This window comes from Phyllobates terribilis, unplaced genomic scaffold (genome assembly GCF_046119375.1).
Source record: "Phyllobates terribilis strain yellow unplaced genomic scaffold, ASM4611937v1 Scaffold_4__5_contigs__length_816908805, whole genome shotgun sequence".
Classification (NCBI taxonomy): Eukaryota; Metazoa; Chordata; class Amphibia; order Anura; family Dendrobatidae; genus Phyllobates; species Phyllobates terribilis.
The window spans coordinates 482189828-482325428 of NW_027362764.1; the positions used below are offsets into that span (position 1 = coordinate 482189828).

General features: G+C 43.8%; 1 protein-coding gene across 7 annotated transcripts; it reads left to right on the top strand.

Annotated features, from left to right (window-relative positions):
• Positions 1–16020: 16020 nt before the first annotated feature.
• On the top strand, positions 16021–98125 carry RREB1 (ras responsive element binding protein 1). Of its 7 annotated transcripts, none has more exons than XM_073678721.1 (14): positions 16023–16313; positions 26381–26443; positions 59856–59976; positions 65429–65545; positions 65824–66026; positions 68156–68245; positions 69920–70083; positions 77516–77666; positions 78779–78915; positions 83795–83984; positions 86801–89501; positions 91982–92146; positions 93239–93946; positions 94813–98125. In XM_073678721.1, the coding sequence occupies exons 1-14, from the start codon at positions 16227–16229 to the stop codon at positions 95256–95258; spliced, it is 5343 nt and encodes a 1780-aa protein (XP_073534822.1). In that variant the 5' UTR covers positions 16023–16226; the 3' UTR covers positions 95259–98125. The 7 variants fall into 7 exon arrangements, with proteins under 7 accessions (XP_073534825.1, XP_073534822.1, XP_073534823.1 ...); XM_073678723.1 differs by lacking the exon at positions 16023–16313 and adding an exon at positions 16518–16848; XM_073678724.1 differs by lacking the exon at positions 91982–92146 and having other exon boundaries at positions 16021–16313.
• Positions 98126–135601: the final 37476 nt, after the last annotated feature.

Consider the following 135601-nt stretch of genomic DNA (forward strand, 5'->3'; position numbering starts at 1 on the left):
CGCCTCATTCCGCAAATGTTTATAAACTGGTTGCAGGCGTTTGCGATTTTGGCGAGCTTAATAGGAGAAAAAGCTCTGGAAAATTGCCCCCATCTTTTTTGCTATATGGTTCGATTGGGGAGGCACATAGGACTTATTTTATTATTATTATTTATTATTATTATTATAGCGCCATTTATTCCATGGCGCTTTACATGTGAACATGGGGTATAATACAAGAACAATTACAATAATCTTGAACACAATGTGACAGCGACTGGTACAGGAGGAGCGAGGACCCTGCCCGCGAGGGCTCACAATCTACTTATTGGGGTCAGGCTTGGCTCCGTTATGATGAGCAATTCCGTCAAAGGAAAGCGGTGCGTCCTTGTATTAGGTGGGACCAAAAAGATATAGATCTGTGGTTAAAGGTGATGGCGGCATATAGGTATGGGCAATCCTTTCTTGGGGGAGGAAGTGGACAGTGAGAAACCAGGGGTGTCTCTGGTCAAGGTATTCAAGGATCAAAGGATAAGTTGGGAGCCTGTTGGCAATTTAATGAGGGGCAGTGCAAGTATGGCGCCAGCTGTAAATTTAAGCACGTATGCTTGCACTGTAATGGAACCTCACATGCGGCGGCACGATGCTTTAAAAAAGGAAAGGGAAAGGGAGGGGCCAATAATAGCCAAGGGGGTGAGTCCAGTGAATCTTCACGCAATGTGCCCTTTTGCAGCTCCACCATCAGCGGACAGGGTACGTTGTTAGCAAAAAAGGACACAATCGGCGTTTAGGTTTTTGCCTGTTCATCCGGAAAGTATACGGTTACTAGGTTGTTTTTGGAAAGGGGGGTACTTTGTTGATAGCTGTTTGCCTATGGGTTGTGCGATTTCCGGTTCGCTGTTAAAGACTTTTAGTTCTTTTTTGGAATCGGTGGTGAGGGATGTTTCCACCATTCATTCAGTGATTCATTATTTGGATGACTTTTTGTTAATGGGTCCTCCAAAATCGGTAGTGTGTAACAATTTCTTGGTGACTATGGAATGGGTGGCAATGTGTTTTGGTGTTCCGTTGGCAAGGGAAAAGACGGAGAGACCTTGGACACTGATATGGCAGGGAGCCTAGGTTTCGGGGCTTACTGCAAAGGACAGTGGTGTGCTGGGGCTTGGCCAGACGGTTGAAATAAGCTGGGTCTTTTGAGGAATTTGACGTTGTTGGAATTTTTTTCCGATCCTGGTGACAGTATCTATATGGGGCGAGGATTTTCAAAATTAGGTTTCACTGTGACAATATGCCGGTGGTTATGATTATCAGCAATCTCACGTCTTAATCCCCACCGGTAATAAGATTGCTTAGAGAGCTTGTGCGTTGTTTGGAACAGCATGCGTGGATTGTTGCAGTACATGTTCCTGGCATTAAGAATTTTATTGCCGACACTTTGTCTCGATTTCAGTGGGACAGTTTTTGGGAATTGGCTCCGGGGGCTCAAGAGTACGGGTTGAAGTGTCCCGCTCACCTTTGGAGGCTGGTTACCGAGGAGCAAGCAGATTGATTCGTTGTTCCGTTGCGGATGGTACATGGTAAGCATATAATTCGGCCTGGCTAGTTTGGGAGAGCTGGTTAGCATATTGGGGTGAATTGTTGGGGGATATAGACAGCATGTTTGCTATATTATTATTTATTGGTCGTGGAGCTGAGATAAAATGGTCGGTGTCAAAAATAAATAGTTTTATTGCAGCGTTGACTTTTGGTTTCAAAATTAGGGGTCAGAAAGATGTGACAAAGGAATTTTTAGTAAGACAAGCTTTAAAGGGATATACAAGAGGCCATGTGCAGATACTAGACACCCTATTTCATTTGGAATGTTGGAGATATTGGGGGAAAAAATTGGATGAAGTGTGCAATTCAGTTTTTGAAACAGTACTATTCAGGTTGTCTTTTTCGTTCACGTTTTTTGGAGCTTTAAGATTGGGAGAATTGGTCTCAAAGAGTAGATTTAAAGTGTGGGTTTGTTATGGGAAGACATGGTTAGTACAGAAAAGGGAATTGAGCTTTGGATCAGAAAGGCGAACACAGATCAAATGGGCCAAGGCAGAAGAGTAAGATTGGGGGAAGTGGCCAGGTCTTAGATGTGTCCAGTGTATTAGTTTCTGGTATTCTAGAAAGCATGTTCAGAAGAGAGGAGCCCTTTGATTCGGCATGAAGACGGGTCTTTTCTATCTAGGTACCAGTTCGCTGCTGTCATGAAAAAAGGTTTAAGGAAATTAGGCTTGGATTCAGATTGCTATGTTTCGCATTCTTTTAGGGTAGGGGCAGCGACGGAGGCGGCTGACAGGGGCTTAGGCCCAGAAGAAATAAAAAGGATAGGGAGATGGAGTTCTAATAGGTGTAAATCATATGTAAGACATTAGTTGAATAGTGGTATCTGAAGATGTTTGTTCTTAAATGATTCATTTGAGCTAGTTATTTTTCAGCTGATTGTTACGTTAATTTTTTCTATTTCAGAAAAAGGCATTGGGGAGCAAAGCGGGCGGATATCAGACTAGACGGAAGGCAGCTGGGTTTTCGGAAGGAGGAACTGATAGTCAGAGGTATGGTGTGGAGTCGAGTAATATTGGAGCTGAATAAAGCTCCCCGGCTCGACAGGATACCCGACATATTGATTTTACACATTGGTGGTAATGAAATGGGCGTAAGGGCAGTGAGGGAATTAATTAAGGATATCCATTTCGATCTGTTGAGGTTATGGTTGGAATTCCCAAAAACACTAGTTGTCTGGCCAGAAATAGTGCATAGAAAAGTTTGGCATGCCGCCGGGTCAAAAGAAGGAATTAATAGAGCTAAAGTTAAATAGGGCTATTTCAAGTTTCGCAGTTAGAAACGGGGCATAAGTGTACGTCATCATGGTTTAGAAGCGGGTGAAGTCAAGTTTTGTCTACAGGGCGGGGTACACTTAAATGCTGTCGGTATTGATATTTGGGCACTAGCGTTTCAAGAGGGGATCGAACGGGCTCTGGAGTTGTTGGGGGCGCACGCACTTGAGGTGTCAGAGTGCATTTGCGGTGGGGGAGTTGGTGTTAAAATTGGTTGGGGGGAATCAGATGGAGGGTTCCTCTTTATGATGGAATTAATAATGGATGATCTGGCATTTAGAGGGGGCTCTGGACGGGAGTGAACCCTGTGAGCCGGTTGTTAATGTTAATTTTACCACTGAACGTGGTGTGGTGCCCTCGAGCTTGGGTTTCATGGCTGAAGGTAAAGAAAGTTCTAATTTTAAAAAATTGTTGAAGGCGTGTCAGATTTTTGGTAGCTCCAAGGACCTCCCTCTTTTTTCAGTAATTAAGAATGGTTATTGTTATTGTAGTATTTGTTAAATGAATGGCCGCTGTGGCCAATTTTATCCAAAGAATAAATCTCCTGTCTATGCTTATTAAGGAAAAGGGAGTTAAGCATATAATTAAATTTTGTTAAGGAAAAATGTTGGCGCGAATCGGCCATACCATGTCATGTAAGTCTATTGAGCATCAAAACTAGGCTTACATTGTAAAAGAGACTTCCAACACACAGACAGAGCATAGAATGAACTGGCGAGTCGCAATTGCGGTGACGTCACCGAGAAGAGAAGAACGGCGCTGGACACCGGAGAGAGCAGCAGTAGGTGAGTATATTAATACACTCACACTACATTACATGCACATATACACAGATTTAATCAATAAAAATATAGATGGGAGTGTGTCTTCACGAATGGAGTACGAAATGCCAGTCTAAGGCCACGTTCACACTTTCAGTATTTGGTCACTATTTTATCTCAGTATCTGTAATTCAAAACCAGGAGGGGAACAATCAGAGGAAAAATATAATAGAAACACGTCACCACTTCTGCATTTTTCGCCCACTCCTGGTTTTGGCTTACAAATGCTGATAGTGTGAACATGGCCTAAGGCCCTGTGCCCACTATGAGTTTTTGGTGATCTTTTGACGATGCATATTTTCGTTGCGTCAAAATTGCAGCATCTTGCAGTTCCAGCAAAGGGGATGGGATTTATAGAAATCTTATGCCCACTGTGCTTCTTTCTTACACAGCGTAAACTGACCAGCGGTGCGTTTCAAATCCGCAGCATGTCAATTTCTCTTGCGGGTACACTGAGTTTTATGTGCAGATTTTCCCCATAGACTTATATTAGATGCGGAAAATCCGCAGGTAAAAAATGCACATGCATTTTTAGTGCATTTCTGCAGTGGAACGCATGTAATCCGCTACTAAATATATCAATAAAGTTTTGTCAAATCCAAATACCAGGAAGTATAAAAAACAATGCAGCTTTACTTAAAGCATGAGACACCAAAAAGAGACAAAAAACGCAGCGTTAAACACATGTAGAAAAAAACGCACACAAAAAGCACAATGGAAAAACGCAAGCACCTAATTTAAATCATAGGTGCAGAAAAGGTGCAGAAAATCTGCAACATAAAAACTTACCAAAAGCTCATCATAGGAACATAGCCCAAGAGACAGAAATGGCAGCATCAAAAACGCATGTAAGAAAACAGACTCAAAAATGCAATGAAAATATACAAGTAAAATAATTTACCTAATAGGTGCAGAAATTATGCAGAAAATCTCACCAAAATCTCAATCGTGGGAATGTAGCCTAATGAATCAGGGCCTACGAATAAGCTTCCTTTTCATTTCAATGGGAAAACATGCCTCTAGTGCACATGATGCCGTTTTTTCCACATGGAAAATAGGAAATAACATGTCAGTTCTTGATGTGTTTCTACTTGAAAAAAATGCATCAAATGCATCTAAATTAAATGAAGCAGAAAAAAAACAACTCATACATAAAAAATGCTTAAAAAAACACACACACACACAAAATGCAGCAAAAAAACATAGTTTTTTTACCTGTTTTTTTATGAGGACATTTCTGACATAAAAATCCACATGAAATTCCTTTGTGTGAACATACTCTTATGTTTCTATACATGGTACCCATGATACAATGCTGCCACGTCACTAAGGGATCAAACAACAGAACTGGAACCTGTATGTTTAGGAAGCCAGATTTCATTGTAGTAGATCACGAAACACCCCTTCCAGGTAGGTGTCCCCATGTGTATACAGCAGAAGGATGACCACAAACACTTCTGAAACAGGGGTCCGTTTCTGCCCATACAAATCATACTGGACTAGGTACCAAAAACTAAAGATTGTAAATCTGCACCAGATGTAATTGGACTGTTTCAGATTTCTCTCATTCAAAAAAATAAAACAATTTTCATCAGTTTAGAGATCAGATTTTAAGCAAAGTTTGGTCCGTGTGTCAGTTTTTACCATCCAAGTTTCATTAGTCTTTTTCATATGCAACAAAATACTGATGGAGGTTTCTCAAGCCTCTCCTACCAAAAAAACATGAAAAATGGTCAGCACTAGAATACAACTAAGTGCATGGCCCCACTATCAGTATTGGGTCAGTATTTTTTCTCAGGAGTGGGAGCCAAAACCAGGTGAGGAACAATCAGAGAAAAGGTATAATAGGAACAAGTCACCAATTCTACATTTATCACCCACTCCTGGTTTTGGCTCCCACTCCTGAGAAAAAATCCTGACCGAATACTGACCAAATACTGATAGTGGGGCCGTGGCCTAAGATGGTATCCGAGCGCTGTCAGAGTATTTTTTTGCCATTGATGGACTTGGCTGGTCTGATAAGTTCATTGCTCGTCTGAAGTGCTAATACTGTGTCATCTCCTGGGTCTGTAGGCCTTAGCCGGCTAACATAGTGCCACTATAGCCTTACAAGCATGGATTTATTGGCAATTTGACATAGTCAAGATCCAATTTAGGGATTGTTCACACACTGCATTTTTGTCGTGTTTTATTCAGCGCATTTTTCAATGGTAAAAAACAATGCAATTTACATTACCAGCAAAGTGATTGAGAGTTCTGAAATCTCAGGACATGCTGCTTTTTTTTACCTTGTGGATTTGAACCATCAATGTGTTGTTTTTTTCTTTCAAATCTGTAGCATGTCAATTCCTTCAGGGTGTGTTCCCACGTTCAGGATTTGTTGCGGTTTTGATGCTGCGTATTTATGCAGCGTCAAAACCACAGTGGCCAGATTTTACAGCATAGTGGATGGGATTTCTAGAAAACCCATTTCCACTATGCGTCACCATGCACCTGCTGATCACCCAAGGAAACTGACATGCGGCGCATCTTTCAGATCTGCGGCATGTCAATTTCTCATGCTGGTCCGCATGTGTATTTTTCCCATAGACTTGCGTCAATGAGGAAAATCCGCATGTGAAAAAAAAAATGCACGTCTGCTCATTTGCATAATGGGGGTGGAAGTGGTGCGGATGTTCGGCAGCGTCGGGTCCTGATCGTGGGAACGCACCCTTAGTGTTCAAAAGGAATATTTTAACTCATTTAAGAACGTATTAAAAACATGATTGGTATGTAGCGCTTTTCCTGCCTATACAAAGGTTTTTGGTGCAGAAAAATCTGCTGCAAATACTCGTGTCCATATAAATATATATACACTGCTCAAAAAAATAAAGGGAACACTCAAATAACACATCCTAGATCTGAATGAATGAAATATTCTCATTGAGAACTTTGTTCTGTACAAAGTTGAATGTGCTGACAACAAAATCACACAAAAATCATCAATGGAAATCAAATTTATGGAGGCCTGGATTTGGTGTCACCCCCAAAATTAAAGTGGAAAAACACACTACAGGCTGATCCAACTTTGATGTAATGTCCTTAAAACAAGTCAAAATGAGGCTCAGTATTGTGTGTGGCCTCCACGTGCCTGTATGACCTCCCTACAATGCCTGGGCATGCTCCTGATGAGGTTGCGGATGGTCTCCTGTGGGCTCTCCTCCCAGACCTGGACTAAAGCATCCGCCAACTCCTGGACAGTCTGTGGTGCAACATGACGTGGGAGGATGGAGTGAGACATGATGTCCCAGATGTGCTCAATCAGATTCAGGTCTGGGGAACGGTCAGGCCAGTCCATAGCTTCAATGCCGTCATCTTGCAGGAACTGCTGACACACTCCAGCCACATGAGGTCTTGCATTATACTGCATTAGGAGGAACCCAGGGCCAACTGCACCAGCATATGGTCTCACAAGGGGTCTGAGGATCTCATCTCGGTACCTAATGGCAGTCAGGCTACCTCTGGCGAGCACATGGAGGGCTGTGCGGCCCTCCAAAGAAATGCCACCCCACACCATTACTGACCCACTGCCAAACAGCAGATCGCAGGCAGATCGCTCTCCACGGCGTCTCCAGACTCTGTCACGTCTGTCACATGTGCTCAGTGTGAACCTGCTTTCATCTGTGAAGAGCACAGGGCACCAGTGGCAACTTTGTCAATCCTGGTATTCTGTGGCAAATGCCAAGCATCCTGCACGGTGTTGGGCTGTGAGCACAACCCCCATCTGTGGATGTCGAGCCCTCATACCACCCTCATGGAGTCGGTTTCTAACCGTTTGTGCAGACACATTCACATTTGTGGCCTGCTGGAGGTAATATTGCAGGACTCTGGCAGTGCTCCTCCTGTTCCTCCTTGCACAAAGGCGGAGGTAGCGGTCCTGCTGCTGGGTTGTTGCCCTCCTACGGCCCTCTCCTGGTGTACTGGCCTGTCTCCTGGTAGCGCCTCCAGCCTCTGGACACTGCGCTGACAGACACAGCAAACCTTCTTGCCACTGCTCGCATTGATGTGCCATCCTGGATGAGCTGCACTACCTGAGAAACTTCTGTGGGTTGTAGAGTCCGTCTCATGCTACCACGAGTGTGAAAGCACAACCAACATTCAAAAGTGACCAAAACATCAGCCAGAAAGCATTGGTACTGAGATGTGGTCTGTGGTCCCCACCTGCAGAACCACTCCTTTATTGAGGGTGCCTAGATAATTGCCAATAATTTCCATCTATTGTCTATTCCATTTGCACAACAGCATGTGAAATTGATTGTCAATCAGTGTTGCTTCCTAAGTGGACAGTTTGATTTCACAGAAGTTTGATGTACTTGGAGTTATATTCTGTTGTTTAAGTGTTCCCTTTATTTTTTTGAGCAGTGTATATATATGCACAGTACAGACCAAAAGTTTGGACACACCTTCTCATTTAAAGATTTTTCTGTATTTTCATGACTATGAAAATTGTACATTCACACTGAAGGCATCAAAACTATGAAATAACACATGTGGAATTATATACTTAACAAAAAAGTGTGAAACAACTGAAAATATGTCTTATATTCTAGGTTCTTCAAAGTAGCCACCTTTTGCTTTGATGACTGCTTTGCACAACTCTTGGCATTCTCTTGATGAGCTTCATGAGGTAGTCACCGGAAATGGTTTTCCAACAATCTTGAAGGAGTTCCCAGAGATGCTTAGCACTTGTTGGCCCTTTTGCCTTCACTCTATGGTCCAGCTCACCCCAAACCATCTCGATTGGGTTCAGGTCTGGTGACTGTGGAGGCCAGGTCATCTGGCGTAGCACTCCATCACTCTCCTTCTTGGTCAAATAGCCCTTACACAGCCTGGAGGTGTGTTTGGGGTCATTGTCCTGTTGAAAAATAAATGATGGTCCAACTAAACGCAAACCGGATGGAATAGCATGCCGCTGCAAGATGCTGTGGTAGCCATGCTGGTTCAGTATGCCTTCAATTTTGAATAAATCCCCAACAGTGTCACCAGCAAAGCACCCCCACACCATCACACCTCCTCCTCCATGCTTCACGGTGGGAACCAGGCATGTAGAGTCCATCCGTTCACCTTTTCTGCGTCGCACAAAGACACGGTGGTTGGAACCAAAGATATCAAATTTGGACTCATCAGACCAAAGCACAGATTTCCACTGGTCTAATGTCCATTCCTTGTGTTCTTTAGCCCAAACAAGTCTCTTCTGCTTGTTGCCTGTCCTTAGCAGTGGTTTCCTAGCAGCTATTTTACCATGAAGGCCTGCTGCACAAAGTCTCCTCTTAACAGTTGTTGAAGAGATGTGTCTGCTGCTAGAACTCTGTGTGGCATTGACCTGGTCTCTAATCTGAGCTGCTGTTAACCTGCGATTTCTGAGGCTGGTGACTCGGATAAACTTATCCTCAGAAGCAGAGGTGACTCTTGGTCTTCCTTTCCTGGGGCGGTCCTCATGTGAGCCAGTTTCTTTGTAGCGCTTGATGGTTTTTGCAACTGCACTTGGGGACATTTTCAAAGTTTTTCCAATTTTTCGCACTGACTGACCTTCATTTCTTAAAGTAATGATGGCCACTTGTTTTTCTTTACTTAGCTGCTTTTTTCTTGCCATAATACAAATTCTAACAGTCTATTCAGTAGGACTATCAGCTGTGTATCCACCAGACTTCTGCACAACACAACTGATGGTCCCAACCCCATTTATAAGGCAAGAAATCCCACTTATTAAACCTGACAGGGCAAACCTGTGAAGTGAAAACCATTTCTGGTGACTACCTCTTGAAGCTCATCAAGAGAATGCCAAGAGTGTGCAAAGCAGTCATCAAAACAAAAGGTGGCTACTTTGAAGAACCCAGAATATAAGACTTATTTCCAGTTGTTTCACACATTTTTGTTAAGTATATAATTCCACATGTGTTAATTCATAGTTTTGATGTCTTCAGTGTGAATGTACAATTTTCATAGTCATGAAAATACAGAAAAATCTTTAAATGAGAAGGTGTGTCCAAACTTTTGGTCTGTACTGTATATATATTAAAATGCCCTAAGCCTCAAGATTTTTTTGTTAGACCACATTCACACGATCAGTATTTGGTCAGTATTTTACCTCAGTATTTGTACGTCAAAACCAGGAGTGGAACAATCAGAGGAAAATCACCACTTCTGTATTTATCACCCACTCCTGGTTTTGGATTACAAATACTGATGTAAAATACTGACCAAATACTTAACGTGTGAACATGGCCTAACTTGCGTGTTAGTATATGGTCAGTATTTTCTATCAGTATTTGTAATCCAAAACCAGGACTGTAGCCTACACAGAGAGAAAACCTGCAATAGAAAGATTCACAACTCATAGGTTTTGGACCGTCTCCTGGATTTTGGCTTACAAATACTGACAAAAGTTTTCCACTTTTTTATAGCCTTTTCTAATTGAAACTTAAAGGGGTTTACCCATGAACGAAAAGTTCATTTTAATCAATGGCTGCGTCTGACCATGTATGGAACATGGTCTGATCATACCACAGCTCCTGGGCAGGGGAGGAAGCAAAAGAGAATACAGACAGGACAGCAGGGGATCGATGAGGATTCATTTTGTGAGGAAAAATATTGTTTAAAAACAGGGAGTGAAATATTTTACCTCACAAAATGAGTCCTCTGTGATCCCCTGCTGTAATGTCTGTATTCTCTTTTGCTTCCTCACCTGCCCAGGAGATGTGGTATGTTCTGTACATGGTCAGACACAGGCAATTATTAAAATGAACTTTTGTTCATGGAAAAACCTCTTTAATAATAATAGATTATATTTGTTAATGTATTCAGATATTAATCTTGGAAATATTAGGTAGAGATGCTAATTTTCCCATGCTGCAGATTTTGTTGCAGAAATTTCGGCACTGAAAAATCAGTTCCACTTATCCGAATTGAATTATTTTAGATGAATGGAACAGTTGTAGAACTTTCTGCAACAAAATAAGCGGCAAATATGCACTGTGTGAACATACCCCAAAAGCTTAAAGCGATTGTCCTCACATAACTGCCAGGACACGTGTATATGACAGGTATCATGCACGTGTCCTAGTCTAAGAAATACCTGCAATGGTGCGCCCATCTTAGCAGGTATGTGTAGACATGATGTCATCAGCGCCACTCACTTCTCGAAGTGGAAGTGACCAGCGCAAGACAATCTTATTATAGACTTTAGATAAATGCGGGCCTAACTTGCCGATTCTGATGAGATCAGCAGACTATCTAATGTAGATAGAGGTCTCCAGATGTCAGAGAATCAGTGTTAGATTTGGGTGCCCACCAGTGGTGTTGATTCTGGGGGTGGACTCTTCAGCATCATGGAAAAATTGCCTGTTCATTTTTAGGCCACATAAATATGTGCATATAAGCTCAAAATACAGTAGTGGAGATTTACTACAGGCGAGAATTCATGCTTAATTTCCATAAAAAAGTGTGGCTTTCACCTAAGCTAATATGGGCCTGATTCATCAAGGTGTTTTTGCCAGTTTTTTGGCGTAAAACACCTGGAAATGTTGCAATTTTGTTGCGCAAATTGAAGTTGAGTAAAAATGTTGAGACACTTGGTATTTTTAGTCTCGGCCAACATAGCCAAAATGGGCCTAGCTGAGACAGGACAGGCCAAGATGAAGCCGCCCATTAAATTCATCAAAATTTATGCCATTTGTAAATTACGACAGAAATGACTTAAAGGGGTATTCCCATCTCCAAAATCCTATCCCAATATGTAGTAGGTGTAATAAGAATATTAGCAAATATCTCCAATTAGAAATGTAGTATAGTTTTTATGATTCGCTATGTCTTTTTCCTCATGTGCAGGCATTGCAGGACCTTAGGTATCCATGGTTACGACCACTAGTAACCAGCTAACTAAGTGTCACTATATCAGTGGTCATAACCATGGATACCTAAGGTCCTGCAATGCTCTGCACATGAGAAAAGAGACATAGGGAATCAGAAATACTATACTACATTTCTAATTGGAGGAATTTGGTAATATTATTATTATTACACCTACTACATATTGGGATAGGATCTTGGAGATGGGAATACCCCTTTAAGTAACACTTCAGACGGAGGTGCACACAGTTGTAAGATGCGCCAAATTCTTTATGTCACGTACGCCTCTTACTTCAGCAGCGGCTCCACTAAGACTGGTCTGCAAAATAATCGACCACTATGTGTTTTAGACACTTTTTGAGAAAGATGTGGCTTATCGAAAAACTGTATGGCTTCATGAGAAGGGATGTAACTTTAGATGCAACATTGTGCACTAAAATTTGGGTGAAAATTTCTGGGGCAGAGAAAGCCAACTAATAGCCAGTGTCACCTTACAGGGGTTCTCCGGCCTTAGACCAACGCCCCACTATCAGTATTTGGTCAGTATTTTTTCTCAGGAGTGGGTGATAAATGCAGAATTGGTGACTTGTTTCTATTATACCTTTTCTCTGATTGTTCCTCACTTGGTTTTGGCTCCCACTCCTGAGAAAAAATACTGACGGAATACTGTCCAAATACTGAGTGTGGGGTCGTGGCCTTAGGCTGCAGTTACTCAATTTGACTGCAATCTGCTGTAAGGATTTTCTGGTGCCGGCCTTTTTTTTTTTTAAGTCTGTTTTATATTTCATCGCCTGTTTCTTTTTTTTTTATGTTCACTGTTGTAGGTGGTGTTTAAGGTTTTTAGATGTTTTTGCCTGATTCATCCTTTGCGACTTTTCAGAAAGTCACTAAATTTGTCACAAATGTACTCCAGTTCCCCTATGGAGTGATTTTATGTACGCCAGATATTTTTGATAATTTTTTGCCCCATTTTGCGAAACCTGTGACTTTTTTGCACTAATAAGTTACAAAAATTAAAAACAAAGACAAAAATAAAGACCATTTTCACCTTTTCTCAAAATTCATGACCTGCATGCACCATTTGGAAAAATCTGGTGAAAAAAAAAACAGCAACGAATACCACACAATGACCTGGACATAAAAGTATGGTGTTACTGGGGGCCAAAGTGATACTTTTCATTAATTGTAAAATGAATACTTACTACTACTTATAACAAAACCCTGCCAATCCTCCAGCTTCCTCCCTTCTAATGGTCTAGTTCACATGGACGTTCTGTACATATGGGACCACTATTGAAAGAGTTGATTGTGCGGGTGAATATTACTACTGACTACCCCCATCATCATGCATCAAGTTCACATCTTTACTAGTCATGTCCTTTGTGCTGTCCCATCCTAGGAGAAGAATAGTGAAAATGATGAAGGTACCAAATCTTTCACATGATGGATACCAACAGTTCCTGACAATTCCTATTGACTGTAATGAGGTCCATTGGGTTTTCGTCATGGACAATTTAGTACGCTATTTTTTTTTCTGGTATTTTTGACAGAAACTGCGACTGAGAACCCTAAAGTACATATGAACGCAGCCTTAGGGTATTTGCAAATGACATTTAATCAGGAAGATTCTGTCCTTTTTTAACGTATTTTAACCAATCTCAGGCTTCAAAAGTCATAAAGCAGCTAAAAGAAGTAACCTATACAAAAACACTCAAAAGAATGAACATATGCATTTCTATGTAAAAACAATTTGCTGTTCATTTGTTCAGTCTTTTCAGCATCATTTAATTGCTTCAGGTTTCAAAAGATATATAAACCTACAAGTATGACACATAATTGAATATAAAAACCATTTATTTAAATAGAATAAAAATTACATACAGACAAAATTACATAGAGGAAAAATGCCCAGAACATGGACGTCTGAGGGTAGGCAGGAACCAGGATATCCTGGTTAAAGCCATCGGCGAAACGCGCGTCGGATCTGTGTGGACCCTCAGGGACTGACAGGTAGTTTATTCATTACATTGTGACACACCTCTGTGATTCAGTGGCTATTCCTATCCTATTGGTCTATTTACTACTAATATATATGGTTCACTCTATGAGTATATATTTTGTATATATGTACCCACTTGGGGGAATATTTATTGCACTATGCACTTTAAGTAATTATATTTGACTACTAACCATATAGGATTGGCATATTCTGACTCCGGCCCATTATTATGTATGGTGTCTCCTGTATATTTAATTATTTTCCTGCCTACCCTCAGACGTCCATGTTCTGGGCATTTTTCCTCTATGTAATTTTGTCTGTATGTAATTTTTATTCTATTTAAATAAATGGTTTTTATATTCGATTATGTGTCATACTTGTAGGTTTATATATAGATTGAAGGACACATAGTCATAAGTAAATTTCAATTTTGGATTTATAGGTTTCAAAAGATGCCAATTGGCTAAAAGAATTGAGCAGACCATTCTTCTGGTGTCTTCCACATATACTGTAAGATGCTCTGTACCTACTATACAAGTCAGTAAGAAGGCTGAAAACCAGAGCATCTTTTTCAGCGTTTTTCCTCTGGCTTTGCTTAAGAAAGCACTAGAGGTTTCTCCATTGTTGAATGGAGAAAAAAAATGAGTGGAAAAGCCAGTATAAAGACAACTGTAAAATAAAACAAAAAAGGCGGCGATCAAAAGCATAAAACAAAGACACAAAAAAGACACTTCAGGACAAGAAACCGTCAACATAACCTGAAGCATCTTCCTCTTGGAAAACTCAGTGGGTTTGCTTGTGTGTAAAAGATGTTATATGTGCATACCCTAAGGGTATGTGCACACATATCTTTCAGGCAGAGACCTGAAAATCACTAAAAAACACCAAAAAGAATAAACATATCCACAACGATGTCAAAATGACTTGCTGTGTATAAGTTATTTTTTTGTTTCTTTTAACTGCTTCAGGCTTTGAAAGCCATAAAGCTGCTAAAAGAAGTGACCTGACCATTCTTCAGGCTTCATGTAGTTTATATACACAAGAAGAAGAGTCAACGGCTGCAAAGAAGAAAACGACCAACTGGACGCCAAAGAAAATGTTTCGGGTAAAATCTCACTGGCGTTTTCCTGAAGCGTCTTCTGCTTCAAAACCTCTGTGGGTCTGCCAGGGTCTATAAGATACTATGTGCACATACCCTAACACAGCCGTTATCTGCTGGGAAAGATGCAAACTCAGTTCCTGGGCTCATATCAGAGACAGGGACTCGTCGTATGACGTAATAGTACATAATATGTCAGGAAGGGGTAAAGTGGATCAGAGTAGTGCATAAAGTGTTTTTTTTGTCCACATGGGCAAATCTATACTGACACTGGATATAATGGGTCCTTCAGTTTTTCATGGACAATTCTAGGCTCATCTGACCTTGCCCTAGGGGCTCACGCAGACATATGAGGGTCTCGGTCCAATCACGAACTGCAGTGTACGGACTGGCTGCGGGGTTCCTAACATGAGTGTGAGCCTCATAGAAATATATGAAGCGGTCATGCTCCGCGTCCAGTCCGTGCATTAGCGGTCCGTGCTTGGACCTATTTGCACGGACATCTAAATGAGCCCTAAGTCAGTAGGGAACAGAGTGGGATGTATGTGGGGATGCATGTGTATATACTAAATGGAAAAAAAAAACCTTGTAAAATGCATGAACAGCCTACTGTTTTTTAAAAGCCAGAAAAAAAAGGAACAAATGGAAGCCATATAGGTGTAATGGATGTGTTCGAACATATTAGCACTTTTTAAAATGACTTGCACCCCTAAATCTACATGCAATAACCAGGCAGCCATCCGCATCGTGTGATCATAGTATTTGGTGCAGATTACTAAATATTCCAGGTAATCTAGGGTCAGGTAAAACCTGGGCTGCCTCCTCCCCAGGGCTGCCAGGCAGGCTCCCTCCTATATTTGCATTCATCTAATTAACCCTTTACCATTTGGCTGGGGCTTTTCCAGCTCTATCATTGAAAGTCTGTCATGCAGTGTAAACTTATGTACCAAGTAAAATCATGTAATGAGCCACCTGGGAGCAATTTGTGGCCCTTCAGAGAGGCAGGTGTGCTCCATCCCTTGGAAGGAGCAGTAGAAATACTTGCTAGAGTTCAGAATGGGCCTGTTCCAGGCATCTAGGGGCAGGAGCTGGGCTAGGATGCTACTTTGTAGCAACAGGCAGTGAGCTGGGAGAGGAGAAGCCTCAGCAGGCTCAGTAACATGTCCCCAGGAGATGAAACACGTGATGGCTTCTTTATCAGGGAGGGAGAGCAGGAGGGAGGGTGTGAGGGCTCCTGTGGGGGGAGTAGGGAGCTGCTAACCTGCTCTACCTGCCTCCCCAGGTTCCTCCCTCCACCATCCTTCATAGAGGTCAGCTGCTGCTCTATTAGCCACTGGCTGCTCTGGAGGAGCAAGTGTGGAGGAAGGAGAGATAACATGAGCCCTGTGAACTTTGCACATCCACACACTATTCTCTGCCCAGCTCTGCAGGCTCTCCGCCCTCACCTGCCCGGGCACCTCCAAAAGCTGCAGCACTGTGGGCATCGTCCTGGGCATAGGACGTGTCACTTGCTCCAATATGACCTTTGTAGTGGTGACATTTTACACAAATGAAAGGAGCAGCAGAGATCAATGACAGCTGCTCACATATGTCCTGACCTATGTTTTTTTTTTATCATGGATGCCAATGTACCCAGCATAGCATGCATCATCCCACAGGTAAGACGACGGGCATCTTATTAATGCCCCCATATAAAGTCTGATCAGGATCTAATGAACAAGGGCAAAGTTAAAGGAAAAAAAAAACTTTTTAGAAGTTGTGTGACCCAATGTTAGAGGAGATGATGTTGCTTTTTTCCCTCCCCTCCCCCATCTCCTCCTCTCTCCTCTCTCTCCGCCCTTCTGACTCTCCTTCCCCTTCCTTGTTAAAGTCTTTCTACCAACCAGCTTTGAGCAGCAACAGCAGCAGCACCAAGAGCAGCATTCTGCCTGCAGGACCTGATGCTCATCCATATTAAACTGGCTGAGCTCAGGAATCCAGCCAGATCATCTCCTCCTAGAGCAAAGTTTATTTTTAACTAGGTCCTGGATGGTGCTCTGCTCTCAGCTCTGGGGCTTCACCTAGAGAGGACTATCAAACTTTCTCAGCACAAGACAAACTGTCTGTCTCCTTCCTTTTTTATTATTATTATTGTGTGTCTTTTGAGTGATCCTTATGGCATCCAGCGCATGAGATGAAGACATCCCTAGTAAGGTGAGTCCTGAGAAAGTTTTCTGGAACTATTAGAAAGTTGTGCTGGGCATCTTGGAGAGAAGGAGCCGAGGACTGGGTAGAGATGGGGAAGTTTGTCTCTCCCCTCCCTGTCCTTGTGTGTGTTTGCTGCATCCTCCATGTATCTTTCGTCTGCGTGTGTGAGACAGAGGAGGGGGGCAGCTTGGTGGCCTTGACAAACTTTCCAGCCATGGAATATTCTCCTACGAGGCTAAGTAATGGCTGTGAGTGTACTACATAGCATCTGTTCCGTGTGCTGAGCATGGAGTGTGGATCGGGGAGGAATCACACGTAGCAGTGATCGTCATCATGAGAGTACAGGAAGGAGCCTGGCATCAAAGTACAGATGGGGGGATGTCGTGCTACCATATAGAAGACGTCTCCTGCTAACTTTCTCACCTCCATACTCCTCCTACCAGCAGCCATCATTCTAGATGCTCCTCCACTGCGCCACTCATCACTGCTCCTGTGCTCAGCGATCTGGGGAAGAGTTGGGAGAAATGTTCGAAAAACTTTTTTAAAAGTTTGTAAAGTTTGTGTTTGGGCTCGTGCATCACTGCTGTAAGTAGAATTCCGGGGAGGCTGTTAGGAGACTGCGACTTTAATGGTTGCTAAGAGGCAGGGTATTATCCCCCCCCTTCCTCGGTGCCTGGCTCTCTCCAGGAGATGATGGGGATGGACTCTCTGGATTTCCTGACTCTTTACAACAAGGCAGACATTATTTATTTATATGTTTTAATAAGTGTAAAAGTTGTCATAGTTTCATGTGTTTCCTCTTCCTCCTCGTGCGCTGCCAGTAAACGTCCTTGAGATGGTGTCACACACTGTGTGCGTATATCTGGCCGGCTGGGTGTATACTGTGTGTGCTCTGTGTGTACACTGGGTGTATATGGTGTTACACACCGATGCCTGTGTTTGGTGACTTGTATTATCTGCCCCTCCGTAAGGCATCCTTGATGAGTTAGAAAAGGAGGAGGAGAGCGAGCATTTCTCCTGTCTCAGCAGATCTGTCCTCCCCTGCTCCTTACTGGTTAGGAGATAGAAGGAGCCCAGATCCGGATGAGCAGTTCACATTCCATTACGAAATTCTACACGGCTTAGGAGCCAGCACAGCAGCACCAACATACATAGTCTGCACTAACTGAGGGGAGGGAAGTGGATCTGATGGAGGGTACTCACTCTCCTCACTCGGTTTAACCCCTCGGTGGCTGGCCTGGCTCATGCCAGGCTCTTGTTCCTCCATCTTTGTGTGTGGCATGTGATGATTTAGCATCACACACAATGCGTGACTTTGTTTGTGAATATGTTGGGTGTTTATAGATTTTTGTATGTTATGAATGTTTTGTAAACATACAGCACAGAATGCATCCATCCCCTATATTCAGAATGCATCCATCCCCTATATACAGAATGCATCCACCCACTGCACACGGGCTGGGCCCCGCTCCACCCACTGCACACGGGCTGGGCCCCGCTCCACCCACTGCACACGGGCTGGGCACCGCTCCACCCACTGCACACGGGCTGGGCACCGCTCCACCCACTGCACACGGGCTGGGCCCCGCTCCATCTACTTTAGTCCTTTTGCCAACCTCCTTTTCCTACGGCAGCAGTGAGCTTCCACCTGGTCTGTCTGGTTTTACACTTTTTTTTGTCTAGCCCTTATATAAATGCCCTCAGTTTCACCACGTGTTTATATCCACAGCCATGTACAGTGTTTATGGTTGAATAGTATATGCCAGGACTAGGTTAGGAGTAGTCGTTTGCTGTCAGTGAAGAGAAGCACATCCATCATGTCTCCAGGACAACTCACCTTTCTAACATCTGAGAGCTTTTGCAGGGAGCAGATGCTCCTCCCTTGTATATTTTTGTGCTGATGTGCATGAGTTGCGCTCATCTCATCAGTCTGGATTACATTGTAGTTGTGCAACCTACTATCTTTGCTTGTGTGGGGCAAGTCAGTCAGATGGTCTGAAGTTTGCATGTAACTCTTCCCTTGCCGGCTCCCATTTGCTGCATGTGTTTAGATTCTACCTGTTGTATCTGCATTTGGCAAATGGATCCAGGATAATGAGAAGCTCCCCTTGTTCTAGTTACTAATAAACCTCACAAGATGGCTTTCTACAACTATTTACATGATAGGCTGCCTACACTGCATATGTAAAATAAGTCCCAGTCTGTTTCATTGTCTTAGCTGGGGCCTGTTCGGCTGTGGATTTCTTTTGAGTTTCCAAACAGTTTCCCTGCAATGAATAAGTTACCTTTTTCTGTAACATACCGGGCGTGTAGAGGATGCTTCCATTTTCTCCCATTAACCTGCATGTGTTGTACTTTCTGCCCTGACCTTGCAGCTACTCAGTTCTGCACAATTGTGACAATTTTACTGAAAGAAGTCAACTAGTAGTGACGATGAGTACAATATTTCAGTGTAGCCCTATCCGGGTCAGCGCCGTAAACTTCTGATTTGACTTTTGCTGATTTTTATTTTTTTTATTTTTATCATGACTTGGCCATATCCATGAAAAATGAAGTAAGGGTTTTAGATCATGAAAAAAAAAAAAAGAACTTTAAAAAAGGCAAGACATACTTTTAGATGTTGGTATTCATTATCCCTTTTAAAAGAAGGTGGTGCTCTGAAGGTCATAGGATAAGTGTTGCTAAGCAGCTAAACAGAAGGGAGCTAAAATTAACCCTCGTATCTTTGGAAAAGCCAAGATGATTTTTTTTTTTTTTTTTTTATTGCAAAAGTCATTAGTTTGCTAAATATGAATTGACTTATGTCCATAGGTGAATAACCATACTGGTTTTACAGAATGATGTGCTGACATATGGTATGGGTGGTGGTGTAGATGTATATAGGGCACCAAACATCCTAGTATCATACATAGTAATAGTGCATTTATTAGATTAGTTTCTTATGTTTGTTTGGGTTTTTCTCACAAATAGCCGATAAAGTAAAATAAGAGCTAAAGTCTATAAGATATCTATTGTCCCCTGTAAGCAGGGCTGTGGAGTCGGAGTCAGTGTCCATTTTGGGTGAATCGGTATAAAATGGACCGACTCAGACTCCTAAAATATATAATAAATTGGGTACAGTAATTCAGTGCAGTTTGTGGGGAATATTTTTTCATAAGAATTTGGGAAAGTTATGAAATGTCCTATTTCTGATCTAAGGGTCTACACTTTTAGCTGAGATGAATCTGTGCTACAGTAAATTTATCACTTAAACATGAGCCATGTATGAGGGAGTCGGAGTCATGGAAATTGAGGAGTCGGAGGTTTGGCTTACCAACTCCACAGCCCTGCCTGTAAGCAGCCATTCAATGGTATTGCTGATAGAAAGTTCAGAAAGATATCTATCTGGTGATCACAGCTTTTTATCATCTATGTCCTCTTCTGAGGGCTTTCAGAAACATTAACATAATCATTAACATTAATTAACAATGTGTGTTTTAACAAGATTTAGTTATATAGGCATTGCAATTTAGGTTTAGTGGCTAGAAGAGGATGCTGTGATGGTGGACAAAGCCAAGTTTTCGGTTAGGATGCTTACTTCCTTGGACATGGACTACCGTAGTCACATTTGAAAACTCAAGTGGTGGTACTTATATGTGCTACTTTGTCCTTTAGAATGGATAGCTTTGGGGTCCCTGTAGGAAGACGTAAACCAGCATTGCAGGAGTTAAGCAGCGTCACATATTCTGTACTTGCAGATTGCTGAAATGAAGACTTTGCCCACCAGGTTTATTACCTGGCAGTCTAGCGAGAGACAAAAAAAGTCAAATGAATCATTGTTCTAACATGTTGTAAAGGGTGGGACATTTCCCTTATCCTGTTATCTGCGAGCAGGTAAAGGATGCATGTTGGAGGCGAGTGCTGAATAGTTCTTGATGAAATGTCGACTATAACCTCATCTTAGATCATTTTAGTTTCTGTTGTGTTACAGACATTTTGGAATAGTTTTTTTTTACTTCTGTTTGAATGGGAAAATGTTGGAAAATGCATTATGGACAAATATACTACATTCGTATAGTGAGGCCCATACTGAATGGTCTGCAATGAAGAGCTTGTTACATCGTTCCATTACAATATATATGTAGCCCAATAAGAGTTATATATAGGTCATATACATTACATTTTCACAGACTAAGCATCCTAGTTTTAAGGGAAAATGGTGATTGCTTTTAATATGTAGCAATGAAGGGAAAATGATGCCTACTGATTGCCTCTTTTACTGATGTAACGTCATTCATTTAGGATGAAGTTTAAGATGTCCTGTTCTGGTTAACAGTTCCTAAAGGTTACATGAAGGTGACCTCTGTGTTCTTCCTTTCCTATAAATATGACTCTAGAAAACTGACTCTCCTCCTATACATCATATTCATAACATAGTGATCTGTTGTATCAAAAATTGTAGATGTGTCCGCACCAATTAGAGCAAATATATAATCCATTCCATTAATAAAAATAAACCTGAGATGAACCTAAGGCGACAAGGAGGTAAACTTTTGGCTTCTTAAGATTCAGGCTAATTGGTTATGGCTTTATAGACGCTAATAATCTGATGTGGAGGGATAAGGGATGGAAGGGGGGCAGCAGCAGATGTGATGTAATTGGGGATTAACAACTGACAATTCTGGAGAGCTCCACAGTTTCGGTAATGGCAATTTTCAGTTGCATGGACCTGTTTCTCATACCTTGCTCTCTATTGCTACTGTATCCCCATTAGGGTGAATTCTCACAGCGCAGATTTTGTTGCAGAACTTTCCGTGATTGAAAATCATTTACATTCATCATTTGTTTCCATTGGATGGGACAGGTGCAGAACTTTCCGCATCAAAATCCCTAGCGAATGCGCAACATGTGAGACTTTAAGATGTGGCCTGAGTCCGTTTAGCAAGGATCACGTATGTAGAAGGCGGATTTTGCTTTGTGAGCTTAGAATCAATAAGAAAAAGTATTTTCATTGGCAGTTTAGAGACATTCCAGAGTAGCTTGTTTTCTCTGGAGTCTGTTAGCAATTCTGCATTAAACAAAGGTAGATTTCAGTGAAAAGGTGCTTCAGACAAAAGCAGTGGGTTACGGGTGGAGACTGTTTGCTCAGTGTGATTCAAACCAGAGAAGCTGTGAGAGCCGAAAAGCCTCAGTCCATTTCCACAACCAGGTATTTCAAGGATTCACTTCCAGACTTTCATGGTGCTGCTGCTAACAGGGGTGGAGACCATCTATTCAAGCCCCCCACAGGCATTGTTACTCTTTGGGATATGAGATAAACTGTTTAAGAGACTTAAGTCTTTATTACTTTTTCTTCTGCTTTTGTTTGCACTTTTTGTAAAGGCTATTGAATTCATTGATAGTGGATGTTAAGTATATGTTGAAACATTGTATACACATAGAATAAAACCTCACACCATGATGATTGAACGGGTTGCCTGCTCCTGAAGAAGGTGATGCTCATCTCACATTTTAAGATGAAGGCAACTTACTGGATCTGTGTCAGTAGCAGATGTCCACCCTGTCTGAAACCATCTTGCAAGATTAGCTGTAGACAGAGTACTAGGCAGCATCCTCTCCAAGCTGCTGTTAACCACATGGTAACGTTTAGGAACCTTTTGGTTTCCATAGCAAACAGAGCAGCTGAAACAGAGCGCCTGGTGGATTTACCTGCTCTGCTTGTTGCCAAGGCTAATGATGCAATGAATTGGGAGACTCTTTTGTTAATTAAATTAAGTCTTGAGATGCTCCTACTACAGGTGCTATGGGCAGGGACGGGTTTTTAACCAGTAAATGAAATGTTGCAAAAAATTTTAATGATTCTTGGGATGTAGATTATCAAGGGCACCTAAAAAAATATATATATAATATATAGTATTATTGAAAAATCACAACTCCTAGTTGGATTTGTAGTTCAGTATTCATAATATGTAGAAGTATAGATTAAATAAATCTCCTTTAATCCCAAAAGTCAAATATATAGTTATTGTTGTATCAGTTTTCTGATTAGCACGTTGGTAAGCCCAGGTCTCTATATAGATTTCCTTACTGAATATTTAAAATCTATAGGACTAGAGTATTACTAGACTTGGATATTGTCTGGCCAGGTCTATTTATTCTACATTGGGATAGTAATAAAACTTTTTTGACAATAATATTAAAGTGAAACTGTCCCACACCGGCACTTAGAGCCCCGCTGCCAGGAGAAATTGAACTTTATTCCTCCCGGCGTGGGGTCAGTCACCACTCTGTGTATAGGGAGCGAAGGCTGTAACCGCGTCCCCGGCACTGACTGACAGCAGGTTCTAATGCTGAGCTGCTGTCAGTCATTGTTGGGGTGCGCATACAACCGCCACCCCCATGACTGAAACCCGAACTCTGTTGGGAGGAATAAAGTTTATTTCCTCCCGGCAGTGGGGCTCTTAAGTGCTGAAGCTGTACAGGTTCAAAATGCTATTAACCTGCAGATTAACCCCATATCTGCAGGTTAATAGCGTTTTTTCATGTAACAAGTTACCTTTAAATATGTAAGAATAGCTGTTAATTAAACACAGGAGATCGTTCACTGAATTGTACCTCCTCCAATTCCACTGATTCTGGTACAGTTTTTCTGTCTTGTTATGTTCTCCTCTGTTCCAAAGTTATTCCCCTCCCCCAGTAATAAAGATACAGATTTTCCCTTCAACCACCTCAGTGTGTACCAGAGAACTTCTCTGTGGGTATTTGCTTATTCTCCTTTATAAAAGTTGTCCTGTGGTGTACACCCAGTTGGCTGCAGGAAAAATTTGCCCAACTGGGCCACAGAAGATTTTTCATAAAAGACAATAAGCAAAGGCGTGTATAGAGAAGTTCTGAGGTATACACCCTGTTGGCTAAAGGCAAAATTTTCATCTTTATTACTGAGGGGTATAACTTTGGAATAGAGGGACACAGAATAATAATTAAAAATCATTCCAGAATCAGTGGAACAATGGCAATTTGAATAGTTTAAATTATCTATGTGTATGTGTGTATATATATCAGTGAAAGCTCCTCTTTAATCCCAAGAAACCTCTCTCCATAGTTTTTTTTTTCAGATGAGAAAGCTGCTGACATATACCTCTGGCAGTGGCCAATTTCCCTGCAAATTATAAGATTAATTTATCTTTACATCTAACATGCCCAATCCTCACTTTCTCATGGAATCTGCTTGTGTAGGTAGTAAAGTGTAAATCAGTGTAAACTTAATGATGGATAATGGTCTGACCACTGGAATCAGCACTGATCGACAGAATGGGGCATTTTTATCCCGTTAGAATGAAGCAGCAATGCTCATGCTCGACCGCTGCTCCATTCATTCCCCATGGTTCTGCTGAATGCTGGTTCATCATATTCTGGCAGTCCCTTAGGGAATGAATGGAGCATGTGCATTGCTGCTGCATTCGAACTGGGATAAAAATTGTCCATCCTGCCGATTGGTGGGAACTCGATCGCTGTGACCCCCACCGATCAATAAGCTATCACTGGACAACCCCTTGGGGAATATTATGGATAAAGTGTATATAAAAAGATTGTTAAGCCATTTTACCCTTTTGGGTTCAATGCTTTGCTCATCTCTTAATACAGTGTCAATATACATTTTTTTGAAATGGTGAGTTCTTATATCATAAAGTTCAGCTGAGAATCCTTCTTTCTGGTCAGTTTGGAACAATCTCCATGGTTACCTATACGTTAATGCATACTTGGTTATTTTGCTGCTCATTTTCTATGTTGAGCCCATATTTCTATCATCTGAGTAGTTGATTTGCTAGTTGTGGTGTAACTGGCTCCAGATTTTATTCCTCTAATGAAGAACCTTTGATAGCATTTTCGGCCGATGGCTGACTAAAGATATTTACTTGACCACAGTCTCCCCTAATGCTAGGCTTTCCCTGACACCGCTTGTTTAGGGCTCGGCCTGGAATAAGAAACAACACTCACCCTCCCACTAGCGCTAGTCTCTTATCGGAAGCCTTATCTGCTTAGCCGGTCATTAGCCTGTAGCTGGCGCAGCCCTCATCAATGAGCATCTGTAGTCCTGTTGTCCTCGTGGTCCAGGTGCATGTACTTTTGTGTTCTACGCTCCTGATTCACTGTAAGGATGATGCTGTTAATTTTTGTTTTCTAATATTTAGCTAGAACATTAACCTTTTGAGATCTTTTTTATTATTTTTCTTTTGAACAGCCCCATCTTGCTTCCACACAAGTTAATTTTCTTGCAGAGGATGTTGGCTAGTAGCTAATGGCCTGGACCGCATGTCTTGCTTCCTGTTTGGGAACTCATTTCCCTCTAGGAGGACTTTTCCTTCAGTACGTTTGATAACTCGATCCCTCTGGTTATGTCTTTTGCATATGTTTCTTTTACTTTTTATAACCATGTCTTAATGTTTCTGATCTATAAACTAGTTTTTAGAGCTGCTCGTACACATCTCCAAAATTCTACCATCATTATTATAACCGATTATTTCTCATCAGAGGCGTCTGTTGACGTTGATATTTTTGGGTCAATTTCAATAGATGTCACTCAGTCTTGGGATACTTGATTAGAAGGTTGTGGTCCCTTTCTTTAGTTCCTGGCTAAGAGGAGGTTAAAGTACTGCAAGTAAAAGGTGTAGGGAGGGGGTGTTATTTTTGTTAGCGCTTTCACTCCTACTTGCAAAAGCTTTGCAGTGTAGTCCAGGCCCCTCCAGGAGCAAATCAGATAAATCCCTTCACAGAATGGTAACAAGATGCTGGAAAGGTAACTTATACATCAGTGCCAGATTTCAAAACTGAATCATGGCCAGAACACACACTTTCTCATGTGCTGCCCCTGAAACTCAACCAGGTGGCATGCCGTCCACATCTGTGTCATGCACCCAGGTTTTGTTAGGGAAGTTAAAAACAAGGATTCTGCTGGGTGTTGGTTCATCATTTCATCATCTGATCCTGGGAAGGGAGGATGTTCTGTGTTCCAAGTGGTGTGTGAGAGTGAGATCTGCCTGGAATTGTTGGTCAGCATGGAAAGTTTTTCTTTAGGATATTTTTGGGAAACCCTTTGAGATATTTTGGTGTTCTGTTGCACATTAAAGGATGAACAACTTTTTATTTTTGATTTGCAATGATGTATTAGAAATATATAGACGGAAAATCGCATATTACTGACACTTTCTAAAATCTGGAACAAGAGTCTTCACTGTATATTATTCTGACCAGAACATATTATTTCTCCTCTTTTTTTTTTTTTTTTTTGTTATAATACGATGGGTAAAATAGTTACTTTAAATTATGCGAATGCATATCTTATTCTTTGGAATCTTCTATTCCTACATTATCTGGATGTGTATTTATTCCACAAAGAAAACCTCTATGGATGGGAATATGAGTGTAAATGTCCTGGTACAGAGATTATGATTTTTATTTATTTTTTATAAATATATACCATAATAAACAAAATGGTGTAAAAATGATGTGGACAACCTCAAGTAGTTTGATGCAGCTAATAGATCCTAATGAATTGCAGAAACGTAGAGTGACCCCTGTGGTGACTGGGACAAAGAACTGGCATTCACCGATGGAAAACCAGGTATTACAGGGCTATATTTTACTCCTTTTCCCTCCCTCTCTACCTTCAATTTCTGCTGTCTCCAAACATGAAAAAAACAGTGATCAGATAATGTTCATGAGGATAATTAGCATTTCAAAGACATCCAAACAATAGATCTTGGTTTGATTAGCATCTTTATTGTGGTAAGTTGATGGGACCAGTCGGCTGTGGTGATACTTTTAATCCAAGTCAGACAACTCAGAGACTGATTAACAAGACTTGGCCAACATAACTGAATGAACAATAGGCAATGCCACCTTTGGCACTATTGGTGTTGTTCATTTGCAGCCAACTTTGACAAGACTTGAGATAAAAGTGCAAATTTTAGAAGCTTGCGGGAAAATAGGTCACCTGGTGATGGTGTTAAGTACCCCCTAAGCTTTAAATGGCTGTCTGCCAACCATTCAGCCAGTAGCTTCAACCCTCCACACGACTCTCCTATACATTGGAGAGCTCCTATAGGAAAAAGAAACAGTCCAATATCAGACATGCTGGATGTTATCTCCCCCGACATCTGTCAGAGGAGAGTTGAGGTCCATAAAACATTAAAGCCTCCACACACATTAGACTAATGTCGGCTTAACCCCTCCGATATCAATAGGTTTGGTTGACTATTTGTGTTTTGGGGCACCGGCCGTCTGGTGGTGGGGAGAGATGTTGATATTTTGACTGGTGATCACATTCTTTTCCAGGAGATAAGCCAACAGTCGACCTGTCAGTCAATGACTTTCTCATAGAGAACACAGGAGCGTTGCACTCTTGCTGTCATAGAGACTAAATGGAGCGGAGGTGAACACTATGTATAGAGGATAACTTCCAGACTTGGAACAACAGCTTTAAGCAGCCAGTTTACATCTTTTAGTAGCCAGACCATATGGATTTCCACAGGAAATTTTCAAAAGTTGCACTCTTAACAGTACAGGCTTATTCAGATATCAGTATTTTTTTCTCGTACGAGAGTAATTTTTTCATCAGTTTGGTCAGTGTCAGTTTTTACCATCAGAGTTTCATTAGTACGTCTCTGAGAAACTTCTTTTTTGCCATCAATCTTCCTATCAAACAGTCTGTGAAAATCAGACTACACGGATGGTATCCGAGTGCTGTATGATTTTTTTTTTTTCACTGATAGACTTGCATTGGCAGTTATGGTCAGAGACCATAACATGATCACTAACAAACAATTCTCCACGCTTTTGTGCAGACGCTCTGTCCGAGGAAAAAAAATCTGACATGAGAACAATCTCATAAACTATCACAGGATCGTGTGCTATCCGTGAAAAACATGGATAGAACTCGTACAAGAAAGTGATGTCTGAATGAGCCTTAAATCTGCAGGAGCTGTCTAGCTCTTGGGATTTGCCTTACTCTGGTGTAAGGGTGCGTTGAAGTGTGGTGGTTGAGGTAGCGTTGGAGCTATGTGATTAACTTTGTTGCCACACTGCATCTTCAGAGCCCCTATTCTTGGGAGTAATGGGGGTCCCAGCAGTCCAACACCCAGGGATTGGAATGTTTATCATAAGGGGTAACTTCCAAACTTGATACGACTCCTTTTAATGGAGTTATCCGGTCTTAAACTACAAGTCTGCATTTACTGTGTGACTGCGGACTAGTGAATCCTCACAATGCGCGCACTGCACACTGTGAGGATTCTCTGGCACTGGGAGAAGAGGGAGCATGACTGCAAAGTATGAGATTTGCATACATGCAGTCATGTGCCAACTAGGCTGTATCCAGCCTTGCTGAATGCAAATGTATTGAGCGAGGCTGGATACAGTCTAGTTGGAATGTGGCCGGAGGTATGAAAATCACATACTTGCAGGCACATGACCGCCCCCTCAATGCACCAGAGAAGCCTCGCAGTTCGCGTGATGTGAGGATTCTCAAGTCTGCAGTCACATACAGTAGAGTGACTGCAGACTTGTAGTTTAAAACCGGACAACCCATTTAATTCCCCAGTGATTTGTCAACACCCTAAACTTGCAATTCAGTTATTTTTCTTAATTGCATATTGTTGTTGTTCACTTTCACACATTTAATGTATTACATGCTGTAACATCACAACCTATGTGTAGCTTTCATCTAATGTATACGATCTCATGCTATGTATGGTATATTTGTGCTGCCCTGTGAAGTATTTATTGGGTACCTGTGTGCTTTTTAGGATGAGACATCCTATATTAAATGTTGCTAGATCAGAGTTTGCAAATATGGGTCCTCTGTGTGTTCGGCAGCCCTGGTTGCATGCACGCTTCACTTTGATTATTTATTGTAACCAGACCACTTGTTTTCACCTAAAACACGGCCCCCATTTTGTTCTGTTTTCCCATCAATAGTTTAGCTGCTTCACACTCTGTGGGATGGGAGCAGTACAACTGTACAACTACAGACAGACGGACGTTTGCTCTCTGCTGTGTTTGTTTTCGCTGAATGTTATATACTTTCCAGTGTTATAACATAGAAGTATTTATACTTAGGGCATAGGACCTCTTAATATCCCATCACAGCTATAGTACTGCTGACCTACTATGTGTCCCCTCCAAGCTCGAGGTCCTGGGTGCATCTGCCCCTATATTTAAATACTTGCAAATATGTAAAATCCTTCGGATCCTAAATAACGTTGAAATATTGAATTCCTTCTAAACGTCAATACAAATGTTATTCACATCTGAAAGGTTCAGAGATGTCATTTAGAAAGTAGAATTCCTATATCTATGACTAAACACTTGTGTGGTACTATCCATAGGGCGGCATATCGTGGTAATATGTGGGTGCGATCTCATGTGGGGTTTGTGTTGCTGGATGCCGAGCATCCTTTTCATCTAGGTTATTGATGCTTTTTATATAGAATGTGGATTGTATGCTTCCGCCTCCATTAGATGGAAACTAGGCCATTTAGTGTAATGTGAAGAATGCAAGGGAGGGAAAACTGTGGGGTAGAGGGCACCAGAAATAATCTCCACAGTGAGACTTGCTCGATCACATGCCAGTAATATAGTGGAAGGCATAGGAGTTGAGAATTTTATGTTGGTTTTTTTATGGTGGATTTCAAGGGCAGGGTACAGTAACCTGTGAAAGCAAGAACAAAGGTTACCCCGGATGACTGGGGACGATTGGGATAGTACTTGGAGATGTCAATATCCTTTGTTACTTTTGATGCTTTCTTTCTTTATTGTAGTAAGTGACGTGGATACAGTGAACCTGAATATTTCAGAGAAAACTTGATAATTTACAAGTTGTCAGTCTCTGTCAGACAAATTTGTACAGATTATTCCTCCACACACACAAGAAGAGTGGCACCAATGGTGTTGGGCAGCCCCATTTTAGATGCAAATGTGCACAAAAGACCTAAAACACGACCAGTTTCTTGTGCTGTACAAATTCATCACTAAAGTTATATAAAAGTTGTGCATTAGTTTTCACACCCTATTAATACTTGCCCTAGTCAAGAATAAAGAAATCTGATGAGCCAATGATAATCCAGCACTAAAATGGGTGCACGGTGCCACCGACCCTGAAGGGGTTAGCAGGAGGCAGGCTGAGCACCTAGACAGGCATCACTGCCTGGGGAAGTGAAACATGCAGGCCACTCTGTACAGGCCGCTCTCACAAGATGGGGGAAGTTGCTTCAGTGGAGCTCATCACAGAGCCGGAGGGAGGGGGCAAACGAGATGGGCCATGGCAATATGATTTCCATTAAAATGTTTGCTGCTAGGACACCGCGTGGGATTCTTCAGTCTCTCTCAGGGGTTAATTGAACATGCGCGGCTTTGCATCTTCCAAACAGTTGGAAATGGGTGTGAAAAGAATCTTGTGTGTTTTTGCTACTTATTAACAGACGTATCTATTTTAACTTATTATTTTTAGTCTACCTAACTTAGACTGGACCAAACATTACTGCCTCTGGCTGTCCATTATTTTCTGGCAAACCCTACGTGACATACCCTAATAAATGTTATGTTCACTCGATTAAAGACGTCCGTTTTTTTAAACAGAAAAAGCTTTGGAAATTGCTGATATTCTCTGTAGTTGTAGTGACATGAGGTGTCCGTTTCTTTTCATTTTTATTTTATTATTATTTATTTTATTTTTTTTGCCTTCCCATTGTCCCATATAGGACCATTGTTTTGTTAGTGCTTTTTCCGCCAAATTTCTTTTAGTGGACCCGCTGAAAAAAGGCATAGAAAGACGCAGTGTGAAAATACTTTTATATGGATACTAAAATGCACTAGTGTTATGGCCGTCTGTTAGAGGCATCAGTAATCGTTTCAACAAACTGATAGATGAACGTCACATTTAGAGATGAGTGAACCTGAACTGAAAAGTTCTGCGTTCATACCGGACACCTAGTGTCCTGTCCAGTGCTGGACTCCGAACATGGACTTCTCCTGGACGTCCGTTATACAGTTAGGGGAGGAGGGAGCAATTTTCCAGTTTCAGAGTTCAGGTCCCTACTGATTCCTATAGGGTTCAGGTTCCGGTACAGTTCTGGTACCCAAACCGAACTTTGGACTAAAGTTCTGCCGAACCCCAGCATCCACAGGTCCACTCATCCCTAGTCACATTACATTCCCCATTTCTTTCAAAGTACAATTACAGATGACATCTGGACACCCTGAGAGAACCCCAGAAATACTGCATAGCGTGGCCTAATACCAGAGTGTTTGGGGGTAGGGAATCTTGGGTGTAGTGGCGGCTCCGGGTGTGGCTTCTAACCCAAACTTTATTCAAGCTGCAACCACTACATCACTATGGTAGAAACATCACTGCAGATTATTACAACAATGGACCAATTGATCCCGATATATGGGGACATGGAAAGTATTCCAAGGGTTCCTAGAAACAATGCAAGCAAATGTTATGTTACTTGGGAGAGAGTTATTAGAGCTAGGGCAGTGGAAAGACGGAGCTGTTGCCCATGGCAACCAGTATGCTTAATTTTTAAAAGGTTTCTTGAAAATTGAACGCTGCAATCTGGTTTCTATGGATAACTACTTCACTTTTTTTCTGGGTCCGTTTTTGCTACATCTTGTAAACAGTATTTAGATGTTGGTTACACAGTGGAGAAAATGTATTAAAACAGGTGAAACGGAGAATTGGAGTAGTTGCCCATAGCAAGCAATAAGGTTTGATGGTTCAGCCTCTGAAAAATGAGATGAATTCTGATTGATGGTCATGGTCTATTCCACTTTTTATATATCACCCCTGTATATTATGCTTTTCCCCCAAAAAACCTGGAACACTACACTTTTAGGGTATGTGCACACAACGTCTTTCCAGGCCGGTGAACGCGCTCAGCCTTTGAAGAGGAAGACTCTCCAAGAGGCCACGTTTTTTGTTTCCTGGGCGCCTTTTTTTGTTGTTTTTGAACGTCGGGTCACTTCTTTTAACCGCTTGGCATCATTGGAAACCTTTGGCCATGTCCCCACTATCAGTATTTGGTCAGTATTCGGTCAGTATTTTTTCTCAGGAGTGTGGCCTTAAGTGGTTAAAAGACGCTCAAAAAAAATATATGAACAGCAAGTCCTTTTTACATAGAAATGCATGTGTTCATTCTTTTGACCATTTAGTTAGTGGTTTTTTTCTTGTGGGTTTCAGATCAGAACTGTTTAAAGAAGATAATGTGCACATACCCTTGGGCCTCATTCAGACATCCTTTTTTCACGTACTCATAGTTTTTGGGGCTGTTCACGTGTCCACAAAATAAAAAAAGAATTGGAGACTTGTCTGTTTTTTCATCCGAGTCGCATGTAAAACTCGACTATTCAAATCAATGGGTCCATGAAAAAAAAATAAAGTACAGCACAAGGATGTCATCTGTGTGTTTTCTGAGGGCTGCCAGTGTTTTACTGGTTAAGGCTTCATTCAGACGTCCGTCTTTAAATACGTACGTGAAAAAATGGTACTGGTTTCATCAGTGTTTTGCATCAGTGTGTCATCATTGTGTTCATTATTACCATCAGTATGTTATCCGTGTGTCCTTTTCACCATCAGTGTGTCATCCGTGTGTCCTTTTCACCATCAGTGTGTCATCCGTGTGTCCTTTTCACCATCAGTGTGTCATCAGTGTGTCCTTTTCACCATCAGTGTGTCATCAGTGTGTCCTTTTTACCATCAGTGTGTCATCAGTGTGTCCTTTTTACCATCAGTGTGTCATCAGTGTGTGTGTCGTGTGTCCTTTTTTACAATCAGTGTTTTTCACAGATGGATAAGTAAATGACCAAGCTTCTCCTACACTTTACAATGCTACACACGGACAGGACACATGGATGCCATCCGTGTGCTGTACGTATTTTAAATGGACTCCTAGACTTGTTTCTTTTCCTTCATGATACCGGAAAAAAACTGATTTGTCTCCATGAGTTATATATATATATATACACACACAATGAGGGCTTGTACAAAAGACCGATTTTCTCAACTAAGTGCTATCCATGGTTTTCAGCACTCATACCTGTGATATTCTATGGGCCTGTGCTCATGTCCAATTTTTCTTCCCCTCAGGCATAGTGGTCCATGGAAAAATAACAACGACATGTCTGATTTTGATCCGCGTGTCGGATCAAAATCGGTAATGCAAGTGTATGAGTTTGTGAAAAAAAAATGGGACTGCACTCGGCATCCGATTTTCACGGACTGACAAAATGCAAACAGTGGAGAACTTTCTTATTTTTTTCTCTCCGCATCAAAGAAAAACTGATGCCAGTCGGATCAAAGTCTGATCGGAATAATTGGCCCGTTTTTTTTCAGATGTGGAGAACACGGTCGTGTGATCCTACTCCTATGGTGATAACGTATACACGCAGACCAACAATTCATGAAAGTGGGGTCCAACACACTGATTAAAAACACTTTTTTTTGCAATGCCAAGATGTGTACAGTCCGGTTTTCTTTGGACTCCCCCTTTGTGAGCATATTCCTACACTGTTCACGTGTGATGCTAAATATGCATTTGCTGTCCATTTTGTAAACTACGTTCCTAGAGTGAAGCTCGGAGCACTTTGTGGACAGCGGTGAGGGACTAGATCTGTGTATCTACACCTCTTGCTGCTGACTAAACAGTTCTGTCAGCTGGCAGTCGTGAGGCCTGAGGATTTGTGATAGTTGTAGGAAGGGTGTGGAGGAGATGGAGAGCAGGGGGAGGGGGATGAATGCTCTGGGCACCAACTGTTGCTCCTTTCAAGCCTTGCGCCTGAGACACCTTCACATATTATTATGTTTGTTTTTCTTGTCTTTTTCTCCTCGTTTTAACCCTTGTCATCATTAGTAGACGTTTACTATATTTTGGAAACCCTGATATTTAACTTCCTGTTTTTGTGTGGCTTTTGGAAGGGTCTCCTGTAGAAGAACAGAAAACGGTGCAGATGTCCATAGTGCTACTGTTTTTTTTGTTTGTTTTTTTGCATGGGCAGCTGTTTTATTTTTCATCTGCACGAGTGTTTGGACAGGAGGTCCAATGTAGCTGGGCTAGTGAGACTTGGTGGTGCTTTCTGAAGAGGTGCTACCCTTTCTGCAGCTGCCATCATCTTGTTTTTCTGGCGGCTAGACCACCATTTATTGTAGTAACTGAATGTTTCTTCTGCTCTACGTTGGCAAAATCCAGAAATGTGTATAGAGTGGACTATGAAAGGGTAGCAGCAAGTGTACATCTGAACTAAAGATCCTGTATTGTTGCCCCGTCTCAGTGATTCTCTCACTAGGCCATGTTTGAGCATGTAACCTCTGCTGAGATTCCTTCAAGTCACAATAGATCCTGCCACTCCCCAGGGCCAGGTAACATTGTGGTGGTGTGTCGATGATTGCCTGCACTTCTTCCTGGATGAAGGGATACAGAGACGCACCTTATTTTACTGCTTGCTGGAGCTGGTTAGGAGAATGACGGTGTGAATGCAGAATTGATGAGGCAGGGTGCCCATTGTACATCAGAAGCATCATGGCTGGATAGGCACTGTGCTGACAGTCATTGTAATCAGCTAGTTTGGTGGAGACCCTGGTGATATCATTTGCATCGAGCTAATGCTACAAATGTATCTGGAGGTATTGCCATATGTGTTCCAGAAATGAAATCATGCATGTTATCACTTTTGGCTCTGAACGTTCTTGGACTGTTTGCCACCCCTTGCTCGGCCAGTTTGGTCCTGGCTTAAAAGGTACCATTGTTTATTCATCAAACATAGGGTGCAGCATGTTTCCAGGGAGATTGCGGTTCTATCGCTGCTGTGACCGTACACAATGTAAGCTACCTTTGTACACCTGAGAGCATCCTTCTGCTGGGGGAAGGTGCAACTAGATGAAAAACTTTATTTGTTTTCTTTTTTTCTCATTTCTTGCAAGGAAAAAAAAAATAGTCAAGAGAGCCAACAAGGGCTAGTTCAGACCTACCAACAGTTTACCGACATTGTCTGAACTACCTTTTTGTGTTCCCAACTGCGTTTTGGCAAAATAAGTTTGCCTCTACGCTTAAATGGGTGCTCCGTTTACAAAGTCAGTGGATGCAGAAATAAAGCATCTCTAATTTGAGTGTTCTCCTAATACATATGATATCCATCTTTATGGTGGGACAGGGTTTTATCACATTCATAGTGTTAGCATAAACTGTCTCAAGAGACAAAACCACAAGTGACAACCAGGGTATTCTGCTGATTGATATCGTTGCCTTGGGGGAGGGAGAATATGTACATGAATTGCTGAATCTGTCCCACCCAGTGGCACGTAAGGATCCTGTCACTGTTGCCACATCTAAAATTCATTAAAAAAACTTCATATGCAAGAAAAAAAAGTTCTATATTGTTATTTACAACTTTTGCAAATAGAAAGATGGTGTAATGCAAGAAGTTTGTATCTAATGCGCATCCGTTTTGTGACTTGTGGAGAATGATGTCTGTAAAGCGCTGTGGAAATTAATGGCGCTATAGAAGCCAGTAAAATTAAATCAATATGTAAAGTTATGAATTTTTCAACTTTACAGATACCAATATGTCACTCTATTATTACAAATTCCAATGCTAATTCTCTGGAGTGACTACAACAGGTAAGACTATGTTCACATGTCCAGTAATGATCCGTTAGAATGGATCTAGCAGCACCCCATGGGCAAAAAGGTTGCTCAGACATAACTTTTTAGTCCGTTTTTCTTAGACTGATCTCTGATGGATCCTTTTTTTTAACATTGAAGTCTATGGACAACGGATCCATTGTCTTCCATTTCTAACAGATCCATCAAGCATAAAAACGGATCCGTTAAAAATGGGAGAACAACGGATGGCTAATTCATGGATCCCTTGTCCGTAGACTTCAATCTAAGGGATCATTACTGGACTTGTGAAAATAGCCGAACTCACAATAGCCAAAGCTTAAGTTCCATCCATATGGTAACCTTTTTTTAAATTTATTTTACAAGTTTCTGGTTTATTTTTTTTCCTTGAACTGCTGCTACTTCAGTACAACTTTTTGTAATTTTGTACTTTTTTTTTTTAACTTTGTACCTTGTTAAACTTTAAAAACTTAATAAAAAGTTGAATATAAAAGTGGTGCAGCATGGATGCTTGGAGGGCTGAGCAGGCAAAGTTCTGCTATCAGGTTTAGTACAGTTCATGCGCAGGTTTCAGTAAACATTAACCATTATTATCAGAGCTTGCAGTGTGCTGAGTGGTTAGCAAAGAGAATGTACCTAAAGACTCAGATGAAGCAAATGAGTCCAAGGTCAAAAGGATGAGAGCTCTTTTTATTCTATTTTATTTCTACCAATCATGTGGTCTGCTGCGTTTTGTCTACCTCTGATGTAGAGGAGGAACATTTCTTCAAAGATATTTGTATAAGTAAACTTTTTGTCTTGTAGCTAAATACATAAAGACAATATAGTATAGCTGTTCTTTAATAGTGCAGACATCAGGAGGTGCTCAGACTTCAGTATTTGTTTGTTTGCTTTTTGTTTGTTTGGTTTTACTGTTGTTAGTCCTTGGTCTGTTGTACTTCTATCAGTTTTTCATTACAAGATGGCTGAGATAAAGGGGTTAATGGTACATTGTGACACTACAGGCAGTTTTCTCTCTTCTCTGATGGATTTCACCTTCTGCTTAGCAGAGCACCGCTGTCAGTCATTGAGAATGAGCAGGGCGGGGAACCTGCTGGCAGGGCAAGGATTGGTTGGTAGGAGCCACACACTGATGGGAGGAGGAGAGCGGCTGCAGCAACAGTTGGCCAATGTTCTTGCCTTGTACTTTGGCCTGCATCCTCTTGCCTGGAGATTTGTAGCAGAGAAGGGAGAGGGAGATTAGCAGAGAGATTTTGCAATAGCTAGTCTACATAGATGCACACTTTCTACCCATTGCTCAGCCTCAAATGTTCTTTTCCCCCGAAATTCTATTTGAAGAGCAGAAAAACGAGCTGTTTTCCATCCTGTATTCATGAGTAGCAATAGTAAACAGATGAATAGATCCACGCCAGCTAGAAGTATAGGTGTATATATACCGCTATTGATAATCGGGCGAATATTTAACCAGACTAACTAGCGTATCAGGTACTAGTCTACAATTAGAAGGTGAAGATAACTTTATCTTTCGTGTATGCGTAGTCGATGTTACCAAAGGACAATTCACATAGATTATGTTTTATCATATTTAGTTGTAATGAGACCTGTCCACATATAGGATTGCAGATGATGTTATTCTTTATTGGGAGTTAGATTTTTTTTAATATTACTGAAGAATTAGTTTATTTGTTTTAGTTTTTTTTTTAGTTAGTAAAAAGGGAAAAAAAAACCTGTGGGAATTAAAAAAAAGGCACGGGACATGGATGGATAGTGGGATTAATGTTACCGTAGAAGGGCAGGTGCAGACGAGCGTATATCATGTCCAAGTACGATCTGGCAAAACATCGGATTGCACTCGGACCATTGTTAGTTTTGGGGGACGGGGGGTCTGTGCACATGTCCGATTCTTTTTTCGGACAGAGCCGGTCCAAGGAAAATTTGCTCAGAGTTTGAGCCGATATTCTGATTGCTCTCAGCCGTGCAAGTCAGTGAGTGCGTGGAAAACATCAGACTGCACTTGGTTGACATCGGAGTGCAGTCCGATTTCCGTGCACTCACAGAATAGAGAAGATAGAGACTTTTTTTTTTCACCACCTCCTCTGAGGAAATCACACACTATGCTGACACTCTGATCAGAGTTTGTGTCATTTGCATAATTGTCCCAATTCTCCCCGATGATGGCCTTCTGCATCAGCCCTAACAGGAATATGGCAGTATTTTTGAAAAAAAAAAAAAAAATTCAACATGCCAATTTACCCCTGACTGTTTTTGGAGTATAAACTCTGGTGATGAAGTGTGATCCGCTCACAGGTTTATGCAGAAGCAGGTATTTTGAGGCGTTTGAGATGAGTAGTCTAGCAAAGTTATTTATCTACTGCCGCTCTACTATATCAATATCTTGCAATCTAAGCAATGATTTATCAGGGGGTGAAGCTATTCACCACTAATGGTGGGGATGAGCACATGTAGCCTCCGTGCTGTGTGGGCGGGAGAGGAGACAGCAACCCTCCATTTTCCTGTAGAATTAGAATCCTAGAGCCTTTTGCTTCATGAATGGAGCATTTGTTAGTGAGTGCACAACTGTTACATGTAGCCTGCCCAACATCCCACACTACTCCACAGTAACTGCATCCCTACTCTATTCTGTCATTCTTTCTCTGAAATGTATCAATGATGATGACAATCTACCCAGCATCTGTGGTTTATATTGTACTGCTTTACTTTTAAATCCTCGTCTTCTTTTTTTCTTCCTTTTTCTTTGTTCATCTGGCTAATAAAAGCTGAAGGCAATAAGCTGAATGTATTCTAAAGTTAATTTGAAGACTGAGGAACGCCGCGCCATCAGGGTCTCTACACCAGCATCCTTGCGAGCTCCGTACATGTTTCAGTGGGTTCTTCTGTTGCTAGGCACTGGCATTTCAGGTCTGCAGGCCATCTCCACTCATTTGTGGCCTCCTTGCAAATACCTTTGCTGTGGAATGCTGGCTTTCCAGTGCTACCTTCTAGGGGCGAATTGCTTTTGGCCGCTTAGAAATACTACACGAAAAAGTCATTGCACAGTGCCTTACAAAGTGTTAGGCCCCTACCATGGATGAGGTGCAAGCGAGATTACAATCTGACTATTTTTTGATCTTGTAAAGGGCTGACCTTTTTGGCTACTGTGTACACTGATGTAAAATAAAACCAGCGGCATAAATGAAATGTGCAGCTTGTCCTGTTCTAGAGACTAGTAGAAGTGTCTGGGGTTGGTTCTCAGGTGCTAGGGGCAGTGGTGGCTCTGGGAGTCCAGATGACATTACACTGTATCTAAAGTACCACCATCACTATAAGGCCACGTTCACACGTTCAGTATTTGTAAACCAAAACCAGGAGTGGATGATAAATACAGAAATGGTGACTTGTTTCTACTATACTTTTCCTCTGATTGTTGCTGTGAACGTGGCCTAAGTGTGGTTTCAGGCACAGTGTTGTGTTGTGCTTTTCTATATAGGGCAAATATGCATAAAAGCCACACAATTTTGTGAAAGAATCCTAAAGTAAACCTTCACTCTTTATTCCCACCCAGTACTTTTTCAGTTTCACTTATTTTTCGTATTTTAGGGCTCATTCAGACAAGCATATATTCAGTCCATATTTTTCTGCATGTAGACCGATTTTCTTCTGGTAGTAAATCAAAGTCTGCACTATCCTGATCCTTTTTTTGGATCCGACTCTCTTAAAACAAAAAACAAACTTTGGCCCACATCATAAGTCTTGCAGGTAGGGGGTCTGGAATAGCAACTCATCCCCCATCCCCACGCAATTGTGCCTACTCAAAAATATATATATAAACAGGAGAACCCATGAGTATAATGGCATGAAAAACTTTATTAATAGACAATTCCTTTAAAAATGGTACATCAAGTATAAATAGTGTTACAAAAATGGAAACCTGCAGATAAGTCGGCCATACACCATTACTGAGCTCAAAAAAGGGCCCCAACAGGGCCACAATGAACAAAGATGGAAAAACAGAGAAAGGATCAAGTGATCCTGTGGCTCAGTTTTCATTGTGATAAACTCTGAGAGTCAATTCCATCAAAATGAACAAGTAGAAGATCACTCACCCGGGGGAAGGGGGCCCAGCTCAGAAGGGGACAGCACAGGGACAAGACAGTGGCCAAGGACAGTCTCGATTCGCGTTTCACTGGTGGATTAGCTTTCTCAAGAGGCTTGTGTGATTAGGCTGTCAGGACCTCTTAAATACACCCCCAGATGATCACATGTACAGTCATGTGATTGGCCAATATGGCCGCCCGGCAGCCGATGCACACGGCGCATGCGTTAGGGCTACCAGCGCCTCCATGTACGCGCCCCATCCGTCATGACGTCGGCGCGTGTCCGGGAGTGCGGGTGTGCACAGACCCGATGACGCGCCAAGGGCAGAGAGAAAACTGAGCGTGGCCACGGAGCGCAGGAGACCGGGCACATGCGCACCGCATCTATGGACGAATGGAAGCAGAAGGAGATGTATGAAATGAATGGAGTAATTGTCTAAGGTCAGTGTGGCCACAAAATAAGATATCTGTCCCTCACAGGATAAATATATATAGTCTCAGTAACTCTAGTAAGAGATCATAAACCTCCAATAGGTACACAAAATTTGGTTTTAAATATCAAGAAGGAATATGAAGATGAGGCTAAATGGTCATCATATAAATACTGGCAACCATAAGAGTGCAAATACAAAAAGAAGGGCCAACACTGAAGAAGAATGTGTTCATATAGGTGTGCCGTCCATCCAATCCATTTCCATGTCAGGATGGAAGGGGTCCATAGGCATAGGTCAGCAACCACAGATGAAATGGGGCAGAGTAAGAGGTCCTTTCGAGCTCAATCACTATGTGAAGAAAATAAAGAATAAACATAATCAGTAAAAAGGGTAAAATCACAAAGCATAAAAACATATGGCCATGATCCACAGTCCCTTATGTAAGGGTAAAGCAAGGCCCACAGGAGAGCAAAGAGATTGTTTAGTATGTATTATTTCCTTATTATTTTATATTTTAAATATTATTCACATAAGAAAGCATTGTCCCGTTTCAGAGAGAGGACTAAAACCCCAAGTTCTCATTCAGACCCCGCGGAGCCACGGTGTCCAAAGTGACAATCCATCTGGCCTCTTTTTGGGCCAGAAGGCGCTTGCCATTCCCCCGGGAGCCCAATTGTATGACATCAATGCCTCGCACTTTCAGTGTTCGAGGGTCACAGTTATGAACTGCCCTGAAGTGGCGTGGCAGAGTCTTTAGCTCCCGGGGAGCGGCCACGGCCCGAGCCGCACCATTGTCCCGCATGTGTTCATGGACCCCGATTCCTAAAACAAAACAGGATGCCATACAGACACAATCAATATGGCATCTACTAATAATGGCTCCAAATATTAACATTGGAAATTTTATTTGTCATTGCGACCACCGATCGGCGGTGCTTTGATAGCATGTTTTGACTGCCATATTGCATTTAGTATGTGCACTGTACCATCTAATACTGCCACAGGCTGCAATTGTTCTCGGCAGCACAGATCTTGTTTACAAAGGCAATATGCTGCTGAGAACCATGATATTTTTAGGCAAACCAATAGATCATTTCACCTGGATAAGCTAACATTTTGCTCCTTCCTTGGGTGATCGATAGCCTTTATACACTGCCTGATAATCAGAAAATGCTTTTTCCCAATAATCAGGCAGTATAAATCATAAGTCTGCACCACCCTGAGACTTCACTACCATGTTTGCTGGTGAGCCTGGAATTGTAAGAATCTGTTATAGTGAACAAGCTTTCCTAGGAACACTTGTTTCCCGATTAATCTTGCCATCTAAACAGGCTGCCAATTACTCGAAGAACAAGCAAAATGTTTGTTCATCGGGTGAAATGATCTTTTGTGCTGGACAAAATATCATCGTTCTCAGCAGCACATCATACTGTGTAAACAGGACCTGTGCTGCCGAGAACAATGTACGGAGCGATCTATTACTGATCATTCAGTGCACATCTGAAGTGTGTCCAGGCTGTTGTATGGCCCCCGATCAGCGCAGCCCAGGGGGGTCATTTATTGCCGCATGCCGGTTTGTGTAAGGACTATTAGGGAGCCCTAATCTCGCGGCTGGTCAGTAGTGAAATGTTGCAGTTTAACACTTTTTTTTTTTCCGTGCTGTGCTTGATCCAGCTAAGGGGTGTCAGGAAGCGAGGCCAGCATTGTGCTATTGTTTCAGCTGCAGTAACAAACTGTACAGCAACTTAGATGGCCAGCAGTTGCTATTTTTAAGGCAAGGGAAACGGAATATTGCCAGGCGACTGGGGCTGCAAGTGTGAAATTTACATACGTCCGATTAACTGTCGATCATTTTTAGCCAGATTTTAACATTCCTAAATGGAAAAGCTGTATGATGCTGTACCTCATAACTTTGCCTCGGCCCCGACCTTAGTAGAATACAGGTCCATAGTAACATACTGGCCGCAGCACTGCGGTATAATCAGGCGCACAATGCCGTCTAACAGGTTTAACAAGATCTCCTGAATCTGTTTGCTGCTCTGTATCATCTGATTATTTTTCTTTTCTATTTCTTTACAACTTCACCATAATCCAGTCTTGCAATGAAAACTTTTAAGAGGTACGGTTTTTCTTTTTTTTTTTAAATGATGTTTTAGATGATTTAAAGGGGTGGAGGGAGTAAAGGGCAAGGATCTTCATCAGAAACAGCAGCTGGCAAAGAAAGACTCTGCTGTTTAGGTCTTAAGACACAGAACTTGCACATGTCTATGCCCATCATCCTGCAGCACAGAAGAAACAGAGAGGCGCTACTCTTAACCCTTTATTGCCAGGCATCTCTTGTAGCTCCCCTGTCTAAACTCCTAGCAGATTTATGATTTTACATATAGAATTTTTTTTTTTTGGGGGGGTGGGGTGTTACTTTTCTTATATCTACTTCTAAAAGCTAAAAAAAACAAAAACCTGTTTATATAGGGTTGTATGCACCTCCCAGTACACTGTATGATATAAGTAGCAGCTGATGTAGTGGGCAGATGCTGCAGATGAATACAATCTGTCGGTTTTGTATTTTTTTTTCAATTGTAGAATGCATTGTAAATCTTGGGCATTAATGCTTTGATATTGAGGTAGTGCCGCTCGAACTGTGCTATGCACCTCTGCTCCCTTATAACTTTTCATAGTTCTCATATGATATGAACATGAGGGCTAATGTGTCATTTTGCTATTGCAGTAAACATTCCATATATAGTTCATCTGCTGCTGGCGAGAATGTGCTGCTGAGAGCGGACCTATCCTGTGACAGAAGCATTCCTTGGCTCCTTAAGAGCCTGAGTAGGATGACCAGCTTGTGTGTGACATCCAGCCATCTCCATGCTGCATGGCCCCACCTGCCCAAGCCCATGGACAGCGATCTGACTCTGAAGTCTCCCCCTGCACTTCTCTACAAATGAGGCGGCCAACATTGCGTCTAAGCTAGTTCTCCTTCTCTGCCATTCTCCAATTACAAACCTCATGTGACTTCCAAATCTTGGAAAAGCACATGATGCTGGTACTGTGTCCTACTTTTATGTTTCAGATGAATGATGCTTTTGGAGCCTGCTTTGTTTTTTCTCTTGACTTTTTTTTTATTTCTATTTTTAGATAAGTTGTGTTATCTGATCTTCAAGATAATGGGATGGTTGGAGAAAACCATATATAGATAGATATCAATCAATAGTACCATATTTTTCAGACTATAAGACGCACCAGACCATAAAACACACCTAGGTTTTAGAGGAGGAAAATAGAAAAAAAAATTGAAGCAAAAAATGTGGTCATGATGCACTGTTATAGGGAGGGCGCTGCTGACACTGTTATAGGGGTAATGTCCCCCAATACTGTACTAATATCCCCCATCCTGATATACGTGGCCCTCATCCCCTGCCTGATATACATGTCCCCATCCTGGTATACATGGCCCCCCATCCTGGTATTCATGGCACCCCCCTGTCCCCATCCTGCTATATATGGCCCCCTCACGCAGCACACATAAAAATAATAAAGGATTCTACTCACCTTCCCGCTTCTCCATCTCTGCGTCCTGTTCTGCTACCAGCAGCTGACATCAGCGTGTGAGCAGCGCATGCCGTCAGACATGCGCCCTCACGCTCAGGACAGCTGCTGGAAGATTTACTCCTCCCCACGCCTGGTACTATGGGCGTGGGGAGGAGTGAATATTCATGCTCTTTAATAGCGGGCACAGTGTCAGCCATGGCTCCTGCAGCTGCTCGGCTATCGTGTACCCGCTACTAAAGAGCATGAATATTTGCTGTTCTCCGTGACCATGGGAGTGGAGAACAGTGAATATTAATGCTCTTTAGCAGTGGGCACACTAGATCGCCGAGCAGTTGCAGAGCATGAATATTCACTCCTCCCTACACCCATAGTCCCTCCCACTTCCAGCTTCAGTGTATAGAGGTGGGAGGGACTATGGGCGTGGGGAGCAGTGAATATTCATTTTCTTTAGCAGAGGGCACAGTGTGAGCTGCAGCAGGCAGCTCCTGCCTCTGTGACCTGCTGCCAACCCCACTCCCCTCACCATCCACAGCCGGACAACCATCCGCAACTGCATATCTGGACTATTAGACGCACCCCCTACTTTCCACCAAAATTTTGGAGGAAAAAAGTGCGTTTTATAGTCCACAAAATACAGTAATTATTTTTTTACGGAATTTCTTAATTATTTTGTTTTTATTCAGACAAAAAAGCCACATGACCATAACATCTTAACACAACCTAAAGAGTGAAAAAGGTTAAAATTCCATTGTTGTGAACCTAACCTAAAGCTAGATTCATGCGCAGTGTTGTGTATATGGTTTGTTTGTTTTTTTTCTTTTTTTAAATACTTTGAAGTCAGTTGAAATATATATTTTGTTTTGGGTGTTTTAGTGGCATTTTTGAGTCAGTGGTGTGCTTTTGTTTTTTTTCCCAAAATGCTTCGTCCTGGATATGGCGTTTTTTGCAACATCTTTCCAATACTTTTTCTTCTATAGAATTTGCAGGAAACCGCATGATTTTAAATGTGACAAAAAAAAACCCCACGCTATAAAAATATAAAAAAAACAAACTTTAAAGCTTTTAAATTCACAGTAGGAAAGAAGTGTGTGAGAGTTTTAAACTACTGCGAGTCCACAAGCGGACTGGACCCATTTAGTGGCCACCATAATGACTGTGCGTGGCTATCTCCACAATAGGTGACATGTCTGCCATATGAACAGCAATTAGTTGTTATTTATTTTACTAACTTATATAGCGCCATTAATTCCACAGTGCTTTACAGACCTTATGGGCACTGCTGTCCCCATTGGGGCTCACAATCTACATTCCCTATCAGTATGTGTGGGAGTAAACCAGAGAACCTGGTGTGGATTTCCCATTGCAAACAATGACATTTCGAAAGCTATTTTCACATGGTTTTTGGCATGGAGTACACTCCAAAATCAGAGTGTAAAAAAATAAAAAATGTGTTTAACATGGCCTCAGGCTCTAAGAGATCCTTGGAGCTACTCATATAATTGATAAGGTATATAAGTCTTGTGCATTGTAATGTATGGAAATCCCTAATGAGATGCACACAGTGCACATTGAAACTGATATTCCCATGACTTCCAGCACTCCTGGTCCAGCCAAGCTACTGAGGGAATTTAAGGATAGTGAAAAGAGCACAGATTTAATAAAGGCTGTGAGAGGCAGATGATGCGAGCGGACAGCGTTCTCCAGCTGTAAGTCATTACTAGCAGAATGGCGCTCTCAGGCAGACAAATGCTATCCTTGTCTTGAGACCCCGTACTGTAAAGCACTGCAGTCGACCTCCACACTGTGCACTCTTTGTACTATGCACATACTAAGCTGAATATCCAGCATCATGGACTCGATGGCATTGCCTACTGGCAATATAAACTTTGTAATACACAATATGTAACGTGAACCTATAACCTCCACCCCAAAATCCTAAAATGAAAAGTTAGATGATATCTCTTAATAATGGTAAATATTGACTCCTTGTATTCCTCCAAAGATTGAGTCCTCTGACCCTTCTGATTGTCTCCATATGTAGCCGTACAGTAAATGAATTCTTGTTGTGGCATGTATTCTTATTTATAGATATGCAAATTGCCTCTTCAGAGAAAAAGAGGACTTGTACGCTATAGCGCCACCTATTGGAAGCAGGAATCCTACAAGTCGCAATCAACCCTTTAACAAGTCGTGCAATATGACTTAGGATAAAAGCCAAATCAGAATCTCAATTTGCAGACAGTGTTTCGGGCTGTTGACCCTCGTTAGTGCAAAGTATGAGAACTGATTTGGCTAGATTTATTTATAGATAGACACATTGGAAAGTCTTCTTCTCTTCCTTCTTTCCTGACGCTGTTTTCAAAAATATTACAATGCAGTTGAATTCTTTCAGTTGTATGGCTGCATTTCCACTACGCGGTGTGCAGCGTTGAACAGCCGCTGACCTGCAACATGTTTGCCGTTCGGCGGTTGTATTACTGTCTCTGTTCAGCACGCATCTGAAGAAGCCTGACAGTGTAAACAATCAGCAATAGATCGCTCATTGGTCATGGGCTGCCATTATTCTCAGCAATGGGGGTCATGTTTACCAGGGTGATGTGCTGTCAAGAACGATGATCTTTTGTGCCGCACAACAGGTCATTTTTTCCAACGAATGAGCGTTTTGCTTGTTTGTCAGTTGATCGGCAATCTGTTTGGACTGCACGATTATTATGAAACGAGCGTTCCTGGGAATGTTCTTTCATGATTATCATGCAGTGCACTTGCATCTTCATACTGTGTGTAATTTTATTTCTGTGAAAGGCCTAAGCCCAATGATTTTTAAGACCACGGATCTTCATAGGGAGATGTAAGCTAATGTAAGAATGTCTGTATCACCAGCTTTGGTGCTTAAAGTTCCGAATCTGCTTCAGTGTAAAGGCCTCCATACACATCTCGTCCGCCTCTCCCATACACATCTCGTCCGCCTCTCCCAAACACCAGAAATGCTTAATCTGCAATGCTTCATGAGAAATCTGCCAACCGATATCGCTGCCGGCGGCTCCTCTCCAAAAGTCCGTTGGAAAGCTCCTCCATATGCATTAGACTCGGCCGAAACTGTCAATATTGGCGTGTGGTGTCGACTAGTCTAATGTGTATGGAGGGGGCTTAACCTATTATTTATTTTACTCATTTATGCAGTGCCATTAATTCTACAGCACTTTACAGACATTATCATCACTGTCTCCATTGGGGTTCACAATCTAAATTCCCTATGAATGTTTTTGGAGTGTGCGAGGAAACTGGAGAGCCCGGAGGAAAACCCACGCAAACACGGGGAGAACATACAAACTCCTTGCAGATGTTGTCCTTGGTGGGATTTGAACCCAGGACCCCAGCTCTACAAAGAAAGAATGTTAACTGCAAGAATACGATCTTGTTGTCTTCCATTAAAGTATGTCTGCATGAGGTGCATGTGCATTAGTTAAATATTTTGCAGCTTTCCAGAAAATTTTACCAAATGTAAGGGATAGGAAGGGGGTGAAATCTGGTGTGTTGCATTATAGAAGATGAAATCCATGGCACAAATTACACAATGCAAATTTTAAATCTGCACACCAAGATGATTTCTGCACAGATTTTGTACGCAGTTTGTGGATGAGATTTTAACAAACCTCATCCAATTTGCCTGTACAGTAACACTGATGGGAAAATCTGCAGTGTATCCACCCCATGTGAACATGCCATTATTTTGCAAATGATTAACCCCTGATAAATTGTTGCACAAACCTTCCATACAATGCAGTACCAAGTGTTCATATACATTTAAAAGGCTGCACATAAGTCATGTAAAGGTAGTGAATGGCAGGCAATAGAGGAGTATGACAAGGTGTTGAGCATTGTTTTCCAAAGTGCAACAGTGAAACCATCACTTGGGTCAGGACCGGTGATAATATTGAGTAGGATCTAGTATGTACTAGATATCTTTTACTCCACTTAAAACAATTCTACACATTTCTGGTGCCATCCTTAATTTCTCTTTGTAATTGCAGAGAAAAAATCCAGAATATAACTTTTAGGTGATCGCTAATGTGGAAATGTGTCTGTACATGACAGGGATGCCTCATCGAGGAGGAATTGTCTACATTCCATGGTCCTACTATACACGATAAGCATCTGTGATGTTGTATTAACCCTAAAGTTTCATCGGTCCATGTAGTGCTGATTGGATCTGATTTGGTTTGTACATTTTTGTATTTATGTTTTAAAGCTTAGAGTTTGCAAAAGAGTATGAAACTGATTAGAAGATTTACATATATAATGATCATCTTTGTTTTAGAGTTCGTGTGTCATTTCGCATAAAAGTAGGTATCCAATATAGATGGGAGCAAAAGTAAATATTCAGCAATCCCAAAAGAAAAAATGTAGAATGTTAACTAAAAACATGATGCGTTTCGAACTCATATGGGTATAAGTAAGAACCATGCTAGTTCGAAACGCGTCATCCTTTCTCTCATTTTTATGCCCCATTTTCTGATTCCCATTTAATATGTTGTTCATTTTTTTTCATTAAATGTGAAGTTTTAACATTCTACATCTATTCTTTTGGGATTGGTGAATATTTTTCTGTTGCTTCTGTGCCTCACCCATCCTCCAGCTGGGATTTTTTTTTTCTTTTTTTTCTTTTTTTTTCCTCCCGTGCATCCCTACCTCCCAGGGCTATACTACACTTCAGGAGAGCTGATGAGTATTTTTTCCTTTTTTGTATCCAGTATGGATGCACAATACAATTTTTTTTTTTTAGTCCATGTTCCTACATGAGTTTTTCTGTATTGTATAAGGTTTCGTTTATAGAGTTTTGGGTTGTCTGATTTTTTTTTTTTCATTTGTATTTGTTCAGTTTTTAACCAACTAATATTTTTTTTTTGCATACAGAGGGAGTAAAAAAATGGAACAGATACACGTGAACTATGCAAACACAAATCATGTGCTTTTTAGTGCTACCTATCGACCTTGTATGTGCTACACAAAATCCACTTAAAAAAACACTTCAAATAGTCTGGCCCACTTTGATATTAATAGGAAACAATGTATCAAATGGGTCAATTTTTTCCACTTTTGTCTGTAAATAATGAAGCAACATATCAATTCTCGAGTTGCCCCATTTGTGATCATTGAACAATAGGAAGCAGAAAAATAGCCTATATACAAAATTTAGATTCAAATCTGCAACAAAAAATCCTTGCTTTCTGGATTTTTTTCAGCCAGAAAAATCCACGTAAAAATAAAACTGTGAACATACCCTAAACACACCCATATACACAGTAGACCAACATTTGTCCAAACCTGTCGATATTGGCAGGCACATGCAACAGTCTAATATAATATGGGGCACTTCCAACAGATGATGTTGGCACACATAAGAATTTGGCATGTCCGATTTTCAGACTGCCGATTCATTTGTTCTCGGCGAGATAAGCCGCTGCCAGAGGAGTCTCGGCTCTTTTGTACAGAACACATGAGTGCTCCGCCTGTGAATGGAGGAGTCGGGAGAGATGGCGGTTGGCTGAGGCCGACAGCTGTTTGTTTGGTTTTTGGGGACCCTTTAGGGCAAGTCTGCTTTCTGCCACGACCCCCATAAACATGCATGCTCAGCTGTTTTGTTTTTTGGTAATCATTTAAAAAAGCAATGAATAGCAGATCCGGGCAGGTTACAGAGGATGGAGGATAAGGATCCAATGTCTGTTACTAAACAGCTGCAGTAACCTCTGTGCTCTACTTCCCTGTGTGCAAACAGTAAAGTGCTTTGCATTGGGGGAGGGAAGGAGGCAGACAGTTTATCAGTTGTAGGTGTTAAATGGTACAGTTTCAGGCACTGTTGTGCTGTCCAGGAAGCTGTAGTCTTGATGCTTCCTGATGATGCTGCAAGGTTTGTTTATGGGTATAGTGTTACACAGGGATCCATTGTTGCCTCTGCTGTACAACACAATGCCGAAATGCCTTACACTGGTTTCCCTTTGTTACCAGTCCTCCTCAGTCCTCTCCTAGTAGTAGGGATTTTCAGCTTATAAATCAGGGTCTTCCATAAAACCCAGACCTGTGCAGGCAGCTTTGGCACTGTGCTGATGCCGTGGGTTGCTTGTGAACTGTTATGGCTTTTCGAGTGCTTCTTCTGCGGTTCCTTTCCGATATGTGTAGCCTCCATTTCTGGATACTTGTGTCCATAAGTTTTCTGACCTTCGCTCTAAGCATCAGGCTGCTGAAAAGGCTTCTGGGAAGATCTTCCCTTGGGCGGTGATCCAAAGCTCTGCGGAGTAATATTTAAAGCAGCTGAACAGTCCCCTTCAGCCAAGAGTAGCAGCATGGTTCACAGCAGCAGGAAATCCATCTCCTAAACAGCGTAGAGCCGCCGCAGCAAAGAGGCTTGTCCTGCTCCCTCCGCGCAGCTAAAGACGCCAATGATTTCTCTTTATAATCTCACTTACCGACATCTTGCCATCACTTTATTTTATATGCAACGTCACAATTTTTCGGATATTATTTTTAATATCATGCAACCCCCATCTTATTGTAAATCCCACCTAGAGTGTTTTAAAGAGAACCTGTTGCCACGGCAAAGGTGGGCAGTTTTTGCCCTTATTTTGTTCCTGCTGCTCCCATGAGTATTCCTGTTTTTGTTTCATATAAATTCGCCATACAGTTCCAGAAATATGGGCCTTTTTATCCATTTGTATGATTTGTAATCTTTACAAGGGGGTGTGGCTTCTGGTAGTCTCTAGGCGTGTGTCCTTAGGCTGCTCTGCATAATTACCCTCTAATCCGCACCCCTTTGTAAAGATCCGTAAAAAAAAAGCCTATATCTCTAAGGAGAATTTATATAGAACCAAAAAAACTGAACAGTGGGGAAACAAAGAGCAAAAATTGGCCACTTTTAATTTTTATAAACTTTTGTTGTCCTGATTTTCCAGGGGTAATAGAAAAACATTTGTGCACCATGATGCTGAGTATTGGAGCATATTGTCTTATAGAGGCAATTATTTGTGTAGCCTGTTTTCATGGACTTGTAACCCCTTCTCAATATCTTTATTTTAGTAAATTCGTATATTCCTTAAAGGGGTTCTTTGTGAAAAGAAAAAATGGCCTAACTAAATTTTTTTTACTGGTTTTATTGAGCTAATCCCAGTCGTTTTTATATGATAGCCATTATAATGCATTAAAATGACTACTGTCTTGTCACACTGAGAAATCTGTCCTAGGACGTCTTAACGACAGGGGCTTTGTGAGCATGTGCAGTAGGTGTCTCTGCTGCTGTGACCTGGAGATAGCTAAAGAGTACATGGCATAGGTTGTCGTCAGGTCACAGCAGCCGAGCCACCCACTGCACATGCTCACCTGTCCGAAGATCATTCTAGCTCCAGTTTCTGTCAGCGGAATTTACTACAGTAATTAACTTCCCAGAAAATGATTGGGATTTGTTCAAGATATTTAGGAGTCTTCTTCTACCTACCGGCGCGCGCATTTTGAAGCTTTTTTTTTAAGCATTTTTCACTGTTTTCAGAATATTAACAATAAGAACATGGAAGAGTCCAGGAGCCATTTGGTGAGCTGCATATCCTGCTACATGTTCACAGACTTGCCAGTGGAAAAGCCAAACTTCACATGCCAGAAATGCAAGCTTGTGTCCCTGTTGGAGGAAAAGTTGCGAAATCTAGAAGAGAGGTTAACTACCTTGAAAATCATTAAGGAAGGTGAAGAGTTCTTAGACAGAGCAGAATTATCTCTTCATGATTCAGAAAGAGAAGAAATTCGAACTGCACCTGACGAAACAGAGGAATGGAAGCATGTGACCCACAGAAGCAGGAGGATCGAGAGGCAGTCAGCACCTATACTGCTCAGGAACCAGTACCAGGCTCTCACGCAGGAAAACCATGAAGAAATACAGCAAGATAAGACTTTGCCAGCAATGAATAACCTTGTAAGCCCTCAGAATCCTCCTGGATGGAGAAAGAAGAATGTTGTGAAGAAAAAACGGAGAGTGGTGGTCATGGGGGATTCCCTGTTAAGAGGAACAGAGGCCGCTATCTGCAGACCAGACATAACCTCAAGAGAAATGTGCCGTCTTCCAGGAGCAAAAATTAAAGATGTGTCTGACAGGATATCAAGACTCTTCAGACCTACAGATCACTATCCATTCCTGCTAATACATGTGGGGACAAATGACACCGCAAGAAAGGACCTGGAAACCATCTGCAGTGACTTTGAAGACTTAGGCAAGAAAGTGAAAGAATTGGGAGTGCAGGTGGTCTTCTCATCCATCCTCCCAGTGGATGGCCATGGAACAATGAGGTGGAATAAGATTCTACAGGTGAACAACTGGCTACGTCGATGGTGCCGTCAACAAGGATTTGGATTTCTGGATCACGGAATGAATTACCTATACGATGGACTACTTGCTAGAGATGGGGTGCACCTTACGAAGACTGGAAAACATGTATTTGTAAGTCGCCTTGCTACACTCATCAGAAGAGCTTTAAACTAGAACAATGTGGGAAGGGAAGCAAAAGGCCAGAAAAAGCCATACAGCTGACAAATACTATTGAGATCTCTGCTACTGGAAGTGGAAAAGAAGAACAAAGACAAAAAAAATCTAAATAATAAAAATATGGGAGGAAGAGAAACCAATCACACACTAAAATGTTTTTATACAAATGCACAAAGCATGGGCAACAAACAAGGAGAATTGGAACTACTAATGCAGGAAAAGGAATATGATGTCATTGGAATCACTGAAACTTGGTGGGACGATACACATGATTGGAATAAAAGGCTAAAAGGATACAACTTATTTGCAAGAAACAGACTTGATAAACGGGGAGGAGGTGTTGCATTGTATGTTAGAAAAGCGTATATCTGCACAGAGATTGAAGCTTCAGAGACTGGGAGTTCTGTGGAAACTGTTTGGGTAAGAATACAAGGAGAGAACAACGGAAAGGACACCATTGTAGGCATTTACTACAGGCCACCTGGGCAAGCTGAAGATATGGATGAACTCTTTATGTATCAAATGACCAAGTTCTCCAAAAAATATGACGTAGTGGTCATGGGAGATTTCAACTATCCAGACATTTGTTGGGAATCTCTCTCAAGTAAAACTAACAGGTCAAGCAAATTCTTATCCTCTCTTGCTGACAACTTTATCTTCCAAAAGGTAGGGGAGAAAACAAGGGGATCTGCTACTTTGGATCTAATCCTTATAAACAGGGAGGAAATGGTTGAGGAGGTAAAGGTGGCTGGGACCCTAGGAGGCAGCGATCATGCTATTATAGAATTTTGGATAACTAGAGGAGGAAGACATGTGAAGACTCAAACTTCAAGGTTAGATTTTAGAAAGGCAGATTTTAAGAGACTCAGAAAGAGAATAGGAGGGATCCAATGGCTGGATGTCCTTAAGGACAAATGTCCAGGAAGGATGGGAAATTTTTAAAAATGAGATTCTCAAAGCACAATCGTTAACAATCCCGAAAAGTAGGAAGAATGGGAAGCATTTAAGGAAACCAGGATGGATGAACACAGAACTTAAACACATGCTAAAAAGAAAGAAAGAAATGTTTATTAAATGGAAAGAGGGAGGCATATCTAAAGAAGATTATAATGCAGTCTGTAGATCCTGTAGTGCACGTATCAGGTTAGCTAAAGCTGACAATGAATTAAGGCTTGCAAGAGATGTCAAAAGCAATAAAAAAGGATTTTGGGGGTATGTCAAAAGTAAAAGAAAAGTCAAAGATGCTATAGGATTTTTACAGGATGAAAATGGAGAAATGGTAAGAGAGGATGTTGAGAAGGCCGAACTTTTTAATTCCTATTTTGCATCTGTTTTCTCTCAGAAAGAAAATGTAACATCAACTGATCTTCACTGTCCTTTTAAAGGAATAGAGGAATCCAAGTTATCAGTAAACAGAAAGATTGTGAGGGAATATTTAGCTAACATAAATGAGTTCAAGTCTCCAGGTCCAGATGAATTACACCCCAGAGTACTGAAGGAGATTGTAGAAGAAATTTTAGAACCACTCTCCATAATCTTTGAAAATTCTTGGAGGACAGGAGAAGTCCCAGAAGACTGGAGAAGAGCAAATGTTGTTCCTATCTTCAAAAAGGGGAAGAAGGTGGACCCAGGGAACTATAGGCCGGTGAGTCTGACTTCTATACCAGGAAAGATCTTTGAACAAATTATTAAACAACATGTATGCAAGTACATGGATAAGAATGAAGTGATTAACCAGAGTCAGCATGGGTTTGTAACTAACAAGTCATGTCAGACTAACTTAATTTCCTTCTATGACAGAATCACTGACTGGGTGGATCAGGGAAATGCTGTAGATATAGTATATCTTGACTTCAGCAAAGCATTTGACAAAGTATCTCACATCATCCTTATTGAAAAAATGACCAAGTATGCAATGGACCAGGCAACTGTTAGGTGGATTCATAACTGGCTTAGTGATCGGACTCAAAGGGTGGTTGTAAATGACTTCACATCCAGCTGGATGAATGTCTCAAATGGGGTACCACAGGGCTCCATCTTGGGACCTGTATTGTTCAACATCTTTATCAATGATTTAGATGAAGGAATTGAGGGTAAACTGATTAAATTTGCTGATGACACAAAGCTAGGAGGGATAGCTAATACTAGAGAAGAGAGAGAGGATTCAAAAAGACCTAAATAAACTGGAGCAGTGGGCAGCAACCAACAGAATGGTTTTTAACAGGGAAAAATGCAAAGTACTACATCTGGGCAATAAAAATGAAAAAAGCATATACAGAATGGGAGGAATAGAGCTAAGCAACAGTACATGTGAAAAAGACTTAGGTATACTAATAGATCATAGACTGAACATGAGTCAACAGTGTGATGCAGCAGCAAAAAAGGCAAATACAATTCTGGGATGTATTAACAGAAGCATACAGTCTAGATCACGTGAATTCATTATCGGTCTTTACTCCTCTTTGGTCAGACCTCATCTGGAATACTGTGTACAGTTTTGGGCACCACATTTTAAAAAAGACATAGACAAACTGGAGCAAGTTCAGAGAAGAGCGACCAGAATGGTGACTGGTCTGCAAACCATGTCCTATGAGGAACGGTTGCAGGATTTGGGAATGTTTAGCTTGCAAAAAAGAAGACTGAGAGGAGACTTAATAGCTGTCTACAAATATGTCAAGGGCTGTCACATTGTAGAAGGATCATCTTTATTCTCATTTGCACAAGGAAAGACTAGAAGCAATGGGATGAAACTAAATGGGAGGAGACACAGATTAGATATTAGAAAAAACTTTTTGACAGTTAGGGTGATTAATGAGTGGAACAGGCTGCCACGAGAGGTGGTGAGTTCCCCTTCAATGGACGTCTTCAAACAGAGGCTGGACAGACATCTGTCTGAGATGATCTAGTGAATCCTGCTTTGAGCAGGAGGTTGGACCAGATGACCCAGGAGGTCCCTTCCAACTCTACCATTCTATGATTCTATGATTCTTTTCTTTCTTTACATAGTAACATAGTAACGTAGGTTGATTAAAAATCTAGGTCCATCAAGTTCAACATTCCTCCCCCAATTGTACATTTTGTCTAATTTAACTGTAACCCACAATGTTAGTCTCTTCTCTTTTTTGCTCTCTTTTTTGCTCTCTTTTTTGCTCTCTTTTTTGCTCTCGGGAATAAATGCATTTACTAAAACCGACATTTCAGGAAAGCGAGCAGGTACCCCCCCCCTGTAAAGCACAGTAGTAAATGCCATGACGTTGGTACTTGGTATATACATGTTCATGGGTTCTGCGTTTTTGGAAAAAATATTAAATAAAATTCATATATTGAAAGAGTAAATATTACTTTGTTGTCGAGGCCCATTGTTGTAGAACATCCAGTTATCTGTTTTCAGACTGTTTCTCTTCTCTCGGAAGACTGGCCATAATTACTACTTTTATTCTTCTAGTCGGCTGGAGCAGTGTTGAAGTTTATTTCTTATTCCTATTAGCGTGACTGTAATTATGCACAACGTTCTGTCAGATCATAGGCCAAAGAGATCTTTGTAAATGAATGGAGGGTTTGGATTGGCTGCTGCGCAGGGTGTTAATCTCCCCAGAGTGCACTGGTTTTCACACATTCCATAAGAGAAGAGCTCTGCTAAGTAAAGGAAGGCACTTCTATCAAGGAAGCTAGCGCAGACCGATGGTTCTCATCAAGGTGTAGCACAGGGACTGTTCTCATGCCGTGTTCTTCATTCATTGCGCTTTACTTTATTTTTGTACTTTCAGGGTTTTTTTTCCCCTCCTAGCTAAGTTTTGCCCTTTTACACAGATTTAATAGGCAGAATTAATTGATTTTCAGAGCTGGGAAGAGAGGTGAAATCCATAAGCGGTACCACTGAGGTGTGGTTTCATAGAAATGATTGTAGCTTTGGTGCTATATAATAATCAATAGTGGGTAATGCTCTACCCTTGTGAGAAGAATGCGCCTCCCGCACTAGGATGGGCTCTCTTATCTCCGATGAGAAGAGAAGGGTTGGGTTCTGGTTTACAAGGCAACGAAAGAAAAGCATCAGCAGAGGCAGAGCTGCTCCTGGTTTACACCGGCTATTGCTTCATCCGCATATAATCATTAGCCCTTACTGCGGAGAATACAAGGCAAAGTACACTCAGCCCTGCGCTCCATCCAAACTTTGTGTGAAGTCATTTTTCATCTCAATGTATTAATAAATATGTATGGCATTGAAAAAAAATACTCTCTCAGGCTTCTTATGTCCTCTTTTATGTTTTTAGTAAAGGGAAATGAAATGTATATTACATATTGTTGGATGGTTCTGTGTTCTAGCTGCCGAATAATACCATTATGGTAATGATTTTATACAGTTTAAGGTGTGTATTTTCACATGAGCATTCAAGACCATGCAGGTTTTATTGCATGTGATGTTTCGCCCTGGAGGTTACTTGTTGAGAAAGCATGTAATTTTGCTTTACACATCTGGATTACAAACTGTTGCTTAAAGGGTTATTCCCAAATGTAGTTATCCCCAGTATATACTGTAGGGTAGGGGATAACTTACTGATCGCTCAAACTACTGAGAGCGGGGCTGGAGCTCCATCCTGATGATTGGATCAGAGACCGCGCATGTGCACCTCTGCTCTGTTCAGGACAGGGCTGCAGAGCCTCAGTCTCAATGTTCAACCCCATTCTCTTTATCACTGGGGGTCCCAGCGGTCAGACCCTGAGTGATCAGTAAGTTGTTTCATTTCCCATGGATGGCAAATAATGGTGCAGCTATGCTGCATGTGGAGATATGCATTACAGCTGTCACATGGACCATAGGAAACAGTAGACTTATTCATTGACTTCTATGGAGCAGTTTTCTAGGTATGATCTCAGCCGTGTGTGGAGGGTGGGCAAGGAGGAGCTCTGATCATCTCTCATTGTCAATGGTGAATCATATATTTTTTTTCTCATAATATATTTATCAATTTTCATTATAATCCTGCAGGTGATAATAATGAGATTACTATCGAAAAGTCAGAAATATCAGCTTCTGTGTGCTGTGTGAAAACGGCAACATTTCAAGATTTGTTTTTTTAATCTAGATTTAAAAGGGAGTTTTCACTGGATTTTTTAATTTAAAATCATTATCTCCTCCAATTGCTACTGTTCCTCTGATTCTGGAACAGTTATCTTTCCTTTTTTTCTTTTTCTGTTTTTTCCTGTCGTCCTCCGTTCCAAAATGATGTCTACCAGTTAATAAAGATGCACATTTTCCCTTCAATCAACTGCACATATAATGGGAGTTTACTTTTTATCCTCTGCCACTTTGACCAATCAAAACACAGCCAAGCCATAGAGAAGGAAAGAATGAAACGCCCACAGAGAAGATCACGACTTCAGCCTGGTTCCGTGTGTCCTTCAGAGATGAGATTTGTCTACTGTGCACTCTGCAGTTTCCACATCGCTTCCTGCTATTGTTCTCCAGCCCTGCTGCTCTCCTGCGCGCCGCTTCTCTGGCACTGCTGTTCTCCAGCCCAGCTGCTCTCCTGCGTGCCTCCTCCCCAGCCCTGCTGTTCTCCTGCGCGCCGCCTCTCCGGCCCTGCTGTTCTCCTGCGCGCCGCCTCTCTGGCCCTGCTGTTCTCCTGCGCGCCGCCTCTCCGGCCCTGCTGTTCTCCTGCGCGCCGCCTCTCCGGCCCTGCTGTTCTCCTGCGCGCCGCCTCTCCGGCCCTGCTGCTCTCCTGCGCGCCGCCTCTCCGGCCCTGCTGCTCTCCTGCGCGCCGCCTCTCCGGCCCTGCTGCTCTCCTGCGCGCCGCCTCTCCGGCCCTGCTGCTCTCCTGCGCGCCGCCTCTCCGGCCCTGCTGCTCTCCTGCGCGCCGCCTCTCCGGCCCTGCTGCTCTCCTGCGCACCAGTTCTCCAGTAGCAAGAAGGGAGGTGGCGACTGCAAAGAGAACATGCTGAGCCAAGCTGCAGCTTTGACCTTCTATGCAGGTGTTCTCTTTTTCCCCTCCCCGTGTTTTGATTGGCCAGCGTCATAAAGGAGAAAAAGCAAATGCCTACAGAGAAGTTCTGTGGTATACGCCCAGTTTGTTAAAGGGAAACTTTGCATGTTTATTACTGGGGTTTGTAACTTTAGAACAGAGGGAGACAAAAAAAAAAAAGAGAAACTGGTCCAGAACCAGCGGACAATCAGCAATTGGGAGAGATACTCTGTGTAAATTAATTCCAGTGAAAGGGCCTTTTAAAACAGTGGGTCATTTTCTCATTCCACATTTTCATTAAAAACATTACTACAGGTGAAATGACATGTATGGGATTGACTGAATTTAATTTGCTGCTAGTAACTAATCTTGGTGAAAATAATAAAGAGTATTTTTTGGTCATCATCTATTCTGGCTTCCTCTTTATTTTGTGAACTTTGACTAGGAATGTGTTCTAGCATCCTCAGGCGCTCACATGACAAACCAGAAGTACGGCATTTATCTGTCTCTGTCACAGTTCTGGTGTGGAGAAAATAAAATATTTGTAAAGCACATCCGTGTACAGTCTTGTAGGAGTGTTGTGCTTGTACACCCCAACAACAAGCGATGTTCTCATTGGGAAGGGGATATTTGTCTCCATGACCGTCAGGGCCTTAAAATAGGGGAATTCTACATCATCTGAACTACATTTATGTTGATCAGATAATCTCCATAGGATGTAACCTACGTAGCACAGCGTAAGACCCTTTTGATTAGATTATTAAGACACGAAAAGTGAAGTTGATGCTCATAGAAAACTTAAGCTTGATTAAAATGGTTCAAATGGTCTCCCCTATTGATTTTATTATTTACTCCTCACTACCTAGGGGACTGGCCACTGCTAAAGTCTAGCATCAGTGGCCAAACATGTGCAGTACTTACAAGCTCTTAACTATAGAACTTGTAAGTGCTGGTCCGATCACTGGAGCCAGCTTCAGTGCCAATTCGATCCTCCAATGCATGGAGAGCACATTGTTTGGGTCAGCGTCGCGATGATGCCGCTGGTCCAAACTATCAATTAAGCAGGAGCATACCACCGACCAGAAAGCAGGAGGTGCTGGAAACGGTCAGGAGCATACCACCGACCAGAAAGCAGGAGGCGTTGGAAACGGTCAGGAGCATACCACCGACCAGAAAGCAGGAGGCGTTGGAAACGGTCAGGAGCATACCACCGACCAGAAAGCAGGAGGCGTTGGAAACGGTCAGGAGCATACCACCGACCAGAAAGCAGGAGGCGTTGGAAACGGTCAGGAGCATACCACCGACCAGAAAGCAGGAGACGTTGGAAACGGTCAGGAGCATACCACCGACCAGAAAGCAGGAGGCGTTGGAAACGGTCAGGAGCATACCACCGACCAGAAAGCAGGAGGCGTTGGAAACGGTCAGGAGCATACCACCGACCAGAAAGCAGGAGGTGCTGGAAACTGTGTCCTCCTGCAGAAGATAAATACAGCCCCTTTAAGATCCCTGTATAGAGGGGTGTCAATCCTTCCATGCCACATTTATGCCATGTAAGACAAGATATGTAGAAATATTATTTCAGCACAGTCTATACATAGTTACAAATTTCCAGTTCATCACCACTTTGAAGAACATTGGTAGTAAATGAAGACCACCAAGACAGTAGCCATTACTGTTCTCTACTAGAACAACTTTCCTCACCAATGTACCAATATTCCAGCTTTCTTGTATGATGTGACTATTTTGCCTTACCACAAAACGCTCCTGCTCAATAAATGTTTTTGTCTTGTCTTCCGCAGGCTGCAGTGTTTTGGTGCCCAGCCGGAGGAGCTGTTGAAGGGATGTTGCCAGCTAGTTTTTCAACTGGGCCCTGCCAGTTCCAGCCTTTCCAACAGCCGGGTAGCAGCCTGGTGGTTGAAGGTCAGTTGAGAAATACTTCCTGTAGAACTTCCTTGATCCATTATGTCATCTTCTCATTTATATCTATCAATCTCGCATTCTAGAACCTGTCACCTGAAAAGAATGTGATCTATTTTTTGATGCAACTGGTTGGAGCAACTCTGCATACTTGGTCAATGACACGCGTAGTGACGGCCTCTAATCTAACGAGAATAATTGGTGTCAATTTGATGAGCTGTACTTCTGAGCCTTATGTATTGTGTGTCCGATATCATCACAAGTGTCGTGTAATGACAGGAGCACAGTAATAACCTAATCACTTCTGTTGTAGAGATGAGAAAATGACATTTTATTTCTTACAATTATTTGTTCATCGCTGGTGATATCCTGTTGGAAAGTGATTAGTTGTAAGAACTAAAGTATTGACTATACTAGCATACATAGATCTGTGTCTTACCTGATCGTAGCATCAGTTATGGAGAGGATGTGAGTAATGGATGTAATCGGGTGACTGTGACAAAGCAGTGTTGTAGAATGGACCTTTTATTCTCTTAAGCTCTAGTCTTCACTCTTGCCATAGTAAACAGTGTTGCTGTACTGTTAGCAAAAAGTTGGGCTAGCTTACTTGGTTTTCTTTCTATCCAATGATAAGGTACCCATTCTGCCGATGGTTATCTGTCCTGACCCTACATGCATGCTTGTCATAGCCAAGCGTGTATTTGTTTTCAATGGGGAGAGGGCAAAAAAAAGTTGTTGCCCACGCCTCTGGCGGCAGCTATTCCTGAAATCATCTGTTGGGAGAGAAAGTCCAAATGACCCCATACAGATGACTGTTGTGGAAATTGGTGAGTTTGGCTGACATTAAAGGTATGCTATCATCAAGAAATGACCCATTGTTTAAATCAGGTTTTTGTGTTGCATGTATTAAAGAAGAAATATAAGAGCAATGTTTTTTATTTTTTCTCCATACCACAAGTTTTATTAAAAATCAAAATTAGTAATCTTGCAATTTTCACACTGGCCACAAGGGCTTTTTTTAGACTAATACTTCCTGAACTTTCAGGAAGAGTTTTCAGCAGACTCCTTATCAGAAATGTCAGGTTGCAATGACAGGTAACATCTCTACACAGCTGATGACCCAGGATACAGCATTTCCAATAAGTGATTTCACACCTGACTCTGCTCCTTCTCCCTTCAAATTCACTATTGCTCACGTCTATAGATGCTTAAATACGCTCAGTTTTTTCATTGTGGCTAATATACATGGTGTGTATATGTGTGTGTGTGTGTGTGTGTGTGTGTATATGTATATATATATGTATATATATATATATATATACAGTGCCTACAAGTAGTATTCAACCCCCTGCAGATTTAGCTGGTTGACACATGCGGAATTAACTTGGCATTGTGACATTTGTACTGTAGATCAGCCTGGAAGTGGGAAATGCACTGCAGCAAATTTTGTTTTTGGTTTTTTTTTTTTTAAACGTTAAAAGTTAATTCAGAGTGTCATTTATTATTCAACCCCTCAAACCACAAGAATTCTGTTTGGTCCCCCTAAAGTATTAAGAAGTAGTTCAGGCACCAAGAATAATGAGCTTCACATGTGTGGATTAAAGATCTCTTTTGCCAGCCTTTTCTGACTATTTAAGACCCTCCCCAAACTTGTGAACAGCACTCAGACATGGTCAACATGGGAAAGACAAAGGAGCATTCCAAGGCCATCAGAGACAAGATCGTGGAGGGTCACAAGGCTGGCAAGGGGTACAAAACCCTTTCCAAGGAGTTGGGCCTACCTGTCTCCACTGTTGGGAGCATCATCCGTAAGTGGAAGGCTTATGGAACTACTGTTAGCCTTCCACGGCCAGGACAGCCTTTGAAAGTGTCCTCCCGTGCCGAGGCCAGGCTTGTCCGAAGAGTCAAGGCTAACCCAAGGACAACAAGGAAGGAGCTCCGGGAAGATCTCATGGCAGTGGGGACATTGGTTTCAGTCAATACCATAAGTAACGTACTCCACCGCAATGGTCTCCGTTCCAGACGAGCCCGTAAGGTACCTTTACTTTCAAAGCGTCATGTCAAGGCTCGTCTACAGTTTGCTCATGATCACTTGGAGGACTCTGAGACAGACTGGTTCAAGGTTCTATGGTCTGATGAGACCAAGATCGAGATCTTTGGTGCCAACCACACACGTGACGTTTGGAGACTGGATGGCACTGCATACGACCCCAAGAATACCATCCCTACAGTCAAGCATGGTGGTGGCAGCATCATGCTGTGGGGCTATTTCTCTGCCAAGGGGCCTGGCCATCTGGTCCGCATCCATGGGAAGATGGATAGCACGGCCTACCTGAAGATTTTGGCCAAGAACCTCCGCTCCTCCATCAAGGATCTTAAGATGGGTCGTAATTTCATCTTCCAACAAGACAACGACCCAAAGCACACAGCCAAGAAAACCAAGGCCTGGTTCAAGAGGGAAAAAGTCAAGGTGTTGGAGTGGCCTAGTCAGTCTCCTGACCTTAACCCAATTGAAAACTTGTGGAAGGAGCTCAAGAATAAAGTCCACATGAGACACCCAAAGAACCTAGATAACTTGGAGAAGATCTGCATGGAGGAGTGGGCCAAGATAACTCCACAGACCTGTGCCGGCCTGATCAGGTCTTATAAAAGACGATTATTAGCTGTAATTGCAAACAAGGGTTATTCCACAAAATATTAAACATAGGGGTTGAATAATAATTGACCCACACTTTTATGTTTAAAATTTAATAAAATTCAACTGAGCAACATAACTTTTTGGTTTGTAAGATTTATGCTTCTGTTCATAAAACCTACTCTCGTTTGCAGTTTGAAGGCTCTAACTTATTTGCATCTTATCAAACCAGCTAAATCTGCAGGGGGTTGAATACTACTTGTAGGCACTGTGTGTGTGTGTATGTATATATGTGTGTGTGTGTATATGTGTATATATATATATATATATATATATATATATATATATATATATATATATATATATATATATATATATATATATATATATATATATATATATATATATATATATATATATATATATATATATATATTATATAAGCCCCTGCGTCCAGTGGGAAAATGGCAAGATTTCTGTTTTATTTTTAATATAGATTGTGTTATGAAGAAAAAAAAGATTGCCAAAATAAATAAAAAAATACATTTTAAAATGTATAGCGCGTTTGAACAATAGGTGGTTTTCTGATGACCGCTTCCCTTTAATCTGTTGCGTTTGGGTGATCTTCTGTCTTTCTGTCATCGTTTGTTATAGTATAAAGATGAGAACTGCGTGTTCCAGGTTTTTTTTTCTGCCCATTTCACTATAGCCGTCACCAGTGAGTAAAATCTATCATAAGTAGATGTATTTAATACGGGCTAGGATATGATGCAAGCCACACTATGTTAGAGCATCCTCTTGGCCATCCTGTCCAGATCTTGACGTTTCAGTTTCCGTGAACTCTGCAGCACGTGGATGGTTAACCATCGGTAACAGATATGAACTAGACTATGAATTTAAGTAGAAAGGCACCTTTGTCAGCTGTTAAAGAAATGACTCCGAGTAGGGAAACAAAAGAGCCGGTGTCATCACTGCTGGCTTAATTGGCACCCTTATGCATGGAAAACCAGGATGTTTAATCCTTGTACTGCTTCACTGACTTGCTTGACTTACATGTCACAATTTGCCCAGAACCTTAACACATTGTTGGCTGGAGCATCAGGCAACATTGGCAGCAAAGGGTTTACTCTGGCTTACATTCACATTCCTGGCGCTGCACTTCCTGATTCCCCCCCCCTTCCTGTCCTTCTTCAGCTTGGGACCTTTTTCCCATCTGTTCTTGTGGGATGGCTCAGAAGTTGCACACATCAGTTTGGGGGGGTGTTTGTTACTCCGTAGGGTCTATGTAATTTAGCGTTCATGCTTTGGTTTCATCTACATGACTCAAGAGTCATGGCTGCAGTTAGTCAGCCGCTGCTTCCCTCCGCACTCCTCCCAGCATTTGTGTGACCCTCCCTGCATCCTCTTGTTTCCTGATCTTGTGTTTCTGAAGCGGCAGGAACAGATCGATGATCATGTCTGAGTGTGGCTATACACCATCACTCTTGATACTGTATATACTTGGTCTGTATATATATATCCTGGTCTATCAACAACTAATTATACATTTGTGTTAACAATTTCCCAATACAACACAGGCAGAAGTAACGCTCTAGGCTTAGACGACTTCTCCATTACTGGACCCTTACACTAGAGTTTTGGCTTGCCACATTGTGACACCAGACCCAACTCCTACCAGCAGCTGACTAGTTCTGCATTGTAAAAGTTATTTAAGCTGTAGTGCAGAGGATCAATAAAAAGCTAAATGTAGCCCAACAAGGGTGCAGTGTGAAGAACGGCTGCGGTCCATTATGTGGATGCAGCCGACAGTCGCATTCTGTTCTCGTTAAGGAAATACATCAAGCAAATGTCTTCCTGTCTTTGCTGAATGGGATGAGACCTGTATTGTATGTAACTTCAAATGTAGCTATACAGGTCGTCATATATATATTTTTTAGTACACGCTCCTGTAAATTTATCCAATTTTACTAGCATTATGTGCCATTTAATTTGTTTAGGTGGTTTCGTGCGTTGAGTTTTTTTTCCTCGGCTTCATGTGACTGAATGTTTATAGAAGTCATTCAAATGATGTGTGCCGATCTTGTACTGTCTCCTTTAAAGGGAGCCCGTCCTTATACAGTCTGAGGGTAGCCTGATTGCTATAATTCTGGGGAAAAGATTCAGTATAAATTGTATTCTACTTATTTGAAGCGATTGTCTCATGTTCTTTAATAGGTAGGATAAAAATGAGCAACTTTCCAACTGCTGTGTTATCAAAAATCCTCTCCTTTCTCAAGAATGTTCTGATTCTTTATTTTATTGTTTGCTGGTCATTGACTGACTGGGTTTCCAGCCACCACTGCAGTCTATCAGCAGTGGTCTGACTCTTGGGTAAGGAGAGCAGTGCTTCTAAACTCTTTCAAATAGAGCTTGCTAGCGCTGCTCTGACACTATCCAGTTTGCGGGAACGCACCTTTTCCAGCAGATTCAGTGCCACTGTGCTTCTTATGTTGCCAAGGCAAAAATCAGCACCATTCGGAGCTGTCACTTGGACAGGAGCTCATCGGAAGCAGGGAGGCTGGTGAGCAGCGTGCTCCTACAGAAGAAAATATTTATCTGAATTTCCTCTATGGCGTACACATGAGGTCACTGATTAGGACCGCCCACTGGACTCCTAAGCTTTGAATGAGAAGGGTTTTAAATGCTTTACGGAATCTTTTTCCACAAATCTATATGTTAAAATGCTCAGCGTCTCCCACTTCTTAACATGCCGCAGACTAACCAGACTTCACTTTCTCTGATCAATTCCCTTTAATTCTGACATGCTGTTTTAATTTGCAGTTCTAGAGAGAGTTGCTGCTGAATCTGCGTTCAGTGTCTCTGCCGCCATCATGACAGATAAAAGTATTCGGCCAGACATTCAAGCCACTACTGAGCACATGGCCAAGGAAAATGGAGGTAGGTCAAGATTTCATGGTGCTTTATTGTAATTACTGTATCTTCACAGAAGCTTTATGTAAAGCTTAGCCAATGGAAAATCAATGAATTTTATAAAATTTGTTACAGATTTGTATTTATTGGTATAATAGATTAATGCTTGATTTCTCATTAAAATGGTTAATTGGCGTTGAAAGCATGGGACCCCAATTAATGCTCATTCTTTTTTTTGGTGCCTTGTAGCAGCAGGATACCGTAATTTTCACCTGTTAATATCTACGTGCTGGTCTGTTTTATAGCAAAGGAAACAACCAACGCAAACGATCAGATGAAACCAGGCAACCTCTTCAATGGTTCAGAGGCGAATGACTTGTCTTCTGTCAATGCAATGATGTCAGCCGTGATGAGCACAACAAATATTGCTGAAAACGGTGTGAACCTGCAGAACACTAAATCACCAGGAAAATGTCCACCTCCAAACCGGATCGGTAGGAGAAACCAGGTAAGGATTAGAATAGATTTGTGTCACTTCTACAAGGGCCTTAACAGGTGAGATATGGGCAGGTTCTTCATACAGAGCCTTTAATCTGGAGGAACAACTGTTGTCATCAGGGATTGTCTTTCCCAGAAAGAATAGTGTCTTGTAGGAAGGTAAAACTACTGATGACGACAACGGAGTTACCCCACAGACAAGCACTTGGGCAGCTAGAGCTGCACTTTTGTGTTGGAAGCCCCTACCAGCTTCCCAGATCTCCACTTCCGGAACACATTTTTGTGTGTTCTACCTGTATGTGGTAATTTGGGGGATACCTATGGTCATACTTGATTTTTTTTTTTTACATTTTCGATTGAGATGAAAAATTCCAGTTCTTCATATAACTCCTTGCCTTAGTACTGTAAGTGGTCTTCTGTTCTAGCTCCTCTTTTGATGATGCTTTGAGAAGACCTCCGGATAGTGATGGTGATCCGCATTGTGCCTTTCTTACTTCCCCTCTAATAAGAGCTGACTATTCTTTTACATGTCTGCCTGCGTTAACATGGCAGAAACTGTTGCAATACGCCAAGCATCTTCCATCACATTTCACTGTTCCGGTATTAGGAAAGTTTGGACCTCAGTTAATGATAAACTCCTGAGCAAACAGACATTTGCTGTGGCCGCCTGGATTATGTGTCATTCTTCGCTTCAAGGTGAACCAGCAATTACTCTCAAGTTTGTTGATCTGCTGATGTAAAGGGAAAAGCTCCATAAAATACATGCATAACAGAAGTAAATTCAGAAAATTGTTGTAAAACTGTGATATTTGTGGGTTTTTTTGGGGGGAGGGTCCAACACACAAAGAAACAGTTTTCTAAATTTTATAGTTTTTCACTTTCATAGCCGTCTTTTGGCAGTTAGTGAAGTGTCCTCCATCCTGTGTCCACTTTGGGGGTACAAGTAAGGCTAATGGACTACTACGAATTTCATCACACATTCACATTGTGCTATTGTTACCGAGAGCCCCCAACTTCCATATTGACCATGTATAAGCACTGAATGCTGGAGACCCTAAGCAATGAATGGCTTGGCATATACCACATGGCAATTTTGATCTATTTTTTTTCATCCAGCCATAAGACCAGTCCGGAGCAAAAACTGATGTGCTGGACATACGGAGACTATCCTATAAAAATTTATCAAAAAAGTTTGTCATAAGTTAATCTCCAGCATTTTGCTACTGCAGTTTTCACACTGACCAGCGGGGCTTTTCTAGACTTCTTGATTTTTAGAAACCATTTTCAGCAGTCTCCTTATCAGCAGAGGCAGGATTACAATGTTAGGTAACACCTCTTAGCACAGCTGATAACACGGGATCCACAAATCACAATAGGTGATGTCACAGATCCCGCTGCTCCCCGTTCACAATGACCTTTGCACACGCTCATTAGATGCTTCAATAGAAAAGATAGGGTCTAAGTCAATCTTTTGTTGCTAATGTGCATGTAAATTTCCTGAAAGAACAAGAAATTAGACCCCATGACTTTTTATTTTTCTGTTGTGGTATTGATTTCCATTCATTTTGCACCAGATTCTTCAAAATTGCGTGTTTGACGAGTTGAAAATCAAAGATGCTCTTATAATTTTTTTTACATTTTTTTTTTTAGAGCCAAAAGTTGCAGGATCCTTTACAATGTTGCACTTTGTTCTTTGCAGCATTTTGAAATTCTACAAATTAGGTAGTTAGGCTAAAACATCTGGAAAAGGGAATACATGTCCACTTGTGAAAAATAGAAGTACAGTTAAAAGCGCAAATTAAATAACGAATAAGGTACAAATAAATAAGTCAGTATTAAAAACATTTTTACTCCAGAAAAAAGGTTTATAGACAATGATAAATTTGGTCCTGAGTCTAGAATAGCCTCAGTGGCCAGTGTGAAAATTGCAAAATTTATAATTTTTTTTTTTTAAATACATTTAACCATAAAAGTCAGATTTTTTTTTAAAGTAGATTATTGTGTGATGACACATTTCCTTTAGTAGAAACTTGCTTGCTTACTTGTTCTGCTTTTATTTGCTGCTGTCAACTAAGCGAATATTTAATTTTTTCTGTTTAAGAAATTTATGGATAAAATGTTATCTATCTTATTCAACAGGAATCAAAAGAGGAAAAGTCCTCCTATACATGCCCCTTATGTGAAAAGGTCTGCAATTCACAGCACCAGCTTACTATGCACATCCGTCAGGTAATAGACATTCTGCTTTTTGTGAAAATTATTCTTTATGTACCATTTGGTACATTATGACTGAAACGCTAATGTTATCTAAAATGAATACACATTCTAGGCTGATTTTACATTTTAATCAAATAGCTGTAATTATCATGGTGTAGCTAGTATTTCCCATTCTTTTTATCGGGGGAAACCTCTATTACCCCTGGTTCTAAATGGTGATCGGAAAACCAGTCCATAATTCTTAGTCAGCTTTCCCATAGATAGATGGACCACTTTGCCTCTAGATTCAGCATCTTTGAGCACTATGCCATTCCAATAGAAAATATGCCCCATAAACCTTGTTCATAAGGACCACCAGGTTTTTTGAAAACCAAGGTGAGAAAATCTTTGTATATCCTATAAAATTATTTCCTTTTCCCCCTGGGTATCATTTTTATATCTGGTGATGGGATAAACTCCTACACATAGTTAGTGACTTGGTTTCCAGTAATTCCTCTTTTATAGGGGAAGTTCATGAAGTGTTTGTCCATCTGTATAAAGAAATGCTCACTCTACTGTATAATGTATTATTCACAATTAGCAGTTAAAGGGGTTGTCCACTACTGCACGACTCTTGATGAATAGATTCAGTGGCCCATAGTAAATAAAAACAATGTATATTCCCCCTCCTGTAGCGGTGCTGTTCCCAGGTTTGCTCATCATTATCCCATCATAAATGAGGCCACAGCCGGTTAGTGGCTGCTGATCAGCTGCAGTGCTCACAAGACATAATGTCACGCAATCATCGGGGAACCTAGTGCAGACATCACTGGGAAGGTACCAGTGCTGGAGGGGTATATGCACTATTTGTATTTTACTTGGGGGGGATTACTCTGATATTTTAGAGGGGGTTGGAGTGATGTACAAAGCTCTTAAGCTAGTGCCATGGGTCTTGTGAAGGCAATCCTCAGATGAAGTCTTCTCTATAAGAGCTACAAATTGGCTGTTACAATGAAGCCAAATTGTAGACATGTTGCATGCGAGGTGCAATCACTGCAGTTTTACGTTGAAGTCTGTGGCGGCAAGGTTGTAGGTTTGGATTTTTTTGTCATGGACGCCTTAGGTCATAGATCAGTTGCAACCCCATTGCCAATCATTATCTGATGATGCATGTCCCTTGACACTGAATGTTGCTTTGTCTAAGAGTCATCTCTGCTGTTTCACCCATGCACAGTAGTGCTTGTTCATCCAAGCGCTCCTATGTTCTTTATGAGAAAGTCGCTCACAGACATCTCTGCTGTCTCACCCAAAATTGGACATGGTCGATCGACATCTCCCCCAATTATCAGTTAGCCAGTGTCCTCAAACACATCAGCGTTTCAGCCGAACCCATTGATATAGGTGGGTGAGGTCGACTGTAGTCTAATGTGTATAGGGGGAGATAGATTGTGATGGGGTTGACCTGTATGGGCACTGATGCTATCATAAAGTGCTGGGCATTCTGAAAGCCGTCATATATCTGCTTGTCAGTACTCTATATGTTATTAGTCAGTAAATAGAGAGTGACCCATGTTAGAATATGGTGGCCTCCTAACCCTCTACAAGAAGGTAAGAATTGGGGACCAGTCTAAATATCAGAAAAAAAAATGTATCATGTAATGTGAAGTGATTAAGATTTCATCTAACTTTTTTTTTTTGCCTCCGCAGCACAATATTGACACCGGAGGGACAGACCATAGTTGTAGCATCTGTGGGAAGTCTCTGAGCTCTGCCAGCTCTCTAGACCGCCACATGCTTGTCCACTCTGGAGAGAGGCCTTACAGGTGCTCCATGTGCGGCCAGTCCTTCACTACCAATGGGAACATGCACAGGTGAGTGAGATCTACAGTGATAGAGCAGCAGATGGGGACATATGAGATGTGTATTTATTTTCCCCTTGAAATAGCTCCTGGGAAATTCTGGTTCTGTTCTGGGGTGTAATCCTCTTCGCTGGCCGAGATCGCAGGTATCATTTGACTGCTTTGTAATTGGCTGTATAGAGGTACAAATGAGCAAGGATCAGGAAGGTGTGCTAGCATTTCTTTTATCTAGGTGCCAAAAAGAACACGATCCTTTGAAAAGACGCCTAGCTGCACCGCTGCAAAGTGGCAAGCCGCGGAGGTTTAGGAGCATTCAACCCAGACAAGTTTTTAGAATATGTAAACTTTACCTGCCATAAAGGAGTTGTCCACTTTTAGACAACCCCTGCTCAATCCCTCAGGGCCCCACAGAAAAAAAAAACCCAATATATACTCCCCTCCCGCAGTGTCAGCACTGCTATTCCTGGTGGGTCACATGACGTTGGGTCACGGTGACCACTGCAGCCAATCAGTGGTCGCTGATCGACTGCAGCTCATCAATCTAACGCCAGAGCAAACATCCGCTCTGGCAACAAGGTAAAGGCTTCAGCCGCTAATAGGCTGCGTCAGTAACGTGACACAATGTCATGTGGCCCATCAATGTCGTGTAACCTGCCAGAAGTAGCAGAGCCAACATTATCAGAATGGCGTCACTGCAGAAGGTAAGTATAGATTTTTTATTTATATGGGGCCTGACGTAATTAAGCAGGGGTTTTCCAGTAGTGTACAACCCCTTTAAATGTAATGTCATTTCCGGACTTATAATTTTTCAATTACCCCTTTAAGTAGTCTACATGTCGGTTTACGTATGTGTAGATGTCCAGCATTTATAGATGGCTACTTCCACTCCGCATATAGATAACGTGTCTTGTTCTCATGCTTGGATTGGCTTAGAAGGGTCTGTTTATTTTCTGACCCCTGATTGATGAATAGGGGCCATACATTGTTGTGTTAGAAAATACCAAGTGATTTGCTTTATTCAAAGGGAACCTGATACATGCTGCCCGTGGATCAGGCAGCCTGTATCAGATACTGGTAACAAAATCTCAGCCAGGTGTGCTCGAGTCTGAAACGCTGCAGTATTTCAGAGAAAGACATACAGGTGGGTCCCTTGCAGGTTCTCCCCTGGAGTTCCAGGTCTTTCCCTATACACACATGCAGGGAGAGACCTGTCAATCCAGGGCAGTGGGCGGGAGAAGCGGCATTTACTAGCTGTAAGGTTTTCTTTAAAGTATATATTATACCAGGCGACGCCCACACTGGCGAGTAGCCAGCGTATAACTCGGACGAGTACTTTCCATTGCTTCACCAGATGGCACTCGCTCCAATGTTATACTATGGAGCAGTGCCAACTAGTGTTTACAATGCATGCTGTGGTTGGCAGCCTACATCGTACAGTATGCACCCATACAAGTCTGTGGGTGTGTGCGAAACATCGGACTGCACTCAGATGTCATCTGAGTGCAGTCTGATATACGCTGACTCACACAATAGAAAAGATGGAGAAATTAAGTTCTCCATCTTCTCTGCACCTGTGATCCGATTCTCGAATGCAAGAGAACTGGATCACGGTAAAATGACATTCGACTCACGCTCGCAGCAGTTTGAGCTGAAGGTCATTTGCATTTAGCATGTACACTAGTGTGAGCATACCCCAATTCCCCCATACATATAAGATTAAAATAAGATAAACGAGCCTATAACGTGCCAAAAGTCTTTGTATGGGGGTCTCCCTATTCCTATTGATTCGTGATGTTCAACCCTTCTGTTCTTCAGTAAGTTAACCGCTTCCTGAGCTGTATGGTATAGTCTTTCTCCGCTCTCTTTGAAAAACACACAAATGTTTGGCTGAGCCAAATGTTCATTGGTATGGAGGAGTTGAGAGATGGCAAATGTCCAAATAAGTGGTGCCCAGCCGTCATCTTGTATTTGTATGGCCAGCTTAAAGGGGTTATCCAACGAGTAAAATACATTTTTATCAATGGCTCTTTGAATATAAATTGTTTCCACAATTGGATGTTATTGAATAAAATGTTCCTGTGCTGAGATAATCTTATAAATGTGCCCCTGCTGTGTACTGTGTAATGACTGTGTCTGACCGTACAGGAACATGGTTTGATCATACCACATCTCCTGGGCAGGGGAGGAAGCAAAAGACTATACAGACAGGGCGGCATGGGAGCATAATATTCTTGGCTTGTGATTTTTACACTACTGTTACATGATCAATATTATACCTGATCTGTGCCATCTATAGAAAGGCAAGGACTCCTATGTACAGAATTGTGGGAAATGTCATTATTCTGTCTTTTTTCATGCTTTTGGAAGCAACAATTTAAATAAAGTGAGTTTTAAAGGGGGTTTCCTTGTTGTTGTAATTGACAGTTTTCCTTAGAATTTATATAGTTTTTACGTAGACAAATGGTCATCAAATTCAAACCATAACCTAACATCTAACATGTTGATCCAGAGGAAGGCAAAAAAAAAACATTCGGCAGATAGTAATTAGACCATTTGGAACCAGACTGCCTACCCAATAGCTGTTTAAAGGGGCCAAGTACCACACGGGAGTGCCACATTCCCTTTGTTTACCATGCACAATGGTATACTCATAGTAATGGCTTTGCCTGTCATTGGAGTTGGATTTCCAAGCACAGCTGCTAATAAAAGATCTGCATTGTGTAGCACAGAACGGTGTAAAGAGCAAATGGCTAATAGTCAGGGATACATGAGGTTGGACCGCCACTGGTCTAGTTTTGATGGCTTACCATAAGGCCCCTTAAAGCAGCTGGGTGTAATATTGAGGGTCTATCCTGTCCTTTAGGCCGAATTCAGACGGATTTGTATCACTGTCAAAGCACGGACAAAAGGCCTGTGGCTAGTACTTGGACCATGATACATGGCCGTCTGAATGAGGCCTTGATGTAGCACAACAGAAATTTCTAGGTATCTGAACTTCTAGAGAAACGGGGCATGACCGGCTTTGGGTGAATACAATGTCCCCAAGGGGAAATCTTCTCCGAAGGAATGTGTTTTTGGCCTCCTATTACAGGGCTCTCCATATGTATGTGCTCTAGCTCTATCTTGGTAGAGGCTGTAGTTGAAGACCTGCTTCACGCTGATGTATGGATTGGTAGCCAGCAGCAGAGGTGTTAACAGAATAGAAAGTGAACCTGAGGCTTAGATGGGATCAGAAGTAATGTTCTCATCATCCAGGTTGTCATGCATCTCTTCACAATGGTAAGGTATTGCCTGGGACTTCACCTCAGCTCACACAACAAACAACAGGAAAAAAAGTGCGTGAAAACTTGTCTGACCTGTTCTACTGAACAGGCCGGGACTAGCAAACAGAGCCGTATCCTATTTCACTCCCCCTCACTGTCTCTCCAGCAGAAATGTTCTTTCCTCTATTGATGTGAGCATCATCCTATGTGCATGTGGCTGGGATTAGAAAAACATGGCCGCTGACTTCCAAAAATAGCGCCACACTTGTCCACACGTGTGTTGTATTGCAGCTCAGCTCCTTTCACTTTAATAAAGATGACATGCAATACCTGACATAACCCACTGCCAGGTGTGGCGCTGTTTGTGGAAGAAGTCTCATCCTTTCATAGTTTTCAGTGCACCCAGATTGTACCACATGTGCCATTGGTGGTGACACTATGGTGGAGGAGGTGATGAGGAGAAGATGACCGATTGCCTGGTCCACGTCAGTGTGGGTGCCTGCACGCTCTCCGGTCCGCCTTCATACTTGGCTGCGGTACGTAGGAGGATGATGCCGCCCTGTTGTTTGGCTGCGCCTCCTTCTACGCTGCACTCTACCGTTTCTGCTTGCGGAGTGACACTACGGCCTGTCGGAGGTGGATCACTCAGCGTTTTGCAATCCTGTGTTAGCCCAAGGGAGGATCATGACAGAACTCGCAATTCTTAGCCCATTTCCAGATTCCTAGAATCACAAACTCTTCTTCCCTCCACCATTCCTTCTGCTCACGTACAATGTAATGAAATGTATAGCAATCGCACCGCAGGATTTAGGAGTCGGACACATCCACACACTGTGCTAGCACTGGCTGATGGCTGACATCTTACCCCCTTACCTTCCCCTTAGATCAGGGCCAGCAGCTGTTTGGAGAGCGCAGCTCTTGGTACAAGCAGCTGTTCATGACTTTGGCACCGAGCGGGCACTCAGTGTTGTAATCATCTCCATTCCTTCGTGAGAAATCCTCCCCAGAAGCCAGAGAACACTCATGGCCCCTATGACATCCTTTATGCATGATCAGCTCTAGTGAATGTTACTTTTGTGTCCTTTATTAGCCAGCTAAAAGTAATATTTCCTGTTATGAAATAATATTCATCTAGTGCACAGATGCCAGGGGCAGGCATACCATGCCCAATGGCTAAGGGGGACTGCTTCCACCCCTAACGCAGGTGGAATTGTGCATTATATTGAGCCCTTATATTGTTCCTGTACAGGGGGACTCTTCTGTATGTGTCTGCCCCTGACTGATGCCCAACCTTTTTTCTTTTCTGGCCACATTATTAGAGGCCCCAGATTAGGGATGTAACTATAATAGATCAAAGTTGAACCTTGGCCGTGGAGTCTAGAAGGGCCTAAAAGGTCCCTTTTAGCTCATAGGAGAAGACCAATACCATTGAGGGGTTGTCTCCCTTCGGAAGCCAATTTAATTTATTTTTTCTTGAATGCATTAATTTTGGGGCTAAAAATCATTTTTGCAATTGTTTTTTATTGAGATTTTTTCTGCCATTTTGTTGGATGCAGAATGAGTTAAGTGAGAATCTATCAGCGAGCACATTCTGACAGTGTGATGGGGAGTCTGTCATTTTTAGCTGTCATTTTCTGACCGATTACATCCTGATATTCAGAGTAAGCAAAGAGCCTGTAAAAGCCAAATGGGCCAAAAATTTTAATGAAACCCAATTGCAAAGATTATTTTTGGCCCCAAATACATGCATTTAAGTTTTAAAAAAAGGTGAACTGTAGAACTTTTGGGAACAAATTTTTAAAAACCCACGGTAGTGCGGGACCCTGTTGAAGCTCGTGAGCGCCAGTGTAAAATCTTTAAGTAATTCCTGTGGTCACAATTAAACCTAAAGGGGTACGTCTATTTGAAACATGGAGACGGGATCTGACCTAAATATCTAATAATTGGGGGTTCCTCTCTGAAACTGTTGCTGATTATTTTGGTAAAATTCACTTATTCATTCTGAGCTACAGAAGTCCTATATTTTGTTTCGTGCCAGGTAGAACGGGCATGACTCCAGTCGAATGATCTGCCACTGATTTTATTAAAGTTGTCCTCCACTTTTATAAATTGAAAAGCCAGGTACAAAAAATAAATAAAAGACCATTTATCCATTGTACATGACAAGGAGCCATTCACATATACCGGCCTTAAACGCGTCAGTTATTGTTATTTTTGCCAGGATGTCCTGTTTTGTTTTTTTGAATCACGCAATTTTTAATATATGGATTAAATAAAGTATCATATTTTTTTTATTTTTGGGGGAGGAGAGGAGTTTGAGTGCTGGGCTATCTATTTTTTGGGGGCTGGATTTGGCCATTGTACATTCTGTTCTAGTGCCGCTTGATTTGCCCGTTTTGGCTAGTCTGCCCTTTATTGTATGTGCTTGTTTCATCGACGTATGCTCTTCTCATTTGGCCTCGAATATCACACTGCACAGCTGCTTGTTTCTCGTTAGTGGAATGTGAATGTGAACCGGAGCCATGTTGCGTCCAGTAGTCTGACCAACACAGCATGGCTGCACTTTTCCCCTAGTTGCCTTCATCCTCATGACGGAGTCATGTGCAGGACGCCTGGGATTTGGCGAGCGCAGAGCGGAGCACCAGAGCAATGCCAAATAAGGAGACTGACTGGGGAGATAACTGACTTGCAATGTCTGCTTTCTGTTCACCAGGCACACTGCCTGCAGACTTCCTTTTCTTCCTCTGGAAACTTGTTCGGGTTTTCTCTTTTGGGGATGAAATTAGTCTATGATTTAACTGTTTTGTCTCATCATTAATAGAATTGCTTTCTGTAATGCAATACATGATACAATACATCTTCATGCCATTGCTTTTACTGTTCAATATTGCTCTATAGATTGTATCACAGAAGTTAAAGGGGTTGTTTACCTTTGGCGGATTTTTTAATTTTTTTTATTTCTTTATTTTTTCCCATGATGTTTTTTTTAACTAAACTTATGTATGTCGTGTAGTGTGAGCGTATTAATATACTCGCCTACCGGGGATCCAGCGCTGCTCTGCTCCTCTTCTCAGTGATGTCACCACTCTGCAGACTGACCAGTTCATACTGCGCTCTGTGTGACCCAGAAGTGACTATTATAATGTAAGCATCAGAACAAGGCTCCATAGACTTACATTGTAAAGGAGACTTTCAGCTCACTTATGGAGCATAGAGTGAGCTGGAGAGTCTGAAGTGTGATGACCTTACTGAGAAGAGGAGCAGAACGGCCCTGGATCCTGGAGAAGGCAGCGGTCGGTGAGTAGAATAATACATATACACACATTTATTTTAAAAGAATCGTCACGGGAGGGCTTCTTTGAATGCATGTATTTGGGGCTAAAAATAATTTTTACAATTAGGTTTCATTAAAAAAAAAAGTTTGGGCTTTTACAGACTCTTTTGTTTCTTTGCACTTTATACTTTAATGTGATATGTGGACACATGTAAGCTGAGAAGAAGACAGATACAAGATCTACAATGTCTCACATTGGAACGTCAGAACGATCTTACTGATGGCCTCTCAGTAAATTCATTCTGCAGCCAGCAATAGCCAGTGCAACACACAGGCTATAGAAGGCTAACATTTCTACTGAAATCCAATAACAAAAATGATTTTTAGCCTCCGGTACATGTATTTAAGTAAAACAAACAAAATCCCCAAAAATTGGACAACCTCTTTTAAGGCTTATTGAATACATTACTTGACATCTGGAAATGGTTTCTTAAAGGGGTTGTGCATAATTAGAAAAATATGACCGCTTTCTTACTAAAACAGCGCCACCACTGTTTGCAGGCTGAGTGTGGTATTACAGCCCCACAATCCAGACATTGATGATATATCTTAGCTTGTCACGAGGCAATTACATTTACTACAACTAACCTTATATCTGATATTAAAGGTACTGCGATGTAGTAAATGGAGTACCAAGCAGAAAAACTCATCTTTTAGTTGCTCATTTGTCTTGATATTTTCTATTTTGCTTTTACTGTTCCGTACGTTCGAGCTGCAGCTGATCGGTGGGGGTCCGGCTACCAGACCCCCACTGATCTGATGGGTAGCAGACGTCACCTTTAATAGGTTCCAACTAATGAACAAAATGGTCAGTTTTACTGTAGTTTATTTTCCAATTATATTTTAGACACATGAAGATCCATGAGAAAGACCCAAATAGTGCGGTATCTACAAGCCCCCCTTCCCCTCAAAAACGTAGGAGGTTGACATCTAAAAGGAAATCTAACCCTGAAGAGGAAATTGAGAAAGAAGAGACCCCTCCAGCAAAGAAAGTGATGGTAAGCTTTGCTGCACAGCTGTGTGTGTTCCAGCCGGTGGTTTACCAGCATCCTGCTGTAAGTCGCCCTACTTTGTGTTGGTGATATCGGAGCATTTGAGATCAGTACTGCCGGTGAGAAAAGCTTTTCATGTTTGAGCCTTATATTTGCATATGCAGATGCATAAGCCTTCTGTACGAGATATACATTACACAATACTCCTACTGTATACAACTGACCGAAGACTAAGACATGATGTGAACAGAGACTTACCTGTACTTAATTTTTCACACCTAATTGCTTGTTCTCCCGCTTAGCTTCTCTCTTTGATGGGATTTTCAGTACTAGTGTCTCTCAAACCCCCCTCTACTTATCATGAATTCTACCTGATACTAATTTTAATGGGGACCATTCACTATATGTTTCATTTTATTTTAACAGCGCACGCCCTCCAATTGCTGCTGTTCCACTGACTCTGGAACAGTTGTGTTTTTTTCTTCTGTGCCCCTCCGTTACAAAGTTATTTCCCCTTTAATAAAGAAGGACATTTTCCCTTCAGCCAACTAGGCGTATACCACAGAAATTCCTCGTGGGCGTGACCGTGTTTTGATTGGCCAGCGTCAGAGGAGAAAAAGCAAAGGCCCACAGAGACGTTCTGTGATATACGCCCAGATGGCTGAAGGTTAAATTTGCAACTTTATTACCGAGAGTTTGGAACAGAGGGGCAAAGGGCAAAAAAAAAAGAAACTTCCAGTATGAGTGGAGCAGGGGCAATAGGAGGAGGTAATCTGTTTAAATGTAAAAAAACAGTGACAGGTTCTGTTCCCTTCTTATTAATATCACCAAGGAAACAAGCCGATAATGAACGTTTTCTGGGCTGTATATCAGGTTTGCCAATGACTGTCCTTTCTGTTTGTGGGGCCCGTGTCCCACCAACTATGGGGTCCATATATGCACCCAGACTGGGCAAGGGTAACGTTGATCTCTTGGTATTCAGACGTTTAGGTCCATGAGTGCTATGTGTTGTGTGTGCATTTCTGGAAGTGCTTTACACTCTTCAAGGATAAAGTACGTCGATTGTCACTACTTCCTCTGTAAGCCCTCCTCTTTTTACCTATTTTACATTTCTAAAGGTGGTTGAAGAAATTCAGCAAGTGGAACAAGTGAAAAAGACGGAGGATGTCCTTCCCTGCCCTCTGTGCTTCAAAGAATTTACTTGCAAGTCTAGTCTGGACACTCACATGGAGTCTCATCCGGAAGCCTCTCTGAAGTAAGGAAGCTTACAGTCCTCGATTCTTTGGGTTTATAACCCATTGTTGTGCCATTAAGTGTAGAAAGTAGTATCTACAGTGAAATGAAGAAATAAATATATATATTTATGGGCAGGGACATCAAAATAGTGAGGCTTTCTTCCAGATAGCAGGATGAACACTTGACTTATAATACAATAGGAAATCCATTGATACTGACCTTGTGGTCTTAAAGTGTAACTTTATAACCTTTCTTATATACTGTAGGCACTACATAGTTATTTTAATTGGTGGGGGCCAGGTCTTGAGACCCCAATTGATTGCTCAAAACACCGCTCTGAAAGCATGCCTACGAGTCTGTACACGGCTCTGCGAGAGTGAATGTTATTATTTTACTATTGAGCCCTTACATCGTGCGCTCAGCTCATGCAAGAGCTGTGGACTTCACAGCGGTGTTTTCAGTGATCGGCGGGGGTCTCAGGACCCTTACCTCGATGATCAGTAACACTGTGCAGCACGTGTAATAAAAACTTTTCTAATAGGACACTTACACTTTTTCCCTAGCTAACTCCATACTCATTTATAATTGCGCACCAGAAAGTAACATCTACAGCTGCTATAATCTGGAGTATTTTCGCTCTACGTTTTATAATAAATTGTTGTAAACTCGTTGGGCAGCAGGAGCTCTGTCCACTTTTTTTCTTTAAAAAAAAATATAATATAAATTGGCGGGAGCAGTGGAAAATGAGAAAAAAAATCACAAATTCTTGCGAAAATCTGGTGTGTGCCATAACTTTTTTTTTTTTTCTGCCAGTAGCTTGGCGGGTAGATGTTAATACATTTTCCTCTAGTGAATAAAGCTTTTCTCACTGGTAAATTATGTGCCACGAAATATGAAAATGAGTTAGTTTAGATACATAGATTTGTCTACTCTTGTATTTTCTGGGGTCCGTAACCCCAGTTCTGATTGATTCTGCACCTTTATTACAGTTCTATTTGTGTAGCAGTAAAGTCTGTAATTGTAACGTGATAATAGCGGGCAGTGCGGACCCTCATTCCTGCCAGACTCGCAATGTAAGATATGACCTGATGGTTTACTAACTGTCATCTGATAGTTAGAAATTAATTTTACAGAGTAGTAATTGACGATGCCTAATAATTCCTCATATATATCTTCTTTTTTTTTAGAATGCTAGAAGTATGTTTTTTGGGAGATTTAGTTGTATTTCTTGGTTTATATCTTACTGTGTGCGCGCTTAGATTCTGTGGCTTGTATTGGGGCCTTGTGCGATCCCTATGTAAGGGTCAGACCAAAACAGCTACACTGCGTCTGGAATGTAAGTGGCAACCTGCCCAATCTATAACCAGCAGCCTTAAAATAGGAAGCCCTAATGATATGGTTGCAGACCTTGGAGTAGAAGGAGGTGTGTGTGCATGCATGTCTGGATGACGGCTGCGTGCATGTGTAATTTTACACTGGAAAATGACAGAAGAGTCTTTCACGTGAAGTTACTCATACCTCCTACTGTCTATTGTTTCCAAGCCGAAGAGCAATTCTATTTCATGTTGTCCGAAGATGGGCATATTGCAATTAATAGATCAATGAAAGAATAGAATTCAAAACTCAGTGTTTTGCACCGACTATAAAAAATTTTTTCTTCTTTTTTGCCGGGGTTGGTGGTGGTTAGTGTTATTCTAGCTACTTTTAGAGTATGTGCACACAGTGTCTTTTTCAGTCAAGCAAAGACGCTTCTGGAAACACCAGCCTTTTTTTTTTCTTTTTTCCTTGATGGATCGGTTTTATTTGGGTTTCTTTTGGGTCATCTTCAGCTGTTTTTTTTTTTTGTTTGTTTGTTTTTTCTTTTACTGGAGTCTTTCAGTTCTCTTCTTGGTTTTTCAAGCAAAAACTCTGCCGAAACACTCAAAAAGACGCCCGGGCGTTCATCCAGGCATCCCATTGACTACTATCCTAAAGTATAAAGCATCTTCAGAGCAGAAAAAGCCTGAATAATGGTCAGCTCATGTCTTTTAACCACTTGGCATCTTTGGAAACCTGAAGCAGTTAAGATGCTCAAAAGCACCACTCCACCATTTTTTTGTTTTTCAGCGCTGGAGTGGTGCTTCTAATATAAAGTCCCTGACCGTAGTCTTAGGCTATGTTCACACTTTTTCTCTGGCAGGAAAACAGCTGCGTTAAAAACGCAGGTTTTGGTGCATTTTTTGTTGAGGTTTTTGCTGCGTTTTTTTGACCACCCATTACTTCATATGGGTGAAAAAACGCTGCAAATACGCAGCAAAAAATGCAGGTGCATTTTCTGCTGCAAAAACACTGAAAGAAGTGACATGACTATTTTCCAAAAACACAACCAAGTCACAAAATACTCAGCAAAAAAACAACGTGTGAACAGAGAACTCTCGTAGAGTTTGCTGGTACTGCAAAACTCAGCTGAAAATTTGCATAAAAATCTGCAGAAAAATACACTGCAAAACCCAATGTGTGTGAACATAGCCTTATACTCACTCGCCGCTGTCTTCACTTTTTTTTTTGCGTTGCCGCACAGGGCTTGCGGCTCCATTTTGTGACCACAGCTTTTGACAACCAGAAGTCAGAAGCTACGTCACAAGCTCTCAATGCAAGTGTATGAGAGCGGGAACGAGGCCAGATGAGGGTCTCATAGACTTATATTGAGTTGTGACCCCCGGCTCACATTCCAGCAAATACTGGAGCGATCCAGCAGGTCACAAACTGCTGAAGACAGACGGCGGTGATAGAAGGTGAAGACCACAACAGGTGAGTATCAGACTAAGTGTAGGGAGCTTAGATTCAAAGCTCCACTCCAGCGGTAAAATTAAAAAAAAAACTCTGGAGTGGTGCCTTAACTTACGCACAGAGCGTCATTTTTACATAGAAATGCTTATGTTTATACTTTTGAGCGTTTAGGAAGCGCTTTTTCAGGTGGTTTTCGGAACAGGACTCTGATGGAGCAATGATGTAAAATGCCGCCGGGATGTGAGGAGGGTATTTCGAGCGATGTGTTCTGCCTTTCAGCCTCCATTGCACATTCAGCGAGCCAGCAGTGTCAGTCGTGAGAGTGTTGCTTCTAGCAGCTGAAGCCAGTGCAGCTGTTTGATGTCAGTTCACCGAGACAGGGGAGATGTCTCCCATTTCAGCTTGTGAGGGGGAAGAAAAAAATAGGATACTCGGGTGAGACTGGAACTGAATAGTCAGTCGTCTGTGCATCGCTGGTTACTAAAGAAGCATCCTCCATTCCTGTAGGCTTAGAGGTGAACATAGTAATAATGAAATAATACCTTGGTCTTTGGGGCATTGGCATTGTCATACACAGGAGCTAAATAGGTGCTAAACTGAGGTGCCCGGGGACTAGATGTCTGTGCTATAAAGCTCATTAGATCATTAATTGCTTGTAGATCCACAACAGAGCGCAGATGTTAGTCTCCCACTGGACAGAGCGGCACATTATACAAATACACACACCAGTGCCCACCATGCGTTGTACCCTAACCTCCGCAAAACAACGATGGCACCTGCCTATGCCTAGCTGTAATGTGCCCAGGCATGCTGCCAGTGTAGGGGGCAACATAGGCAAAATAGGGGCAGGCTCTGTCAAATATCTGCTCTGGATAAGTGAATTCTTTATTACTCCATTTTTTCTATTAGAGAACAAGGAGTTGGATAAAATGATGTATAGCACAAGAAATAGGATTGTAGGCCTCGTGTATAGCACCTGCTAGATCCGATACTGATATACTTGAACAGCTTTTACCATTTTTGGTGCCCCCTACTATTCTTATTTTATTTTTTTTTTTATAACTTTTTACAAAAGGTCATTTCGAAGAACGTATATTATAAGTTTCTGTTTGTAGATTTATAAGGGTAAAAGGCAGGAACGCAAATCAGATATGTTGACATCCTAATGGCTACCGGTCCCTAATTTGTGGCTGTAGCGAAACTATTGACTATGGAAATGATATACTTATAATGAAGGAGCAAGAGAACAAAACTGTAGGGAGAAAATGTCAGAATGTATAAATGATACCGATGTGCTGAGCTGCGCTTCTGGCCTTGTACTGTGAAGAATGGAGCGTATGGCACTGGTGACTGCAGGTCGGAGATGCTGAAGTCCTGGCTGTCTCTAGTGGATTTGTAATGACCTGCCTTGTCCTTGAAGAGCAGCTTAAAGGCAATATACAGGAGGCTGTGGGAATGTCTTCCTTCCAGCTAAGCATCTCTATGGTAGGGACACCTCTAACTAGTTTTCATGCTGCCTTCCAGTTTGTCTTTGAGTTTGAAGACCCATCAACAGGTGCTAAGTGCTGGCCCGAGAGGTTTTTATTACAACCCTCTAGGTATGGCAGGGATTTGTTTTCCTTTTGTGGCACCCTTGTGAGAAAGGGAACGCCAACAATTACGCTGCTCTTGGTCAAGGGGGATGGGGCCAGTGATGACAGAAAAGAGGTAATGCAAAATTAGAAGCACCCAGCTTGGTGATAAAAGTCCTTTCTGTTTTCTACACCTCCGTCCGCTCAGCTGGTGGAGATATTTTAAACCTTACAGATACACTTAGGTATTTTTATGCTATTTACACCCCTTACAATTTCTCTGTATATCGCAAGCTCTGTTGTGCGGATTTCAGGCATACACATAATATGTCACATAGGTAGTGCACTTGATTTCCAGTAGATCAAGTTATGTAGAAGATATCGGGGTCACTAGAAAAGACAAATGGGTAATAAAGTAAAGTAAAAAATAAAATGAATTTGTTTTACAACTGCACAGCGCAAATAAACTGTGGATTTCAGGTCAAGTGTGATCCCATCTTGTGCGGATTTCTGTGTGAATAACTTTTAGCTTTCCTAAGCTTTTTATTTTCTCCCCAGGTGTGACATTTGCTGCATTTCATTTCGTACCCACCGTGGTCTGCTGAGACACAATGCTGTAATCCACAAGCTGCTCCCGAGAGACCAGTCTGGAAAGCCATTCATTCAAAACAACCCTTCTATCCCGGCTGGATTTAATGATTTGGGCTTTACTGACTTTTCTTGCAACAAGTTCCCTATCATTTCTCAGGTAAGGAATGCCTATAAGTACTATAGAATCACATGCTGTTGCAAGCTAAAGGGTTGTCCACTGAAAATGAAGTTATTCGCTTTCCCTATGATAGGTGGTAACTTGTGGATCAGTCAGTCTGTCTACTGAGACCTGCATTGATCTGCAGAACGGGGAGCTTTTAACCCCATATGGTAGATTGACTCACTCAAATGCTTACAAGGGTAGTCACAGGAGCATTTTCCATTATTAAAACCGTACTGCATTAACCAGTCCAAAATCAGGAAAGCCAACACTGCCCTTCTGGCATAACATGACCAACAAAATGGCATACAGTACAGTCTGTGTGGCTGCGGGGATCTGCCCACTCAGGGGAACAGAAACAAGGTTCAGTTCTCTTTTTAACACGAACACAGCTCTGGAGCTCTCAGCGCCAGACACACTGAATAAATCCAAAGGCTCCACATTTACCTTCAAGACCACACCCTGGGGGTGGAGATATGGTAAACAGCATCCCACCCACTCTTCAGCTGTTCACAAAAACCCAGCCCTTAATATGGCCGATTAACGCCTCTCAGCACTTAGTATGCTGAAGCATTTTTCCAGGTTCATATCACTGAGGCTAACATCCTGAGTGACACCTCTCTTCCCCCCAGTTTTTTACCAGTGACCTTCTCACACTCGTTAAAATGGGATGGCAGTGTGAGCATGCTTGACTTCTCCTCCATTCATTCCCTATGAGACTGCTGAGCTTGGCTTTTTCCGGCAGTCCCATAGGGAATGAATAGAGCAGCGGTTGGGAGTCTGACCTGCCACTCCACTTTGTAACTAGGATAAAAGTTCCCCATCTGGAATAAAAATTCCCCGATCTGCTGATTTGGTGTGATTTCCAGTGGTGGGACCCCCACCAATCACTTTTTCTATAGGATAGGCAAGAACTTGTATTCACTGGACAAACCCTAAAAGACTATAGCTTTTACTATCTGTGACCTAAAAAAGGCTAAGGGAAGTGCCATTATATGTTATAATAATGCCCTCAAAATATGAAGGCTCTTAAGCTGGCCACACGCATTAGATAGCTGTCGGCTGAATGATCTTAAACTCTTGGATGGCAGGGGTATGGAGGAACAGTCTTTCCGAGCATCTTGCACTACGCCGCTTTTTAACAATGAAGTACAAAAGGAAGTTGGTGGGCTGTTTTTTTTTTTTATGCAATAGGCTGGATGTAGCGTATCAGTATCATTTGGCCAATGGCTGTCTCCTGACTTCCCCACACAAAGACCTGCTAGGCCCAGCATTTCAGTGTTCCCAATGAGGGTGCTTCTGCCAGAATATTCGGACAGCGGATTATCTTCCCAGCGAATATAAGAATAAGGTGGTTGAATTCCAACTTGCCTGATCCTTATGTCCCCCAATGTAATATTACAGGGGATAGTCAGTTGGCTCCTATACACATTAGAAGGTTGCATGATTCCATTGAAATCTGAGGGTTTGGCTGACTTTTATTACATGTGTATAGGGGCCTTTAGTTGAGTTAGACTTTCCTTTATCCTGGGCAAAGATTCAATGAAGTGTTAAATTTCCCTGGCCAATTCATGAAGAGTTTTTGACACCAAGCCTAACAACCATCTATTAATAAACTAGAAAGCACTTTGTTAAAGGGAATTTGTCACCAGGTTTTTGCTATGTAATCTGAAAGCAGCATAATGTAAGGGCGGAGACACTGATTCCAGCAATGTGTCACTTACTGGGCTACTTCCTGCAGTTTTGATAAAATCATGGTTTTCTCTGCTGCAGTGCTCAGAATGCTGAGCTCTGTATAACCCCGCCCACACCACTGATTGGCAGCTTTCTGTGTACACTGTACATAGGCAGAAAGCTGCTAATCAGTGCGGGAGACTACTAGTCCTCTAGTGATGCTCTCCTGCTGCTAAAACACTGATTTTATTGAAAGGATAACAAGCAGCCCAGTAGGGGACCTATCACTGGGATCAGGGTCTCTGTCCCTACATCATGCTGCTGTCAGATTAAATGGCCAAAACCCGGTGACAGATTCCCTTTACGTTAGAAATAATACATTCCACAGATGTCTCTTAATATTCAAAATGTAAGATTTTTAGCCAATAAAACATTTCTAATTAGAAATAAATGTATTAACTATAAATATAATTCAAATGATTATATCTACCGTAATATACAGCAAAAAATGATAGGTATTCTAAAGTTGTTGATGAATTACATCCAGCTTTCTTTGGATATAATTGTTCTAGCCAGATTCCTAGGTAATTAATTGCTAGAACATTATGACAAAACTTAAGCTCTTGGACGGCGGGGGTATGGCGGGGCAGTCTTTCAGGGCATCTTGCACTAAGCTGCTATTTAAGAAAGAAGTACAAAAGGAAGATGGTCAGCTGTTTGTTTTGTGCAATAGGCTGGATGTAGAGTATCACAGCGAGACATGCAATGCTCTTTGGGTTTCTATAGCAGTAAAGGGCTTATCATTCTAATCCCCAGTTCACAAGGCTTTAAATGGCATGTGGAGGAAAAAAAATAGTGGTCTGCCCTTAGACCCAGATAGATGTTAACCCATCCACACCCAGAATAGTCATTTTTATGCATATTAAGAAACCATGACCTCTCAGTAGATACTTGTATTTAATACATACCATAATCACATTGGTATAAGTATGAGCTTGAATTGATTTTATTTCATGTAATTATTTTTTTTCTTGTATTTGCAGTTTAATGATTGGTCAGTACATTTTAAAGGTTTTGTGTAATACTATAATGCTCTACTGATTCACACTTACAATATTCTATTCCTTGCTCCCAATTAGGCTTGGTGTGAAACCAACTTAAGAAGATGCATCAGTGAATTGCATAGCTTCGTATGCGAAATCTGCAACAAAGCCTTCCCAATGCCATCAGCTCTCAAACTGCACTCGGAAACCCATAAAGAAGGTCAGGTTAACAATCTGCACAAAACGGCAAAATCGGTTGGGGAGGAACAAGAACAGAAAGCTTTTATGGCAGCCTTGGGCCTGCAGTACACCAAAGACATCAAGCCTCTCAGTCAGGAGGATAATTCATCAGAATGTCTCCAGGCCTTACACATCGAGGCTATGAAGAGCAACCTACCTCATGAGCTTGGTTGCAGCACAACCATGCTGAAGTTGTCCCCTTTAGAAGCGCCCCCTGTTGGTGGTCCGTTCTCCGTTCTACCGTCCGCAAAAGAAAACATGAAATTGCTTTCATTGCAGCCTTTCCAAAAAGGCTTTACTGTTCAACCAGACAACAGCATTGTGGTAAAACCTTTCTCTGGAGAGTTGGCTGATATTCAGCAGATATTAAAGATGGCTTCATCAGCACCATCTCAGATTAGTCTTCCACCATTGTCTAAGACTTCTCCTGCCATTATTAAACATATGCCGCTATTGAAGCCAAAGCCACCAGTGACTCCTCGTACAATTGTTGCTGCCTCTACACCTCCAGCACTTGTTACGAATCAGCAGGCATCTCCAGGCTGCATCAGCCCTAGCCTTCCTCCACCTTTAAGGATGATAAAGAACAGTGTGGAATCTGCTACAAGCGCCATATACTTACAATCCAGGTCTGGAGCCAACTGTAGCTCCTCTACTCAAAACTCTCATCTACCAAACTCAGAATTACTGAAACCACGAGACCTGAAGACACAGGACAGTATTACAGAAGCCTTCATTCCGCTAGACCTGGAGGCAAAGATCAAACAAGAAGTAGCTGAAGGGGATTTGGAATCAATTATTTCTGGATCAAACGGCAAAAAAACAACCCAAGCTAAAAAAGTATTTTATCCTTGCCGCTACTGTGAGCAGGTGTTTACATTCTCCGGTGTATTACGGGCCCACATACGCACCCATTTGGGAATATCACCTTACCAATGTAACATATGTGATTATATTGCGGCTGATAAAGCGGCACTAATACGTCACCTGCGAACACACAGTGGTGAAAGACCTTACATATGCAAAATATGTCAGTACCCTTTCACTGTTAAAGCCAACTGTGAGAGACACCTACGTAAGAAGCACCTAAAGGTCACCAGGAAGGATATAGAAAAGAACATTGACTATGTATCCTCAAATACATCTGAAATGGTTGATGCTCTCTGTTCACCTGATACAGTTTGTAAATGCTGCGGGGAAGACTTAAAGAATTATCGTGCTCTTCATATACACATGAGGAGTCACAGCAATTTTCAGAAGAAGAAACTTTTCGAATGCAAAGAGTGTGGCACTGCTTTTTCTGCTAAAAGAAACTGCATTCACCACATACTCAAGCAACACCAGCATATTCAAGAAAAAGAAATAGAGAACCACATATTGTGTGGTTCTTGTAGCCCAGGGCAAAATAGATCAGACACTCCACCTTTGGAGGATAGCGCTTATCTTGAGCGCAAGCCTACCACATCTTACCTGGAACCACAAAATGGCTTTCTTCATGGGAGTGTTTCTTTTCCTCTAAAACTTGAACCTGCTACCAGCTTTCCAGTGGACCTTGATGAACCCTTAGACTTTTCTCAAAAGAACAAAAACCCAAATATGTTTCCAGTGAAAGAGGAACCTGTCTACACCTCTCCTGCCTCTTATGATTCCTCCATGGAACCCATTGATCTCTCTATACCTAAACATGCTAAGCTGGACAAAGAAAGCCCACTTATTCAACCAAACACTCAAGAGCAAATAAGTGGCCATGTTGGTCAACTATTTAGTTGTCAGCCATACCCACTACCCCTAAGTGCCAACGAGCTACTAGAGAAAGCTGCAGCTATCACACATTCCAAACAAGTGAAAAACCCTGTACACTTGACTGTTCCTATCATTTCTCCTGCTGTTCTTGGAAATGCAACTATACTTCGCCCTTTGAGACCTAAACCACCTCCACTTTTGCCAAAGCCTACAGTCACTAAAGAATTACCACCTCTGGCCTCCATTGCACAGATCATTTCTTCAGTATCATCTGCTTCCTCGTTGCTCAAAACTGATATAACAACAATAAGTTCTCCAGTTGCTTCTGCGAACAGTCCTTCAACCACTGAGAAATCTGGCGCTTCCAAATCCAAGATGACCATCCAAAACAAGGAACCTGTTCTTCCCAGTGATTCATCCCAGAATGTTTCAAGCTCGACAAGTCCATCAGACCTCTCCAGTCCAACTACTTTAATAACTGGAGCAAAGAAAAGGGGCAGAAAGAAAGGAACTAAAAATAAACCGAAGATGGCAATTGGTGTAGACCTTGAATCAAGCGGTGAATTTGCAAGTGTTGAGAAGATGTTGGCCACAACGGACACTAACAAGTTCAGTCCTTATCTGCAGTCCACCGAACACCTTAAAGATGCTGTAGACAAAAATGATACTAGTGAGGATGAGCGAGATAGTGGTGAAGATAAAAAGGCAAAAAGAAATTCTTACTCCAATTCCTTGCAGAAGATTACCTGTCCTTACTGTCCCCGTGTTTTTCCCTGGGCAAGCTCCTTACAGAGACACATGTTGACTCACACAGGTAAGATAGTCTAGATCTGTTTCCAAGCTTTCTAGTATTTCAGTAGGCAAAGGAGATATTAACCTCTTCGAAGTTTTCATCTAAATATGAATATATTTCCTTCATTGTGCTTTCAAAGCTGAACTCGTGTAAATAGAGAAGTTTACATGCAGTTTCCATCTTTTAATCAGAACTGCAGGTATAACCATGTTACAAGGTGATCATAGATAGTCCAGCTGCTATGATCTTTTGGGGGGAATCTAACAGCAGGTGCTGCTACCGCCCACAAATAAGTTCTGTGGTATACACCCAGTTGGTTGAAGGGAACTTTTGCATCTTTTATCGTGGGGTGAGGGTTGTCCTTTTTTCCCAATTTTTATTGAAAGCAGCTACAATAAATGTCTCTTGCTCTGAACATCTATTATTTCTATGCATTACCATAGATTTTTTTTTTTATTGGGAGCTATGTAATTGCTTGCCTTATGGGGTGCTCTAGGGAAATTAAACTTTTGCTACAGATTATAGATTATCATCACTATAGATCCTAGCAGTGTGGGAACCCTGCTCAATTTGTGGAGTCTCTTCCAACAAAAATAGGTCATCCAAGAAGAAATCCCCTAAAAAATGTATTTAAAATGTAGTATATGCAGTATAAGGTGACTGATCGTAGAGCTTTTATGTAAGAGTTCTAATTTTTAGCTTTACCTTACCTCTATCTTTGATGAGGGCTCGCTCAAATGAGCATATAACTGGGACGAGTGCTATCAGATGTTTTATCGGATAGCACTCGGACCAGTGTTATACTATGGGGCAGTGCCGATCTGCAATTATTTTCCCATGCTGATTCGGTATGCTGCGAGTGGCTCCGCAAAACAGATCACGCATACCCATTCAAGTCTATGTGCGTGTAAAACATTGGACTGCACTCACATGTTATCTGAGTGCAGTCCGATTTACGCAGACACAGACTATGGAGAAGATGGAGAACTTAAGTTCTCCATCTTCTCCGCACCTGTGATATGATTCTCTCATGAAAGAGAATCGCATCACACTATAATTACACTCAGATCAAACTCTGATTAGAGTTTGTATTGTGTGTCATTATCATAATCAGCCCGGTTCTCTCAGAAGAGAGGGAGTCATCGCTCGTGCGAGCGAACCCTAAAAGGTAGAGATGACCTTCATCCTGTATGCGTGTGTTAGAATTAGATGGATCCAATAAACAGTCTTTTTTTGTTGTAATGAGGATCATATCACAAGATGCTACACAAACATACCCTGAAACGGCAACAAACATTTAGTTTGTTCATAGGGGGATTATATGCTGCCGGCTCCTCGTGTGGATTTTTTGGGGTGTATTCGTAAAAATGGATGAGATTTTACCAAATCTCCTCCAAGAGTTGCATAAAAACACTGCCTGACTCGCGTAAATTGACCTGTGAAACAGATTGTTAATCCGCAGCATAAATTAACACTTTTTACCCTGATTTAACACTCTGCAATGCATGGCCAATCTCCTTACGAATGCACATGTAATACATGCAGATTAGTTGCAGACGATTTCCACTAAAAAGTGCCATAATGGGGTGTACCCTCCACATAGGTTGCGTCTTTGAAAACTCCTGCTTCCATATTGCGGTGGGCAAACATTCCACAATCCTTGACCATCCCCTTGTGCTATCATGCAGGGCAGACGCCTGACTATTCGAGGAATTTAGCAGTACCCTCTAATTCATTTCTGCAGGACTATAGTATTTCTCTCCCGATGATGTGCTTGTGAAATTAGGAGCTGCTTGTTGGATCTGCCGTCTAGTTCCGCAAGTAATGCTGTGCAGCATTCGGATTGATTCACACAGACTTGTTGCAAAAAATGTCTGAAGCTGAAAGTCCATTCCATTCTGCAAAGGGTTGTTTTGGGGGCAGGCACATGGATTTCTGCAAGCCCCATTCAGATGAATGATACATTTCTGCAACAAATCTGTCCTGTGTGAATTCATCCTAATTGTCTTGCATATTTGTGATTAAGAGGCAGAAATCTGCTGACCGTGGGCATTGTCGCTTGATACAAAGCTTTCCTTCCTCGCGGATGACCGTGGCATGGCATGGATATTCGTGTAATTAGGCATAGTGTGGTCACATGACGGCCCGGTAGTAAGGATTGGTCCATGCAATCTCCTAATGCAGATTTAGCTGTTAATTAGCAGCAAAACGAACAACTTGAAGCAGATTAAAGCAGAGTGGGTGCTCATAATGCAGCTTTTGTATCAAGCCTAGAGAGGTTCTCTTGTTCTAAAGGATATTTCTGCCCTCCCCTCTCCCTCCTCTATTGCTTCAACCCACATCACTTCTGACTCCCGTGCCCAGTGCTCTTCCCCAGTATTAGCCCATGCTGCACTATTTCCATCACTGCCTATACATTCTCTCTTTACAGTGCCCTAAAATGTAGAGTTTTGTGTACCTTTCTAGCAAGTGGGATAAATGTATTTTTTTTCCTGCTTCAGGTCAGAAGCCCTACCCATGTGCACAGTGCGATGCCTTCTTTTCTACTAAATCGAACTGTGAGCGCCATCTTTTACGCAAACATGGAGTTGCCAACCTCTCCTTAAGAAGAAACGGTCTTATGGCCCAGTCTAAAGAAAGTGATGTTGGATCTCATGATAGCACAGGTAGCACATTTTAGCTTATTCCTTTTCTAATTAAATAGCTATGGGTCATTGTCTAGATACGTGCCAATGTCACATCTGTATAATACTAGCAGACATAAGGTGGCCATACACATCAGATTGTTCTGGGCCAACAACTATCCAACCCTACAGCCCCAAACATTTGAACGCCCGGCTCGGCTGTGCGTCATGTGCTTTGAGGGGAGTAAGCAGGTTCCCAGACATCTCTGGTGGCAACTTCCCTGAGAACAAAAGGATCTGGCATTTATCATGCAACTGCCTGACCCTTATCTACCCGACGTCATCTGTTGGGGGAAGATTCGAGGGACCTCCATGCACATTAGATGGTCACAGTCCCATTGAAAATGATGGGTTGTGATGACTTTAGCGTGTATGTCTATGTTATTGCTGATTTCACCCAACTCAGTATCTGTATGAAACATGGCATGGCGACAGATCAACACTGTACACTAGACAATTGTGAAATAAAGACTACAGTACATTATAGGAATTCATTTGATCGGTTCCGCGTGTATTTCTCAGCACAGCATTATTAGGTATCAGAAGGCAGAGTTTTGAGTGCGTCACTGAATGTGTGCAGTACCCAAGTTAGGTATAATCCTAAATAATTTTTTTATGTAGATTATTTTCTCATGTTACATAGTTTTTAATTTGTTCTTGGCTATACAGTGACTTGTGGATGGAAAGGGAATATTGAGGGCTGTAGAGTCATTTGCTTCATAGATTTATTTCTGTTTTAGGCCGGGGCTAAATGGCAATTTTGACCACGACACTCTAAAAATCGCTCTGTCACTTCTACATCGCAGTGTGATGCAGATGAATGGTGTCACATTGCTTGTTGCAGTTGCATTACCTTGTGGGTTGCAAAGAGACTGAGATGTTAAAAAAAAATGTGTTTGTTGCAGTACCTTTCGGGGTGCAATGTGACCCCATTCACCTGCATTACGTTGCGATGTTGCAGCAGCATAGATTGAGCTTGGTCGCATGTTGCAGCCAAAATAGCTGTGTAGTGCCTTATTGAGAGGTGGTCCGTGATGGGCAATCTACTAAACTATTGTTAATGTGTCTTTATAGACAGTCAGTCTGATGCGGATTTGTCGGCTGCAGAAGTTGATGTTCTAGACCTGACTTCTGGGGAAAGAGATAAAGCGGAGCAGGCTCCAATAACGGACACTGAGCAGGTATCCAAGAACCAACAGGCTGAGAATCTCACTGTAGACCAAGAGGAGTCCAAGGAGGATGGAGAGGAGCAGTTAGAGGATGATGTCATGAGCAACAAAAGCCTTGACCTTAATTTTGCAAGCAAGCTAATTGAGTTCAAGCTGTCAGCCGGTGAGCAGGCAACCAACAACTCTTGTGATGTTTGTGGCAAAAACTTTAAATTTGCTGCCACTCTTGGCAGACATAAAAGGGCACACTCGTGTGTAAGCAAGGGACAAGAGAAAAATGTTGAAAATGAATTCAATGCGGTATCAACCCCGGTCTGCAATTCCACTCATGTTACTGCTGATGAACAAGGAAGTCCAGATGAAGAGCTCCCTGTTGACTTAAAAATCTCTAAATCTACTATGATAACTGAACTCTTGGGGCCGAAGCAAATGGAGAACGAGGAGAACTCTGAGGAGAAAATGGAAAGGTCATTGGATAAAAGTGATGAAGACAAGGACACCAAGCCAGAGACAAAGGGGACAAAGGCAGACAAACGGAAGAAGATCTGCACAGTCTGTAGTAAACGTTTCTGGTCCCTTCAGGATCTCACAAGACACATGAGATCTCACACAGGTAAGTGGGGTTTCAACTTCACAAAGATTCAGTCTACTGTTCAAGCCCTGTATCTAAATACCCAGGCCAAGACTTAAAGGGGTTTTCCAAAAAACAAAGTTAATTTTAATTAATACATCTTGGAATAAAAATAAGTTCCACAATTGGAAGTTAAAAAAATGTTCCTGTGCTGAGATAATCTTATAACTGTTCCCCTGCTGTGTACTGGGTAATGGCTGTGTCTGACCGTACAGGGACATGGTCTGATCATACCACATCTCCTGGGCAGGAGGGGGGAGCAAAAGAGTATACAGACAGGACAGCAGGGGATCACAGCTGATTCTGTTTTGTGAGGTAAAACATTTCACTGCCTGTGTTTAAACTGTTTTACTTCAAAGAAAGAATCGACTATGATCCCCTGCTGTAATGTCTGTATACTCTTTTGCCAAACCCGTTGACATCCTCCAGTTCGGCCAACAGTCTAGTGTGTATGGGGGCTCCGGTTGACTGGTGGTCGGGAAGAAGCCCATCACTCGTTTCATTTTGAACTGCAAATTGCATTATTCTCCTGGAGATAAGCCACCAGCTGACTTGTCAGTTGGTGGTTTTCTCATTCATAACAAAGGGGTGATTGGCTGAACGAGTGTTCCTGTGCATGGGAGATTTGGCTGAGATTGGGGGCAGCCGAATGATTGGCTGAAGCTTCGTTGGGCCGACCGCCATTCAATTGTATGGCAGGCTTTAGGGTTTTTTTGTCGCCATTTTTCTCATTCATTCACTCTTCACCCCCACCTATGCCTCTGAAATAAAGATACACAGGGTAAAGTAGATACTATATTTGCAAATTCTGTACTAATAAATGCTTTTTATTTATTTATTTTTTGTAGGTGAGCGACCTTACAAATGCCAGACATGCGAACGCACATTTACTCTGAAGCATAGTCTGGTTCGTCATCAGCGAATACACCAGAAAATAAGAGATAATAAAAGCCAAGAGAAAGAAAGCGACAAGGAGGAACGGCTGCTTAGGGGTGATGAAGAAAGCGATGCGGAGTCCATGCAGAGCAGTACTCACCACATATCTGAAAATGAGTGCGATACACCAGCACCTAACAGCCAGGCTGCGGCTAGGAGCAAAAAAAGCCAGTTTTCCAATGTGGATTCTGAGGAGTCATCTCAAAGTAATAAAGCTGCATTCGTAAGAGACACCCTAAAAGAAGGCAAAAAAGATTCAGACACGAAAAATTTAGAGGAGAGTAATAAGGAGCTGGAAAAAGCTACTATGAATCCTATAACCTCAGAGGGATCTCAGTCTATTGTAGGGCCTATATGAGCCAATAATAGGAGGAGCCCTTCCTGTTGTGCAAAGAAAGAATCATACTTACACTTGATCTTTTCAGATGAATTTTCTACAGCAGATTATGGCAGGCCATACCATGTGCCATAACCTTTGTTTAGATACAGAAACTTTATATGGATATTGAGTGCCTTACTACTTTATTATGTGTTTTGGTATTACACTTTTTCAATATTCAGTTTTGTACGTAAAAGAAGATATAACTTTGATGGATCTTCAAAGAGGACATTTCCCATTGATGCATTAAATATGTTTGTGTGTTCATCAATCACTGTCTTTCCGGAGGTGGACTTTTCAGGTTGTGGAGAAAGCAATAAGTTACTGCAGCCAATAACTGGAAGAAAGTCAGTGGACATGCAGAAAAGGTTTTCTACCAGACCTCCTGATCTTCAACATTTCTGAGCTTTGAATTTGCTGTGGACCTTTATGCATTGTACAAGTGCTGGATGAATTTCTTCACAAAGCGTATGGCAGTCGTTATAAGCCAGGAAAAAAAAGGCAGTTCTGAACTTCACAACCCAATCCTGCACATAACATATCTGTATGGTGTTCTTATTGAGTAGTTGTTCTACCTCGGAGAAACACACACAGAGGATTCAGCAGAAACATCACCACCGATGGAACTATCTGCCCACCGATGTCTCAATTCTGTTTGCTTGAATTCAACAGCTTACTAGTCTCTGCATTTTGCAGAACCGTATGGGCAATATTTGCCTTTTTTTTTTTCAAATATTACCAAGAAACTTTTGAGTCCTGGTATTAATAAATATGTAAAAAAAATAAACTTTTTATTATTTTGGATCCTAGCCTTCGACAGTTCTCTCGCGTTGCACCATTCCAACCCTGTTCTCAGTGATAACAGAGGCTTGTGCACAATAAGGCAAATGGAGACTTTCTTGTGTCCTGCCATTGAGGTTGGTGGAGGACAGAAGTGGACTGTGAAAAGAAGCAAAAAGAGTTCTGTCTTCCAATATAAGAGGCCTTACCTTTTCAGGTTTTCATCTTTTTGTTTTAGGCAGGATTGTACTACTGGAGAAAAGGAGGAGCTAGATTAGAATTTGTACTATGGCGCTTGAAGATGAGCCTGTTCAAGAATGGTGTATGTATGTGCATATATATATATATCTAGTGTGCCTGTTGGGTGTATGTGTGTGTGTGTGTGTGTATATGTATATGTTACATATATGTCTACACACTTCGATACAAATACGAATGAGCAGTTTGTTATATATATATATATATATATATATATATATATATATATATATATATATATATATATATATATATACCCTACTGTAACTGTGCAATTTGCCCCCTCGGGTTTTGTGACCTCTACGACGTGAAAATAAGTTCACAGTGTTTGTTATTGAAGACTATATGCCTCCCTTTACACCGATTCTACACACATATCAGATACTTTTTGATTTATCAATGGCTCGGGCTCTGTGTCATGGAGACTGGTATTACGAAGGTCCTCTTCTGGCCACTGGCACATTGCGTGGTTGCTGGGGGTATTATTCTGCATTTCCACAAATCAGTATTTGTGATTATAATCTCAACATTTCACACGTTCTGATTTTTATGCATTTAGTCTAGAGTTTCTTAAACAGACACTGCAGCTATTGAAAATGTGGTAGGGCTGTAGGGGTAGAGTCTTATTCTAATTCATCCGAAATCGAGAGTCTAAGCGGAGGTCAAGTCCGAGAGGGATCGTTCAGTAATACACTGTCACAGTATCTGTGCAATGCCTGACAATCAACTAAATGACCAATATCACAGAGCAGCAGCTAAAGCGATGCCTTTCAAAAATAAACAATTTATGCTCTATGGAAAGCTAATATATTTCTGTATGAGATGAGCAGATCTATAGACACACGTGACTAGCTCTGGAGAATGGTAAATCACAACCAATGATTCCTACTTATTTTTTACCAAGTGTTCTTATTAATCAGAATCAATTAAAGGACAAGTGTATATTTTAGTCATTTTTCTTTTAAGTTGTACGTCTCCAGACCATTGATGTTACATGTTTTACTGTAAAGTGATGTATCAAATCTGATCGGCCCATCAGAACAGCGGGACGTCTGTTAGCAATAATGAAAATGGAATGAAAGCTTTATTTAATGTATGTATACCCTGATAGATAAGATCTTTATCATATGCTTTGTTCTAAATACAAATATATCATAAATGAATTTAATATGAGTTGTTCCCAAACTATTGTGTCTTGGATATTAAACTGTGAAGTATATGCCATGATTGAACTCTGGGTGAATCGTAGATATTTAGTTTGCATGTTCAGCTAATTTTTTTGTCCTTTTTTCCCTTTCTCTTTATTTCCTCTCAGGGCTTTGCAGATTGATTTCTATGAATTATTTTATTAATTTTTGTCACTTCCACGTATCAGAATAAGTGCGCCATATATTTAAAGCCAAGGTCATGAAATCACTACAATGAGCACTTGACTGTCAATGCAATAGAAGCCCCATCACATAGATACTGATCCTGTTATAGCGGGGGGCTACAGAACAGTCACAATTCCAGTGTCCCAATTATTTTTCTTTCTGTCCTCTGACTATACGAACAACATTAGCAACTACATACCATTGTAAGGGGAAGCTATGGTGACAATGTCAAATTTTGTATTTTTCTAAAGGGAACTTCAACTGCTGCTATGCATTGTGTACAAGACTGGTCTATGCCACATGAACAGAGAATCATTTTTGTTTTGGTACTTGTTTTCCTCCTTTTTATTCAGCTGTACAATACATCCAAATTCAGAATGAAATGCTGTTCTTTATGAAACAATCTAAGCAATAAAATATTATATTTAAAATTAATGTACTGGTAGGCTGCACTTTGTGAGTATATTTCTACACCTCTGGCACATAAACATATGAAAGTCATATAAACATAGATGGCAACAATTAATAACACGGGGGGTAACACTTTCAAGTGATCTACACCTCTTAAAGGAGTTATCCAGTTCTATATAATTATTTATTTTACTACGGGCTTAAGAACTAACACTCAGGTAGTTGCTATTGTGCGCAGCGCCAATCTCTGCTGAAACAGAGTGGTCAGAGACAGTACCTGATGCCAGTTGAGCAGCCTATGCTGACGTCACACCAACAGAGCAGTGACTTCTCTTCTGCTCTGCTCTGTTTACGGGGCGTGACTGCCAATTTTATACTGATTGACAGTCGGCTCCCCACTATCTGCGGGGAGTCAACTCTCAAGCCGCATGACGTTGGTCAGTCAGGTCCCATTGACAGAGCAGCCTAGAAGAAGAACTGTTCTGTTGGCGTGAAGCAGCTGAATCACCCGCAGGAGCGGCTTGTGACTGCTCGGAGCTGACGCCAAGTAGAAGAGGAGGTAATTGCCTCTGTTAGCAAGTACCTGCCTGTTAGTTTTTATGCCCATAATAATAAAAATAAAATGGTCCTAGACCATCCCTTTAAAGCGGACCTGTTGTTTTAGGGGACTTTTCCAAATAAGCCGGTGTATATGAGGATTTGGGGCATGAGCATATGGTGTATTATAGACTCTGGCGTACGTACTGAGTTTTGTCAGAGAAAGACGCTCCAGAAAAATGTCGTCTTTGATCGTTTTCTCGATGGCTTTCCCTTTCTGGGTATTTTTATTTTAATTGTATATCTAAAATCAGGAGTGGCTTTCAAACGGAAGACACCTGAAGAATGGTCTGACCGGTCACTTCTCCTCTTCTCTTAGCCACTTTACAGCTTGAACACCTGATGTAGCTAGAAGAAACTGAAGAAGACTGAACATATGTCCAGCAAATTGTTTTGTCATTACAGTGCGTATGTTAATTATTTTTAGCATTTTTTTAATGTTTTTTTCAGATGGGTTCTAACATGAAAAAGTTTCCACGTGCACCTACGCTTAGCGCTATTTCTAATTTGACTTGCATATGGCATTTTTCACCAGTTTTCCTCACTGCAACCTTTAACTCTAATTGTCAGTTTTTCCTGAGCTTAATGTGGAGACTAACTGCTGTCATTTACCATACACCGAACACACAGAGAAGAGGAGATCCTGCTCCCCTACCTCTGTTGTATTCCTTCAAAACCAGTAGCAGCTTACAGGACATTCTTCAGTTGTATATTATTCAGTAGTATATTATACTGAGCAGTGTAGATGTGAATCCAGCACTAGTGTGAGATATAACATTTACTGGAGCCTTCAGCAGTACAATAATCCATGTGTTATGTCTGTATGCCCCTCTAACTCCAGAAATTCTGCCCTCTCCCTTCATTCTTCATAGACTTAAATAGACAGCATATAGCCCAACCACTAAACAAGCTAAATTGTCTAGAATCACTAGACCTCGAGATAGTCTAGTGATATTTTAAGGTGAATCATCGGTTCAGAAGGTGGGACATTGGGATCCTAAGAAATGGCTGATAATTGGAGAAAGGTGAATGATTAGTTCAGCATGAGAGTGGGGTGACTGAGTGGAATAAGAAGCATTTTTTTTTATGTAAAATAGATTACAAAACTTCCTTTTTTGCAAGTACTATTGATTTATGGGAAACGTGTTGAAATGATAGTGATAGAGTATTGTTGCTGCTCTATAAACTGGAAGCTCAACTCTCTAGAGATATCCCAGACTAGCAGTTAGGCAGGAGATAGTAGTCTACATATGTTTCCTGAAATCGGTATGTAGTTTGCTGATAGATAGCCACATGGGAGCTCTACGATTCTCATAATAGGCATTTACTAAGGTATATTACCACATCTGGTCTTTTAAACTCCACCTAATAGATCTGTAAAGGGATAAAAAATTAAGCATTTTAAAGTCGTCACCAGTTTAAAACATAGCTATGAAAATAAAAAAAAATCTCCATCCCAGCACAGACTATAAAGATATGTGTTAGATGAAGTGCAGCCATAAATTTTGCCCTAACCAAGCCTAGCCTGCAAATTTGGGCTCATTTCTTTTCTCTCTGGTGGCTTCTGTAAAAAAAAAAAAAAAAATTCTCAAGAATTCACTAAATGGGCAGGTTCTTCCTGTTATGATGTATGTGCTGTGCGCGGCCTCACACCTGCTTCCCCAAGCTGCTCCTCTGAACAGAGCGGGAAACTTCAGCTGCATCCCCCTCCTCCTTGTCTTCAATTTGCTGTTTAACATTAACCTGAATTTTTTTTTTGAGGCCAAAGAGGTTTCTAAAAATTCAGGCTGATGCAAACAGCCATAATAGAGCTCAGAGCAGGAACTATATATTTAGTACCAAGGACTGACTTTTCTGAGCTTCCAGAACAATATTTGGCTATGTCCTTGGCATTAAATATATATGGATCACTTCTTGCCTGAACAGTTTTAGAGCCATTTTCAGATAGCCTGTAGGCATCTGCAAGGTGAGGAAGATGCCACCTCCCCAAATAATATATTATAGAGTTTCATATATTCTGATGTACGTATTACTAATTTATATAGGACCAAAGGATCGGTCAATAGAGGAAGTTGAGAAACTTTTGTTTCCCGCTGCTGGGTACTGCCAGCAGAGGGTGCCCGCATATGTGAGAAAGTATATAATTGGCCTGTGGGGTGGGGAGAAACCTTGCTTGTTAGTTTTACTGAGGAAAAGGAAGGGAGAGGGCTTGCTGCCATGACTCAGGGAAGGGGAGCAATGCTTTATGCATTGCAGGGTTTGCATTACATGTTTTATTTCCCAATCCTCGATGCAAGTTCAAAATGATGGTACAGTTTGCCTGTACAGTGGCCTTCAAAGCCCTCTGTCACAAGCTCTCAATCAAACAAAAAACATCAAAAATTATTTATTATGCATTTCTTATATAGCGCCATCATATTCATCAACGTTTTACAGACATTATCATTGCTGTCCCCATTGGGGCTCACAATTGAAATTCCCTATCCGTATGTCTCTGGAGTGTGGGAGGAAACTCTGGCAAACATGGGGAGAACATACAAACTCCTTGCAGATGTTGTCCTTTGTGGGATTTGAACCCAGTGCTGCAAAGCAACAGTGCTAACCACTGAGCCACCCTGCTGCCCATAAAATAAACATTTATATCAGAACAATGTATATCTCTATCTCCTGCATGGGCATAAAGATGTCATGGAGGGGGAGTAACACCGTAATGGAGACAAGACACTGTCAACCTGAGCTTTCACTCATTCAATACAAGAGTACTGGATTGGGCTGAATTTAAAGGGGTACTCCGAGAAAAATAAAGAAAATGTCATCATAAATAAATTCCTGTAAGCCTTTAATCACAATAGTTTTTTAGAGAGCTAATCACTATAGAATTAAAATGCCTGCTGTCTTGTTACACTGACAGAAACCTGTCCTAGAATGTTAATAGGACAGGTGCCTGTGATCGTGTGCTGTAGAAGCTGTCTCCTATCCTCATATGTAGGAAGATGTACTTCCAAGTGGATATTTTGACCTAATATTGGAAATAACAGAGGTGCTGAGGTAACAAGAGGCTGTTCACACTGCTGTCTATCCTGTATATCTGACCTAAAACTGGAGATACCAGTGGTGCTAAGGTAAGAAGAGGCTGCTCACACTGCTATCCACCTTGTATATCTAATACCAGAGATACAAACATACCTCCTAACTTTTGAAGAAGAGAAAGAGGGACAGAACATGCGGTGCACATAGTGTGCCATGGCAAATTTTGGCCACACCCCAATCCATGCCCATTTACAATTTCTCCCCTGGCAGGAGGAGTTGTCAGAGGGGTGCTGGTAATGAGGGGCATTCAGCAGACGGCACTTATCCCCATTCCTGGTATGTATGGCCCCCTCATCCCCATTCCTGGTATGCATGGCCCCCTCATCCCCATTCCTGGTATGCATGGCCCCCTCATCCCCAATCCTGGTATGCATGGCCCCCTCATCCCTAATCCTGGTATGCTTGGCCCCCTCATTCCCAATCTTGGTATGCATGGCCCCCTCATCCCCATTCCTGGTATGCATGGCCCTCTCATCCCTAATCCTGATATGCAGGGCCCCCTCATCCACAATCCTGATGTGCATGGCCCTCCTATCCAGATATACATAACCCCCCATCACTGCACACATGAAAAAAATAAACGCTTCTACTCACCTTCCTTACTCCCCTCTGCTCCAGCGCTGCGTCCATCTGCCATCAGCTGATCTCAGCATCTGAGCAGCACAAGACATCACTGCCATGCGCTCTCAGATACCGAGATGAGCTGCGGGGAGATTAACTCCTCTGCACGCCGGGACTATGGGCGTGAAGAGGAGTGAATAGTCATTCTCCTTAATAGCGCGTCCTCTCCACTCCGGGACTATGGGTGTGGAGAGGAATGAATAGTCATTTTTCTTAATAGCTCGCAGCTCCTGCTGCGGCTCAGCGATCCTGTGTGCCCGATACTAAAGAGAATGAATATTCACTCCTCTCCATGCCCATGGGAGTGGAGAGGAGTGAATATTCATTCTCTATAATAGCGGGCACACAGGTTCGCGGAGCCGCAACAGAAAGCCGGCGGCTAGAACTGGCAGTGCCAGCTATTAAGGAGAATGAATATTCACTCCTTTCCACTCTCATGGGCGTGGAGAAGAGTGAATATTCATTTTGTTTAGCAGCGGGCACACATGGTAGCTGCAGCTGCCGGCTATTACCTGTGCCTGCTGCTCCACCCCCGCAACCCTCCACATCCGGGAGAACAGCTGAGCCGTGACGGGACGCGTGACTGAACCCTCATAACGGGACTGTCCTGCCGAAAACGGGACGGTTGGGAGCTATGGACACTAGTGATGCTGAGGTAACAAGCGGCCTCTCACACTTCTATCCACCTTGTATATCTGATCTAAAACTGGAGATACCAGGGGTGCTGAGGTAAGAAGAAGCTGCTCACACTGCTGTCTGTCCTGTATATCTGATCTAAAACTGAAGATACTAGGGGTGCTGAGGTAAGAAGAGGCTGCCCAAGCTACTCTCCACCCTGACTTTCTTATCTAAAGCTGAATAGCTGCTATAACCAGGACATAGCTGTGACTTAGAAAGGCAGAGCCGCCTACTGCACATGCTCATAAACTCCTATTAACATTCTAGTACAGGTCTTTGTCAGAGTATCAAAATGGCCGCTATTTTGATATACTACAGTGATTACCTCGTTAGACAAAACAAATGTCATTTGCTAATTAAACCCTTCTTAACTGGGCAATTTTGTGTTTACTGTATTTTTGGTTTCCCCTTCTTCAAAAAACCTTAACTTTTTTTCCATCCTCATAGCCGTATAAGGGCCTGTTTTTTGTTATGAGTTGTAGTTTTGAATGACACGCATTCATTTTACCATTCAATGTACTGTAAAGCTATAAAAAAAAATTGGGGTTCCGTTTTTTTGGTGTTCATCTTGACTTGGCATCATAATTCTCCAGGTCAGTATGATTACAGAAATACAATAAAGGAAACATACTATAAAACCCACAATTCTAGTGTTTTCAATTTTTTAGTTATGCCATTAACCAATTGCGTTAATTAATTTTAGATTTTGAAAGACTAGAACTTTATGGACATGGCGAGTTCAAATTTGTAACCTTTTGTTTTACATTTTGTAGTCCCTTTAGGGGACTTGAATCGGTCACAAATACTGCAATACCATAGTACTTGTGAAATGGCATGCCCCTTGGACTTCGTACTGTAAAAGGAATCTGTCAGCAGGTTTTTTCTATTTAATCTGAGAATAGCATATTATAGGGCAAGAGAACCTGATTCCAATTATGTATCACTTAGTTTACTGGGTGCAGCAGTTCTGACACAGAGTTTTTAAATGTAGTATATTGCAGAGCTGAGAAAGCTGCCCCCGCCCACACCAGGCTCTCAGTGTACATTGTCTATATACAATGCGCTGCTTATCACAGGAGGGGGCGGAGTCGGTCCAGGGCACCTAGTCTGACCGTGAAAATTCCCAACAAGTGATAAAACCTTCACTGTAACAGCACACAGCCAAAAAAATGACACATTGCTAAATTCAGTGGCTCCAGTTATAGGAGAAATCAGTGCTATAAAAAGGTATTTAAATGTTGAAATGAACCCAAAGTCCTTCATGACCTTATGGGGGACACAATGTGTTGTGACATAAATGTAAATATAAATAAGAAAAGCAGAAAAATAATGAAATGAGAAAGAAAGCCGCCACCAGTCCAAACCGTCTCTAGTATCGACCCCGTTGGGGAAAAATAAGCATATATTTGGCATTTCCTTTTTTTTCTTTACATTTTCCCAAGGTACTAGAAAAAAGCAAGTAAAATGACATAATTTAGGCTCTATGTATCGTGAGAAAAATTATTTGAACATCTGAATGAGAGAAATGTTTAGAACTTAAAGAAACAAGGAGAAGAGGAACCCGATGGCATGATACAATCAAGATAACAACGGAGAAGACCCTGGTGGACCTTTCTAGGCTTGCACAAGATTAATCTTCCTACAGAGCGTTCATCCATCAAGTCGCCATGGCTCGAGATCGAGCCGAAGGCTGTTAATAATATCAATAATATTAAATTCAAATATCCCTGTGTCACCCAGGGGGAATATAGGGGACTCGATATCCGGGCCTTTTACCTTGTTTAGGAGCTCACGGCAGTCGGCTCCCGGGCCCGTACTCTGGGTCTCTCTTTAAAAAGGGGTTTTAGTGTACAGTTTGTCTCGTGACGCCACCTGTGGTTTCCGGTAATGGTTACCGGCGCTGCTGCAGACCTCCGGGGGTGATGGGATGGCAGCTGGGATGTTCCTGCTCTCCACAGGCGGAGCAGGCCCCCGGGGCAGTGTACATGAAAATGGTGGTGATGCTGGGGCTTGCGCAGCAGGAGTAACTGACAGAGACAGGGGATTCACTTCAGTACCTTTACTGGTGCGGATGTCAGGTACAGTCCAGGGTATTCGGTTGGAAGGGTGCACTTCAGGACTTCTCCCCAGTGAGCGGGTATAAGGCCTCCTGGTCCGTGTCTCCCTCTCTCTAAGCTCCTGGCCAGCCTGCAACTAGGCCTAGCTTCTGTGTCGTGCTGTTCCTTCACCTGTCGCTTGGTAGTAGGACCTTTTTCTGGCAACCACTATCCCTGGACGCCGGGGCCTTCGTGGTTTCTAGTTCTGTCAAGGATTTAGCTTCAGGTCGACCAGGGACTTGTAGTCCTCCTGGTATGTCAGTGATCCCTACTGGGTATAAAGGACCCTGTAGGCGCGGACCCGGTGTCCGGTTCGTGTCTTGGGGTGAGCCTATGATGCTCCTCTACCCCTCAACTCCTTTCTCTCCTCTTTGCCTCCGGCCACACTCGGGGCCCTCAATACAGTAGCAGCCGTGCTGCTTCTTTGCTGCTCTCAGCGTCAGCACGCTCTCCTCAGACTAACTGAGCTGCCTGACTCCACCCTCCATATATATATCCCTAACAGGGCTCCCTCTGGTGGTGTGAGGTGGAAGGGTGGAGGTGTTTGTTTGTAACGAGGGCCTCTTGTGGAGAAGTCCATCCATGCACCCTTTTGGGTCCTGTGGTACCTGTGAACAGCAGGGTGCCACAGTCCCCTCTAGTACAATTCAGTACTCCTGGACTGAAGCATTTTTAAAACAGGTAATAATAACAATAATAATAATTACAACAATAATAACCATGTTACGATAAGTCCCGTCACCAGGTGTCCATTCCACGGGTGAAGGTGTAACAAGGGTAATATGAGGGACCCGCCTGAAAACCCTCAACGTAGGCCCTGGGCGTGGCTACAGGGCAAAAGTGATCCCGCTGTTGGACCACGTCTTCGGCCACGCCACGCCAAACGGGTTTTTGTTCAGTGGTCAAATAAGGGGGGCACTTTTGATGAGTGCAACTATTTACAAGGACAGTTTTTGGCTGCTCACAGTCCTCAGCCTACAAGTCTCTGTACCCTGACGGGTAACTACAGGCACACATTAATTTCAGTTTACACAATAAACAATAGGCAATACCCAACTGGGTAACTATTTATACTTTAGGCATTTTTGTATTTTAATCCCTAAACCTGGCAGGGATTTGGCCTTGTGTGCTGCGTGTGGACCTTCGTAGTACTGGGGTGATACTGGTGTCTGTGCATGCACTCTCTGCTAACCTATCAGGTGTATGTGATGGTAGATTATAAAATTGCCTCAATCTCTCTATGGGACTGGCAAGTGCACTGATTACTGGGCCTTCAGGTTCTGCTTCAACGGGTGATCCTCCTCTGACTGGGGACTCTTCCTGTTCCTGAGTAGGTTCCTCTAGGGCGCTCACAGGTTCTTCTTGTGGTTGATAGAAGTGTATTACTGGTATAATAACTGCTCCATCAAGTTGAGGCCAGTCCGCAGGGAAATCTCCTAGAACTGTGTGAAGCACATCTTCCTTGGGTTCTTCCGGTGCTATAGGAGGTACTTCTTCCTCCGTTGTCTTCAGTAGACCTGGGCACACTTTCAAGTGGTCTCTTGAGACTGTTGCGGTTGTTTTACCTCCAACCTTACTAATCAGGCTGGTTTTACTGTTGTCAAATCTGGAGTTTAGCACAGTGTAGGGCTCTCTTTCCCACTGGTCATCGAGCTTGTGACCTCTTCTTTTCCGCTTTAGCACTATCTCTCCAGGTGCCAAGGGTTCTGCTGGTGCATGTTTGTTATACTGCTCTTCCTGTCTTTCCCTTACCTTGTTTAGACTGTCTTCGACACACGCCTGTACCTTCCTGCACTGCTCTTGCCGACTTGTGTCCCAATCTTCAGTGGACGTATCTGCAGCAGGTTCTACCACTCCGAGCTCCAGGTCCATGGGCAATTTTCCAGGTCTTGCTCTCATAAGGTACGCTGGGGTACAATTTGTAGAACTGTGGTTATACAGGTTCACTAGGTCAGGTAGCTTTTCTGGCCACTGGTTCCTCTCTTCCAAAGGTAGGGTTTTCAACAGGTCTATAACGATGTTGTTCATTTTCTCGCACATACCGTTGGTTTGCGGATTATATGGCGTAGTCCGGATCTTCTTGCATCCATACAGGTGGCAGAATTCCTTGAACAGCTCAGCTTCGAAAGCAGGGCCTTGATCTGTGAGCACCTTCTCCGGATGTCCATGGTCTCTGCAGAAGTAGGCTTGGAACGTTCTTGCTGCAGTTTCTGCTGTCAGGTCCTTGACAGGGGCTACCACCAGGAACCGGGAATAGTGATCCACCATGGTCAGGGCACAGGAGTAGCCTGATCTGCTGGGTGACAGTTTGACGTGATTCAGAGCGACAATCTGCAGGGGTTGGGTTGCCTTGATGGACTGCAAGAGTGCTTTCTGGCTGCCGTAGTCTTTCCTTCTTAGGCTACAGGGCCCACAATTCCGGCACCACCTTTCTATGGAACTCCGCATTCCAACCCAATAGAATCGGTCCTTCAGCAGGGTTTCCAGCTTCTTTCAGCCAAAGTGACCCGCTTGGTCGTGGTAGGCCTCTAACACCATCTGGATATCTGTCCTGGGTACAACAATCTGCCACACCATTTCATGGGTCTTGGGGTTGACATACCTTCTCTCTGTAGATGAACAGCCGGCTTCTCTCATTCCACAGGTGTTTGGCTTGTGGGGAAGCATTCTTCTCCAGGTGAGAAGCTTCTTGGGTTATCAGTCTTTTGATGAGGCTGACAACCGGGTCACTGTCCTGGGTCTCCTTCCAGCTGTGATGAGGTAGAGGGTTCGGCGTCCTACCATGACATCTTCTGGAGGCATGCTGTTCATGGACCATTCCATTTCTGTGGAAAGCAGGCAGTTCAATTTCTTCGAGATCATCCACTTCATCCTCAGTGTCCGACTGGTGGGGCATCCTTGACAAGGCATCAGCATTGGTATTCTTGTGACCTGCCCGGTACTTGATTGTGAACTGATAATTCGACAGTCTGGCCACCCAATGCTGTTCCATGGCTCCCAACCTGGCTGTCTCCAGGTGTGTCAAGGGATTATTGTCGGTAAAGGCTGCAAACTTAGTTGAGGCTAGGTAATGCTTGAATCTCTCAGTGATAGCCCAGACCAAGGCCAGGAACTCCAGCCTGAAGGAACTGTAATTCTCCGGGTTCCTCTCAGTAGGACGAAGCTTCCTACTGGCATACGCAATTACCTTTTCTCTGCCGTTTTGCTTCTGGGACAACACTGCTCCCTGTCCCTTGTTGCTGGCGTAGGTGTACAACAGGAAAGGCTGGCTGTAGTCAGGGTAAGCCAGGATTTCTTCACCAGTTAGGACTTCCTTCATTGATGCAAAGGACTCAGTCTGCTCTTTGCCCCACTGGAATGGGGGACTTTTTCCTCTTTTGGACTGTCCTACCAGGAGATCTTTTAGAGGTGCTACCTTTTTGGTATAGTCCTTTATGAACCTCCTGTAGTACCCGACCAGTCCCAGGAATTGCCGTACTTCTTTGATGTTTCTCGGTTCAGGCCACTTCTGGATGGCAGTGACCTTTTCCGGGTCTGGTGCTACTCCCTCTGAGCTGACTTCGTGTCCCAGGTACTGAATCTTCTGTTTGAGCAGGTGGCACTTGAAAGGTTTTAGTTTCATCCCATACTGGGACAATGCTTCAAATACCTCCGCCAGGTGCTTCAGATGGTCTTCATACGTCCTCGAGTACACGATAACGTCATCCAGGTACAGCAGCACTGCCTCAAAGTTCCGGTGTCCCAAGCAACACTCCATCAACCTCTGGAACATTCCGGGTGCGTTGCAGAGTCCAAACGGCATGCTGTTGAATTCGCACAGTCCCATCGGGGTGGTGAAGGCTGTCTTCTCCCGGTCTTCCTCAGCAACAGAGACTTGCCAGTACCCGCAAGTGAGATTCAATGTAGAGAAGTAATTGGCAGATTTTGGTGCAGCCAGGGATTCCTCTATACGGGGCAAAGCGTATGCATCTTTATGTGTTATTCGATTAATTTGTCTATAATCTACACACATCCTCATGCTACCGTCCTTTTTCCTGACCAGGACCAGGGGAGCTGCCCAGGGGCTACAGCTATCCTTTATTACCCCTGCCTTTTTCATGTCATGCAACATTTCCTTGGCTTTTTGGTAATGTGCTGGTGGTATGGGTCTGTAACGCTGGGTGGATGGTTACCGGTGGATATGTGGTGTTGTACCCCTTTAACCCTTCCAAAATCAAGTGGGTGTTTACTAAACACTTGTTCATATTCCTGAACCACTCTGTAGACACCGTGTTTTTGATGGACAGGAGTGGCATCAGTTCCAACATGGAGCTGTTGACACCAATCCTCCAGCTGAGCTTCAGAGTCATTGTCCTCCAATGTGTCTGGTGGGGTCAAGGATTCCACTGTGTGTATGGCATCATCATTCACAGTATACAATCTGGCAACAGTGGCGTATCGTGGCAATTTAACTTCCTCCTCCCGACAATTTAGGAGACGTACAGGTACCCTTCCATTGCATACATCAACTACCCCTCTAGCAGTTAGGAGTGTAGGTCTGTGTTCTGAACTGATGGGCTCCACTACCGCCTGGTAGTTCTGTCCCTTGAGACCGATTGCTGCCCTACACCAAATCAGCATTTCACTCATTGGGGGAATCATAATGGGTATCGGGTCTGTCACCCGTACATTACCAATCTCACCACCTGTTAGTTTTACCTGTTGCTGGTACAGGAGGGCGCGAATTTCCTTCTGGAGCACCTTCCTCTGCCCCGGTTTGGCAGTGTCAGCCATCTGTTGGAGTAAGAACAACACTTCTCCCAAACAGTTACCAACTACATTTGTACCAAGTATCATATACAAGTCTGTATCACCAAGGTTAGACTCCACTACAATCAGCCCTTGGTCCTTTAGTTCCGCTCTCCCCACCTTCACTGTCACTTCCTTAACCTCTACTAGGTTAAGAGGAAGGCCATTGGATGCATACACAGAGAGATTTGGGGCTGGCGGATGGAGTTCATCTAGGGACCAGTACCTTTTGTAGAGGATGTCAGGTATGATGGTTACCTGTGACCCGGTGTCCAGTAGTGCAGGTTTTGCTATACCGTCCAGCACGATGGACAGGAAAGGCATTCCCCCTACAAACCTGTGGTACCAGCTTGATGGGCCTGGTTGGTCTACTCCTGGGTGCCGGCCCTTGGCCCCAGGGTTTGCCCGTTTAAAGGTGAGTTCCGCGCGGTGTAGCCTGCCTTGTGGCAATGGTAGCAGATGAAGTCTCCTGGAGGGCGACGTTGGTCGTTGGTCCTCCCACGGGGTGGCGTTGTCCTCCTACGGGGTGGCGTTGTCCTCCTTCTTCTCCTCATCCAGGGGACATCCTCAGGACAGTCGGCGAGTAGGATCCTTCCTTCTGGCTCGGGCTCCCCCTGTAGCTGCAGGGTGCTCAGGACAGTGGCCAGGGTTTTACTCAGCTGATTCTCTTCAGATCGCAGGCTGTCCAGCTCACTAGGGGGCACTGTTTGCATTTTTGTTTCAGCCGTTAATGATGGAGCAGTGGGTGCTGCGGGCACTGGGGTGGCCCCACCCTGGTAACGCTGGATAGCAGTATCTGATGGTTCCAGGGGTTGCAGACCCTTAATAGCCATGTTCTTCAGGGCGTCAAAGGTGGCATTTGGATGATCTAAGGCCCACCACCGTACGGTTCTGCTCTCCTCCTGGGACCTTAACCCCCAGATGAATTGTTCTGTCAGCATTTTGTTCTCATCTTGTATGCTGGCTGGACTAACCTGTTTCAGGGCCCGCTGTGCCTCTTGTAGACGCCAGGCATTGTCCCGGATACTGTCCTTAGGTTTCTGGGTACAGTGGTAGAACCTCATCCGGAGATCTGTTTCAGTGCGGTTTTCAAAGACAGTTTGCAGTCTCCTAAAGATAATGGATACTGATTCCTGGTCTGCGGCTGGCCAGGTTTCAACTTCCCGCTCTGCGGCACCAGTCAATTGTCCCAGCACAACAGCGGCTCTCTGTTTACCAGTCATTGAATACATGTCCAATACACCGCATATCTTTCTCTAGAATCCAGACAGGGTGTCTGGTTTGCCATCATACTGGGGAAGCCATTTTGCTCCGGGGATGTACGGCAGGGCCATCGGCATGACTGGAATCGCGACCCCTGCTGGTGGGGCGGCTGCTCCGGCCTGAGCAGCGCTGGGCGCGAGTTGAGCATCAGGAGCGTTAACCGGTGCTCCGGCGTTTTGCTGGTCGTCGACCATGGTTGCGCCCCCCTAGTGAACCATAGCCTACCTCCTTTACTTTTGATCAGGTTGGCCGCAGCTCCGCAGACGACGGTCTCCATCCAGGACCTGACGCTTCCTGATGCTGCGTCAGAGCGCAAGGCGGGGCTTGAGCTTCGCGCGCTTCTAGCAGTCACACCTCTCCGATTCCCGGGGTTACGCCCCTTTTCTTCCCGCACGGCAACGCGGTAATGGCGGCGATATTCACCACAGTAAAAACACAGTTCAATTACGGCACACAGTACCCGGTGGCAACGGGCACGAAATCCTGTTCGTGACGCCAGGAAAGAGAGCTGTGTCACCCAGGGGGAGTATAGGGGACTCGGTACCCGGGCCTTTTACCTTGTTTAGGAGGTCACGGCAGTCGGCTCCCGGGCCCGTACTCTGGGTCTCTCTTTAAAAAGGGGTTTTAATGTACAGTTTGTCTTGTGACACCACCTGTGGTTTCCGGTAATGGTTACCGGTGCTGCTGCAGACCTCCGGGGGTGATGGGATGGCAGCTGGGATGTTCCTGCTCCCCACAGGCGGAGCAGGCCCCCGGGGCAGTGTAGGTGAAAATGGTGGTGATGCTGGGGCATGCAGTGCAGGAGAGATGGCGCAGCAGGAGTAACTGAGACAGGGGATTCACTTCAGTACCTTTACTGGTGCGGATGTCAGGTACGGTCCAGGGTATTCGGTAGGAAGGGTGCACTTCAGGACTTCTCCCCAGTGAGCGGGTATAAGGCCTCCTGGTCCGTGTCTCCCTCTCTCTAAGCTCCTGGCCAGCCTGCAACTGGGCCTAGCTTCTGTGTCGTGCTGTTCCTTCACCTGTCGCTTGGTAGTAGGACCTTTTTCTGGCAACCACTATCCCTGGACGCCGGGGCCTTCGTGGTTCCTAGTCCTGTCAAGGGTTTAGCTTCAGGTTGACCAGGGAATTGTAGTCCTCCTGGTATGCCGGCGATCCCTACTGGGTATAAAGGACCCTGTAGGCGCAGACCCGGTGTCCGGTTCATGTCTTGGGGTGAGCCTATGATGCTCCTCTGCCCCCTCAACTCCTTTCTCCTCTCCTCTTTGCCTTCAGACACACTCGGGGCCCTCAATACAGCAGCAGCTGTGCTGCGTCTTTGCTGCTCTCAGCGTCAGCATGCTCTCCTCAGACTAACTGAGCTGCCTGATTCCACCCTCCATATATATATCCCTAACAGGGTTCCCTCTGGTGGTATGAGGTGGAAGGGTGGAGGTGTTTGTTTGTAACGAGGGCCTCTTGTGGAGAAGTTCATCCATGCACCCTTTTGGGTCCTGTGGTACCTGTGAACAGCAGGGTGCCACATCCCAAAAAGAAAAAGATGAATATGCGTCTGGTCATGAACAGAGGAAAACCTATACATACAGGCCCTTCTTATATTGTTTTCAGTAGTAGAGATCCTTTTTGCTAATACTAGAAAGCAGATTTTGAGTAATATTACTCCACCTCAATATATACACACACTGCAGTTTGCATAAAATTCTTTGTCTTCTTCCTTCTATTTCTACATTATAAATGTGCTCACTCGTGGAACATAAGAATCGTGCGATTGCCAATAGCAATCAATCAGATTGCTGCTCGGTCTTCTAGTGCAAGTTACAGTATGGAAGTTGTAATGTGATTGGTCAATATGGGCATATGGTCCATAATCGAGCTCTGGAGGCCTAACTCAACGCTGCTGTGTAATATTGTGATATTTTGTTTTTGAAAGGTCTTTGCTTGTCACTTAATACTAAATGCAGCATGGGTCAAGCTTTGTTTTGTTTTTAGGGTATGGAACTTATTCAGATAACTTTTAATATATTTTCCGTACAAGTAGTGGTATATGAAGCAATTTTTCTTTTAGTCATCCTCTTTGTGGACTGTAAAACCAAGAATTAAAGGGACTGCGTCACTGCTTGGAGTACTCTGTATTGGCTAAAAACAATAGTGCAGCATTAATAAAAATGGTAATTGTAGCATCGGCATCTCTGCCTCCTGCCCGGCAGAGGCGCCGTCCCCCTTACCTCCGCGGTTCTGCTCCGGCATCTTCTGGCCTCCCTGCTGCTGCTGCTGGTGCACGCAGCTTCCCTGGCCCTGTGCTTAGGGCGCTCGCGCGCTCCTGCCCTCTTAAAGGGGCCCCGCGCGCGGTCCTAAAAAGTCCCCGGCCAATGGCCGGAGGTCTTCCTCTATAAAAGGCACCTCCTCCAATATGGAGGTGCCCGTGCAAGGTTGTAGCTTTGTGTTTGATACTCTGCTTCAGCCCTCAGGTCCCGCTGCTAGCCTGACTACTAGTCCAGCCCGCCAGCCTGACTTCAAGTCCAGCCCTCCAGCCTGACTTCAAGTCCAGCCCGCCAGTCTAACTACAAGTCCAGTCCGTCTGCTTGTCTACTCTCCAGCCTTCTGTCTACAGTCCAGTCCGCCAGTCTGTCTATGGGCTCTGTCCGCCTGCTTACCTGGAAGCCCCTGCCTGTCACTTGCCGTGACCACCTGACAGCCTACCTAGAGGCTCCTGCCTGTCACTTGCCATGACCACCTGACTACCTACCTAGAGGCTCCTGCTCGTTACTTGCCTTGCCTGCCTGACAGCCTACCTAGAGGCTCCTGCTCGTTACTTGCCTTGCCTGCCTGACAGCCTACCTAGAGGCTCCTGCTCGTTACTTGCCTTGCCTGCCTGACAGCCTACCTAGAGGCTCCCGCCTGTTACCTGCCATGCCTACCTATCAGCCTACCTGGAGGCTCCTGCTTGTTCCTGCCGTGTCTGCCAGTCCGTCTGTCCAGACCACCCGTCAGCCTGCTAGCCGTGCTCATCTGCTGTACCGGTCAGTCCTTGCCATCTGACCCTTGGGAGTCACCCGCTCTCTTACAAGGTCGTCCCCAGAGTAGTACCTGGTCCCTCTGCTCGGTCCCTCCCTGGTCACGGAGTCGATTGAGCCGCCGTACGACCTTGGTCGGTCAGAGTTGATACCTAGTTACGCCCCTCTGGGTCCCTCCTTGCACCGCAGCACAGAGGTACCACCACCCGGATCCGTAACAGTTTGCACGGGCCATGGAACCTGGTGGCCCCCAGGCCCATTCGCTTGCTGACCTGTACCAGGAGGTTTCTCGTCAGAGATCCCAACAGGAAACCATCCTGACCTACCTGCGGTCTGTCAACACTCACCTGGACACGCTGTCTGTACCACCTGTGTCCGCCCCAAGTCGAGCGACACCCACTCCGGCAGCGCCGCTACCTACCCATACCATGGCATCCAGCCTAGGACCCCGGCTTTCTGCGCCTCCTCGTTTTGGAGGTGACCCCGTCCTATGTCGGGGCTTTCTGAACCAGTGCATGCTGCACTTTGAACTTCTGCCACATCAGTTTCCCTCCGACCGGGCCAAGGTGGCGTTCATCATGTCTCACCTCACCGGGGAAGCATTGGCATGGCTTAACCCTCTATGGGAAAGAGGGGATTCCCTGGTGTCCGATCTTCCGGCTTTCCTCACTGCCTTCCGGAAGGTCTTCGATGAACCCGGACGATAGACCTCTACTGCCTCCTCTTTGCTCCGTCTCCGCCAAGGGAGTCTCACCATGTGGCCCAGTATGCCATACGGTTCCGTACCCTCGCTTCTCAGCTTGCCTGGGACAACGAGGCCCTGGTGTCCACCTTCTGGGAGGGCCTTTCCGGTCGGATTAAGGATGAGTTAGCCGGCCGGGACGTTCCTACCTCCCTGGATGACCTTGTGTCACTTGCAACCCGGATTGACATCCGTTTCCTAGAACGTGCTAAGGAGACTACCCGGGAGAGAATATTTCCTCGTCTGGCTCCTGCTTTCCAGAGACCCGCTTCCCAACCTGCATCTCCCCAGGCACGCTCGCCCAAACCTATGCAGATCGACCAGACCAAGATGGTCAAATCTCGCCAAGAGTCATGCCGAGCCGAGGGGAGTGTAGCGCCGGCGTCCCTGCCCTCTGCCAGGCAGGGACGCTGTTCCCCTCACCTCTCTGCTCCGTGCCCGGCGTCCTCCTCCCGCTCTACTGGCAGCGCGCGCTCCTTCCCGGCCACTGTGCTTAGGGCGCGCGCGCTCTCCCTCCCTCTTAAAGGGGCCGCGCGCGCCGTCCTAAGGAGTCCCCGGCCAATGGCCGGAGGACTTCACCATATATAAGGCACCTCCTCCAAAATGGAGGTGCCCGAGCAATGTTGTTGCACTGTTCACTACTCTGCTTCAGCCCTCAGGTCCCGTTGCCAGTTACCTGCCAGATACCTGCCAGATTCCTGCCAGCTTGCTGTCTTATTCCTGCCTGATTATCTGCTACCTGCCTGCTAGTCTGAGGTCCGACGGTCTGCCTTACTACTCCTGTCAGTCTGTCTAAGGACCAGCCTGTCCGCTCACCTGGGAGCGCACTTCAGCCACCTGCCTGCTTGCCTGAGGTCCGACGGTCTGCCTTCCAACTCCTGTCAGTCTGTCTATGGACCAGCTTGCCTGCTCACCTGGGAGCACACATCTGCTACCTGCCTGCTAGCCTACCTGGAGGCTCCGCCGTCACGTGCTGTGACCACCTGCCTGTCCAGTGACTCCTGCCCGCTCACCTGGGAGCGCTCATCTGCTGCCTGTCTGCTAGCCTACCTGGAGGCTCTGCCGTCACGTGCTGTGACCACCCGCCTGTCCAGAGACTTCTGCCCGCTCACCTGGGAGCGCTCATCTGCCGCCTGTCTGTTGGTCTTCCTGGAGGCTCCGCCGTCACATGCTGTGACCACCCGTTCATCCAGAGACTCTCGCCTGCTCACCTGGGAGCTCACATCTATCATCAGCCGCCACAGGTCGCACCAACCCTTTACCCAGAGACTGCCCCGGTCACTTGCCGTGACCATCTGCCCGTTCATCCAGAGACTGCCCCGGTCACTTGCCGTGACCATCTGCCCGTTCATCCAGAGACTGCCCCGGTCACTTGCCGTGACCTCCAGCCCGTTCACTCAGAGACTGTCCCGGTCACCTGCTGTGACTTCCTGCCCGTCTTCCCTGGTCGCCACCCGCTCCCTTACAAGGACCGCCCCCTTGTATAGTAGCTCAGAGGTTCCGCCTCCCAGACCCGTTACAGTTTGCTCGGGCCATGGAACCCGGTGGCACCCAAGCTCCCTCGCTCTCGGACCTGTGTCATGAACTGTCCCGTCAAAGGTCCCAACAGGAGTCCATCCTGGGTCACCTGCGGAATGTCAATACTCGCCTGGACACTCTGACTGCTCCACCAGCAACCTCCGCCTGTGCCATGTCTCGCAATCCGGCAGCTCCGCTGCCCACTAATACCATGGTATCCTACCCCGGACCCCGGCTTTCTGCACCTCCTCGCTTTGGAGGCGACTCCGCCCAGGCTCGGGGCTTCATAAATCAGTGCACCCTGCACTTTGAACTATTGTCCCACCAGTTTAACTCCGACCGAGCCAAAATTGCATTCATCATGTCCCATCTCACCGGGGAGGCCCTGGCCTGGCTAAATCCTCTATGGGAGAGAGGAGACCCCCTGGTGTCCAACTTGCCTGCTTTTCTCACGGCTTTCCGGAAAGTCTTCGACGAACCCGGACGGAAGACCTCATCCGCATCATCACTGCTACGCCTCCGTCAGGGAAGTCTCACCGTGGGCCAATATGCCATACGGTTCCGTACCCTTGCCTCGGAGCTGGCCTGGGATAACGACGCTCTGGTATCCGTCTTCTGGGAGGGTCTGTCCGGCCGTATTAAAGATGAACTTGCCGGTCGGGACATTCCTACCACTCTCGATGACCTAATAACTCTTGCCACCCGGATTGACCTACGGTTCCAGGAGCGTGCCAAGGAGGTCACCCGTGAGAGGAGGTTACCACGTCTAGCTCCTACTTTTCAGAAACCCGTCACTCCCTCCGTCTCTACCCAGGTACACTCTCCTGAGCCTATGCAGGTCGACCAGACCAAGATGGTCAAAACCCGTCAGGACTTACGCCGTGCCGAGGGGAGCTGCTTCTACTGTGGCAGTAAGGAGCACCGGATCCGTACCTGCCCGGAGAGGTCGGGAAACGCCTGTGTCTAGGTTCGCTCAGAGAGGTCGACCTAGGCAAGAATAAATCCTCTCCATCTCTGCTGTTGTCAGTCTCAATCGTCTGCGGGGAGAACCGTTATTTCGAACTAGCCCAACTTGACTCTGGAGCAGCCGGGAATCTTATTTCACAGTGCCTGGTAGAGAAATACCGCATCCCCACCAAACCTCTGGCTGTACCCTTGTCTGTTGCTGCCGTGGATGGGGGTCTCTTACTACGCCCCATCCAACTCATCACCGAATCCATTACTCTGCAGGTGGGAATGCTGCATTCTGAGAGTATCTCCTTTCATGTTCTGCCTGGACTCTCCCACGCCCTCTTGCTAGGCCTACCTTGGCTCCAGAGACATGCACCCGTGCTTGACTGGCAGACCGGAGAAGTCCTTCGCTGGGGACAGGACTGCCATAAGACCTGTCTGGTTCCCGTCCATCCCGTCCGTCCTTCTCCTACCCCAGCTAATCTACCTGGACTTCCGATTCCTTATTGGTCTTATGCTGATGTCTTTAATAAAAAGGAAGCAGAGACACTACCCCCTCATAGACCATACGACTGCCCTATCGACCTGTTACCTGGTACTACTCCTCCCCGTGGGCGTATTTATCCATTATCCGCTGCTGAGACCCGGTCGATGTCCGAATATATTGAGGAGAATCTGGCCAGGGGATTCATCCGGAAATCTACCTCCCCGGCGGGAGCAGGCTTCTTTTTCGTCAAAAAGAAGGACGGCTCTCTCCGTCCCTGTATAGACTATAGAGGCCTTAACCAGATCACGGTGAAGAATAAGTACCCCCTTCCGCTCATTCCGGAGTTATTTGATCGTCTGAGGGGGGCTAGAATCTTCACCAAACTGGACCTCCGTGGGGCGTACAACCTGGTTCGTATCCGTCAGGGGGATGAATGGAAGACGGCATTCAACACCCGGGACGGCCACTATGAATATCTGGTAATGCCCTTTGGTCTCTGTAACGCTCCTGCCGTCTTTCAAGAGTTGGTCAATGACATCTTCCGGGACCTTCTCTACTCCTGCGTAGTGGTGTACCTGGACGACATCTTGGTCTTCTCTCCGGATCTCCAGACTCACCGGAGGGACGTTCGTCAGGTCCTGCTCAGGCTCAGGCACAATCACCTCTTCGCTAAATACGAGAAGTGCCTCTTTGAGCAGACCTCGCTTCCGTTTTTGGGCTACATTATTTCTCAGACCGGCCTACGAATGGATCCAGAGAAACTGTCTGCCATCGAGAAATGGCCTCGACCGGAGGGGTTGAAGGCCATTCAGCGATTCCTGGGCTTCGCTAACTACTACCGCCTCTTCATACCACACTTCTCTTCCCGGACTGCCCCAATTTCTGCGCTCACCCGTAAGGGTACTAATCCCAAAGAGTGGCCGCCCGAAGCAGAGGAGGCCTTTCTTTCCCTAAAACAGGCCTTCTCTTCCGCCCTGGTGCTGCATCGCCCGGACGGCAACAAGCAGTTCTTCCTGGAAGTTGACGCCTCCTCCTCTGGAGCCGGAGCGGTACTTACTCAAAAATCATCTTCCGGGAGAATGGTAACTTGTGGCTTCTTCTTCAAACTCTTCTCCTCTTCTGAGCGCAACTATTCCATAGGAGACCGAGAGTTATTGGCCATCAAGCTGGCGTTGGAGGAGTGGCGTTACCTACTCGAGGGGGCTCTTCACCCGGTAATAATTTACACTGACCACAAGAACTTGGCTTACCTCCAGCATGCCCAGAGACTTAACCCGCGCCAAGCCCGGTGGTCCTTGTTTTTTGCTCGCTTTGATTTTGTTCTTCATTTTCGCCCGGCTGACAAAAACGTCAAAGCAGACGCCTTGTCCCGATCCTTTCTGGTGTCCGATCTCGAGGAAGAACCTAAACATATCATCGATCCCGCCAGAGTAATGCAGGTGTCTCCCGTGAGTCTAAATCGTCTCCCTCCCGGTAAGACGTTTGTTTCAGTACCTGATCGGAAGAAGATCCTACACTGGGGCCATTCGTCTAAACTAGCTGGCCACGCCGGTCAGAAAAAGACCCTCCAGCTTATTGCCCGGCACTACTGGTGGCCTACCCTGCACAAGGACGTAATAGACTTTGTTTCTGCCTGTGTGTCCTGCGCCCGCAACAAAGTCCCGAGACACCTGCCAGCCGGTCGCCTCCTTCCGCTTCCTGTGCCTGCTGCCCCCTGGCAGCATATTGCTATGGACTTCATAACTGATCTCCCCGTCTCCGCCGGTTGTACGGTCATTTGGGTGGTCGCTGATCGCTTTTCCAAGATGGCTCACTTTATTCCCCTGCCAGCCCTCCCGTCTGCACCCGAGCTGGCTAAAGACTTTATCCGCCACATCTTCCGTCTTCATGGCCTGCCCCTCCACATCGTGTCGGATCGTGGGGTACAGTTCACCTCACGTTTCTGGAGAGCCACTTGTAAACTGCTAGACGTCACCCTGGACTTCTCTTCCGCTTACCACCCACAGTCCAATGGTCAAGTGGAGCGGATCAATCAGAACCTGACCAGTTACCTCCGGCACTTCGTTAATGCCCATCATTCAGACTGGGTGGATCTCCTACCATGGGCCGAGTTCTCTTATAACAATCACGAGAGCGAATCCTCCTCCAAATCCCCGTTTTTTGTAGTCTTCGGTCAGCATCCTCGGATTCCTTTTCCTGTCTCCACCTCTGTGGACAACCCAGCTGCGGAATCTCTCGTTAGCAAATTTTCCTCCATGTGGGAGAGTACCCGATCCGCACTCCTTCAGTCGTCCGAACGGATGAAAAGACACGCTGACAAAAAACGCCTGGATCCTCCACAATTTCGTCCTGGAGATAAAGTCTGGCTCTCATCTAAATATGTCCGACTCAAGATACCTTCTTACAAGTTAGGGCCTCGGTTCATCGGTCCTCTGGAGGTCATCAGTCAGATCAACCCGGTGGCCTATAAATTGAAACTCCCGGCCAACTTACGGATCCCTAACTCCTTCCATGTATCTCTCCTCAAACCTGTGGTACTTAACTCTTTCTCCAAGTCTACAGGTACACCTCCTGCTCCGGTTTCTGCTGAGGACGAGTTTGAGGTAGAGAACATTCTTGCCACCAAAAGGGTAAGAGGAAAGACCTTTTTTCTAGTAGATTGGAAGGGGTTTGGTCCTGAGGAGAGAACGTGGGAGCCCCGGGAGAACATCCATGCCCCTCTTATCCTAGCTAAATTTCTGTCTGGCCTAAAGAAGGGGGGGCCTAAAGGGGGGGTACTGTAGCGCCGGCGTCCCTGCCCTCTGCCAGGCAGGGACGCTGTTCCCCTCACCTCTCTGCTCCGTGCCCGGCGTCCTCTCCCGCTCTACTGGCAGCGCGCGCTCCTTCCCGGCCACTGTGCTTAGGGCGCGCGCGCTCTCCCTCCCTCTTAAAGGGGCCGCGCGCGCCGTCCTAAGGAGTCCCCGGCCAATGGCCGGAGGACTTCACCATATATAAGGCACCTCCTCCAAAATGGAGGTGCCCAAGCAATGTTGTTGCACTGTTCACTACTCTGCTTCAGCCCTCAGGTCCCGTTGCCAGTTACCTGCCAGATACCTGCCAGATTCCTGCCAGCTTGCTGTCTTATTCCTGCCTGATTATCTGCTACCTGCCTGCTAGTCTGAGGTCCGACGGTCTGCCTTACTACTCCTGTCAGTCTGTCTAAGGACCAGCCTGTCCGCTCACCTGGGAGCGCACTTCAGCCACCTGCCTGCTTGCCTGAGGTCCGACGGTCTGCCTTCCAACTCCTGTCAGTCTGTCTATGGACCAGCTTGCCTGCTCACCTGGGAGCACACATCTGCTACCTGCCTGCTAGCCTACCTGGAGGCTCCGCCGTCACGTGCTGTGACCACCTGCCTGTCCAGTGACTCCTGCCCGCTCACCTGGGAGCGCTCATCTGCTGCCTGTCTGCTAGCCTACCTGGAGGCTCTGCCGTCACGTGCTGTGACCACCCGCCTGTCCAGAGACTTCTGCCCGCTCACCTGGGAGCGCTCATCTGCCGCCTGTCTGTTGGTCTTCCTGGAGGCTCCGCCGTCACATGCTGTGACCACCCGTTCATCCAGAGACTCTCGCCTGCTCACCTGGGAGCTCACATCTATCATCAGCCGCCACAGGTCGTACCAACCCTTTACCCAGAGACTGCCCCGGTCACTTGCCGTGACCATCTGCCCGTTCATCCAGAGACTGCCCCGGTCACTTGCCGTGACCATCTGCCCGTTCATCCAGAGACTGCCCCGGTCACTTGCCGTGACCTCCAGCCCGTTCACTCAGAGACTGTCCCGGTCACCTGCTGTGACTTCCTGCCCGTCTTCCCTGGTCGCCACCCGCTCCCTTACAAGGACCGCCCCCTTGTATAGTAGCTCAGAGGTTCCGCCTCCCAGACCCTTTACAGGGAGCTGTTTCTACTGTGGCAGTAAGGAGCACCTGATTCGTTCCTGCCCGGTGAAGCCGGGAAACTCCAGTGTCTAGGACCACTCGGAGAGGTCGTCCTAGGCAAAAGTAAATCCTCTCCGTTCTTGACTTTATCGGTCTCTATTTCCTGTGGAGAGAACCGCTTCTTTGAAACCGCACATCTGGATTCCGGAGCCGCTGGGAATCTCATATCCCAGTTCCTTGTAGAGAAGTATCAGATTCCTACCAAACCTCTGGCCGAACCATTGGCAGTCGCTTCCGTGGGTGGAAGACTTCTTCCGGTGACCATCTTGCTCGTCACAGAGCCCGTAACCCTGCAGGTGGGAATGCTGCACTCCGAGAAGATTTCCTTTCATGTGATTTCCAGACTCTCTCACCCCCTTTTGCTAGGTCTACCCTGGCTACAGAAACATGAACCTGTTCTGAATTGGCAATCCGGTGAGGTGCTCCGTTGGGGGCAGGATTGCCATGAGACCTGCCTGGTTCCTGTTCGCCCGGCTTGACCCCCATCGTCTCCGACTAATTTACCCTGTCTACCGGCACCCTACTGGTCCTATGCTGATGTCTTCGACAAGAAGGAGGCAGAGACTCTGCCACCCCATAGGCCATATGATTGCCCTATCGACCTGGTGCCACTCCACCCCGTGGGCGTATCTACCCGTTGTCGCTGGCCGAAACCCAGGCCATGTCGGAGTACATTGAAGAAAATCTGGCTAGGGGATTCATCCGGAAATCTTCCTCCCCGGCTGGAGCCGGATTCTTCTTCGTTAAAAAGAAAGACTCAACCAAATCACTGTCAAAAACAAATACCCCCTGCCGCTCATCTCTGAGCTGTTCGATCGCCTGGTCCGGATCCGCCAAGGAGACGAGTGGAAGACGGCATTTAATACCAGGGACGGTCACTATGAATACCGTGTGATGCCCTTCGGTCTCTGTAATGCTCCCGCCGTCTTCCAAGAATTAGTTAATGACATCTTCCGTGACCTCTTATATTCTTGCGTGGTGGTGTACCTGGACGACATCTTGGTCTTCTCTCCGGATCTTCCCTCACATTGGAGGGATGTTCGTCAGGTCCTGATTAGGCTCAGGCAGAATCACCTATATGCAAAATTTGAGAAATGCCTCTTCAAGCAGTCCTCCCTTCCGTTCCTGGGCTATATTATCTCTAAGAAATGTCTACGGATGGACCCGAGAAGGTCTCTGCCGCCTTAAAGTGGCCCCGTCCGGAGGGGTTGAAGGCGATTCAGCGATTCCTGAGCTTCGCCAACTATTACTGTCTCTTCATCCCACATTTCTCTTCCCGGACTGCTCCCATCTCTGCGCTCACCCGAAAGGGAGCAAATCCTAAGGAATGGCCGTCCGAAGCGGAGGAGGCCTTCCTCTTTTTAAAACAAGCCTTCTCTTCTGCCCCTGTGCTGCACCGTCCGGATAATAACAAACAATTCTTCTTGGAGGTTGATGATTCCTCTTCCGGAGCCGGAGCGGTGCTCACCCAGAAATCTCCATCCGGGAGAATGGTAACCTGCGGCTTCTTCTCCAAGCTCTTCTCCTCGTCTGAGCGCAACTACTCCATAGGAGACCGAGAACTGCTAGCCATCAAATTGGCGCTGGAGGAGTGGCGTTACCTGCTCGAGGGGACTCTGCACCCGGTGGTCATCTATACTGACCACAAAAACTTGACTTATCTTTAGAACGCCCAAAGACTCAATCCACGTCAGGCCCGGTAGTCTTTGTTCTTCGCCCGCTTTAACTTTACCGTACATTACCGCCCGGCGGACAAGAACGTTAAAGCTGACGCCTTGTCCCGATCCTTTCTGTCTTCTGATCAAGAGGAGGAGCCTATGCATATCATCGATTCCTCTAAAGTGATGAATGTGGCCCCCTTGGATCTGTCTCGTCTCCCACCCGGTAAGACGTTTGTAGTGGTTCCGGATCGTAAGAAGGTTCTTCACTGGGGTCATTCATCTAAACTAGCCGGACATGCTGGCCAGAAGAAGACCTTCCTGCTCATTACCCGGCATTACTGGTGGCCTACCCTGCGCCAGGACGTGGTAGACTTTGTCACGGCCTGTTCGTCCTGTGCCCGCAACAAGGTTCCCAGACATCTTCCTGCCGGCCGTCTCCTGCCTCTTCCCGTACCTGCTGCCCCGTGGCAACACATTGCTATGGACTTTATTACGGATCTCCCTGTTTCTGCCGGTTGTACGATCATTTGGGTCGTCGCTGACCGCTTCTCTAAAATGGCCCACTTCATTCCTCTGCCTGGTCTCCCATCTGCATCTGTGCTGGCTTAGGTCTTCATCCATCACATCTTTCGTCTTCACGGCCTACCCCTCCACATTGTGTCTGATCGAGTGGTCCAGTTCACTTCCCGCTTCTGGAGGGCTACGTGTAAGCTGCTGGATGTCACCCTGGATTTCTCCTCCGATTATCATCCGCAGTCCAATGGCCAAGTGGAGCGTATCAACCAGATCCTTACCAGCTACCTCCGGCACTTCGTCAACACTCACCATACCGATTGGGTGGAGCTCCTACCTTGGGCCGAGTTCTCCTACAACAACCATGAGAGCGAATCTTCTTCCAAGTCCCCGTTCTTTGTGGTCTACGGTCAACATCCCCGGATTCCGTTTCCCGTTTCCGCTTCTGTGGACAACCCGGCCGCGGAGTCTCTGGTCAGCGAATTTTCCACTATTTGGGAGGACACTAGATCCGCACTTCTTCAATCCTCCGAGCGGATAAAGAAGCATGCTGATAAGAGACGTCTGGATCCACCTCAATTCCGTCCGGGAGACAAAGTTTGGCTCTCCTCCAAACATGTTCGTCTCAAAATACCCTCCTATAAGTTGGGTCCACGGTTCATCGGCCCATTTGAAGTCCTCAAGCAAATCAACCCAGTAGCCTACAAGTTAAAACTCCCGGCCACCTTACGGATTCCCAACTCCTTCCACGTATCTCTCCTCAAACCAGTTGTGCTTAAGTCTTTTTCCGACAATCCAGGTACCTCCCCAGCTCCGGTCTCTGCTGAGGACGTCTATGAGGTAGAGGACATTCTGGCCACCAAGAGGGTAAGAGGAAAAACCTTTTTTCTGGTGGATTGGAAGGGGTTTGGCCCAGAGGAGAGAACTTTGGAACCCAGGGAGAACATCCACGCCCCGCTTCTCCTTAAAAAATTTCTTGCTGGCCTGAAAAAGAGGGGGCGTAAAGGGGGTGGGGGGTACTGTAGCATCAGCGTCTCTGCCTCCTGCCTGGCAGAGACGCCGTCCCCCTTACCGCCGCGGTCCTGCTCCGGCATCTTCTGGCCTCCCTGCAGCTGCTGCTGGTGCACGCAGCTTCCCTGGCCCTGTGCTTAGGGCACGCGCTCCCGCCCTCTTAAAGGGGCCGCGCGCGCCGTCCTAAAAAGTCCCCGGCCAATGGCCGGAGGACTTCCCCTATAAAAGGCACCGCCTCCAATATGGAGGTGCCCGTGCAAGGTTGTAGCTTTGTGTTTGATACTCTGCTTCAGCCCTCAGGTCCCGCTGCTAGCCTGACTACTAGTCCAGCCCGCCAGCCTGACTTCAAGTCCAGCCTGCCAGCCTGACTACAAGTCCAGTCCGTCTGCTTGTCTACTCTCCAGCCCGACAGTCTGTCTACAGTCCAGACCGCCAGTCTGTCTATGGGCTCTGTCCGCCTGTTTACCTGGAAGCCCCTGCCTGTCACTTGCCTTGCCTGCCTAACAGCCTACCTATAGGCCTCCGCCTGTCACTTGCCATGACCACCTGACAGCCTACCTAGAGGCTCCTGCCTGTCACTTGCCGGGACCACCTGACTGCCTAACTAGAGGCTCCTGCTCATTACTTGCCTTGCCTGCCTCACAGCCTACCTAGAGGCTCCTGCTCGTTACTTGCCTTGCCTGCCTGACAGCCTACCTAGAGGCTCCTGCTCATTACTTGCCTTGCCTGCCTGACAGCCTACCTAGAGGCTCCGGCCTGTTACCTGCCGTGCCTACCTGTCAGCCTACCTGGAGGCGCCTGCTTGTTCCTGCCGTGTCTGCCAGTCCGTCTGTCCAGACCACCTGTCAGCCTGCTAGCCGTGCTCATCTGCTGTACCGGTCAGTCCTTGCCATCTGACCCGTGGGAGTCACCCGCTCTCTTACAATGTTGTCCCCAGAGTAGCACCTGGTCCCTCTGCTCGGTCCCTCACTGGTCACAGAGTCGATTGAGCCGCCGTACGACCTTGGTCAGTCCGAGTTGATACCTAGTTACGCCCCTCTGGGTCCCTCCTTGCACCGCAGCACAGAGGTTCCACCACCCGGATCCGTAACAGTAATAATAATACATTTGTGAGGCCTAGTCCCAGTAAGTTAGTGTATTGTTAGTGTAGGGAGTACAATTGGGGGAGGGAGGTTGAACTTGATGGACCTAGGTCTTTATTCAACCTACGTTACTATTTTAGTACAGTATATTTCCAATGCTCCACGCTACAGGGTAAATGCACCCTCAGGGATGCAGCTTTTGGTGGTGGTGGTGGGATTGGCGATGTACTTGCCAATAGGGCGCCAACAAATCCCTGTACTTTAGGCCGAATTCACACATCTGGCTGTTGCGTTCAGGTCTGGTGACCCACGGCCAGTCTGGAAATCACATTCTTTGCTCGAATTGCAAAACGGTGGCACTTTTAATCAAAATGCTTAGATACAGTGCCAGAGCAGCAAACTGAATATTTACCCGAGTTGACGTACAGCGTAGCTATTGTATGTCTCTGGCTGCCCTACATACAGTATTGGACTGGGGTGCCAAGGGACCAGTAACTCTGGGGGCTCTACGTTTAGCTACATGCACAGGGGCCCACCGGGTGATCCATCTGTTCCCCCGTGGAGCAGGCCGAGCCTGCTTGTATATGCAGGTATTCAAACAACAAGTACTGCTGGTTTATCCCTAGAACATGGCACCAATAACCGCTAAGCTGATGCATTCACATTCACCTTTTGAGAAACCTATATCGTGACATTTTAAAATAAATCCATCCTTATACCAAGAGGAATACTGGCTATGTGTTCATCTACTTCTCACAGGAAACAGTGGATCCCATCATAGGAAAATCATTTTTTTGTTACACCTAAACCTCTATTATAGACTTTTGTTAGAGTTCTAACTTTCCTGGATTGCTGCCATGTTTGTAACACATAACTAGCCAATTCGGTACATTGTGTAATTTTCTTATTGAACACAAGGAGGAGCTCATATTCAAGAAATTGATGTATGTAAATGCAGTGGTGTGTAGGGAAGAGAATAGAGGCCATTCGCATAATGCATTACTTCATTGAGATAGAACTGTGCAACACATTTAGGCAGATCAAGAACAGGCATTTGTGATCCTCAACTGAAAAAAGGCTCAAGGTGTTCAATGCTTTCCAATCGGCAGTCTGTACTTGCCAATTGGGATGAAGTGTAACCATTGATGTACTGCTAACAGTGGCAGGCTGTTACAGGGCCAAACAGCATCTGTATTTCAATGGTATTCGCATCGCTATGATGCATATATAGTTGAATTCAATGGTAGAACAGGAAGTCATCAGGTTTCTGCTCCATCTTTCAGCTTTGGCATCTAAGTTTCAGCACTGCAGGCTCTATGACATCAATGCACAGAGCCTTAATCCATATGCTGTGCAGATTGGAGCAGTGCATCGGTGGAACGGGGCTCAATGAGTACTTTTCCTTTGTTTGTTCACACTGATTTATTTTCCTGAACTTTCAGAGCAGAAACTCTTCAAAAACCATAGGTTTTGATTGGAGATTTTCTGCTCCGAAAACACCTGAAAAAAACTCAGTGCGAACAATCTCCAAGGGATGTACATGCTGAGTCTTTTTGAGGTAGTAAAAAAAACCACTGAGTTTTGTGTTATGCGTCTGGATTCGAACCCTTGAGCCTATGCTTTGTGGTTGGCTTTTCTGTCCGCCAAGCCACAGCAGATTCACCTTTTCTTTGGGTGTTTAGTTTGTGTTACCCTAAAACGACTGAAGCAAGGATAACAGGTGTTTTTTCATAATCTCATTTGTCTGCCCTATCACCTTTCGGGTGCAGCTTTACATACTTTTCCCCTGCTGATATTTCCTGCCGGTGAAAGTCTCATTTGGATGTCCAGTGATACTGCTGTAGTTTAAGCCAGTCAGTGAAAGATTAGATAGGGTTTATCTCTTTGCTGTTTATGTTCTTTACCCTGCACCTATCTTTGGTTTCTTTTTAGGAAGTAGGCGGCATATTCTCTAACTGTATGTACTTAATCCTTTCTTTTGTATTTCATGGTTTGCTTTACTCATTCTGGGATCTCTTTCTACAGCACACTTTCCTGTCTGTAGGTTCTTTAGGAGGAACGTGAAGCGCTCGACGGCCTTTCAGGCAGCATAGGTCCAAGTTGTTATCATCTAGCCTGTGGTTAGCGTTATCTCAGCTCACGTAGGAACCTCTAGGGCCTGCAGGGTCAGGATCTCTAGTCTGTACAGGAACCAGCAGGGCCAGTTGCAGTTTATCGTGTGTTACCTATTTTCCCGGGGGAGTTGCTACACTAACAAAACATTATCACCAGACCACTCCATTTTTTGTGTGCTGAAAAGCCATCACGGACGCGTTGACCATGCAATTGAGGTCCTTGTCTTTGGAGGTGGCAGACATCAAGTGGCAACAACATCATGTGTTATCTGCTGCTATGCAGGTTCTACTCCACCCAAAACAGTCTTCTGAGCCTAAGGTAATTTACTGGATTGTTTCGACGGGACTGAAGTAAGTTTTCCATCTTTCTTTCTTCATGTAAGTTGTATTTTCGTCTCCGTCCTGCCTCATCCGTAGGAGAGAGTCAACGTGTGGGTATTGTTCTGTTGTTGCTCCGTGGAGATCCTCAGGCATGGGCATTTTCTCTGCCTGAGGATTCTCCAGTGTTTTCCTCAGTTGACACTTTTTCTCTGCTCTGGGGCTCATTTACGACGACCCCGATAAAGTTGCTGTTGCTGAATCAATGATCTGCAGGTTGGTTCAGGGAAATCATAAATACGACTACTGCTCTCAGTTCAGACTTGGGCAGTGGAAACCTCCTGGAATGACCCAGCTCTACGCAGTCAATTGTGCCAGGGTCTTTCTAGCCAGATTCAAGATATGATAGTTTATAGTCTCTCCCTGTTGCTGTTGCTGAATCGATGATCCGCAGGTTGGTTCAGGGAAATCGTAAAGTGAAGGACTACTGCTCTCAGTTCAGACTTTGGGCAGTGGAAACCTCCTGGAATGACCCAGCTCTACGCTGTCAATTTTGCCATGAGCTTTCTAGCCAAATACGAGATATGATGGTTTATAGTCCCTCCCTGTTGTCCCTGAAAGGATAAGAACACATTTGAGGGCATGTCAGTGACTTCTCCCTCTCATCGTATTGAGGCAGGAGAACCAATGCAAATTATTGTTATTATTATTATTTATTATTATAGCGCAATTCATTCCATGGTGCTTTACATGTGAAATTGAGGCCTGCAAAGAGTCTAAGAAAGGAATTGAACTTGGAACACCTGCTCGTTACCGTCTATACTATGGTCGATCCGATCATGTAATGATTCAGTGTTTCATATAGAATAATTAATTTCTGAAATGTAAAGAGAAAGAAAAAATCATTAACATGTAACGACACTGATTCTAAAGGTTTGAAGTTGTCTCTCGTGCATACTACTGGTTATTTTTTACAAGTATCTTTGTTTACCAAATCTGGAGTTATAGATACCTCTGCATTTATTCACTCAGGTTATTCAAGTACCCGCAACTGATAATTCTCCCCTTACCCAAAGTCATGTTACATCTAAGGTTGAGAAGGTGTGCATGAGAGTGGGAGTGTTACCACAGAATCTATCCCATTCATGGTGTTTCCTTCCTTACCAGCTAAAGTTGTGTTGGGTAGGCCCTGGTTGGTGAAACACAATCAGTTGGAAGACTCGCGGGCTGGCCAGGGGGGCAGAGGGGAATATGCCTCCCGGGCCGGTCACCAAGCAGCTGATTAAGGCCACCTGGGGGCCGGTGCTGTTGTAGTTGTGCAGGCTGGCCAAATCACAGTGGAGCAGACATGCCCACACTGCATCCTGTGTCCAGCCGTCTGCTGAAGTGGAGGAAGCACAGCGCATCTTCTTCCTGCCGGAGAGGAGTTTGTGGGCGGGACAGACAGGAGGCATCAGTAAGTGTGAGCTCCTGATCTCTGCGCAGTAGTGATGGGCAGTCCGGCTCTGTTTGATGATCTAGCTCTCCTGGCTTCACTCACCAAAAAGAGCTGGCTCTTTTGAATCCTAAATGGATCCCTACTAAATATGTATTCACCATAGGTGAACACATATTTAAGATGACGTAGATGCCGCCAAAACTCCACCTACCCATGACTGAAATCCCGCCCACTCACAATCAGCCAATTAAATTGAAGAGTGAGCAGAGTTTGGAAAGAGTGGGCGGAGTTACAACCGCCGAACCCTGCAATTTTATGCCCAGTGAGAGCCATTCAGAGAAGTTAGTGGCTGCTCACCTCCTGATAGGTCCGGGGCCAGGTCCTATATTGTGTTACCATCTTCTGATGCTCACTGTGATTTATTGCAGGAGTCTGAACTATCAGGGTGGCCCTTTCAGATCCGCAGGAAAGTTCAGTCTGCTGCAATAAATCTCCCTATACCAGAGATACTATACCGAATCCAGCGCTGGACTGATCAACTCCGAGCCTTATTACAGGACATCACATGTTATATATATATGACCCTGTATATATAGTACTGTATATAATATGTCCTGTAGCCAGGTTCAGGATTGATCAATCCAGCGTATATAACATTTTATATCTGTGCACATAGTATACCATATATAGTATACAGCGTGATACATGACCAGTGTATGATGCTCTGTGACTACAGACATCAGATGTTATACACTATACACACTGTCATATATATGTACATATGTATATACATACAACAATGTGTAGCATCTGATGTCTATATATCAGTGTATCATATACCAGTCAGATATTATACTCTCTGTTTTATACTTTGTGTACAGACATCCGATGTTATATACAGGATAGTATGTGATGGTATATATTATACTAGGAGTACAGACATCAAATATTATACCAGCTGCAAATTATCTCCTATATGACAACAGGTGTCTGTACTCATAGTATAATAAATACCGCCATATATCCTGCATACTGTATGTGCTATACTTCACGCACAAACATGCTATATACAGCATACTCATATATCATATACTTTTACCGTAATTGTTTTATGTTGTGGAGTTCAAAAGTGACTTGCTTGAGCAAGTAGGTTTAAAAAATACGAAAAAAGAGACATTCATGGGCAACTAAGTACTGTAGTTCCTCTATACTTATGACCTCCATTACTCCTGGCATACGTTTTTCGCAGGAGTGTAGAACAGCACAGCGTATCTTGCTTTACTACACCTCTAAAAACGTATCCTCTGCTTAAAGCTAGTGATACATAAGCATAGGTACCACTGACTATTACAGTGTATGGCTATGCAGAGCGCTGCCTGTCAATTCATTCTCTGTGGGGGTTTTTTTTACCATGTACTCATTTGGGAGATGCATAGATTTTAACAAGGACAACCGCCTTAAGGTCTGTGCACATGATGCGTGTGTACTGCGTTTTCCCCACATTTTTGCTGCAGAAAACCTGCAGCGTTTTACAGTATCAGCAAAGTGAATGAGAGCTCTGAAATCTCCTGCACACACTGCTTATTTAATAATTACAGATTCGAAGTAGTTTCAAATCTGCAGAATATCAATCTTTTCAATGTTTTTCACCCATTCCAATGAGTGGGGAAAAAAGGCATTAAAAAACTGCATCAAAAACGTGCGTATTTTACGTAGCGTTTTTCCTGTTTTTGGTGCTGGAATGTCTGCAGCAAATAATTAACGTGTGCATATACTCTAAGGTGTGCACAGGTTGAGGATTAGCAGCAGAAAATTCTGCTGCAAATCCTAATGTGTTGGCAGGAAAAACACTGCATAAACTACACTTGATTTTACCTCACTTTTGAAATGCATTTTTCTTATGTGTTTTTCCCAACTCATTAATATGTTAAAGCCGCTACAAGAATTGACATGCTGCAGATTTGAATCTTCTGCTAATCTGCAAGGAGAAAATAAGTGACATGTGCATTCACTTTGCTGGGACAGCAAAACGCTACCTATTTTCCGTGCCAAATTCGTGCTGTAAAATACGCATCAAAAATGCAACACGTGCAATTAGCGTTAAACAAGATTTGCACCACATTTTTAAATGTATCCAGGTCTACTATAAAGAAAGGATATAACTAGAGATGAGCGGATCGATATCTTCTACCAGATTTTATTCAGGAGTGTGAGGATGTTTTTCAAATTGCCTAAACCTCGTCCATTTAACCTCTTTCTTCCTGAAAGAGATGCATTGAAAATGTACATTAAAAAGAGTCTCTCCAAAGATCATATAAGTCCTTCCACCTCACCAGTCACCGTGGCATTTTTCTTTAAGAAAAATTATGGATGTTTTCGTCCTCGTCTGGATTTTAGAGAGATTAATAATGTACTTAATCCATACCCATTACCTCTTATTCTTGATCTGTTTATTCAAATAGTGGGGGCCAAGTGGTTTCTAAACTGGACCTGAGAGGGGCATATAACCTTATACGTTTTCGCCAAGGTGATGAGTGGAAGACTGCCTTCAATACACCCGAGGATCACTTTGAAAATTTGGTGATGCCATTCGGTTTGACCAATACTCCAGCAGTGTTTCAGACCTTCATAAATGATAATTTTTCTTCTTTGGTGGGTACTGATTTTAAAAAAAATAAACACCGTACTCACCTCGCCTAGTTTATCCTGATGCTCCAGTCTCCTCAGCGTGCGGTGTGAAGTGCCGCACATCTCAGAGCAGCGGGGGCCCTGTAATGACATCATCGCGCCTTCTTCTCTGACACGTCAGACGTCGATGTCCAGCCATCAGCTCCAGCAATGATGATGGAGGAGGGAGCATCAGCAGACGCTTCAACCTCATCATTCTGTGCGGGCAGCCTAGCAGTGCTTGTGCTACCGGACTCAGGTGCAGCCCGATGCGGGGAGGGCCTGCTATGGGCCCTATAGCAGTGGTGTGGCCTGCCGCCATTGGCATTACGCCATAAGCGCCTGTTTGATGGAGTAGTTATGGAGCCCAAACAAAATGATCAACACAAAGCTACTTATCGGGCTGGGGTACGGCAACCCTCTGGGTATTTCTGGGTCAAGAAGTTCTACAGACTGTGTAAGCCAATGAAGAACTGCTCCCTTTGAGCACTAGTGTAAAACTTTCTGCATAGGTCCATCGCAGAGGACAGTCTTCATATAAGATATGTAATCTTTGTATGACGGCTTCTGAGGTTGACCGTTGCTGTGCAAGCTCCACAATAACTGGTTGGGAGCGTCACGAGCACGTTGGCTATTGCTGTCCTCATAAGAGCAATACGTTTGCTGCCTGGAAGCTGCCTTTACGGTCTACAGTTGTGGCAGAGTGATCCTGCCGACTACACCAAATGGAGCCAAGTTCTGCGATGACACGATATGGACATAACAGAGCTCAGGGAACTCACAGAACTCCCACGTCAATCTATGTACGTTGCAAGCACATCATGCTCACTTTCATTTCACCTGTTGTCAGGAATTCTGGTTTCCTCATACACTTTAGAGAAATAAGGTTTAAGGACATGTGCACATGTTGAGTATTTGATGAGTTTTTGTGTAAAAAAAATAATGTCTGTCCGTGATTTTTTTTTTGGTCAGCTGTCCAGAAAAAAATAAAATGTCAAATTGGCATTGCTGGTACTGACTGGCTGGCTGTGGTGGTGGTCTGTGCCCCCTCAATCTGCTCTCTGTGTGTTCTGTCTATGTTAATGGTATGGTGGGGGAAGGGAGAAGAGTTTCTGGAGCAGTGAGAAGCCAGTGGCAGTTAGTGAAGAGCCACTTTTAGTAATATGGAGCTGTTGATGGCCCAGTGAGTGGTTTCCTATCATGCACTAGTCTTAGGCCATGTTCACACCAGCAGTATTTGGTCAGTATTTTACCTCAGTATTTGTAAGCCAAAACCAGGAGTGGGTGATGAATACAGAAATGGTGAAGTGTTTCTATTATACTTTTCCTCTGATTGTTCCACTCCTGATTTTGGCTGGACGGACAGAATATTTTTTACATATTGGAAAACCATAATAAATAATTATGATTATAAGTGATACTGGTCTACAGCCCATAATTTTGATGTGAAGATATCAGCTGCACTCACTGTACACTGTATTTTGACTGCAATCATTTTAATCTGTGTGAGTTCCTTCAGCTCCAAAAAAAATTACAGATGCCTTAAATTTTTTTTTACAGACAGGGTAAATAAGTGCCTTATTTTTACGGATTGTCCTGGAATTTGAGGATGGTTGGCAACCCTGGACAGTACAGTAGGAGACCTAACTGGTATATGTGATACTCCCTTACATTTGGGCTACACTCACAAGAATAATAGATGTGTGAATGTAGCATAATGGTGACTTCCCCCATACACAGATTGCCAACCAACTTGATTCTCAATTTTATGGGGTCCTCCTTACTCTCTGCCAGAATGTAGATGTCAGAGAAGGATTTGAGGTGTTGAACCTCAATGGACAATCTTTTTGCTCCTGCTGGAGATAAGCCATGGCAGCTCTCATAATTAAAACACCTGCACTCAGCTGAACTGAGCATGCATGTGTATGGAGGAAATTTGGAATAGCTTGTTTAGCCAACAGCTATTGAAAGTGTATGACCAGCTTTTAGGGTAGGAGCACACATAGTGATCCTGACTGTTGCAACAGCGGTCAAATAAGACAATACGGAAATAAGTGTAATGTTATTTTCCCACATCTGTGCAGTCACTAAATTCAGAATATTATGGTAAATGTTTTTCCCCGCGGTCTATTTGACAGTCTCTGCCACAAGCTGATTGCTGTATACATCTGCCATAGGGTAGGGATGACTATGACCCATAGCGTCTAATAGAACTATTTGACCATCGTTTTTCTTAATCTCACTGCATCTCCTATTCTCACGTTTGTGTATCAGGATTGGCCAGCGGTCTACAGCGATCCATTTAACATTGATTAATAAATGGAAGACCTTGATTTTTAAAAGATCCATAGCTAAGGGATAATTTACCTCGTTTCGTTATTGAAAACTGAAAGAAAAAAAAATGGCAGAGAAGGAAAAAATTGTCTATTTTTGTGGAGGGAAAAAATGGAAACTGATGTATGAACATGCCCAAAGTTATACTGAGGTCTGGTAACTGGGCAGATCCCTGCTCTTATGTGAATGGGCAACAGGTTCAAGAAACCACTCCATGGGACGGACTGTTACAGCCTAAAGACATACTGGAGCCGCCATCAACTCTAGGACTGGAGAAACGTTATGCATCGCTCAGCAGCACTAGTATGGCTTCTGCCACAGATCTAGTTTACCTGTTCACCCTTAGGACCTACATCTGTGGGGAACAGAGATTCCCTGAATCCCGTACCATTAGTTTAAGGGGTTGTCTGATCTAAAACGATAAGTCTGCAGTCACTCTGTGCAATTGAAGACTTTTGAATTTCCCCAGCGCATGCACTGTGCGGATTTGCCGGTTACTAAGCCAGGACCGGGCAGAAAACAGTCTCGTGTGCGCAGCCTCACTC

Bases quoted from the DNA above. Each gene is read 5' to 3' on its own strand.
- RREB1 (XM_073678721.1), top strand. From the start codon at position 16,227: ATGACAGCTGCTCACATATGTCCTGACCTATGTTTTTTTTTTATCATG. The intron at 59,977-65,428 runs GTCAGTTGAGAA...TTTAATTTGCAG, and splicing joins TAGCAGCCTGGTGGTTGAAG to TTCTAGAGAGAGTTGCTGCT. The intron at 66,027-68,155 runs GTAAGGATTAGA...CTTATTCAACAG, and splicing joins GGATCGGTAGGAGAAACCAG to GAATCAAAAGAGGAAAAGTC.